Genomic DNA, 144179 nt, shown 5'->3' on the forward strand with positions numbered 1-144179 from the left:
ATTTTTATTTTCATGATCCTTCGCTCTGAAGTCTGGTGTTTTCAGTTTTGTAGTTTATTGTTTCTTTTAAGTCTCATTCATAATGGCTTGTTTCCTTGTGTGCTAATTTTCTAATATATGCTCACATTTATTAAGCATATACTACATAGGCACAATTTTTTTCTACCTGAACTAAGGCTGATAAAGATGGCATTTATTATTTACCTTTCTGAGTGGACAGAAATTTCTAATCCCACTTTTGCTAAGGGTGAAACCTTTTGAGGGTTCCAGCTATACTGTCAGGTTTTTATTCTAAATCCCCGTCCTGTGGTGGTCTAAGCCTTAGTTATTAATAACTGCTATAATTAGAAGATTTTGCCTCAGGCCAAGAAAGATGGAGACTAGCAAATCCCTTGGGAGTAAACATTAATCCCATGCTGTTTAGCACTAAGATTTTTTAGTGTTCCTTATTTCCTATTTTTTCCTTATTTCTTGAATATGCACCTATGGTTATAGAGCTGTGTTGCATCTAGTTTCCAGGGTCACTTTCAGTGATAGTCACTTCCTGGTACTCACATCCTTGGGTATAGTTCCCTCTAACATTGAAGCCCGGCCGACCCGGGTGCCCACTGGGATAATGTGGAAGTGAGGATGTGCATCTTCCAAGGGTAGGTCATAAAACTCTACAGCTTCCATTTTGGCCTCTCTCCTGTATTGTTTGCTGTAGGGGAAACCAGAGTCATGTTGAAGGAACATTCAAGCAGCCTGTAGAGAGGCCCACATGGAGGCAAACTGAGGCTTTTGACCAACACGCAACATCATCAACTTTCCAGCTACATGCGGGAAGTTACCTTGGAAGCCAATCTGTTATACCACTTATCCTCATCTACAAAACCTGTGAGAGGCAATGAATAGACACTATTATTTTAATCCATTGAGTAATTTGCTATACAGCAATAGGAATCCAATACAGATGGCATATATTGTAGGACATCCACATTTAAAGATGTTTTGTAAAGGGAACATTCACAATTTTTTAGCCCATCCTCGTCCCAGAAACAGAAGTGTTGGCTGTGAAATAGACACACAGATGCCCTCCTGCTTCACACTTTCTTCACTTGCTAGTCCCTTCTCTGGTCATCTTATCTAAAAGTGCCAAGCCTTTCTCTCTTATTTCTTATCCTCCTTCCTTGTTTTTTTCCTCCTTAGCACTTATCATTATGAGACATATTAATAATTTTACTAGTTTTAAAAATTGTATCTATTCCAACTACAACATATGCCCTTTTAAGAGAAATGATTTTGTTCAGATTAGTTCACTGCTGTGTCCCTATTACTCAAGAAGAATGCCTGGAAAATAGTAAATGTCCAATAAATATTTGTAGAATTAGTAAAGGACTAGATGATATTTTAGCCTCTGATGTTATGTTGATAAAACCTCCCTCCGTTATACTCTGCTATCACCCCAAAGCTTCCATGTCTCCCAATGGTATCAGCTATTAAGTTCAAGTTCTCCAGATTTGGAGTTCGAGTGTGACATGCTTTTCTTTCCATTCATTTCTATTCCTCTTGATGTCTGGAGCACTCTTCTGTGATGTCTATTAATCACTGAAAGTTTCTGGCTAGTAAAATCCCCTGGGTTTCCCATTTTTCCAAACAGGGTGTGCTCTGGTCTAATTGTGATATCTCTCAACTACTTCTTCAATCTTACTTAGATAGAACAAACCCTCCATACTGAAACTAGCCCCTTTCAATATCTGAGGTAGGGGAAAAGGTGTAAATTTTACCCCTACATCCATTTATCTGGGGTCAGGATTTCCTCTATCACTTCACCTAAATTTTTTTGTCTTAGACATTGTAAACCCTGTTCCTCATTATATTAAATTTTAAAAACCAGATGCCTACACATAGTAATATTAGAAATTTCCAGAAAGAAAACTAAATACAAGGCTTTTAAGAATTGTATTTCTCCTTGAATACTCAGCCAAAATGGTCTTTTTTTGTTAGTTTAAATTCCACACCAAAAAGTTTATGTTTATTTGGTTATTCTTCACTAAAAAAGAAAAGTTGTGTTTGTTACTGTAAGTATGAAAGTGGAGAAGAATGTTTGTTTCCAAATAACAAAACTGGGGCCTAAGGAGACTTATTCCTTGCCTTTCTCTTACAAACTTTTGTTGTGCCAGAAGAACACTGATCAAAGCATGTCCTTTAATTGTATTAAAGAGAAAACAAAGGAAGAGATGGTTTTTTAACTTAAGCAATATTGTCTTGACAAATGCTACTAAGAAATATTTACTTGACTAGATTATGAAGGAGAAGGTTACTTCTGATCTCTAGAACATATGGCTGTTTTAAATAAGCCATGAGACTGTTATTTATTTGGCTGACTAACATCAGATCTCCACATGGCAAATAAACCAAGCCAATTACAATAGAAAATTCTTGATGGTTTTAGATTAATTCAGCTGTCAAGGTGATGGAGTGATATATCAGAGAATCAAAAATCACTTGGAATATACATTGTATGCCAACCAAAACAGAAAAAAAAATGTTCTCAAGGTTTTTATCATGATAAGATAGAAAATTCAAAAAGAAAATATGGGCCAGAGCCCCACAGTGCATTGTAATGATGAGGATACTATTATCATTATTGTCAATTTCTATGGAACAGTTAATACACTTCTTAGCTACATATAAAAATCCTTAAACTTCCCTGTCCTTGAGATATTCATACATCATTTTATTGAGGCCAACTCACACCTTGTGTAATGAATTTAGACAATTTTGAGTTCATTAGAGAGCAGTTTTTCCAGGTGTAAATGAAAGCATGTATGTGAACACACACAGAGGAAGAGTAGGTTGGCATCCTTTTCCTTTATTATGCTACCAGCAGCCTTGAGATTGAGCTGACAGGCTTCTATCTTTTTAGCACATGGAACACCTTTTACTGAGTTGGTACAAAACCTAAGTGTCTGTAATTTTCCTGGAGAAAGTTGCCAGTGCATTTGTGCCTGGAGATGTCATTTCAGGAGGTACTCGGGCTATTGTCTTCCAGGAAATCAGAGCGAGATTTATTTTACATGAACAAATGCAAGAATTTATATACAACATGGCTTGGCTCCCAGTCAAGATGGTGGCATAGGTAAATGTGGTACTTGCATCCTCCCCAACCACGTCAAAATTACAACTAAACTACAGAACAACCGTTAATCAATACTACCTGAAATCTAGCTGAATGGAAGCCCTACAACTAAGTATATAAAAAAGAAGCCATACTGAGACAGGTAGGAGGGACAGACAAGGAACAGGCTGGTCCTATAAAAATGTGTGGCATTTAATAATCAGGAGAGATATCTCAGCTGTGGAGGTCCCCCGTGAGGACTGAGGGGACCCAAGCCCACACCAGACCTCCCAGTCCAGGGTTCCAGTGCCTTGAAGAGAAGTTCCCATAGCTTCTTCTGGCTCTGCAAACAAGCAGGGATTGTGGCTGAATGAGACAGAGGGCTCCTGGAGTCCCAGGCAGTTCCCCTTAAAGGGCCAGAGCACAGACTTACTTAGACTCACTCCCTCTGATTTCAAGCACTGGGGCAGCAGCTCAAAAGGCACCAGGGACATACAGAGAAAAACTGAATTGTTTGGCATCAGATGAGCGCTGGAGGAGGAGCTTTCCCTCAGACAGAAGTGCTGGCAGAGGTCTTTGTTCTCTTTTAGAGCCATTCCCCCTCAGAGCTGGCAGGCAGCACCACATCTGAGTCTTCATCAATCTGCCTATCACTGTTTACCTCATCCTTATGATTCCCTGCGACCTTGTCCCACCCAACTTGCTGGCCCACCCCAGCTGTTTCCAGTGGCTTTTCCATCCAAATGGCCAACTTTGGCTCATGCTTAAGGTTTTCCTAAAATCTCTCAAACAAGCAACACCTGGCCTTGGTGAGCCTCATACCTCAGCACTAGGGGCAGCTGGCCTTTGTTCATGGCTTGGCCTCTCCAGGACACCTCCAAGCCAATCACAAGTAACAGCCCCCTGCAGTCACTTTGTAGCTCATGCCAGGTGGCCCTAGGCAGAACACAAGTGGCAGATGACCTTAACGTGAACCTCCCAGGAACTCCCAGAGCCAGTGCACCACATGGGAAGCTTCAGATCACACACAAGCACCACCCAACCATCTCCGCAAGCAAGGGGCAGACTCAGCAGCACCAGAGCCCTACCCTGCTTAAGTATGTCCTGCTCTGTGGGGTGGGCCCCTGCATAGCTGATCCTCCACAGTACTTGCACCTAGTCCTTCCAGCTGATCTACCTGGGAATAAATTCCTCCCATTGATGTGCCAACAGTAATCAGGCTCAACTACAACCAGAGGATGTACACAACTCACATGGGCTGTGGGGAGCTCACTTGGAGTTCCCAGTTCAGGTGAATGGGGAGACAGTGCCATTGAACCCTACAGGACACCTACTACATTAGGCTGCTCTACTAAGCCTTGGGGATGCAGCAGCTCTACCTAATGCATAGAAGCAAACACAGGGAGGCTGCCAAAATAAGAAGACAAAGAAACATGCTTCAAATGAAAGAACAGGAAAAATCTCCAGAAATAGAACTAAACAAAATGGAGACATGCAATCTACTAGATGCAGAGTTTGAAACACTTGTTATAAGGATGCTCAGTGAACCTAGGGGCAGAGTAGATGTACTTAAAGCATCAATAGCATAAAAAATGACACGGAAACAATAAAAAAATAACCAGTCAGAAATGAAAGATAAACTAAATGAAGTGAAGAATAATTTACAGGAATCAACAGAAGAGTTGATGAAGCCAAGAATCAAAACAGCGATTTGGAATATAAGGAACCAGAAAATACCCAATCAGAACAGCAAAAAGAAAAAAGAATCCACCCAAGTGAGGATAGTGTAAGGAGCCTCTGGGACAACTTCAAGTGTACCAACATTCACATCATGGGATTTCTGGAAGGAAAAGAGAGAGAGCAACAAATTGAAAACTTGTTTGAAAAAATAATGACAGAAAACTTCCCTAACCTGGTGAAGGAAACAGATATACAAATATAGGAAGCCTAGAGAGTCCCAAATAAGATGAACCCAAAGAGGTCCATGCCAAGACATATCATAATTAAAATGCAAAAAGTTAAAGGACAAAGAAGGAATCTTAAAAACAGCATGAGAAAAGCTGTTAGTTACCTACAAGGGGGCTCCCATAAGACTGTCAGCTGATTTCTCAACGGGAACTTTTCAAGCCAGAAGGAAGGGCAACAAATATTCAAAATGATGAAAAGCAAGGATCTACAACCAAAATTACTCTACACAGCAAAGCGATCATTTAGAATCAAAGGACAGATAAAGAGCTACCCAAATAAGAAGAAGCTAAAGAAGTTCATCACCACCAAACCAGTATAACATCAAATGTTAAAGGGTCAAGAAGAAGAAGAAGAAGAAGAATTTAAAAAATATGAACTGTAAAATGGCAATAAATACATATCTATCAACAATTGAATCTAAAAAACAAAATAAACAAACAAGCAGAACAGAAATAGACTCATAGATACAGAAAACATTGTGACAGTCACCAGATGGGAGGGGGGCTGGGAGGATGGATGAAAAAGGTGAGGGATTAAGAAGTACAAATGGGTAGTTATAGAATAGTTATGGGGATATAAAGTACAACATAGGGGACATAGTCAATAATATTCTAATAACTGTGTGTGCTGTCAGATGGGTATGAGACTTATCAGATGATCACTGAATAAGTTATATAATGTCAAATCACTGGGGTGTTCACCTGAAACTAATATAATATTTTATGTCAACTGTAATGGAAAAATAAAAAAATCCTTAAAAGTAAAATTAATAAATAAATAAAAGCCATGAGAGAAAAAACATTTATTACACACCCAGAGCAATGAAGAATGATTTTTTGTGTGTGTAATAGGGTCAATGCCACTGAGAAGACAAGAGATTCTGGTCTTAATGGAAATTGAGAAAGGAAATACTATGCTAACCTTTAGAGAATCCCTGCCTTTGAATGAGGAAGTTGAACTTGGGTTCAGTCTCTTTATTTACTTAATATATATACTTATAAATAATAAATAATTAGACATAGCCAAGTTGTTGAGGATGGGGTACTGCAGTTGGGAAGGGGAAAGGTTGTAGGGGAAGGTCATAGGCACAGCAGGACTTTAAGCCCTTACATGGAGATATGCAAACATTTAGGTCTCCGGGCCTCTGCCTCATCAACTATAAGCCTTACCAGAGCTCAAGGTGTTTTTCCCAGGGCATCTTCTGAAATACAGGAGAAAGGAGTTGATTTCCTGACCCGCGGATCGGAATCCCTCACTGCTACTCACATTTGCACCCAGCAAATCTTATTCCTAGCTATCCCCTTCTAAACTAAGGGTCCTAGAACATGAAGGCCTGAGACATTTTTTCATTAATTATGCTCACTCAGCTGCTCTCTCCAAACTGAAAATAATAAGTATTTACCAATTGACTACACACTAGTCACCCAATAAATGTGGATTGCTTTTTGGTGGGGTGTATAAAGAATAAAGGGTGAAGGGTAAAATGTAAACATGAAGCTCAATCCCTAACTGAGCAATCTTATTCTGGTTTAATTTTTTTAAATTCCAAGGTCAGAATGGTAAAACATCTATATCCACAATTAATCCTGTTGTGTACAAGATCTAATACTACATTCTATTTTAGAAAGCCAATAGATTAACAGAGTAAAATATTTTTATGAATTTCATTTCTTTGTATATTCTGGGAACAAATTCACAATCATTTGTGTCTCTACTCATAACTTGTTTCTTAATTATGAACCTACCAACTCTTTCACTTGTTAGCTTTTCTAATTGTTCTTAAGTAGAGAAATGTTTTGAACTCAAATCTAATGTAAAAGGATTATGAACATTGCCTGCCCTGGAAATATGGCTTCATTTAGAGTGTTTGTAGTTATTAAACCTTAGGAAATATATAATCGAAGGGAGGTAATATGAACACAAAATAAAATTTACTTAAGTGTTTGCAAGTCTCTTTAAGTTCATTAAAAATAACCTGTAGTGAATTTTCTCAAGTGTAAAGCATTGGTTTTTCAAATGCCAAAAGTTGCTCCTTCAATCATGTTCTTTCTTCAGATGAAACCAAATGTGTAGCTATTGTGACTGTACAGTATTATTTTAAGCAAGATATGAGGCTGCAAACAGGAGATATCTTATTATTTCTGTTCTTTAAAGGTTAACTGTTAAAATGTCTAGGAAGCAAATTTGGTATTTTCTAATATTTTATCCTTTGTGCTTTTATGTTAGATATTTGATATCTCTAACTCTGTTATTTATTAGTTTATAATATGCTTTTAAATATTTAGATAGGTTATTTCCTGAATGAGTTAACTGAATTGACTTTTTTTCAACATCTTCTTTACCTATTTCATTTACCTATCTTTAACTGAATCAAGTTAGATATCAAATAATGTATACATATAGATATGGATTTTATATCTATATATCTATATACAAAATAAAAAAGGCAACTGAATTTTTTTAAAAACTAGAAACAAACAAATAAGCATGCCATTCAATGTTTCCTGTTCCACTTTAAAGAAAAATCATGTTATTAGGTTTGAAGCTAAAACATGTATTAATTCTGTGTCAGGCTTACTCCCTGCATCCTGCATAAGCCTCATTCTTTAAACATACATCTATTTAAAAAGTAGAGTACTATGTAAATATCCTCAAAACTATAAACCAGTTAAAACAAGCTCTCTGATCCTCCAAGGCCAAGATTTTAAATGAATCTCTGTAAACATAGCCAAATGTGCTCATACTCATATATCTCTTCAGAAACCAAAGCGTGCCTCAAGCAGATTGACATGAAGGTGGGCCAAGGTGAATCACAGGCTTTGGAACCGACGCCATCGGGCAGGTTTTGGACTGCAGTCACTCTGCCCACTGAAGCTTTCCACTGAACCACTAACCTGTTTATTGTTAATTCCTGGGAGATCCTCTACTGAAGTCGAGAAGAGAAAGCAATCCTTTTCTCTGCTGAACACATGGGGGAAGCATGTTCTACAAAAGGAATTTCTTTTTTGAAGTTTTGAAGCCAAGTTGTCCATTAAGCTGTCAGTTATTGTTGTTGTTGTTATTATTATTCAATAGCATCCTGCTCAGGAATCAGTGAAACAACTGAAGTAAATGCTGGATTTCCAAAACTACTTAGGATGGAGACTCAAGCTATTTTATTTGGATATTAATGTAAAATGTGACTCCAATATCTTAGAAAATTTGGCAAGACTTGAGTTGCATACATATAGATATGGATTTTATATCTATATAGAAAAAATTGGGGAGGGATATAAAAAAACTGTCAAATAATATTTATTGGAAAATGGGATAACTGGAAACTTTCAGTTGTTTACTTTCTATTTTTTTACAGTGTTTAAAAATAAGCATGGGCTACCTTTATGAACATGAAAATTAATAAAGATATTTTCATGATCATTGTTTTTATGTATTGACAGAAAATCTTAACCTAGGGATTGTTTAGCTGATAGCCTTGTTAGGAAGTTATAAACTTTACCATTCTCACTCCCTCTGCTGGTTGGCCAACAGAAGCAACGAACCTGCCTTCCTCTGCCACATGTTCTAGCAGATTCTGGTGGGGAACAGAACTATATAGCACATGCTCATTAGAGGCTGTTGACTGCAGAATGAGGACAATATTTGCTGGTCATTTCTTAGTCTGAAGGGAACCAGGTAACTCTTAATGTGAGTAGTTTTTCCTGGAGAATGCTAAGTATGAAGGCAATTCAGAATCCATCATCTGATGTTCCCCTAAATCCCACCAATGGTATCTTATGGATGATGACTTTTAATCTTAAATTTGATAGGTAGATTAATAGCTTCTGTTTATCAAGTGAGAAAATCTCTTTCCTTCATGGAAATTCCTATCTGGAATTTTCCAGGAAACGGAGTTTGTTGCACCATTAGAGCCTCACTGGTCACTTTGCACCAGCCTCCACCCCCTGGATCCCCAGCACCTTAAACACATGCCCACAGACACACTAGGGGAGCCCGGGGCTGATGATGACTCTGGTGTGGTCTCCCGAGGGACATCTCCCCACCCCACCCCAGCTGCCAGAGCTCCTCCTTCCTGCCTCTAGGTCCCTGGATATTATTTTTTTTCCTTTAATACCCCAAAATTTATTTTTTAATCTTTATTGTATTTTTTTCATTATTTAGTCCCCTTCTACCAGCCTCCCCCAGCAATCACCACATTGCTGTCCACGTCCATGAGTCTTTTTTCCTTTTTGCTCACTCCCTCCACCCCCTAATCGCCCCACCACCACTAGCTGTCATCTGTTCTCTATCTGTGAATCTGTCTCTGTTTTGCTCATTAGTACAGTTTGTTCATTAGATTCCATATATGAGTGAAATCAGATGGTATTTGTCTTTCTCTGACTGGCTTATTTCACTTAGCATAATGTTCTCCAGGCCCATCCATGCTGTCACAAGAGGTAAAATTTTCTTCTTTTTTACAATCAAGTAGTATGTCATTGTGAAAATGTTCCATAGTTGTTTTTATCCACTCATCTGCTGCTGGGCTGCTTCCATACATTGGCGATTGAAAATAACGCTGCAATGAACATAGGGGAGCTTATGTTCTTACAAATTAGTATTTTGGGTTCCTTCAGATATATTTCCAGAAGTGGGACAGCTGGGTCAAAAGGCAGATCCATTTTTAATTTTTTCAGATATCTCCACACTGCTTTCCACAGTGGCTGCACCAGTCTGCGCTCCTGCAAACAGTGCTCAAGGGCTCCCCTTTCTCCACACCCTCTCCTCATCCTTGTTTTTTGCTGATTTATTGATGCTAGCCATTCTGATAGGTGTAAGATGATATCTCATTGTGATTTTAATTTGCATTTCTCTGATGATTAATGGCACTGAGCATCTTTTCACATGTCTATTGGTCATCTGTATGTAGGTCCCTGGACTTTAAACAGTGCTGGCTGCTCACCTAAGGTATGCCCATCGTCCCGCTAACCTCTGCTCCCTGGGACACCTTTTGTGCTCTCATTTCTCCCGTCCCCTGTTTGATATCCTCACTATCTGCAATTTGCTACCTGACTTACTGTTGACTGCTTTCTTGGTCAATTAGAAAGCATTGTTCTCTCCCTTGGTCCAGCTTTCAAAGAGTAGTTCTCACAGCAGACAAATAGCCCCGTGGCAATTCACTCTGGTCTTCCCTTTCCTTTCTAGTGCAACCTCACATTCTAAAATAAACCACACAAGCACTGCTGAGTCTAACTACTAGACAGTTTAATTACTCCTGGGGATTTTCTCCCAAGGTACCCTCTTCTTCCCCCTGAAGACGGTCTTCACTTCTGCATTCACAGTCCCTCTCACCTTTCTCAGTCTGCTCATTGGCATATTTCCATTTGAATAAATGGAAACTCTGACTTGATTTCAACATTTATTGGGATGCTATGCTAATTGCCTTCTAACATTCTCTGACAGAGAAGCATTGAGGATCTGTTTGGCAATGTATGTAGACACCTTTCAAAAACATGTCAGCTCTGGTCAGAGGAGGACTTATAAATTACCATGTTGTTAATGAAGCTTAATTTTTAGGGGCTCTCACTTGAACCTACCTATGACCTGCTGTGCTCTTTGGGTAGCCAGGGAAGAAGAAGGGACCCTATCCATGAGCAGGAGGCAGAAAGCATTGCCCACCTACTGTGGAGGTCGCCCTCTACAATCTGGGGATGGTACTGGTACCGCTCAGTGATACTTCCATATCATCCTGGGCCCCCGCGCTCCTGGAACTTATTTATGACCACAAGGAGAAAGACCAGAAAGATGACTCCCTGATTGTAGGCATTCTAACCCGGGATTGAAGAACATTTTCCATCCACAATCTCTGGTACTGACCCGTGGGAAGAGGGAGACAACAAAGGCCTAACCAAAATGGACATCTGCTGTGTCAGGGACCGTGAACAGTTCACACCCAGTGACAGCAACTGGCTGGAGTTTTCCCATGATTTTCCTGATCACTGCCTGAGCAAGATTGTCGATGTGGCATTACCATTAACGAATGATTAAGTTGCAAGAAAGCTTTCCGATCACTCCATTTCCATCAATCATGAGAGAGGAAAAAGTGAATTATATTTCTAGTCTTTCTAGAGAAAAAAATTTCAAGATTTTTCATTTGGAGAGGTAAGCTAAGTGTGTGCAGCCCAAAGATGTAGAAAACAACTGTTATAGAGGTGTTCGGCCGACCGTTGTGGTCATCATCATCATGACCTATTATTTTTCTAGAGTTTGTGGTGTTTGTGCTATCTAACCCAGCTAATACAATTTTTTCCTTACATTATGATGGATATTACAAGGAGAAAGGAGCGCGGATTCTCCCTGTGGTAGTTTCAGCTGTGGAATTGAAGTCACTACCCTCTGAAAAAGAGTCTTAATTAAAGAAAACTCCCTCTTTGCTGGTTAAAAGGGGGTGGCCTAGGGATTGGGTGATAAAATGTCAGTGTAAACTATGAAGTATTGTGGTTCAATTATAGTGTTCTCATTCCTTTTGAGATGTCTTGCTGTGTATCAATACTGAAATAAAGACAACTCTTTAGCTTTATCCTCCTAAAATATTGCTGTTAAAAGGCTCTCTGTCCTCTTCCTGTTAACTACTTTCTCAATAGCCCTCATTAGTTTTAAAGGAATTACTAGGGCAAGAAAGCTAAGAGTCTTCAATTGGTGTCTCAAGGGACAGCAGTGAAAGTGTCAAAAGCAGCGCTATTCAACAGAGAGAGCTGGGCCACTGCAGTGAGCTTGCTTGCGTTTGTCTCTGTGTGTGTTGTTTCTCCTCAATAACCGTTTCAGTAAAAAGGAACAATGCCTTCCAAATAGTATTGTCACTCTATAAAAGACAATTACACCCATCATTAGATAAGTTAGAAATAGTCTGAAGCAGAGGAACAAAAAAATAAATAAAAATATTGAAAGATAAAGGGAGGAACTGAGATTATCTTGTTTACAGCTAATGATTCGCCACGAACAAAAAAAAGAGTCTATTTCTCTTTGCTCTACTCCAAAGAGCTCAAGAAGATTTTGGATTAAAAAAGAAGAAGAAAAATACAAATGTCACATTGGAATCATTAAGTGGGAGCTGTTGATCTTTTAATTTTTAAGAAGATTAAATGGCACTATTAAACAAATAAAAATAGCTTTGGGGATTACGAAAAAAACAGACCGCTAAGCAATTTTCTTTCTTTAGTCAGAAATGACAGGTTTGACCTCACCCTCATTCTCTGAGGCACATTGCTACCAAGCCTTGAAAAAGTAAGTCAGCAAAAGGCCCATGCATCTCAAAGACCCTTACATACTTATGTGCATCTTCCAGTCACGTTTAATTTAAACCAAATATTGTATAGCACCAAGAGAAAACCTGCTTTGTTTTCATAAAACCCATAATACTTTCTCATTTTGTAATTTATTTGGGATTAAAATTTGTTCCTTATTAGAACTATTCAGCGAGAAAGTAAATCTAGAGGACCCTTATCAAAGCATGCTGTTTGCTCTGAGTGATCAAATTCCTCTCTGAAATAACATCCTTCCCTTCCATCTACACTTTGAAAAGTATAGAAAGATTAATAGATATTAGAAATGCAATCAATGCTGAATTATTATCCATGGGGCAAAGTGCTTAGGACACAAGCAAAGCAGAGGAATCAGCAATGACTAAGAAAAGTTTAATTGCAGTAAATTTATGCAGCATCTCAAAATAAGAAAATACAGAAAAAAGTAACTTTAATTTCAGTTTTTGTGAGAGTTTTATGACCTTCAGAGAAAAATAAATTTTCTTTTAAATTACATATGGGGTTGTCATCACGGTCTTTTTTGTATTTGAAGCTTCTAACATTCTCAGTCCAGCCCTGGATACAAAAACTCTAAACACTGAGGGCTAAGGCATCAAAGATGAAAGCTAGTACACTTACAACTATTTATATTGCAAAGGCTTTGCCCTTCTGCAAGAACACGCAGTTTCCCAAACACTAACCTCTCTTTACAAGGTTATGCTTATTAGCTGGGATTTGTAGCTCAATAGCAACACTGTTCATCCTTGGTTCAATTCAGATTGTAATTTCTTTTTAAACTACCTGACCCTTATAATCATATGGTGAGTAGGTTTGATCATTCATCTTCCAGAGGCCAAGTACTTGGTCTGAACACAGAGCCACTTGTATTTCTGAAGCCTCTGAGCATCATGATGATTAGGGTAAAAACTTGAGAAAAGTTTGAAAGAAATCTTTCATACAACGATTTCATTGTCTTGTTTCTTTTCTGGAACTGAAATTTCTGATTGCAAATATAAAAGTCTTCCTAGATATGGGGATGAAATTTTAAGAGATGATCTTTGTTTCTAATTAAGTATGGAAGCTATCAAAAATTTTAATCATTCCCAGTGTCAGAATTTACTAAATAAGAGTTTGCTTTTTCTCAGGGCCCAGAAGTTATGTAACACTCAATGGATGCTTACAGAAAGAAAGAAAGAAAAAGAAAGAAAGAAAGAAAGAAAGAAAGAAAGAAAGAAAGGAAGGAAGGAAGGAAGGAAGGAAGGAAGGAAGGAAGGAAGGAAGGAAGGAAGGAAGGAAAGAAAGAAGCTCCACCCAACCTCATGTCTTTGTCCTGAAGCTGTATCATTCCTCATAGCATTAGAGTGTTACTTTAATGTCTGATTTCACAACTGGAGCATCACAGTCAACATGTTGCCCAAATTGGATTACAGGTTGAAGGCCAGTAATTGTCTAGACTTGGTTTCTGTCCATTCCTGAACCAAATGATGGAGGTAAAAGGAATGTTATTAGGCTGATGATTTATGTAAAGCAGTGTGGACCAACTCTGGAGTTCAGATGGAGTCAATTCCACCCAAGGCACATGGCTGCTACCCAACAGAGGAGAAAAAACATTCCAAAGGGAAGTCTGGGACCATTTAGAACTGACAGAGGTGGCATAGATTTTGAAAATATAATTTCTACTTTCAATGTGACTCAGTAAAGGGGGTCAAATATATGGTGATGGAAGATGATTTGACTTTGGGTGGTGGGCACACCGTGCAATATTCATATGATGTATTATAGAAATGTACACTTGAAACTTATATAGCCTTATTAACCAACATCACCCCAATAAATTTAATAACAACAACAAAAAAGAACATAGCTTTAAAACAGCCAGAGAAAAGTGATGGATTTCTCCTATGGAAACAACAATTCCAGTAACTGCATTTCTCATTAGAAACTATGGAGAAACCATAATAAAGTGGAACAAAAATGTTTACAGTGCTAAAAGAAAAGAACTTTCCATCCAGAATTCTAAATCAAGTGAAAATATACTTCAGACAGAAAGGTGAAATAAAAACATTCTCATATGAAAAAGAAAAGCTAATAAACTTATGTGTTAGAAACAGTTCTTTATCCCTTAAGATTTAAAGAAAATCTCCTTTATCCACAGGTCCTTTATACATGTTCCTTGATTTAACCCTTGCCCTTCTTTTCCCCATTACTCCCCTCCCTCCTTCCCTCTTGTTACTGTTTGTTTTTTTCTTTCAATGTTGCTGGCTATATTTTTCTTGCTTGTTTGTTTTGTTGATTAGGTTCCACTTATAGGTGAGATCATATGGTATTTGAAGTGTTTTGGGATTCGTAGGGTATAATCCCAGCAGTGGAATCACTGGATCAAAATGAAGTTCCATCTTAACTTTTTGAGGAAATTCCACACTGCTTTCCACAGTGGCTGCACCAGTCTGCATTCCCACCAACAGTGCACTAGGGTTCCCTTTTCTCCACAACCTTGACAGCACTTGTTTTTTTTTAATTGTTTATGATGGCCATTCTGACTGGTGTGAAATGGTATCTCATTGTGGTTTTAAAGCCAACGTGGGGAAGGATTGAGGGTGGGAGGTGGAGGTAGGTGGGGTAGGGGAAAGTGGTTGTGGGAAAATAGAGATAAACGTATTTGAACAATAAAATTTGTAAAGCCTGTAAAAAAAAAAGAAAAGAAAATCTCCTTTAAATTGGTTTTAAAAGGCTAAAAGGTTTTTTAGCTACATTTGACAGTATTACGCTCATTTTTATGGAAGGGATCCTAAGATAGGATCCCAATTATTTTAAGACTTTAACTAGACATTGATTAGCTGAGCAGCCTTGAGTGTTTCTTAAAGAGTTAACAATCCTATTTCCAGAGAGATATATTAAATAAAAAATGGTTAACCTTATGCAGATTATGGTTAATATCTTTTTGCATATTTTTTAAGAAATGTTTTGCTAATTAGGGGTCATAAAAACATTCTTCTAACATTTTCCTTATAGACCTTTTATGTGTGCATGAGTAAAATGTGCATTCTCTCATTTTGGGATGCATGATATTTTATGTACCAATTAAATCAATTTAGTTTATTGTGTTCTCAATATTTATGTTTTTGCTGCCTGAGATAAAAATTGAGAGAAGTATATGAACTACAATATAGGTTTCTCCATTTTTTCATGCTGTTCTATTAATTTTGTATATTTTGCTGATTTAGAACTGTTTTGAATTGTTATCCTAGTCTCATTAGTTAAAATTTCTATCATTTTTAGATACTTCTTATTCCTTAAGGCTTTTCACCTGGTATTTATAAGGACTAATATTAATATAACTACTCTAACTTGGTATATTTACAGTATATACCTTGTTACAGTATTTTTCCTAATCCTACTTTTTGTCTTTATCCTCATGAGTTCTGTATTTTGTAAACTACATATATTGGGAAATGTTGCCTTATTTATCTGATGGGGTAAGTCATTTATATTTATTTTGACTATTAATTTACTATGTTTTCCATTTCTTTGTCTTTTTGTTTTTTTCTCTTATTGCATTTTTTTTTTTTTTTTGGTTTATCAAAGTCAGAATTTTTTAAAAAGGGGTTTCCCCCGCTTATTTCAGAATGCTTTCTTTCTATTGGTTAGAAATTATACTTTTGTTATTACCTAATTGTTATCCTTGAAAATTTATCACAAATCCTGAGGTCAACACAGCCTTAAGTTATTCATTACCCACGTTAAAGGGAACAAGCCTCTTGGAACATTCACACTGTTTTCTCACCTTGCTCACACATATATTTCCTGGATCATACACCATTTTGCTAGTATTTTAATTATGCTCTTGTTTTTAACCCAATAAAGTTAGTATTTTTTAAAATATAGGCAGTATTTATTTACATTTCCTACATGATTACCAGTTTCTTAGCTCATCTTAGACTTTCTTTCCAGTGATTTTTCTCTATCTTAAAGTTAATTCCTATTCTTTCAGTGAAAGTCTGATGGTCATAAATTCTTTTGAGAAAAAAAAAAAAGACTGAATATGCCCTTATTTTTCCGTTTCTTGGAAGGTAATTTCACTGGCACTTATTTTAGGTTTACAGTTGTTTTCACTTACCACTTTGAAGATGTTATTTCCGTGTCTTTTGGGGTTTTTTGTTGTTGTTTTGTTTTTGTACTGAAAAGTCATTTGTCATTCCTTTGTAAGTGGATATTTAATTATTCTCTGCTTTTAAAATATCTTTGTCTTTTTGTTCTCAAGTCTCCTTACAAGCAAACTGCATTGGCTTTCTTTTACTTATCCTGCTTGATATACATTTTGTTTCTGTACATGTGTATTCATGTTTTTGATTATTCTATAAACTCAGCAATCATCTCCATTCTTTTAATTCTGTCTCTGAGATTCCAGGTAGACACATAGTAGATCTTCTAATTCTGTCCTTCCAATGTCATCTCTATTTTCTATCTCTTTGTCTTTGCAGCAATGTGTTATTTCCTGTTAACTGTTTCTTTTACATATGACTAATATGCTCAAACCATTCGTTGAGTTATATATTTCAATAATTATTTTATATTTAAGTTGTTTGATTTAAATATCTGCATTTAAAACTTTTTTATTGATGAGAGAGAGAGACATCTATTTGTTGTTTCACTTATTTACGTATTCATCATTTGTTGACACTTGTATGGGCCCTGATGGGGATAGAACCCACAACCTTAGTGTATTGAGATGATACTCTAATCAACTGAGCCACCTGGCAAGGGCCTCATTTATCTCTTATTACATATTTATTTTAATTCAGTGATTTCTTTGTGAATTTCATTATTGTTATTCCATTTTTGCTAATTCCAATACCTGAATTTCTTGAGTATATAAATCCTGTTTCTCAATCAAAATGGTTTATTTCCCTCATGTGTTTGTTTACATAATCTGGAAGTGTTAACTAGGGGGGCTTTCTTCTAGAGAAGATTTTCATTCACTTATAAATAACTGTCAGAGTCCACTGACCTAGGACTACTTGTTCTCAGAATCAAAGCCTTTCCAGTTTCCCAGCTACTTTGGGTTTAACTCACTTTCACTTGTCATAGCCCTTAGTGATTATATTGCTTTCCAATGAGCTGGAAAATGAACTAAATATTATGTGTTGTATTTTGTCCAAGAACTAGTAGTATTTTAGCAGAAGGATAATTGAGAGTACCAGTCAACCATACTGCCAGAAGAAGAATCCATCTACTTCTTTCTTAGTTGATTTTGGTAATTTGCACTTTTCATATAAGTTATTCATTTTATTTGTGAAAGAATCATCAATGCAGGAAACTTTACTGTTGTGAGGAGGGTATGTGGGGATAAATGGTAATGGAAAAATATTCCATTTAGTATTTAATATAAATACTGTATTAAATATAAATAAAATTTAGTATTTAATATAAATAATAGATGGATAAACAAATAAATAAAAGAAATTGCCATAGCCACCCCAATCTTTAGTGATCACCACCCTGGGTAGACAGCAGCCATCAATATCAAAGTGAGACCCTACACCAGCAAAAAGGTTATGACTCGCCTCGCTGAAGGTTCAGATGATGGTTAACAATTTTTAACAATAAAGTACTTTTTAACTAAGTTATGTACATTTGTTAGACATAATGCTGTTGGGCACTTAATAGACTACCATGTAGTATAAACATAACTTTGATATGCACAAGGAAACCAAAAAATTTGTGTGACTTGCATTATTGCAATACTCACTTTATTGCAGTGGTCCAAATACCATATGATTTCACTTATATGTGGAATCTAATGAACAAACTGAACTAACAAGCAAAATAGAGAGAGACTCATAAATGGAGAGCAGGATGGCAGCTATGGGTGGAGGGAGGTTAGAGGGCAGAGGGGCCACGCAAAAAGGAAAAAGGACTCACAGACATGGACAACAGTATGGTGATTGCAGGGGTAGGAGGGTATATGGGAGTTAAATGGTAATGGAAAAACACAATAAAAATTTCAAAAAAGTAGGACAAAACAAAAGCAAATCCACAATAGCTCCAAGGTATATCTCTACAGGTTTAACGTAATTTTTATCAAAATCCCAGCAAGATATATGTGTAAATAAGCTTATTCTGAAATTTCTATACAAAGACAATGTACACAAGTGCCTAAAGCAATTTTGAAAAAGAAGAATAAAGGCAAAAAGTCTCTTTGATTTCAAACCTTGTTAAACAGAGTGATCAATACTGTCTAGTATTGGCGAAGGTTTAGACACATGTCAATGGAATAAAGTAGACAACCCAGATGAAGACCTACACAAATATGTTCAACTGACTTTTTTCCAGTAACTCATTTTTGTCCAACTGGTTTTCGACAGAGAGCAAAAACAATTCAAAGGAGGAAAGACAGCATTACAACAAATGTAGTATTGGAACAACTGGATATCCACAGGCAAAACAATGGCCCTAGATCTAGGTCTCACACTTCATACAAAATTAACTCAAAAGAGTCATGGAATTAAAAGTATTGTTAACTATAAAACTTTTCAAAAATAACATAAGATAATAAAGACAATCTTTGGAATCTAGGGCTAGGGAAAGAGTTTTTGATACCAAAAGCATGATTCGTAAAGGGAAAATTGATAAATTAAACTGCATCAACACTTAAAACATTTGCTCTGTGAAAGATTCTGTTAAAAAGACAAGCTAAGGACTAGGAGAAAATACTTGCAAATCTTCACATATTGGATAAAGGACTAGCATCTAGAATACATGTATGTTTTAAAAACACTCAAAAGTAAAAGAGTATATATATTTCAATTAGAAAAAAAGGAAAGACATGAAGAAATATGTCACTGAAAAATAAATACAGGTGCCAAATAAGTGCATGAAAAATGTTCAATATCATTAGCCATTAGTAAAGTATAAATTAAAGCCCCAGTAAGATATCACTCACTATACACCTACCCAAATAACTAAAATAAAAAATAGTGTCACCACCAAATACATAAGAAAGTGAAGAAACTGGATCATTCAAATATAGCTGTTGGGAATGCAAAATGATATAGCCACTCTGGAAAATATTTTGGCAATTTCTTAAAAACTAAACGTTCAGCTACCATATGACCCAGTAATTGCACTGCTGGGCATTTATCCCGGAGAAATTCAGACTATGTTTACACAAAAACCTGTGCATAAATGCTTATAGCAACTTTATTCATAACAGCCCAAACTTGCCAGATATCAACCAACAAGTGAATGGTTAAACAAACTGTCATGCATCCATGCCATGAAATATTACTCAGCACTGAACAACAGACTACTGATGTGCATGATAAGTAAAACAATGTGGATTTCCAGAGAATTATGCTGAATGAAAAAAGCTAATCCCAGAAGGTTACATTCCATGATTTCAGTTATATTAACAAAATAATGAAATTATAGAAACAGAGAACAGATTATGACTGCCAAGGATGAATGAGGGGTGGGGGTGGAAACAAAGTGGCTGTGACTAAGTAAGGAACCATGAGGGGTCTTCGTGCTGGAATGTAGAGCGTGGAAATGTTCTGCATCTTCACTACATCAATATCCTGTATTATTGTACTGCAGTTTTTCAAGATGGTACCACTGGGGGAAATTGGGTGAAAGGTAATGAGTGGGATCTCTGTATTGTTTCTTACACCTGAAAATAAAGGTTTATCTCAAAATAAAAGTTTAATTTAAAATATTAGCATTACACATATTTTCCACCTTATAGGGAATGGGCTCTGTTGTAAATATTCATACCATCTTAAACGAAAATATTCCTCAGTCATTTCCGTTCTTGATAAGAGCTTAATACAAAAGAGAAAACTTCTAAATTACTAAGGAAAGTGTTTGATAGTAAATCTGGAAAACATACAGAGACAACATACAGAAACATACAGAAAGCATTCAGAGACAACACAGACCAAAAAAATATCCTTTTGCATCCAAGATAGACTAATTAAAATGATATATGATGGTTGTCTCACTAAATCTTGGCATATAGCCCACCACAAAATAATAATTAAATGTTAACATTATGGTAATCTTCGGGGAAATTAAAACATTAAATTTGGCACTGGAAAGAGGTTGGCTGTGGTCAGGAACATTGAAAACATCTTCAAAGGAAATTAAAATGACCATATCACCTAGGTTTGGAAAAACATTTAAAAATAATATCCTCCAATGAATTATAATTTGGAGTATAATTTCTAGAATCCTTTTTGACAGAAAGATCAGCTTTGACCTGAAAGCTTTGCACGATCAGGTCTTCAGCTACGCAAGTTACTAAAACCTTGTATCTTACTCTTGGGTTAAATATCTAGTTTCTAGAGATGTAAACTGGTCTCTCTTTATCCTGGTATGACTTCTGTGTTTCAGATCTACCACTAAACAGCTGATATAAAGCTCAGAAGACATTATAAATTAAAACTGTATCAGTAAATCTTTGTTGAGACTAAAAGACTGCATTTCTAAGTTTTCCACCAATGTTAATAGGTTTTGGACTTAGCAACTACTGTCAAACAGTACTTACAGTAAACACTTAAAAATTTGTACTTTGGGTTTGCCAAAGTGGGAATTAAGGCCCTTTCAAGTTTATTTAAAGACTCAGTTCAGTTCTAGCAGACTCCCTCTCAAACAAGTAAGGGTGTTATGCCTGTAACAACTGCACAGGAAATCTGGTTTTGCCTTCCGCCACTTGCATTTTAGGCAGAAATGCCATCACTACACAAAACCTACAGGAATCCCACTCTGAGTAATTAAGTGACCAACCTCTTAAAAACCTGCCAGAAGCAACAGTGTCTATAAAAATCTATTTACTGTGTCAGTTGCTTAGTTCTATTTCTGCATTTAAAATTAGGTTTTCAAGAAAAGTAAGATATTACACAATTTTTATGTTAACCGAATGATTGCCAAAACCAAGGATTGACATATTGACATAGTATGTGGATTTTAAGAAAACAGGTTAAATGAGACATTAAGAGTGTGTTCTTTATTCCTTTTGATACCAAAAAAGAAAAAAAGATTTGTTAAGGTTTAGGGCAGGGTTAAACTAGACACATTTTAAAGAGCATTTTGCCAGGAGCATTTGTAATGCATTGGCTTTAAAAGCATTCTATAAATATATAGGTTCCAAATTCCCCTGGGGTATTTCCCATCTTCCCAATGCTCTGCCCTCTATGGGAACAATTTTGCAAAAGTTTTGCGTCACACACACACACACGCACACACCACCACCTCCCACACCACCCCACCTTGTTCTGGTTGGCAAAATGGACTTTAGCAGTGCTTCCAAATTTTTTTTCATCAAAAAACCCCTAATGGAAAGCAAGAAAATTCCATGAGGTTTTCCATTTCATGTAGCTTATGGTCTTTCTGCATTTCAGCGTTTCACTATCACGCTAAGCAGTCTGTTGTCACCTCATGTCCCCTCCTTCTGAAGTGTCGGTCCTCTGTACTGCAGGGGAACCAGACACTCTATTTCCTAGACTCCCCTTCAATTTCTGGTTCTAAGTCAGAGTGGAACAATGAGAGGTATTTCCGTATCAGGAAGACAGGGAAAAGGTGACGCCAAAGTGTAGGTACGCAGCAGATACAGGCTTCACAGCAGCTCCAAGATTTCTTGCAGGTCACCTGCTCTGGTGCTGTGAACAGCCACGTAGGCAGGTGGCAGCCCCGAGACCCACTGGTGTTGGTGCTATGAACTGAGGAGGCACGATCTTCTGACGTTTCACGATTCGCAGTGACTTTGGTCCAGCTCCTGAGATCTGCCCTCGCTGTTGCTGTTGCTGCTGCTGCCGCTGCCTGCACACCTTCCCTGGCCTGCCCTTCTGAGGCTGCTGGAAGCTTCTAAGTCTGCCTATTGAACCCTTTTCGCTGACATCAAGTGGCTGTTTTCCTAACTGAATCCCGACAGAAATGTTAAGAGTTTAAATTACCATAAGGGAAAACAAGTTTTCTTGGTGTCTTGTTAACTTAGTGAATGAGATATTGCTTCCCTAATGACTTCGGAAAACCCAGCGGAAATAAAGATGACCCTGCGTGTTTACATTCAAGCAATTTCTTTATGACTTCCTGTGTAACAGTCCTAAATATGAGGGGAAAATGGCTTCCTCTTCATTGATTTATGAATTATGACTGGACAGTGGTTAAATAGAGCTGTCATACACTTTGTAAAGAAACTCGTACCACGCATGTTTCGGCTCCTATTGGTGTAGATTTTACTAAGTGTATTTCCTTGCTCAGAGGTTAAGCTGCTCAAATCTTATGGTAAGACCTCTAAAGAGGTCTGGGATGCACAGGCCAGATTTTGTTTTTATTAACTCAATCATGAAAATATACAACTTTGTTTTTTAAGGAAAGATGCTTGATGACGTTATTTCCCACTGAGGAATTCCATCACATTTAAATGAACTAAAAATGTCACTTGACTCATAGTTTACCCTAAGAACTCTCTTTATCCCATTCTGAAATTTTTATTGCAGCAACCCAGTCACATGTAAAAACCAGTCAATTTTGCTTTTCAAAAAAAATAAAAACTGAACACGTTACCCTTGTGAACTGTTCTTTATTATTAAATGATGGACAATGGCATTATACAGGTTATCTCTTATTACAACATTCTTTTTTTCCTACATAAACAAGAATTACACCAACTAGAAAAACTCTTCTGTACCTTCCTTTTTAAACTACAGACTAATTTTTTGGAACAAGAAGTCTTCAAAAGTCATTTCTTTTCTCATTATAAATTTGTCTAAAAAGATTGGTATTCCAAACACTTTGTGTAGAAAAGTTGACCATTTTTAACAAAAGCAGTGAGGACCGCACAGGACCCAGCGGCCACCTGTCCGAGGAGCAGTTCTGTCAGTGGTGCAGATGCCGCCCCTGGGAAGCAGGTGCGCTCAGCGGCCCAGACCCCGATGCCATGCCCATGGTTCGCTGTCCTGGAATGAGTTCCATCTGGCCCGTATCTATGTGTTTTTTGGAGTTGATCCCATCCTCATAAAAAAACAAGCTGCATTATGTTGAAATGAAACCAGTTACTCTTTTATCATCACTGTGCAAAACCAAAACATTTTCATATTTAATGACCAATATAACGGCCAAATATGTCATGCCACACTGTCATTCCATTTAAGTAAAGAAACTGGTTAAGTTCAGTTGGAGTCATGTGAGCAGGTCTTTGGAGCACACTAAAATGAACAATATGCGTCATTTGATAAGGAAACTTCTTCAGTTTGAGATTCAGTTTGCCTCAAACAGATTCAGATATGCTGATGATCATTAAAACAACTAATTTTATTTCCTATAAGGTAAGCTTTGACACCTTTCAAAGTGATTCTAAAACTAACCTAAAGTTCAAAAATTTAAAAAATTGGCTACTGTAATTTTTTCATTTTTTCTAATCAAGACTATTCTTTGTGTTCCAAATAGTGTGTGCAAATTTCTCCTTCAAGGTTAATGATTCTTAAAAGAACACAACCCACTAAAGTTCCTGTTTTTAGTCACTGATCTGTCGTATTTAAAATCATGTATAAATTATTACACTTTAAATAAGAGCGCTAAAATCATGACAAAAAAATTAAGTGCTTTTGCTTACCACAAAATAAACAGAAGTAAATGTATTTGCCTTTATGATAAGAACATTTATTTATCAAGTACAACTGTGGCACAAAAATGCAAGTCATTTGTGAGAGCCATTGGGACTTTTCTGGCCATAAGATACTGGTACATGACATTAAACAGCACACTTCCCTGCACTTACAGAGAAAAAACATGAGGGAGAAAGCCTGACAGGCTCATGCTGACTTCAGAACAGGCAGGCATTGCATGGACTCTCCCTCCTCGTCACTCATCCTGTTCGCTAAAGCACGCCGATTCTGGTAAACAGTCTCAAAGTTTCTAATCACTTACAAAAAAGTTTTCTACAGTCTCTTTTGTAGAAAAAAAAAAAAGTTTTACTGTCATGCAAAGCAGCTTCTACCTGTTAGTGGCAAAACCTTTAAGACTGCCAAACTAAAAACTGAGTGACCCAGACCTCCCGAAAGATGGGGAGCCGCTGCCTCGGGCTGCGCCCTTCTGCTGGGATTTCGGGCGCACGGAGGCAAAAGCGTGAGGTAAGCGGCAAGTGTTGGTCCCATGGAAGCAGAGTCCTCATGAAACAGAACTCTCCAGACACTTTTAAAATCATCTTTATTTTGATTGCAAATGTACAATTTAGTTAGTTAATATTTTATTTGTTCCATCTGAAATTCATAGCTTGCCATGTAAAACACTGTCTCCACTATCAAACTGCTATATAAGAACATTATAAAATGCAAACTATAAACTAAGATAATCCTCTTTACAGTATCAGATTAGTACAGTAAAACAACATTGACTTAAAAAGGCAAGTGAGTTAATTGGCAAACATACAATTCCTTTCCTAAGGAATGAAGGTACAAAATGGTGCTCAAGGGAAACACGAAATTTTAAGTGCTGGGTGATTAAAAACAGTAATTGTGGCACAGTTACCTCCCCAATAATTTTGACCTAAGGATACAAAGGTAACCTTTATTCTATAGGATATAAGGAAATTAATTTCCATTATAATAGCTGTGGAAATACACAGCAGAGTAACAGGTTGGGATCTTTAAAATTCTAACACAGTAAGTATTGATTTGTCATCCTCTCCATCCAAATCACGTTAAACATTTATAGTGGTTACACATTCCTCAGTCAACGTCAGATTTAAACAGAGCCTATGTAAGAACAATCTATCCTTAGTTTTATACTAGGCAATCTACAGCAGATGCTTATTATATGCATATCAGGTATATGAAATATAGTAGGAAACTGTTCACTGATTTCATTCAGAATAATCAGGAGTCTTAAAAGAAGATAATGTGTGCTGGTATGAACCAGAAAAAAGAGCCAACATAAACACATCATTTTTTCAAGTTATTGACAATATTTCCTCTGCTGGCCCTAATCAAAATGAAATTTTTAATGAAGCAACACAAATCTGGGGGCATGTTACAGCTGTACACATAAAACACACACACCTTTACATTCATTAATTCCAAAACCTAAGTCAACAGGATAAATAAATTATAAATGAAAGACATATACAAAGTGGGCAAAAAACTAAGTTATTAGACCAAAAAGTGTGACACTATGCCAGCAGTGATATTTAGAAAAACGTTCAGTATTAGAAAACATCAGATTTAATCCAAAGGAAACCTCCCCGCAATAAAAATAAAAGTATGGGAACCACCTTTTATGCAATAGCTTTAAAATAATAATTAAAAAAAACCATGATTACAGGAACCTTCCTGCATAATTTAGATTAACGTAGTGCAACAGTGTGCTCCTTTGTAATTTTAGCCTTTCACTCCCAATATGATACCAATAATTGCAACTCCGATGACGAGGAGAGAAATGATGATGCACAGGGTTTTTCTGGATTTGCGCTGCAGATGCAAAAACAAAAACATGTTTACAAATGAAGTGAAGCATCTTCACAGAAACTGAAAATCATTTGGCTCGTTTTTAGAGGAAAATCAACAGTAACTTATTGCCCTCAAGTTTTTAGTTGTATTTTTTTGTTGTTGTTTTTGTCCTTAAAAATCTCTTCAATACACATGGGGCTATTTTTTCAAAAATATTCATCTTCAGTTAATGGTACAATTCAAGGAGTAATTATTCAAACTTTTGTTGGTAATTTTTCTGAGGTAGAAGACACAGAAAAATGAAAGTTACTGATTCAAGCAACAGACTGAGGTCACCTATGTATGAAAACAAAGAACAGCTTAAAAGCTTATACATTTTAAAACTTTCATCAGTAAGTTGTTCTTCAAATTGCCAGTTATAAAAAATAGTCATGGCTGTTTAAAGCACAGCATAGGAAATATAATCAATAATACTGTAATAAATATGTCTGGTGTCAGATGGGTACTAGACTTATTGGGGTAATTGCTTTGTAAGGTATATAAATATTTAATCACTAAGCTGTACACCTGAAACTAATATTGTATGTCAACTGTAACTGAAAAATAATTGTTTTAAAAAACTGTTCTTCAAAATGGTTTCTCTGAAAATATCAGCAAGTGTAAATGTTTGGCAATTTTTCCCAAGGTTAATTTATTAGTTTTGAAAAACATCATTCTCATTCTTTAATGTTAATGAAAACTGCTTTCAATATCTCAACATACTAATAAAAACAAAAAGGCAAAAAAAATTAAGACATATTCATTTAAAATATGAAGGTTAAGAATTTGTTCCATTCCATTCTTCATTCCTAGCCCAGTTGTAGATTTCTGTATTTCTTTAATGGCTTGTGCATCTCACAGCAACATGCAGGAATCCTTTTTCTTACAGAGAAAAAAAATTTGTTAAATTTACTTTCTGTCAACCAGATGTACCATTTAATTTACAAAAAGATATGTTTCTGACTCTGAAGTTACTCTAGAAACCATGAATACTTTTAGTACTCCACAGGTTCATCTAATTGTTCCACTGAGTACTCCTTATACAGAAAACACAATTCCTCTAAAGTTTCAATACCATGTTTACATTTGGCCCAGACCCCGCCTGGTTACCACAGACACATGGGTACTGCACCTTAATTAAGGTAGTTGTTGGTATTCCACTGCAGTATAGCTGCTACCTGGGGAAACCTCTGTAAGGTGGGGTAGTGAGGTCCTTAGGTTGCTGCAGTGATAAGAGCATTGATCACCTTCCCTTTTGCTCACGGTCCACCCATCCTAGTCAGAAGCATCATACTTTGCAAAAGCATGAGGTTATTATCAAGGCTTCCAAAAGCGACTCTTTTCTCCTCACTGCAAGGCCTCTGGACTTTGTACAAGGCCAGCTCCAGTTTCAGAGGTGCAGCTTGGGAAGATGTGTTTCTTCTCCCCAGGGTGGCTGCAGGCTTTCCCTTCCACGAGGAAGAGGAAAAGCAAAACATTTATATATCTACATTCCCCGAAATCCAGAAACAAAATGAAATAATACGTAAGCCCAGTCATGACAAATCGTGCTGAACACCTAGTCTGAGCAGTTATATCTGTTGGCATTTACCCATATGTGTGTGTGTGCACTCTACTGTTTATGAATAATACAGTCTATGACATAATGACATTAATTCCACAAAGGTCCACATCTGAGTCACATGCACAAAGACAGTAAATAACAGTTACTCCATCAGTGACTACATCTGGCTGCAACCCAGCATTTTCTACATAGCCTCACTGTTCAGTGCGTATCACTGAATATGCAGGATCTGTCCACTGAAAAACGGCCTGGAAATCAAAGGGAACTTTTATGGTGAGTAAAAAGCAACTGAAAGTATCTAAGATGGTACAAACCTTAGATATTTTATAAGAAAGTAGCAAGGTCTAAGAAAATAATTGTGAGCAACAACAAAAAAAATGGAGTTTTGAAAGGGAAGTCAAATCCTAAGGTGGAATTTAGTGGTTTCCAAAGAGCTGGGCCTTATCCTTGTTGAACATCAAAGGTCTACGTAGTAGACGGCAGATGAATAGTTCATGGTCCTAATATTCACATAGTACTGTGCACATACTTTATATTTAACACATACATACAGACTCCTTATATTTGACACATACATACACGCTCCTTATATTAACCTCATTTACTTAAGAAATCAATTTATTCCTAGAGAAGGGTTTGCCGAATGCTGACAGAATACGGGACAGTCAAGGACACTCCAAGTAAAACAATTTCCCCAGGATCTGACGAGATGGCTCTGGGACAAAAACCCTTGCCTCTTTAGTCCATGGTGTCATTGACAAAAAAGGGAAGAAAAGGTACAAGGGACAGTGAGACACAGAGGCTATCAAAGAGGATCCCGGGCAGGAAGGTCACAGTGACACCGGAGGTTGTCAGGAAGGCCTGGGGCTCGCCACCGCGGCCCGCAGAACTCTAAACACTGCAGTTCCTAGCCCCGTGGCCACAGCTCTGCTTCAACCCTGAAAACGATCAAGCTAAATCCAATGTCACACCAAATGGTGTATTTCCGGCCTGTCTTCCACAGGGTTTTAAATTCAACATCTCCAGCCACTTTAATCCTGATTACATTCTCTCTCTCTCTCTCTCTCTCGCTCTCTCTCTCAAGTTCGGGTTACAAGACAATTTATTACAGTTAATATTACCTGATAGTCTGATGCCCTTGAGAGTTGCTGGTTTGCTTGTTGAACGTGCACCTCTGCATTCTCAACGTTTGCCTCTATACTATCTGGGAAATAAAACCGACACACACAGCTGTTAGACACGTGCTGATGCGACAGCGGTAGCGCTGTACGCATCACTGAATTTCATTCACGGTAAGATTAAACATGTTCATTATTCAAAGGTTAATGTCACCATGTGAACTTTTATTTAGGGTAAATATAGGGAACTAAAGGCGGTCACTGGTTCTGTGGCCGTCGCCAACGTACTTCCGTGCAGACACCCCACCCTCCCCGAGGGCCCACGGAGGCCTCTCAAGCTGTGACAGTTCCCCCTCTCGTCCCGAGGCCTGGAGCAGGCGCGGCGCAGCGCTGCGGCAGGAGACCACTGTCTCAGTACTGAGATAGAGCCTGAACTCTCAGTTTTAAGAGTCTCACTTGGAACCATTCGCACAGTCTCAACTCTCAGTTTTAAAGCTCACACTATCAAACTCATCCGCCCCCTGTTGCAGACATCTAGTACGTCTCATAGTCGTTTCCTCTCGTGCCTTGGATATATCTTAACTTCTGACTCACGATGCTTTTTTCAGTCCTTTTCCTGTTATCCTCATTGGCCATTATGATTTCCAATTTGATGACCTTCTGACAGCCTGACCCCCTGGTTCCTTGAAGACACATTTTTCAAAGACTTTGCCTGTTCCCCTTTTCTCAGCCACTCCCTTCCATGATCCTATCATAAACCTGGTCATTACAAGTAACTGCAGCTTCTCCCTAATCTCAGCTTCAAGTCTCAGTCTGTGATGAGCACCTGCTCTTTGCCGCTCACTAAGCCCTCGACCTCACAGGCCCTAGCACTTTCACACCCCCTGCTTACCTAGCTTGGGAGCCCGCGGCCATCATTTACCATTGCCTTCTTGCATTCATCCTCTCATCCCTGTAGTCACAGTTACATGACATAACCCCGACCTGTCCCATGAAGTTGAACATGGGTGCAAAAAAGAAAAACCTACTGCTGACTTATTTCGCTTTGAATTTGTGACTGCCCAGCAAGCCCGCCTCATGTCCCCGACTCCCGGAAGACTGTGGCACACTTCCTCCTTTCTCCTGAACTCTCCATGCCTCATGTACCGTCACTTTCAGCCAGGGACCTTCATTCTAGATCACGGAGGTAACAGGAACAATTAGAAGACAGTTCCACACCCTCCTTTTGCCCTACTCATAATTATAGGTGACAATACACCCATGCCTGATGTCTCTCCTGTGCACAGCAGAGGAGACACTGTCATTGCTTCCATCTGTGCACTTCAGCCTATTCCTTGTCACCTGACTCTGAACACCTCAGCCCCTGTGACTTCTGACATCATCTCCATCTTCCTCTTGCTCACAGTACTCACTAAAGATGCTGGCGCACTTCTGCCTAAAAGGCCTTCGCCCTTGCTGCTCCTTCTGCCTGGAATACCTTCTCTTACTTGCTCTCTTACCTCCATGATGTCTTCACCAAAATGTCACCTCTCAGTAAGGCCTTACCTGACTATGCAAAGCAGCAGCATTCCCCACCATCAGCAGTCCCAACCCCTTACTGTGGCCTTCTCTGCCCCCATAGCGCTTATCACGATTTATTTACTTTTCTTTTTTTAATTTTTTTAATTGTCTCTCTTCCTCAATTAGATTAGAATATCTATAAAGTCAGGGTGTTTTATCTGTTGTTTAACTTCGGCTGAATCCCCAATGCCTGGATTTGTGCCTGGATACAGTAGGCACTCAATAAATATTTGTTGGATGCATAAATGGTTTACAAAATTTTATCCTGTGATCTACTCAGGTGAAAGAAGAGGCTAAGAATGGACAAATAATAGTTATATTAAACTACAGGTTCAAGTATTTCAACTGAACCATATTCAGAAAACATATTAAACATATGTTTAGAGATATATATTTTTTCATATTTCAAAATGATAAAAATAATTAGGATCCTGATCAGTGCTGACAATTACACCTTAAATGAATCACTATTATACTTAAAACTTAAAGGGAGTCTTAGTCACTGATTTATTTTAAGAATTTTTAAAAAAGAATTCTGAGTATCTAATACTTCTAAATTAATCTATATCAAATAGCTACCTATTCCCTTTAATCTAAAAGGCAAGATAATACACAGTTATAAATAGCACAAATTTCCCCCAAAGTCTTTATTGTGATAAGAATTAAATTGGGATAAGACTAAAACCAGAGATCCTGGAAATAAGCTCAAATGGTGTTAGATGGTGCCTTCCACGATCTCAGCAGGAGGCCCTGATTAAATCTGAGTATTCTGAAATAAATGAGGCTGGTCATTTCAACCTCTAGGAGCCAAAAATGAGATCTGTTTTAGATAATGCCAAGGTGATGTTTTGTCTGCTGTAGACTATGTTTTTGATTCCGGAGTAACCAAGAAACAGGGAGGGAGCAGTTACTCCTGTCTGAGAAGTAACCACAGGTAAAGTGCACGTAGCTTGCTCACACCTCATGGAATCTAATCAGCAGAGCTTACCTATCACATCTCCTTGCTCATGAATCATCATTCCCAAATCTTTAAATATTTCATTAATATCCATAATATCAGCCTAAGAGAAAAAGGCACATATTATAACCAGAAATTCAGTCCCCAATCCACAGAAGGGGAAAATAAAACTACCCCAAACCACCATACATAGAGACTTAATAGATACATTTTAGAAATATCAGAGAAGTATTTAACTATAAGCAATCCCAAGTAAGTCGTTTGACTAACAGTAACCAGTTCTCTAAAATAAGTTTGACATTAAAAATATGAAGCAAGGCAGGATGGAAATGAAGGATCTCTATTAGGAAACGGCCGTGGTTACTAAGTTTATGTTATATAACCTGATTTGTTCTGTTATCATAAACATTAGTTTGCTACTTCCTCACAACAGTATAAAATACTGTTATGACGTTTTCCTTGTAAAAATATATACATATATCAACTTGACAACTTAAAAAAATAAAACATGAGATATAAATTTAGAGTCTCACATTAATAAATTTAAATATGCAGTGGAATGGTGATGGATAAAAACATTATAAAATTACTTTTCTCCAATATATAATAACTATTATTTGCCTGATTAAAGAGTAAAGTTTAAATACTTTATTCAGGAGGGGTGGGGCCGTTTACATAGTCATCCTGTATCTTAGTTTCCACATCTGTAATCTGGTGATGATAATGTCACAGTTAACCATTTCACAGAGATTTTATGAGAACTAAACGAGACAAAGAACGTGCAAAACTTATCACATAGTACTTGGCCACATGGACGCCCTCAATAAACTGTAGCTATTGTTAGCTATTCGTAGCCTGCCTTCTAGGGAACTGGTAGGTACCCTAAGAACTAAGGCTTTAGATTTCTTTGGTGTCACAGACATACTAAACAGAAATAAAATACTTTCAAAGCCCTTGTGAAAGTTATTATTCATGCAGGTGAAATGTGTATCATGTGCCACAGAAGCCATCCAGACTCCCTGGACAGGCAGACATCTCTAGACTGCTCTTTTTCTCAATGCTATGGGGACCTGCGGTGACTTAACAGGGGGGGAAAAGGCATGCAAGAAAGTACCTTCTCTCATCCCAGCACAAATTCTAAAGAGATTATTTATTTTTTAAAAAGGAATCATTCTAATTTCTATGAGAAATGCCACCAAATTGATATATTTACAGTTTCCTTTCTGGACCCCTCTCCCAGCACTAGCGAAGTGTCTTGAGGACAAAACCCCTAAGAACAGAGCAGCAGTCCAACTCTACACTGTCAACCTTACTTCAAGTTGCCTAATAGAAGACTCTCTCTCATGAATAAGGCGGAGGTCATCCTCTGTAATTTCGTCATCTTGCACTTGCATTTGAGGTTGAGTTTGGCTAATAAGAAGAAAAGAATATGGAAAAAAGAAGGACTATATTAAAACATTAGGACTTCCTTCCTTTTTAAATGGAGTATTTCTTTCAAAGTCAGAGAACTGCTCAAGTTCTCTGTTCTTATATAAGAATATATCAAAAATATTAATAAAATCTTACTCATATTTCACTTCACTGATACTAATTTTTAGTTATGATTTAATTATTGGAAGCTGTATTTGGCAGCTGGGTATTTCTTGTTGGCTGACTTAAACCCCACACAAAGGAATACTCTATATCAAATAATAATAAGGCAACAATATTTATTTGGACAAGTAATCATAAAGTATTATTCCTATATTGGAATATTATAATATATTTATGTATTTTTATAATAAATACTGGCTTAAACTTTTTTTCAATTTATTATTTGTTTTCTATTTATAAGTAACTTAGGACAGTTATGATGTAATATACTGAAAGCTTTAATTCTTTTCTAGGGACCATAATGTATAAACTGTATTTAAATAACTATCTTTTCATCTGTAAAATGTTTTATACTTCTTACCTTTCCCATGATACAAGGTTCCTTTCTTTTGAGCTCTCCTCAGGAAAACTACCCTGTATAATTTAGTAATAGAGTAAATTGAGAAGGGACAAAGAAGAAAACACACAATAATCACATTTCTCGTTATAATAATCTAGACCAATTTACATATGCATGTGAATATATGTGTAGAGAAAAAATTTATTGTTCTAATATCTTAGGTCAAATACTTCAAGTAATAATGAAATTATATCCTAAGATGACAAGGATGGCATTCATTAAATACTCCCAAGAACCATATAATAAATTAATTAAAACGTAACACAGTCTTGGAAACTCCACATTAAGGAACAACAAAACAAATTGTGATAGTTTCTAAGGGATTTTTAAATTAGACTAAGTCATAATTCCACTCTAAATTATCCTATCACTTATTTTCTCCAGGTTCTATTTCTCCATGTGAATATTCTTCAATATTTGTATGATATATTCAGTCTGTTCATTTCTACCTTCATGTAACCCAGGAGTAAAGTGCTCTCTACACTAGCACAAACACTAAGAGCTTCAAGTTCAAGTAAATGTGGAACTATTACTTAGGATTTGACCCTTCATTTTTTCTGACAAAATATTTCTATATTTTTAATATAATCTACAATCTTTTATTCCGTGACATGGACAAAATAACTACAGTAATATAGAACTACATAACTATCATCATTCTTAAAAACTGGCCAGAAACACTTGAAAATTACTCAAATAACTGTATTTCCAAGATATTCACAGATCTTTATGACTGAAAAACATGCCAATGTCATCTTTCATGGGATCCTGACAGAATAGTATGTTCATTTCCACAATGCCTTTTTACATACTTACAGATACTCGGGAACTGGCTCTCACTCGAGCAACAAACTCTTTCTCTTTCTCAGCAGCTTGCCTCTGGACCTTTTGAAAGTTTGTCAGTGATGTTGTGAACTCAGCCACTAAGCGATCCTTCTGGATTTTTCTTTGACGCTAGAGCAAAAGGGGATAAAAACCTACTAGAATCAAGCTGTGAAGTTCTACAAAATTTGCAAAAGTTGTTTGACCATCAGCTGGTTCTTTATTTAATTCTGCAATACTTACTCACTCTCCAATTACAGGGCCTTATTGATAGACTCTCAGTAACATTTTGACATTATGTTCCAATATTGTATAAATTGACCTTGAAGCAGTAAGTCCATAGTGCTAAATTTCTCACTTCCAATTTTCATTCTAAAATCTGGGCTACTTTATTTTAAAGTAGTTCTTCTTCGTCATCATCTTCTTCTTTTTTTTTTTTTAGGGAAATAAAACCTTATATTCTTACCTACGTAATAATGTCCACTAAGTAAGCGAGGAAATAAATATATGCCCTAGGAAACCTCACATCTTGAGTGAGTGTGCATGTCATATGAAGTCAGTTCTGGAAGGCCAGGAAACAATTACACAGGAGGCATTTTCTGAGTACTTACTTAATTATGGGTCAGGGCAAATGTATGGGAATAATTTTTGCTTTATTGAACCACAGGATATTACCTGGGCAATTAAATACAGTTTTGTGTTCTGTGAATTCACATAGAATTCCCCACCCCCACCCTACAATTTCCTTTCTAGCATAACAGTTTAAAGATCTCATAATACTTCTGGTTCCATTTACATTCAATATATCAACAATGTGTTTTAAAGCTTGATACCTGTTCACTGGGGGTGGTGGGCAGAGATCCAAACTCTTTAATGTACTTATCTGTTTCTTTGGCGAGTTGGTTAGTATACTGCTGCTTCTGTTGCCTAAAGTGAAAAAACACACAGTATAGACAAAGAACTAATATATTTTCCTAAGCTACAACTCTGCCACTTGAATCGACCCTGATGATTGGTTTCATAAAAATCACTTTTTTTACAGACTGGCTCCAAATTTGTCTCTGAAAATAAATATTTCAGGTTCTGTTCTTTGATAAGTATTGAGCAAATATTACATGGAAAGGTAACGTTACAGTGCAGGTAACCAAATCTTGAGAAATAAATGTCAGTAGCCATTTAGAAAGGAAGATAATTCAAGGACTGTGAGATGTCTGATGTTTGAGCTACTGGGGGTGTGGGAGCCTTTTATCTGCATCCCACAGTTGGGAGGTCATTAATAAGTAAAGAGGATTTGTCGCCTTGGACTTTGCTCCGTTCTCAGGTCTAAGGGTAAATCTGCCCTTTCATGCTTTTCTACCTGGGCATCGATATCATAAAGACCCTTAAAATGAAAAAAACGGGGAAGAGGTAGTAAGTAATAGTACAAATCTATTATTACTTAAGTTCATTGCAAGAAAAAAATAGCATTTTTTTCTGTAGAGTGAACAGGATACATTAAAAGAAGTAAATTATATCAGTATGTATGTCTATCTTGCCCGCTAGCTTATAAAGCAAAAAGTAAGATTTCTAACAAGAACGTGACACTAAAAGCTTGTATTCATGTGGTGCTTTAGAAACTGCAACATCGGTACCCCTCATATATATTATCTCTCATTTTAAACACATATTAGTCACACTTAGGAACCTTTAAAATAATGAGATACTATAAGAGTATATTTAAATACAGGTATCTACATTTGATTGATAAGGAAGAATTATAACATTTATATCTACTTCCTGAGTACCTTATTTTTAATGTCTTTTTAAATCTTTAGAAAAAGTAATACAACTAGAATTCTATAAAGAACACTTTAATGATGTCTACATATTCAGAATCTCCACTATTAACCCTAGCAAAATATTGTAACTATTAAGAATTATGTGTTTCTATTTTATTTTACCTTATTTTAATAAATGATGGCTTATTATTTAGATTTGAGCATTTTTACCATCTTGACATCTATACATAACAGAAAAGTACAATACAAATTACAGATAACTATAAACTCTTTAAATTGTGCTTCATAAAAAAAAGAATGATTATTAATTATCTTTTAATTTCTTCATTTCCTCCTTCCAGATCTAACGTTGTTTGGCGTATCACTTACTATGTATATGTTACTTGAACTTTGTAGCTGTAACTGCACTGGACTAAGATTTAAAACTCAGGTTCAGAGTGATGTTGGGCAAATCATCAAACCCCCACTAGACAGGTTTTCCTTATAAGCAAAATGTAAATTGTCTTTTTGATTTACCTCACTCTGACTTTATATGGTTCAGATGAGAAAATGTATAAAAACACTTTTTAAAATCTTAAACGCCACAAAGTATTCTTGCTGCTCATCTAACAGCATATTAATTTAAACATGTACTATATAACTTTATTAAAACATTTTTTAAAAAAACACATTAATACTTTATGAAATTCAAGTATGTAGTATAAGCTTTTGGGTACTAGTTCATATTGGATACATATTATATCTAAACCAAATAAAAATCTGGTCACCGTAGCACTCTAGCTGTGGAGAGTAAATCATACACACAGAGAAGCTTAGAGTGCCATTTTTCAAAAACCATCAGAAACAACCTATTTAAAATGTATAACAAAAATAAGAACTCCTGCTTTGAGAGAGTAAGCCAGATCTTTAAAAGAAAAACATCTGCCTACTTTGAACAGGGAAAAACTTACACAAAAGCTTGGTACAAACAAGGGAGCAGAAATGCCTTATTAATTTTCCATTGTTTTCTCCAGTAAACACAACACTATATACTCTATCAAAAAAATAACAAGTTACTTTTCTCATTTTTTTTTGTTTAATTAAATACTTACAGCTGCTGCCTCAATTCAGGTGAATCTTGAGGTGTTCCAAGTTGATTCAGAGTCCTCTGTATTTCCACAGCTATTATGGTAGAAAATAAGTGTGTAATTGTTACAGATGTTAAGGCAACAGAAAATAAGTTAGAAATTAATGTAAGCAATTTGGCAGTTAGAAAAAGAAAAATAAAGATAAATATAGTAAATAGTTAAAAAGAAATAAATTGCTTATTTGAATCTAATTAAGAGATAATGCATTAATTTTCAAGAAGTTCTGTGGGAGTATTAACATATGAAATTGCACTTATGATCTGAAAGTATTATATTCTTCCATCTTCAATCAGGATATTTAGCACAAAGACTTTCACTTAAAAACTGTGAGAAAAATAATTGTAACAATTGTGTGATTCACTGAAATATACAGTAAATGAATTGTAGTTAATAGGCAAGGAAGGAATAACAGAATCAGAAAAAATCATTTTTCAATTATCTCTGTAATAAGTGATTCAAGCAAGGATCATCAAAGGATGCTAAATCCACAAGATATTCACAGGACCTCAAATTATCACCACATATATGACATTAATTACAAAAGAGCTAACTTCATCAAAAATTTGTATCTTAATACAAATAATCAAATTTAGCACCATCAATGGTACAAACTAGCACTATGAGCATCCTGACAATGCAATAATAAAGTCAAAACATGACCTATGTATTTTCCTTGCCAAAATATTTAACCCTCAACTAATCATAACAAAGAAGTCAGACCAGACTTCTTTCTTATGGGATAATGTAGATTGTGAGATAATCTACAAAAGAACTGGCCTGAACTTAAAATGCCAATGTCACAGAAGGAAAAAAAAAATTGAAAGCAGGGGAGCTTTCTAAATTAAAACGAAAAGCCTCAAATAATAAAACATACAAAAGGTAATATGAGTTTTGACTGGTTTCTAAATTAGGAAAAAAATGCTATAAAAATTGTGGGGACAGTTGAAGAATTTGAACTTAAAATTTGAATTTGGAGTGAGAGATATTAAATAAACATTAAAAAATGTTAATAACTGGCCCTGCCAGTGTGGCTCAGCTGGCTGGGTGTTGGCCCGCAAAGCAAAAGTTCACCAGTTCGATTCCTGGTCAGGGCACACATCTGGGTTATGGGTTTAGTCCCCAGCCGGGGTGTGTGCAAGAGGCAACTGATTGATGTTTCTCTCTCACATCTATTTATCTTCCCCTCTCCTTTCCTCTCTCTTCCCCATCTCTAAAATAAATAATACATAAAATATTTTTTTAAAAAGTCAGCAATTGGTGAACACAGCTGAAGGTATATAAAAAATCCACTGTACTATACTCTTACTTTTCTGAAGGTTTAAAATATTTAAAATTAAAAATAAAGAGTTTAAAATTCATGCTGGGCTTATACACCAGAAGTCTAGGACCACTGCAATTAAAATTTTTTAAAAAAGGCTCCCTACAATAGGGGAGGGTTCAAACAAACAAAACGTCAAGAATAAATAAGTTGAAAATCCAACACAAGGTAAGGGACTTTCACATTTTCAAGAACTAGAGAAAACGAACTCAATCCACCTGTTCTTTTCATTAAAAATAAGTGGCTTACTTATACAGCTTAAATGCTTTTAAATAGTCATTATTTATTTATGGGGTCAAGGGAATGAATGCATCCCGAAACACAGGACAACTTTTGTTCACTGAGGATGACATAATGAACATTGCTTTCAAGTCAAAGCTGAAAAATATAAATACTGAAGAGGAATCATACAGTATATAGCAATTGTTAACCATTTAGCTAGTTTCAAAGGAATCTATTCTTGCCTTTATTTTGGCAGATTTTTCTCTTGTAGGGTAGAGAATTCTTCTTTGGTGTTTTTAACTTATGGCTGCTTGCAATTAGTTATATATTTTCTTTCTGATCTCAACAGATTTTCTTGGACTATCACAAAAAGGTTTAAAACCTTTTTTTTAAAAAAAAAGTTGACTGATTAACTGAAGTGTAGACTTCTATAGGATAAAAGTAGGCATTTACCTCCTCTCTAGAGGGTGCCTGTCTTTTTAAAAAGGTCATATTAAGTGAGAAAAAATAAATTGTTCAATTAAAGGATATCAGGAAAACTCACTAACCATTTTGGGGTTACAGAACCCTGTCTTACCTCATATAACAAAATAAATATGCAATAAACTATTAATTTAAACATTAAAAATTGAAACCATTAAACCGCAACATTATATTATAAAAATGACAACATTACAGTCAAAACTCATATTACCTTTTGTATGTTTTATTATTTGAGGCTTTTCGTTTTAATTTAGAAAGCTCCCCTGCTTTCAATTTTTTTTTCCTTCTGTGACATTGGCATTTTATTTATAATCTTATTTATGATCTTGAGTGAGGTATAAAATATTATCTAAGTATGACACAAAACTACAAACCATGAAGGAAAATATAACAAATTGACAAAACACACAAAAACTTTTAAATGTTACATTAAAAATATATACATGTTAAAATATATATAAATAACATGATTGTGTGTATACATGGCAGAAAATATCTGTAGACTATGATGGGCAAAGATGTTAATATCCCAATATTAAAAAAACACTTAAAACTTAGTAATAAAAAATAGCCCAAGGAAAAAATGGACAAAAGATATTATCTTGAAATTTACAACAAGCAAATAAACATGTAAGAAATTCAACTTCATTGATAATCAACTTCTCACTTATCAGATTGGTAAAAATTAAGAAAAATAGGCAGGTAAGAATATAATTATAATCAAAAGCCTTAAAAACAAAAGGTAATATATAAGAAGAAACAATAGCCATATTGTATAAGGAACCAGAAATAACTGAGAAAAGGCCAGAGAAGCCAATACAAACATGGGACAAGAACAGGAATTTTAATAATAGTCACTGAAAAAATGAATTTAAAAAAAATGAAAAGTATACCAATCCTGGGAAGGATAAATAATTTTAATGTATGAATGCTATGTAAAATTATTTAACCATTATAAACAATTAAGTTCAAAGTATATGATTCTCTTACCAGAATGCTGTATGAAACTAATACGGAATAATACTGAATGTAAACTGTAATTAAAAAAAAACAAACCCCAAAAAACCTGTTACCCACCAGAGAGAGAGAGAGAGAGAGAGAGAGAGAGAGAGAGAGACAGAATATTAGGCTGAACTGCTTCTGCTCCTGATAGGCCCAGCGGGAACCTAAACCCAGCAACTGGTTAGTCCCCTAGTTTTGTTTGTTTGTTTTAAACAGATACTGCAGTAGCCCGGGCTTCACCCCTCTGGCCTTAGGGTTTTAGGGAAAGGAAGGGATACCCAGAAGCCACTGGGGGCTCTGCACTCCAACAGAGCGGTAAGCCAAGAGCAACTCCTATTCTTGTCACAATGCTCAGAAATGCCACCAAAAGCCTGACAAGCTGAGAGTGGGGAGGCTGTTTCTATTCCCACTTAACTGGCCTGTCTGGAGGATGCAGAAGATAAACAGTCAGGGTGCAAGCCAGCAGAGCCTGCACAGCTAGTGACTCCAACTGAAATGCTCTTCAAAATGTGGTATTTACTAAAGCAGATCATCACAATCTCTGGCACCTTGTATAAACCTGCTGCTACGATTAGCACACTTTGCTCTATCCTAAAAAAAACAAAAAACATGAGAAGGAGTCTGTTTTCAACTGGACAGAAGAGGCGTGAGCCTTAATAGTTTTATCTTGGTTTATATATGCTCCTATCTCTGTAGTACAAGTCGGTTTTCAAGGATGTTGATCATCTCCTGCAGGACACTACATTAAATCAACGCATTGCTGGTATCTGCTTTTAGAATCTGAAAAGCAAGAAGCAACACGTACTTAGGGGCCTTGGAAGGATGTTGCTATGCCAGCAGGTAGAAGATAAATTCCATGAAAATATGGGGCCCTCAGTAAAAAATCTTGGTCCTTTAATCGGTTGAGATTGTCGATGTACTTCTGCAAAATAAATGACAAACTGCTTTTCTTTTTTTGAGTCTCACTACTAAGAGAGAAGAGTGCTTGGTGAGAATTACACTGCTCTAACCCATTTTACCGAATGCCGCGAGAGGCTGCCAGCTCTGGCTTCAACTCCACCAAAGGAGAGGCTACGCTCGTTCAAGCGGTGGCACAAGCAGCTCTGCAACATGGCTTTAATGGCCCAGTCGATCCAATGGTAACTCAAGTGCCCATGTATTTTCAGGATGATGGATAAAACCAGTCCCAAGTCCCAACAGAAAAAAAAAGCCCATAGGAGTCCCTTAGAATTTCGAGGCAAAATCATGCTGTGTTTGGCAAACCCGTGCTGTCCTTCTGAGGAACAGTTCTGATCTTGCTACTGAGCCCTGGATTAAAAGTCAACAATGGTATACTAGGTAACCAAGTGACCTGCCCTGCCCACTATCCCTTAGGTGTGATGTAACCTCGTTGGTATATCTCTTACTGTATTCGTTCTATATAAGTCGACCTGTCCCTAATCCCAATTCCTATAGCACTTGTTCAATGGGATAATAAACTAGCAACGGAGGAATAAAAGGCATAGATAGGCTCACCAACACGGACTTCCCTTCTCAGACTCACATGCTTCCTAGCAGAGCCATATACCACTTTGCAGCAACAGCAGCCAAAAGTAAATATGTGCTACGGCGCCATTCCTGGCAATATCAGCCAGCCACCCAATGGCAAGATGATTATACTCCTTCCACCTTGATGGAGGCAGAATTTTATATTCACTGAAATGGTTAGCACCACAGACCACCCCCAGATTCTACCCGCTTCCCAGTCCATATATAATCACAATCATGGTATTCCACACACCCGTGCTTTTGAGCAAGTGACTCATTTTACAGAGAAAAAAAATTAACAGATCTTCAAGGACAATGGGATCCATTAACCTGCTGTACTCCGTTATCTAGAACCTGCTGCGCTTCCTGAATGTTTAATGGTCTGTTGAAGACTCAGTGATGGTGTCGCCTGGGAGAAAGCATCTTGGAAAGCTGTCCTGCAGGACCTGTATGCTCTCAAAGGACAACCACTCCAGGGTGTTCTTTCACCCACAGCCAGAAGGAAAATTTAGATTTGGGAACTAAGGAGTGAAATTGAAGAGAAATGTTTCACATTTATACCAAATTACCCATTGGCAAATCTTCCATCTCTGGTAGTGACTTAGAGACAATATTCAAGTAAGAAACGTAACCATGTCTTCACCTGAGTTGAGGCTGAGATTGCATCTGCCCATTTGGTGTCAGGAGAGTATAATGTCATCAACTGAGGGGATTACTAATGGGACCTAAGGCTATGCCAACTCATATCAGCATGAAAGGAAGAACTAAGTAAAACTAGGAGAGTAGCTGGAGAGAACTAGCTAATAGTGGCATCTTTAATCATGAAAGTTAGTTTCATACAGCATATGAGCAGGAGCAACGTGGATCCTGGTTTGAAAATCTGGGTTACTCCAAACAGCCTAGGTGCTGGATGAAAACACAAGGAATATGGAATAAATACTCAAGGAGAAAAGTACTAATACAAACTGTACCCTTGTTTCCAGCTGTAGAGCAGCAATTAAAGACAAAAAAGAGAAAGAGATGTCCAGATAGATAACAAATAGGACAGTGATAAGGAAAAAGTGACAACCATTCCCAGTTTCTCGCACATCAAATCTATCAGGTTTCATTTCATTATCTAGCCTGGGATACTGTGAATTTATGGGGCAGTCATATTCAATTTTAAGTGGCGCATGTCCAACTTTAAAGAAAACTCTTGAAACATGAAAATTAAGGAACAGATTCTTTACATAACCATCAACAGTTTCTTGAAGAAAAAATTAGCTGATACATGGAGGTATGATTAAATCAAAATGCACACCTGCAAGATCACAATGAACAAATTGGTTTTTTTTATATTATTCACAATTTGGAACTATTCACACCATTACTTCTAGAGAGGTGACTTCAGAGAACATGTTAATTTTTTTTTCATAAAATCAAGAACACTCTTTCCTATACATCCAAAAAATGGTGCATTGCTATTTCCTCAAAACCAAGAGTCCCCTTTCTGAATCTTCATAGCTTCACCACTGAGGACCCATTTTGTTCCACAGGGGTCTGACGCCATCTAGTGGGTGACTTTAAAAGTGCTTCATAGTAAATATATTTTGTATTATATAAAAATATATATATTTTGTCATAAAACAGCAGGCAGCAGTTGGTATCAAAGGCTGTGCAATGTGACAGTCTGTCAGAGTTCACCACCAGGGAGCGGGAGGACACTGACCAGTGAGAGTGGCAGGCTGTCGGGGCACACAGCACGCCTTCAAAGAACCGTCTCCAAAGGACTGAGAATAGAATCCAGCTATCTTCTTTTAGCACAAAACATCACTGTGGCTCAACTCAAAGTAACTCAAGAGATGTAAGAAGCAATCAAAAAAAAAACAAACAAACAAAACACAATGACTGGTAAAATCCTTGGACAAGTGACTTTAAGAGTCTGACTCAGTCTCACCCACATCACTTGAGGACGAAGAAGCTTAATGCCAACCAGGAAGCAGCCTGATTTGGAAACCTGACCTCTCTTCCTGGCTGCTAACCTTGGCCAATTTACCTAATCTCTCCAAGCTGTAATTGCCGCAGGAGTCAAAAGGAGAAAAAATCACTTCCTTCTCAGATATCATGAACTTCAAGTGAAAACAATGTACGTAAGCCCCTTGTACTCGATATAGAAGGAACTCAATAAATGAGAGCTAACAGTATATACTGGTTTATGTTAGTCTCCTAATGTCAGAAATGAACCACAAGAATATTCTAACTAATGTGAGCCATGTTTTAGGGGAGAAGTAAAACTTAATTTCTGCTGTAAGAATTTTAGAGATAATAATAAATAGCAATTGACACAAGACAGTTTTATCCCATATTTAGGAGGGAAGAGTCAAGCTACCTGACAAGTATCTAGCAGTTATATACAAGTGATATGACTGAAACTAAACTAGGGAAAAACAAGTAAATATTAAAATAAACAAACTCTGTTTTAGACTTAACTCTTTTCTCACCTATCAAACTGTCTACCCATCTAAACAGTGGTTTGGAGTACTGCAGGAGAGAGCTATATGAACGCAGGTAAATTGACCACAATTAGAAAATCAAGAGGTTGGGTTCCTTAAAAGGCATAAGGTACATGGGATAATGTATCACAAGAAAATGCTGTATCGGCTTGTCGGAAATAAGTATAAACAGAAAAAGGTTCTAAGAAAAAAATCAAGTAAACTTGGTCTATTTCATATGTCAAGAAAAGCCAAGAAAAGTGTATTATAATTCTAAAAAGCACATCATAAGTGGAGAAACTCCCTGGAGGATCTGAACAAAAGCTACTAAAATAATTACGGGCTTCTTTCCAACAGGCTATCTCATGCTCTGTCTCATGACCTGAACAGGGAGCTGATCTTCTTTGCGGGTGAAAGAACTGACACATTGTGGAGAGAAGAAGGGGTGGCGAGAAGGACGAAGGAGCTTCCGAAGGCTCAGTCCTGAGTGGACAGGCGCCTGCAGGGGCCGGCTGCCCCAAGCACCTGGAGGCGTCGCCTGCTCCCAGGAGGCGATCTCTAGCTTTGAAACATTTCATTTTAAAGTGCTCATTGATTTTTTTCTTCCCAGATACTTCACAGGTAGCAAGGAATAGAGGTTAACAAAGTGGAAATTTAGGGCATTTTAAACTTTTTGCAGGTTAATAAGGAGTTAAACCTGAAGGCACGGTTATTAAAAACAAAGTCCAAAAACAAGTCTTTTGACAACTACAGGTAAACAATACGTCAGATTTCTAAGAAGGTCAGAAGAAAACGGCAAGCCCTCTCTTAGCAAAGATATTCCGTCCTGACATTTCGTTACATGGACCTGCTCAGTTCACCTGCTCTGAGAGTCCAGTCAGCATAACAGAGGCCCAGGGGAGGCTGTGGCCCCCCGAGAGGGAGACTTGTGTTGGCTGCGAAAGGGGCGCGGACTTGGTGAAGCCGGCGCCAAGCCTGCCTCTGAAAGGCAACTCTTCTCCAGGATTCTCTTGCTGCCTCTTAAGTCATACGTTTAAAAAAGACAATGCTTTGTTACAAGGTTCTCGGAAACAAAGTTGTATTGTCATTGGTGTCTCTATTCTATGGTTCTTCAAGGAAAAAAAAAAATCTGTGTGAATTTCGGAGTTATAGAACAGACCTTTGCTCTAAACAAAATTAGGTTTTCACAACTGTGAGAATAGTATGAAATGGCAGAACTGCATTTTGTCCCCTCTCTAAGGTTGTCTCGTATGAGCCGCTTGAAGATGTGTGAGTTTTCAATAGTTTTGTTTTAAAAGCTGGACGGCTTCGGATGGTAAAGCATTTATTTTATCATGTTTTCTGCAAACAGTTCTCGGTTTGCTTATGTTGAGTCCTGCCTTGTTTATTTTTATTTACAGCAGAATGTAGTAAATCTGTTTTCTAGTTTTAAAATTGAAAACGATGTTTAAAAAAAAACAAAAGGATTTCAGAAAGGGAGTGGGGGCAGGGTGAAGGAAGCCTCACTCCTCCGGTTCTCCAGCACCCGCCCCCCGCCCCCCGCCCCCCGGCCCACCTCTCGGCTGGGCGGTTTTCCTGTTGACCAGCGGGCGGATGGCCAGGTTACCTTCCTTCAGCTCCCAAGGCAGCCGAGTGCTGGCACACCACGAAGTTCCTCTCCAGTTTGCAATGCAGTGATTCCCAAACCGTCACCTCAGTCCTAACTCTGATCCAGTTCCATCTGCCAAGATGTGACTGCTCAGATGTTGCTGAAACACTGAAAATGGATTTCTGCTTCTTATAGGACCATGGTCGAAGCTTGTTTTGAATCTCCCCTCTTCTTCCCTCCTCAAGCCACACAGAACAAAGCAGGAGGAAAAAGAGAAAACCCACCAAAGTTCCATTTTCAGAGACATTAAGACAACAAAAAAATTCTCAAAAATACGTACATGTGGCCAAAAATAATAGAAAACAGCAGGTCCTGAGTAGGACGCATATGCATGGGGTAGGGAATAAAGGGAGTCTGCAGAGCAGAATAGTGGAGGCAGCGCTCCAAAATGTCACCAAGTATCCACTTCCCGAAGATGATGGGCGTGCCCGGAGCGGGACCGGGAGCCAGGCCGAGAAGGAACTGGGTACTCGGTCCTCTGCTGGGGGAGGTGGGAAAGGGGCTTGAACCTCACTCTGGGGCCCGATCTCTCCAAGTACCACCTTTCTCTAAGATGAGGCAGGCTTCTTTGAAAGAGGTGGCAGTGTATCTTGGGGACATCAGGACTGGAGGGGGAAGCCCTCCTAGCCAGGCTGGGATCTGAGAGGCAGAGGGAAAGCAAGCCTGCCCCAGGGCAGGACAGAGAGAAAGGAGCCCTTCAGCAGAGACCTGGGCACTTCCCCTCCTTCACAGCACTCCCCGGCCAGGGAACTCAAATTCATTCTACTGAACAACAACAACAACAACAACAACAACAACAACAACAACAAAAGAACAGGTATAATAACCATACGCAAGCAATATATTTACACTAATGGAACAGAATAACAAGCTCCCTACAAAGAAAATGCAGTATGAAAAAAAAAAATGTTGCCACAAAGCCAATAAGGTAAAAATTATAAGCCAAAACAGAACCACATTTTTTTCTTAATTCGATGAGGCAATTGCAATTTTAATGGAAGATCACAAAACAACTCATAGACGAGAAGGTCAGATAACAGGTACCGGCAAAGGGGAAACTCTTGGAACTCAGGAAACAAAGAGGAAGGCCAATTCAGGAATGAAGTCTAAGGGACAGGGAGCACAAGGGAGGTCAGACACAGAAAGCCTGGGCCCACGATCACTGCCCACGATTAGGCCACCCCTCCCCGCCCCGCCCCCATTCTGATGGTTTTAGCTCCTGGCTCAATGTCACTCTCAACTTGTTTCGATTCTTGACTTCAGTACACACGTCAATGACCCTTCCACTACCCTGGCCTCAGTTCTTGGCATGTTTCTCCCCAAATGATCTTGTCCTCTACTTTACTTTAGTCACACACTCCAAGATCATAACAGATGCCTTCTCATTACCAATAGCTGTCATTCTTCCATGTTAGTTGCATGCTTACCACTTAGAAATCACCACCTCTTGTGTGTCTAGCTCATACCCACCGGTACCGTGACTCCAGAACGCCTCTGACCCACCAGGCCCTCCCCTCCTGCGGTCGTACCACTTGCCATTTCCCTCACACAACCTCCTCCCTCCCCCATGTCTTCACTTGCCTCCTGGCCCAGCTTCCACTGCACAGCCATCGCATCCCTCTCCTGCGTGTTCTCTCAATCCCTCTCTCTATTCATCTTCACCGCCTGACAAGTCCAAAACTCTGGCTGAGCCCAGCACTGCACCTCCTGTTACATGAATATGCCATATGTCACTGAATCACACCTCTGTTAATGGACGTTTTATCCTAACATGATATGTTTAAAAGTTGAAGAGCTTACTATTTATGCTGCCTCCACAAACAAATCCTTCTGAGTTCTGCATAGAGAAAACAAAGTGATGCTGACTAAACGATACGATTCTCACGTCTGTTTCGACAAAATTTATGTAAATGCTCAAACCCTTGCTCTACACAGCGTAGCCGTCAGCCCTCACGATGGTCCGCAGGGCCCACTCACCCACACGCCAGCTCCCCCGCTCTGTGCTTTGTGCACAGCAGACTCCCAACCCTCTTCTAACACCCCGGGCATATTTCCGCGCAGGGCCCTTGCATCGGCTCTTGACTCATCTAGCACATTCCTTCCCCAGATACTGGAGGACGCACTCCCTTACTTCCTTTAGATATTTGTTCAACTACCATCTCATCATTCAGGCCCATCCTGGCTCCGCGTGTACCTCCTTTACAAGTGTACTCCCCTCTCCAGGGTGCCCAATCCCCACTGGTATGTTTTCACCATTGTTGCTTTTCATGACACTTAATGTCTTTTCCCAATATACTACATACTTTATTTTATGTCTGTCTTCTCTCACTAAAGATTAAAAGGCAGATACTTTGTTTATTTTATTCACTGATCATAGCATCCAGATAGTGCCTAGGACATCACAGGTACTTAATAAATCCTCGTAGAATGAATGCAAAAGTAAGGCCTTAGTAAAATATAAAACATGATCCAAATGCAAACTGCTTTGTGGGGCGGAATGTCCTGGATGCAAACATCGGCCTCCCAACTTAACAGCTGTATGGACTGTAACAAGTAGCCACTCCAAACCTAAATTTTCTCACCTGACACAGTTGGCAGGAAGAGCAAATAACAATGCACAAAAAAATAGATATGAAATACTAACTATAAGGCACAGAGTAATAGTCAATAAAAGATACTTACATACCTTCCAGAAAGAGGTTTTTGAATAAAGTGGGTTGTATACATTGGCAATACTACCCCAATGCAACCACTGGATGCACCTGGGCCATTCTGCCCAGCTCTCCTCCCACACTCCCCGCAGGCCTCTGGGGATTAACAAGTAAGCAGGCCCCACTGAATTTTTAGCTAAAGGCTTCCACACTCCCAGTGGGAATCCTCTTGGACTTTAAATGAGATGAAAGCTGAACTACCCCAGAGAAGTGGATGGCCACACTAAATATAGGTAACATGCTACTGCAATGATGGTTTCTTCAAATAATGATCGTGGTAATGACACTGTATCAAGGAGGAAGACTGGAAAAAATAACTATACTGAGACTAACAGAACACTATTTTGTATGAACTTCTGGGTTCTTCCAAGTCAATGAAGAGGCAAACCAGTTTATAACTGCTTTAAGAAAAAAAGCCAGTCTGGAGTAAGTATCAAGGGCAATTACTCCTTAATGAAAAATACTGCTCAGACATGGGTGACAAACAACAAAAAATCATCAAAGAGATAAAGCATTGCGGCAGGCTCTTCCACCTGGCAACGCTTCTGCTATTGGAATTAGTAATCTGAGCTGCCCTCCAGGTGGAGTGGTCCCAGTACTTTCAAAATGCTGCGTGTGTCAATGCGTCACAGTGTGATCTCTTTACCCTTCTCATTCCTCTTGGTCTCTTTCAATTGTTCCCATTCAACAACTGTTTCCTTTTAAGAACGGAATTCACAACAAGAGAATGGTGCCTTTCCTCTAAGACTTCTTTATATACCTGTTTCTCCTTCACTAAGGCAATTTCACACTGCAGTCACATATCCCACTATGAGATGAGAGCTTCCCATCTTACTACACCGTCTGCCTTCCTTCCAGTGCCCCATGTTGGAATCACAACATTCTCCTTCCTAAAATTTTCTGCTCCAGGCTCTGTCAACCAACAATGCCTAGTAGTTTCTGCACAGAAAGCCCTTGAGGAATATAATTAAGCATAAAAAACATGATTCCCTGCCACAGAAGACATTATAGACCAGATAACAACAACAACAAAAATGTTGGCACTTAGAAGAAATAAAGACTATAAGGTGAAATACCAAAAAAAAACCCCAAACAAACCAACAACAACAAAAGCCCACAGTCCAGCATCTTATTATGAAATGAGAGAAGATTGCTGCCTCAAGACCAAAGGAAAGAAAAATAAACATTTGTCCAATGGCTACTACCCCACTTCTTAAAAATTGATAAATGTAATGTAAATACACCAAGTAAGGTAATCAAGGGCATTCATTCCCATTTTATTGAGGGCCGCAGCAAGCCAGACGCTGTTCCTATTGTACAGGCAGAGCTACGAAAACACATTATTTTCTCTTAGGGGCTGACAATTTAGTAGGGAATGCAAAAAGAAAAATCAGGAAGTAATTGTAGTAGTTTAATTTACTAACAAAAAGCATAATAAAAATAAAAGAGGTTCATGAGAAAAAAGAGTAATTGGAAGAAATGCGATGATAGGCCAGGGAAGACATCTCCAAGAAAGTGGCCTTTGGGCTGAGAACTGACCACCAAGAAGGAGCCAGTCATGTGGAGGTCTGGGAAGATGTCTATAGCAGCGGGCTAGCGAGCGCAGAGGCCCTGCAGTAAGAATGAGAGCGGGGTCCCAGGGGTGGGAAGGAGGCCCTTTGGCTGTAAGGCTGCAGCTCCCAGGGCAGAGCGGTAAGAGGCGCCAGCGGGGGCAGGAGTCCAGTCTTGGGGGGTGTCGTGGGGGGTGGCTGCGATTTACCGTTGATTGTAAGTGCCACAGGAAGTCGCAGAGTTTTAAGCTGTGGGATGACATGATCTGATGTATTATTTTAAAAGCTCACCTTGGGCACTGTGTGGCTACTATTCGCCAGTGTGGAAAACGGACTGTAGATAGGCAGGGGCGCAAGCAGGGAAAACAGTTTGGAGGCTGCAGTTATGCAAAGAAGAAACCGCAGCCCCTTGGACACGAGCGGTAATAGCAAAGGTAGAGAGAAATGGACAAATGTGACAAGTAGAACCAATAGGATTTGTACTTTTGAACATGGGAAGTGAAAACACAGAGTCCTAGTGTTTGGGGTTGGAACCAACATAAGAAAATTCATGTTCAGGGCACAAGCATGCAGACGACTCACATATAGAAGCCGTGGGTGATAACACATCTTGAAGCACCCAACCATATCTTAAAAGTTTTAATTTCTAAATCAAAAAGGGTTTGCTCACATTTAGTCATAAACAGCACTCATGTTTGGTTGTACAGAAGTCACTGAAGAGAAGAAAAAGTGTTGCTCTCTGTTAAAATTCTCTTGGGTAAAAACATTCATGTCCACACATATATTTAATGTCAACGCCTTAAGCATGAAGAAAATCACAATGAAATCAAAGCTATTGAAGTTTTTCTTCTCTAAGGGGAGAAAAACCAATAAATATTTTCAGATGAGTGATGTTAGAAGCTGATCAATCTATCTGTACCTATCTGTCTACCCACCCACCTACCTACCAAATAGCATTTTAGGGAGGAGGTGGAGAGGAGGAGGGAGAAAAGGGAGAAAGAATAGTTTTCAACTCCTCCTCCTCTACAAATTTTCTTTCAATGCTCACCAACAGGGGGGAAAAAAATATTCCCAATCCCTGGGTAAATACACACAGTTCCAGTAAATTCATTAACTGCTCAGGACTGGAAGTGTTTTTTCAAGAAAAGCTTGCTCTAGCACCAAAAAAAAAAGAGAAGTTGTTATTAGCTTCCCTTTTGTGCAATCATCTGTTTAAGATGGAAAAACAAATGTTTCCTTCATCAGACTCAATTAGAAGAGTTGTATTCATTCTCGTGAGTAAAAAAAGGGCTCACATTTGTATATAGACTTTGTATTTCATCTCAAAATCCTAAGAACCTTATAGGGACAAGAGCCAAGCACTGGTCGTTATTAATAAATAAGGAAAGTATGCACACAGAATGAGAAGCTAACTACAACACAAAGAAACTAATAAATTTTTTTTAACTCTAAACAAGTCTGTGTTGAACTAACGGCTTTAATCTACAGAAGGTAAAGCATAAAAAAATAAAACAAAGACTCAACATAAACATTTTTTCAGTTGCCTTCTCTTAATCTTTATAACATAGGCTCAAATTCAAGCATTTTGTATCTCTCTAGAAAGTTCTGCCTTCCCAAATCTTCTGGAAAACACACACACACACACACACACACACACACACACACACATCTGATATATCCTGCATATTTTAGAAGAGAAATTTTGAACTCATAAATTTAGATGAATATATTTATGTTACCAATGGATCAACTTTGTTCATTTTCCAAAAGCTAACTGTTAGCCACTCTGTATCTTCCTCTTTCAGATTACTGTTTAAAGACTTGGTGGGAAGATTTACTATGTGTAAGTATGGGAAAATTTTATCTCCAGGACTATGTTCCATGGTCAGCAGTTATCATTTCTATTTGTTAATTTCCTCCAATCCATTACTTAGCGAATTCTGACATGATTCACACCAGGATCCCTTGTGACAGCAACTGTCCCACCTTTTAATACTTAAAAATTATTCTTAGTGGAACCTTAGCTGGTCTTGTGAATGACTTTATAGTATAGAATTTTCACAAGTATGAATTATGGGTCCAGAAATGGCAATTGGTCTCTTAATAACAAAGAGAATAATTCTGAACGCGTTAGAAGAGTTTTCATGATTCTTTAAAACGCTGGTTAAAATTATAACCTGTTAAAGTTGGGAGACTATAATCCAGCCCACATAAAATATATATAAGAAAACCATGTCCTAGAAAGTGAAATGGCTCACTCAAGGTCACCCTGTCATTTGGATCTGACTTCAGGAAATGTGCATGCATACGCATCTAGCTAATATAATTAGAAACTATTCCTATTGTCTAGTTGCTTTTCCTGACTAGGTGATATTCTAAAAAGTCTGATTCTAAAGCTGGACTGTGGGCTTTGTTGTTGTTGTTGTTGTTGTTGTTGGTTGGTTTGGGGTTTTTTTTGGTACTTCACTTTATAGTCTTTATATATTTCTTCTAAGTGCACTCTAAAGGGAAATGCAACCCCTTCAATCACGATGAGATACAACTATGGCTAAAATGTAAAAGACTGTAAATGCCTAATGCGGCAAGGATTTGGGCCAATACAAACTCTTGATACACTGGCTAGTGGGACTATAACCTGGTACAACTACTTTAGGTAACTGTTTAGCTGTATCTACTATAGCTGAACATAATATATCCTATGACCCAGCAACTCAATTCCTAGGTACATACATGAAACAAAAGAACATACAACAATGTTCAGCACTGCTCACAATAGCAAAAAAAACAAAAAACCAGGAACATGACAAATGCCCATTCACAAGAGAAAGGACTGATTGAGGTATGTTTGAATGTGGAATACTATAATGAAAATGAAAGACCTACACTACAAGCAACCAATGGATGAATTCCAAAAACATAAGGGAGAATGAATTCCAACACTAAACATTGTTTGGTTCTATTAAATAAAATTTAAAAACTTTAAAATTAATCAGTGATGTTAGAAAACACTGGTTATCTCTGGAGAGGGTATCAGCATGAGAAGAGCTTCAGGGGCTAGTACTACTCTGTTTATTGAGCTATACTCTAATAACTGCTGTACTTCTGTCTTGCGCACGCACACGTGCTCCCTCTCTCTCTCTCTGAAATACATCTATTTTTTAAAGTTAAAAAAAACAATGATTAGGTGTAGATTTCCACATATTTATTGTTTCTTTCAAAACCATGAGCTCTTTCTGTGTGGTCTGTGCATCCTGAGTACATTTTTCTAGACTGTGCATGTTTACGTAAAGTAAGAGGCCCCAGTGAAAATGTCCTCCTCTGGTTTTACCTTATACAACAGGCTCAGTCACTTCAACCCACTAAGGCTTGCTTACTCTTGTACTATCTACATCACAGATAGGAGTCTGTCCCAAATGACAGACAATACAGGGTATATCTCATTTCCATATATTGCTAATAAAAATGTTACTTTTAAACATCTCGTGCCAAAGCATAAGAACTAAATTTAACCATTTCTTTGATTCGTGATGATTTCCTAGACCTGGGATAACAAACAGTTTAGTTTACACGCCAACTCCAGTCTATGGGGAATCGCAGCCTGGAGCAGGGGGTTGGGAAAGGCTGGATGCCACGTGAGGGCCAGCGACAGACAACACTGTCGATGCCCTGGGCCAAGGATGGAGCAATGCGGGCACAGACGCCCTGCAGACTCTGTGACGGAGTCAAAGAACATGTTCACAGGATGAAAATATATTCTTAATCATTTTGATTGCTCCACAGAGAAATCCTTAATAAAGTGCTTAAAAAGTTATATTATTTTAATATAATCTATTTTATCTAATATATTTTATACTTAAATATTCATACTTAAGTACTTTGATATAAATATTACTGCAATATGGCTTAAATATTTCACTAGTAAAGCAACTGATAAAACTACGCATTATTTTAACAAAAAGTTTAAGAAAAAAGGTTTAAATACATTTTGTTTCATCTACCCTATTCTTTGCAAAACAAAAATGCCAGCATATACTAGGAAAAAAAACCCCAAACTCTCATCTTACTAAATGCTATCTTTAGGTTCCTCCAAGAGTAAAAAATCTTTCTGATTGCTATTTTTTGGTATAAACTAAACCATACAGTTCAAACCATAGTATTTTGCAAGTTTCATTGATCTATATCAAAACTAATTTAAAAATAAATTTTCCCCACTGTAGTGCTCAGTAAAACTTTAACTTCAGTTGAACACATTCACACAGTCTAACTACAAGTGTATTTCATTATTTACAGCATCTTCTCTTCAGGCTTCTTTTGCAAAACTAGATAATTTGTGCAGACACAAATTCACAAGATGCAAATGTAGTGTGAAGAGAGCACCTAAATGTGGTGCAAAGTACCATTTTGTTCAATCACATCCAGTATTATTAGCATTACCAGATGGGGGAAAAAAAAGTGAACTGAAATTTCACACTTCTGCCTTTCACTTCCATGTGATTTCTTCACAGCCCTTCTCAGTGACACACAGTGGATGGCAGGTTAAATTTTTAATAACCAATTCTCTCTCTAAATCTAAATTTCCCTTCATTTAGACCCTGAATCTCAGAATTAGAAGAAATGCACAGTGTTGACTGGTTTCACTAAATTGAAGACCCCAAATTGCAAATGAATACTCAACTTGCCATTAACTCTTCCCTGCTTCTGAGGTATGTCAATTCTCTCAATTGTGAAAACGACAAGTAATCACTTTCTCTTCTTTCCATAGGCTCCCACCAGGCTTTGCTGCATATTTTGTTTAAAAACAGCTCGTGCAGACAGAAACTCCCCATTTTCAACCAGCGCATTTACCACCTAAACCACACAACTCTACAGTGGACAAAAGGCAAACAAGACACTACAGAGCCATTCCCCTTTCCCTCTGGCCTTCAAAGAGATTTCTTTTACAATTATACTCTCCCTAGAATCTCCCTTTTGCAGTGGGAAAATGCAACCCTTTCTTTGGCCCTCTTTCTACTTCCATGGTAGAATCTGCCAGTTACCAACTAAATATTGGGTTTTTTCCTTCTCTCTCAAATGGAGCAATTCCCAATTTTAGTGAGCACATTGCAATCCAGCCTTTTTAGCAGCGAGGTATAGCCATGTGACTCTATCTAAATTCTGGTCAATAATATAAACAGAGGTGAACAGGATTCCAGGAAGTCTTGGTCCTTTCTCCATCTACACTTGGAACATGGATAGGAGACCGCTCCTTCTAGTCACCAGTTTGCAAGATCCAATTCTTTGCTTTTATCTTAGTCTCTCAGCAGCATTAGACACAGGTGATGCCTCACTCAGTCCTGAAACACTCTTTTTATTTTAATTTCTGGAAATCCAGGATATCCTATTTCTACCGCCATCTCTCTGGTCACTCCTCTGATTCTTTATGTTGCTTTCTCCCTGCCTTCCCGATCTCTGCATTTTTTTAATGCTCCAGCCCTCTACTCCTAATTCTACTCAGCACTGCAATTATTTTAGACCTATGGTTTTAAAGGCCACTTAAACTCTGATGGCCCACTGATCTCTTAAGTAATATATCTAAAATAAATGTTTGACATTTTCACTTATGTGTTTAAAAGGCATCTCAAAATTTACCTGACCAAAACAAAACTCTTCCCACTTCTCTGAGCTGCAGTACTTTCCATCTCAGTACACGCTCCCCTGCCGTCCACTTGGTTGCTCAGTGCAAAACCCATGAGTCACCTGGGTCCCTCTCTCTCACTCCCTCTGCATTCATCTGCAAGGCCATCCTTCCTCTCTCTCCCCATGGCTGCCACCCTGGTGCAAGCCAACATCTCTCTCATCAGACCTCCGTCATGGCCAATGTATCCCCCTTCTACTTCCCCAAAGTCTATTTTCTAAGAGAAGCCGAAGCAATCTCTTCAAAGTGCAGATCTGATTGTATTTCTTTCCTGCCTCTTAGAATGAAATCTAAACTCCCTAGACAGCCTCCAAGGCTCTAGGTGACCTAATCAACCTCTTCTCTGATTTCGTTTTGCTCACTCTGGCCTCGTGGGCTGTTGTTTCAGACACACTGGAGTTTTCTTTTCTGCATTTTCTGATCATGCCAAGCTCTGAACTGCTTCTTCTTCTTTTTTTTTTTTTTAAATACCACCTATGGCTTTCATTTAAATGCTCTTTCCCACTATCGTCTCACTCCCAGCCCCTTCTCGTCCTCATTCAGGGCACCATCCAAACTAAGTCAGCTTCCCCTAGTCCCTTGCTCTCACATCACTCTCATGTTATTTTCTTCATAGGAAATTAAACTATGCATTAATTGTTTTTCTTTGTTACCATCTGTTTCTCCTCAAGCTGTAAACTACAGGAGAACAGGGCCTTGTGGGTCTTGATCACTGCTAGATTCCCAAGGTCTGGGACAATGATTAGCAAGCAGTAGGCGCTCCATAAATTATGTGCTGCATGAATAAAGACAGCCTCTCCAAATTAAAAGTCACTTAGTCTGAACCAGAATTTCAGAATTTAAAATTCTTAATAACAAACCCGGAAAACATCTGACCACCGGGGGCTGGTCACTTAATAATGGGGATCACACTCCTGAGGCAGGCGACTCCACCCCTGAACAACTTCAATTATTGAAAAGCCGTTATTCCTTCTCAAGCTGAAGTCTGACCACTGCAGCTTCTGTTCATTTGCGGAGGCCTTAATGATCACACAGAATATGTTTCTTATGATTTACACAAATACCCAAAGGTGGCGACTGTACCTTCTCACGGCTGAACACTCCACATATTAACAGGTCTTCACAAAGCACAGTAGGGGCTCTTATCCCCACTCCAAGGCTGCCTTGCATCGCCCTGTAGTTGCGTACTCAGCTATCACATAAGCCAGGCACATGCAGCTCTGGTCCAGTTTATCACTTCTCATCTGGCTGGATCAACTGACCTCTTTCTCAGGGAGCATGACCTGATTTAAGTTAACTTGTAATCCCTTCCAGGTCAAGCTCACACAAAATCTCCACCTGATGGACCTTTCATATAACCAAGTGCTTACTGCTTCTGTAACCTCAGTACACTATAGTTATTCCTCTTTTTTTCTCAGAAGTCCTGGCACCATTTAGCCTGAGGATGCCTGACCTGCTCCATTCTTTAGAGGAAGGCCTCTTGGCCTCCTTTCTTACACAAAGATCCTGATTTTCCACACCAGTAAATTAAAATGATAAGCTCTCTTCATTTTCACACAGGTAGCCTGAGACAGACCAGCATGACTTCTAACCAACAACAAGGAGACAAAGAAAGGAGAGGCCCTTTTGACTATCACCAGAACAGACATGAAGCCAAACAAGGTGGAGACCATGCTGGTACCCTGGGACAAACTAGAGCAGTTCTGGATGTACCATTCCTACAGTCCTAGCTGGGGACAACATGACACCTCTGCACTATTCACTTCCTTGCTCTTCTAAGAATAGCCAAAGAAAGCAAGAATTAATCCAAATCAGAATAAGCATTATTCTATACAGTGCATAGTGGCATTTTTTTAGAACTATCTGTAATTTAATTTTACTCCCTTGTTCCCAAAACACACTGACATCTCATTTAAATCATTCATGTAGAGTAATAATTGTTGGAAGTTAATGACTTGGATAAAGTCATTCAAAAACAGTTTGACCATCAAAAACAGTGCTTATTTCCACAATGTGTTAGCATTCTGGTAAAAAGAGTGGCCCTTAATGAACGAGGCTGAAGAATGAAACTATACTAACACTTGGGAAGAGTGCTGCCCAGTTTTCCCAGAGGCCAAATATTGACCATAAGATGACTAGAGTCATCCAGGTATGTGCTTAGCTGAGATTTAGAACAAAGAACAAAACAAAACAAAAATCTATAGGTTCAAATCTGATACAGTGAAATTTATTTTTTTATTTTTTTAGTCTTTTGTATACTCTGAGGAGCAATCATTTCTAATAAAATGCCACACTGGATTCCTCCACTAGTATTCTGTCTTTGACAGGTATAGCAAAGGAATCTGTGAGGAGTCCAGATTGTTATCTTCTATATTTGCCTCAACAGACAAAAATGTCCCCTCCTTAGTTCTTCTTGCTCCTGAATAACATACCACGTACTTACCCTTTACACCATTAACCTAAACCGCATACAGTCAGGTTTTTAAATAAATATACATTCCTTAAAAATGTGATAGGGCTGCCCAGTTCCAGACCTGGGAGGCTTAGTCAAGGAGTCCTGTTAATCTCATCTAGAACTGGAGAGTTCCAAAGCAAAAGTAGGCATCTCTGCCTTTTAAGATCTTTATTTCATTAATGTAATTACATGTATGATGTGCCTGAAGCACTAAAGAAAAATGTAGTTAAGTGTTATCTCTTCTAGATATAATTATTTCTTATATTCATTCTAAATAATTCCAGCTTTTTAGGATCTATTCTTAAAGGAATGTTCCTCCCTCTCTCAATCACTAGTAGTTGTCCTTTTAGAAACTCCAGCAAGTTAAGAATTGAAAACAAACAGTCAAGTCAATTTAAAACTCAACTCACAGCACTGCGTGATCTTCTGGATGTTGGAAGAGATGCGCTGGGCCAGCTGAGTGGGGTCACCAACAGCTCCTGGAGTGTAAGACATGGTTGCTTTGCTTAGTCAATAATTTCATCAGATGCTGGTGGGCCGTGCAGTTTTCTAAGGAGTCACCTAAGGAACATAAAAGAACAGTCACATAATTGTATTTTTAAAGTTATTGGCTTATAGTTTCTAAACTGTCAATATGGGAGGTTACAAGTACAAACCCGATTAACCTAACAGGGTTGAAATTTATCAAACACACACATCAAATAAGAGAATTCCTATGTCTACAAAAAAACCCCTGAATTTTAAAGGACAGAGTCAAGTTAAACATGTCTCAACAAAATAAGGTTCAAGTTGTGCATTCCCTTTGAACCTCTGTGATTTCTTTAAGGAAGAGTTATTAAGTCCCTTTTCTGCGTATAATTTTAATTGTTTATACATTTTCTCTTATAACTAAATTCTGAGCAACTAAAGGCAGGGCCCTCATGCTATTTACCTTTCTGTCTCCAACATTTAAAACAATTCCTGGCACAGGACAGTTATTTAAATATTTATTAAATGGAATACAGACTACAGGCAATTCCCAGGAATTTCATTACTATATCTAACTAATCACATGTAGGGACAGCCCATGAACTTAATGTATCTCTAATTTCAGAGATCAAGAAGGAGGAAGGTCAAATTTGAAAGAGCAAAGCCAACAAGTAAGGAAAAAAGGAATAACTTGTAACATACTCATCGCGCATATACTTTCCTGACGGAGCAAGAACAACTCCTCTTCCCAAAGCCAGCGTTAGGACAGAAAGCTAAGCCGGGATGCTGCTACAGTAAGGAAGTAAGATGAAACTCTTTTCTTCCTCTATCCACACATCATTTGGAGTTTGAAAAGAAAGAATGAAAAGGGGTGTCCTATGTACAGGACTGTGCACAACAAAGAATTTCAACTACTCCCACACCATCTTTTCAATGAGTATGCACTGAACACTGCAAAGTTGCAAGCGGTCAATTTGTAAGCCAACTCTCCACTGCGAGTCTGCGACAGGCCCAGCATTAAAATAAGCACTTGGGGGATGCAAGCCAATGAAACAGCAAACATAAAGTAGCTGCTCAAGTCACGTTTTTAGGAGAAAGGATAAAGTTAACAATGTATCAAACAACAAAAGCAACACAAATCAGTAAAAGATCAAGAGTGGATGATAGGGACTATGAAAAGGAAATATCACTGTTGCCCTTATCTAAAAAGAATTCATAAAACAGAAATATAAGACTTGGATACCTGGGTATGACTGGTATAGAAAACAACAAAGGCAAAGCAATAAAGCCTGGAGTGGACAGACCCAGACCATGTGGACAAGGCAAATACACTGTGTCATTACCAAAGAAAGAAGAGGTTCCTGATCAGCTCCAAGTCAGATGACTCGTGGCTGGGACAAGCGGGAGACAACGCCAGAAGAATGAGAGGGATGACCTAGCATTCACTGCACATCTGTGAAATGGAAAGCATTCCACACAGATTATCTAGTTCAATTTTCAAAAGCTCCCCTTTAAAGTAAGTAGTAGCAAAGAGACTTTGTTTAACGATGAGCAAAGTATGCCTTATAAAGATTAAGTAGCTGGAACGGTAATCCGACCTATCCACCAGCTATAGGTGGGTTTCAATCCTAGGGGTCTGGTTCCAAAGCCACCCGTGCTTGATACCACACAGAATAAATGTCACAGAAGACGGAGGGCCCTACTGGGTTCAGTTTGAATGTGCTGTGATACCAAACCACTGGAGACTTCTGGTAGTAGAGAGGAAGCCGCAAGCAAATGTGTCCCTTTGTTTTAAAGGTAAGTATTGGCAAGTAGTACAACAGCTGAACTGCTGAGGTGTGTAGAACAGTACTGGTTTCATGCCTGAAACCCTTGCGTGTGCCTGGCCACCCTGGAATTTCTGGGAGCTTTTAGATGCTCTCCATTCCTTTCCATTAATCCACAGGTCCAATGTATCTATTCTGGGCTCTCTGGACCTCACCAGCTCCTAGAGATAGACCTAAAACCAATTTCATGAAAGGGTAAATTAAAACCTCAACTCAGACAGCAGAACCACTGAAGCAGAGTGTCAGGCATAAACTTCCTTCCAGGTGGCCTGCAGTGACCTGAAATGCTGGGGCTCAGACAGAACAAGACTAGATCTGGGGATTTAATGAGACTAAGCAGCCTACAAACCACCAACTAGATCTTGAAATTCTGCATATACTTTTTTTTTTTCAATATGAACTTTTATTGTGATATAATTCACATATCATGTTGTTCATTCATTTAAAGTGTCCAATCCAATAGTGTTGTAAAATATTCACTAGGATACTAGCGAAGTGCTGGAAACAGCTTATGTGCCCAATCAGTAAATGAGTAGATCAAAAAACTGTGGTACATTTACACAATGGAATACTATGCAACAGAAAGAAAGAAGGAGCTCCTACTCTTTGTGACAGCGTGGAAGGAACTGGAGAATACTATGCTAAGTGAAATAATCTAGGAGGTGAAAGACAAATACCACATGATCTCACCTGAAAGTGGAACTTAATCTACAAAACAAACAGGTGAGCAAAATGGAACCAGAGACATGGAAATAATGAACAAACGGACAATGACTGGGGGCAGGGGTGGACGGTAATAGGGGAAAGCAGGGGAAGGGTCAAGTCAAGGGACACGGATAGAGTACTCACGGGCAGGGACAACAGGTGGGGGTGGGGATTCACTGTGGGGGGAGGGCATGGGCAGGGCAGGGCAGGGGACGACCACAGCGGAAAATGGGGACAACTGTAATTGAACGATAAAAAAAAATCACAAAGTTCTGCAACCATCAACACATCACATTTAGAACATTTCATTACCCTAAAAAAAAAGCCCATATCCATAAAGTGACTCCCCCTCGCTTCCAGCCTCCCCAGATGTAGGCAACCACTAGGCCACTTTATGTCTTCACAGGTTGCAATCGTAACACAACATGTGTTCTTCTATGGCTGACTTCTTTCTCTCTGCATGTTTTCACGGTCCATCCATACTGATGTATGAATCAATACTTCATTCCTTTTATAGCCAAATAATATTCTACTACATGGACAGAGAGAATTTTCTCCTGGCTCAATGACACTTTTTTTTTTTTCCTTTCCCTCTGTCAACTAGAACTCTAGAAAAACTGGCTGACAGCCAGCACAAACACATTGAATAAGGAAATGTTCCTTTTTCTTATTTATGTACTCTCTTCTACTCTCTTAGGTGGAGCTCCTCCATCCATATACACAAAAACATCTACTACATATAAGTGAGGCTCACATAGATGGCTCCCAGCCATACTCTTAACTCTAATTAGTGTCTACATGCCTTTGAAGTTACAGGCACTTGCCAATTTCCTTTTCAGCTACCAGTGGAACTGACCACCAGAAATCTCTACCTTGGCCAAGACAGTAAGCCTTTTGGGCACGGACAAAACAATAGAAATAGTTTCACTTTCTTAATTGTGAGCACTAGCATAAAGCATTGGTTTCCTCTCCACCTCATATCCCAAAATGTAAAAAAATATTTGTCAAAATAGAACATTTGACAGAAAAGAAAATTTTTTTCCACTTCATGTCTGATTTTAAAGTAACAATCTAAAAAGCAAGAAGGGGAGGCAGCTTGAAATATTTTATATATTTTCAAAGGTCTTTATATAAACCAATTAATGAGGGGCAGGTAGTCTATTTTTGTAGACTGCTCTATTCTCAGTACCTGGCTATACAGTAAGTGCTTAATAAATATTTATAGAATTAGTGAATAAATGTACCTGTTTCCTAAGAACTCACAACCAGTTTGAGGATAAATGTCACCATTTTTAAGACACTGAATTCCAGTGACCTCTGTCAGATCCTGAATGTCCCAGGCTTACTGCTGCCTTGAGGCCTGTGTTGGTGCCATGTCCTGTCTCTAGAACTGTTCCTCCCGTGATCTCCATGTGACTGGCCCTTTTTCCCCCAGCAATGTCTTATCACATGACAGAGAAGCCTTCAAACAGAGACCACTTGGATCTGAAGTGAGAAGTTACCACCCCTGCCACAATCCATTGATCTAACTTACTGCATCATTGTGCTAATCACCATTTAAAACGATCTAGTTAATATATTGTTTAATACCTATCCCTACCTCTGTAATATAAATATGAGAGATTAGTCACATTCTTTAGCTCAGCTCTTCCATCTGTTAAACTACTATTCGGTCTTAGTTCACAATACCGAGGATTATTTTTCACACTTTCATACACTAAACTTCCAAATGAAATGGGATCATGGCAAACTTTACTCAGATTTACTGCAGATGTTTTATATATTTTTCAACCACCAGCAAGCACTTAGCTAAAGTTTGGTATCCTAACCAAAAACTTTTGGTTTGACTTTGTTATTGGGAGAGGCACAACTAAAACATCTACAGAAAAATGATGTAGATCTTAATCAGTTAATATAGTATCATATTAACTTCTACAGAAACTTCAAAACTAAAGCATAACCCTTAACTAGTCACCAGTTTGGACAAACTTCTCAAAGTAGCCTGTAAAGCAGAGGCTTGTCCAACAACACAAGACAGTTTAATACCGTTATCAGTTTGTGCCCCACTGAGGACCAGGCCACCCCCGAAAAAACCTTCACCTCCAACATTACTAAACGGAACAGCATTTCATAATCATTTCCTGTTCTTCCAGATTCTGTACAAGTCTCAAGTTATATATAGTTAAAGTCAGAATATCTTGATGGGAATTAAACAAAATTAATTTATGTCTACAAGAGCCAGGCAAATGCAAGAAACTTGAGAGAAAAATATAACAACCTAGAAAACAAGAGAGGTGTGGCATCTTGAAATATTTTATGCATTTTTAAAGGTCTTTATATAAACCAGTTAACGACGCGTACTGAAATGAAGGAATGTTAGCCTTATTCAAGCCAAACAGAAAATCAACCACAATGAACCTCTGAATAAACGTATACAGTTCCGTTACTATAGCCATATATTTTCATTTCTTCGATATCCGAGGTAGAACTTTAACATCTGCTTTCCAAATCAGTGGGTTAAAAAGAGGAAGAGGTCAACTCGTGGCCCAAAGCAGGCAGAAGCTGGATTCTCGAGCTGGCCCGCGCTGGCTCCGAGGCCGGTCCCGCAGGTGAGCCTGAGCGAGCGCGGCCCCGGCGGGCGCGGGAGGCGGCGAGGCTGCAGGCGCCGGACAGGTTCGACTAGCCAGGCCTCCTGACCACGCCAATCACCCGCGCCGGGCCGGGGGCTGGGGGCCAGGGGCAGGGGGCTGGCGGGGGTCGAGGGGTCGGGGGGGGGGCTGGGGGCCGGGCCCGGGGGCCTGGGGCCGGGGGCCGTGGGGAGCGGCGAGCGCTCCCGGAGCTGGGAAAAGCTCGCGACAAAGCGCAGGATGGCCGCTTGACAACGCATATAAACCAAGAGGCGCGGAAGCCCCAGGGACATCGCGCCTCCGGGACCCGGCTCTGGGCCCTCCGCCCCTCGCTCGTCTTACCCCAACCTCCTCGGCTTTCTCCTCCTCCTCCGGCCGCAGGCTCTCACAGGCTCCGAAGCCCCCTACAATAATCAGCTGATGGGTGTTGGCGATGGGCTGCGCATCGCGCATGCCCGCATTACAGCCCAGGAAGGAGGCGGGGATTGCTTCCCTCCCATTGGACCGCGGGCCTGAGTGACAGCGGTCGTCCCCCGCCTCCTCTGTTTCCAAGCTAAGGAATGTGGGGGTATCAGCAAAATTGCAAGGAACGTATTCTTGGAGGCCTGGCAAACAGATGGTGAACGCCTTAGATTGCAGGGGGAGAGAAGAAAATGGAGGGCAGCTGTCTTCTTTATTTGGTGATGCCGCCTAGATTCAGGTCTTCAGCCCGTCTCGTCAGCTCATACCTGTCGTTTCCTAACACTTCACTCTGCAGTAGACCAGTTTCACTGTTCCAATAAAAAATGAGAAGGCAAATCAACAATCCTAGCAGGAACAATTAAGGAATAAGTAGAGTCACCTCCGCGTGCTCATTTAGTAGACAAGACTTCATAAGGGACAAGTCATTCTAAGCATTCTTGAAGAGCAGCGCATATTTTGCACAGGGTTGGAAAAAAGCAGAGACTCTTCAAATGATAAATATTCAAACAAACATAATGTAATTATTAGATAAAAAAAAGCATCACTTTCTTCAAGTGAAAGAAACCACTTACCAAATTAATTAGAAGATAAATTGGCTTGGCCTTTGCTTATATAAAGGCAACGCTATTTTCTGAAAGGATCCTCAGGACATCAAAAGACCAGATGCAATTAGGTGGAGGCGGGGGGAGGGGGGGGGGACCTGAATATTTTGAACAGGTACCACCTAAGCAAATTCTAGGGCGTTTGGTACTATACATACGTATATTTAAGTACTTAAATAAGATCAGCCAGGGGTAAGAAACATGAGGATCTCCTTGTTTATCTTTCATTTTCTACTTTTAACAAAGAAATGGGAGCAAGAAATACCTTGTATTTTTCATCTTTATTGAAGAAAACTGCAGTGCAGGTGTGATAATAGGCAGCATTTCTACTCTGTCCCTGTAAAGAGGGAGGAATAAAGAGCAGAGCATGCTGGCAAAGCAGAAACACAAATCCCATCTAAAGGTACAGCATGATTCAGCTGAGCCAATTGCTTGCTTTTTGGGATTTTGGCCCAATATAGGCAAATTACCTGCTTTGTCAAGATGTAATGGAAAATCATATTTTTATGTAAAGTTTCTTCTTTTGGTCAATATTCTTAAATTTTTATTAAACTTTCTGTGATTAGATAAAATGCGTTTCAACCTCTGTAATAGATAGTAGTATCAACCATAGAGCATTAAAACTAGAGAGGCCCTTACAGAACACCAGGCTCTACTTCCTCATTTCACAGATTAAAGAAACTGAAACCCAAAGAAATTTCATCAAAATCACCCAAATGATTATGAGCAGCACAAGTTCAGATGACCTAATTTAAAATCTTGAGTTCTTTCTATCATATCATTCATTTAGCAAGTATTCATTGAAAACCTGTCTTATGTCAGGTGCTGTACTGGACATGGCAGGTAATTAAGATGACTAGAGTATGGTGTTTTCCCTCAAGGAGCTCAAGGAGTGAGATCCTTCGTAGGACCCTGTAAGAAGTGCTATGGTAAAGACTTGTACACAGCACCGTGGGATCCCAGAGATACGGCTGCCTTGCTGTGGAGTCAGGAATCATTTCAAAAGGGAAGTATTAACAGAATCTTGAGAGGTGTGTAAGAGTTCACCAGGAAGACAAAATGAGAAAAGCAGGAGGAAGAGCACATAAAAATTTATAAAACCACAGGCGAGTGCAAACTCTTGGGGATCATTATATAATTTTATGTAAACAAAGCATAGTGGGTGGGTTAGAGGGCCATGAGACTGGAAAAGCAAGTACAGTTTATATAATGGAAAGCCTCCACACCATCATCATATTGAGTATCAAATAGGACTTAAACTATTAAAAGATCCCAGGCTCATAATTCCATGTAATGAAGAAAACTCTGGAGAAGTGGGGGAAATTCAAGGGAAATAACATTGAGGCTGAGGGTGAAAGAGGGAAAGAGGCAGAGGCAGAGGCAGAGGCAGAGGGAGAGAGGGATTGAGATTATGACCATTTAGGAGGCTGTTGCAATTTAAAAAACTCCCCAATATCATAGATATTGAATGACTACACTCAGGCATGGGAGTAGAAGAGGTGAGGACTGCTTTGAGAGATATGTAGGAAGACTTGGAAATCACTTAGATATGGAGATTACTCCTACTCTTAGGACATGCAAAATTGGGCTGAACATTATGTCACTGAGACCTAAGTTTGTTAATAAAAGTAATTGCAGTTTGAGGATGAAAGTGGTAAAATAAGGGAACAAAGTGACAGTAAGTTAAGTGTTGAACATGTTGTATTTCAATATTCTGGGGAAGTGATATCCAGTTTGAGATGTTCAATGTCCTACAGGTACTTGCAAGTGCGAGGTGTTCAGGATAGAGCTGTGGTTGGATCTGTGGAAAGAGATAAGCTCACTAACTCTTAAGGATGGAATGTTATGAACTTTCTATGTTTAAGGAGGGCAGAGAAAGAAAAGCCCTGAAAAGAAGTAATCAGAGAAATATGGAGCAAACTAGGAAAAGGTAAGCTAGAGAATGAAGGAAAACATTTCAAAAAAAGGTAATACTCTATGATATTACATGTCACAGGATGTTCAAGTAAATTAAGAACTGAAACTTGTGCATTGGACTTGAGAATTAAGAAGTGGTTGGTGAATTTAGGAAGAAGTGGTTCAGTCATTCAAAGAAATATCATGCAAAGAATTTACAGCTCTATAAGGTCTGGTGCATTTTCCAAACATCCCTTCATGTTACCTGAACTGTAGCAGGGAGAAGCGCGATGAACCTGAGGCTACACAGCTTCTTTGGGTTATCCTGCTACTTACTGACAAAGTTGGAACCAAAGCACAGCTCTCTGAATCTTCCTCTTGGAATCCTCCCTATTTCTCATGTTTCACAATATGTTATGAGAGGATTCATTCTAGGTCTTTTGAAAACTAAGGGTAAGATTTCACTCCTTTGTATTCAAATGGGAAAAAAAAAAGTATATATGGTTTACGCAAGCCTGCAAAACTTAGAGGCACAGAGGATAAATGAGTTCCTGACATTTATCGAATCCCATCTGAGCATCTGCCTACTCCTTAGTGAAATTCATCCAGGTGCCCTTAACCTGGGCAATGAAGAAACTCTGGAGAAGTGGAGGAAATTAAAGGGAAATAACTTTGAGACTGGAGGGTGGGGGGTGGGGAGAGAGAAAGGAAGAGAGACTGTAAGAGAACAAAGTGACAATGAATTTAGCATTGAACATGTTGTATTTCAATATTCTGGGGAAGTGATATCCAGTTTGAGATATTCGGTATGCTACAGGTACTTGAAAATGTGAGATGGAATTCAATCTTAGATCAATCTTAGGCCTCAGCTACATTGTGTTCAGCCCAATTTTGCATGTCCTAAGAGTAGGAGTAATCTCCATATCTCATTGATTTCCAAATCTTAAATACTTCTCAAAGCAGTTCTCACCTCTTCTTCTCCAATGCATTTGCTTTAGTGCAGTTCTTCAATATCTCTGTTATTGGGGAGATTCTTATTGCAAAAATTCTGCTGATTTAACAGATGGTCATTTCTTGTCTCCCTACCACTGCTCCCCAGTTCTGTACATTTGAGGGAGATATCTATGTCTGAAGGCTTGTAATTTGGATTTTTCAGAGCTAGTCATTTTGGGGATTTTGGTGTTCTTGGAAAGATTTTGAAGGTCAATGAGCAGTAAGTCCTAGAGTGAGAATGAATTATGTCCTTATTAAAATAAATACCACTGAAATAACCTCTGCCGTGTAAGATTGCTCTCCACTGCTGTGTCTCCAGTGTTTACATAGTAGCCACTCTAGAGAATGAAAGGAGATCATTGTTTAATAGTCCCTAAAATAAAAATATTTTTTATGACTACCATGCGATCTAATGTGATAGCCAAAGACATAAAAGATGCAAGAAAGAAAATATAGCAAGACAAGGAGTTTATTGATAAGTGAGAAGTGCAGGTTGACTTGTGAAACTTTGTTTTTGATTTATAATATAAAAGCACAGCTGTTTTAAGAAATATGTGCTAGATTAAAAGGCAGCTTAAATTAATATCTAATAAACAAGAGTTTGCTCTGTTGTACCTATTTTTAAGAACCTCCCAGCTCCCTCTGCAGTCCGCTTTTTTTTTTTTCCACAAGCACACAAGTACCTAGTAATATGCCAAGCCCAGGCCAGATGTTGCTCTGATTCCTAAACATAGGAGTAAGAGATAGACGTCCCATAGAAATCTGACATGGACAATTATAGCGTGATGATTGGCATACTTGCTTCTCATTTTACATCCTAAATATTGTTATGTGCCTTCTTCTCTCTGTTCCTCACTGTCTACATCCTAGTCCACTGCAACATCCTCTTGATGGGCATCTCTATCTCCAGTTCTATTCAACTTCATTATCCTCAGAGCCACCGCTAAGTATTTGAAGCACGTATCTAAAAACGTCACTCCAGGCTTCATGCAACCCCCGTGACTGCAGCATGCCTCCAAAGGTACTAATTAGAAATTAATGTGCTTGGGCTGAGCAAGGTAGGGGTTTGTGTAGGTTGGAGGAAGGAAGCAGAGAAGGGCATTTAGGCCAAAGTTCTGGAAAACCATGGCATGATACATTCTTGAAGATTCACGTTTGTAAATTAAAGTCTCGAGAAGTGGTTCAATAAAGAAAACAATAACTTTCTTTAACCCAGTATCTTCTGAATGTATTTGACCGTAGAATGTTTTTATACTTAATGACTGTAAGGACCTTTAAAATATGCATTATGGAAAGCATTGCTCTCAAAATCACGTCTTAACACTCTTATCATTGTATATAAATACGGTGATCGTATGTCCAGTTTGCCTAGGACAGTCCCAGCTTACGCTTGTCCCAACCTCCTGTACCATTTTGCATGCCCATCAGCAAAGAAGGAAGATTTCTGTTGTTCTAAATCTTGTCACAATTTGATATTGTTAGATTTTCTTTTTTAAATTTGATCCATTCTAATAGGCATGTAGTGGCATCTCATTATGGTTTTAACTTTATTTCCATAATGATGTTGAACATCTTTTCATATGCTTATTTGAAATGCATGTCTTCATTAGTGAAGTGTCTGTTCAGATCTTTTGCCTATATTTTGTTAAATTGCTTTCTTACTGTTGAGTTTTAAGAGTTCTTTATTCTGATGTTTTATCCAATGTCATTTGCAAATATTTTCCCATTTTTAATTTTCTTTTTATATTCTTTTTATTTTCCTTAGAGTGTCTTCAAAGTGCAAAAATATATAATTTTGATAAAATCCAATTTGTCAAATTTTCCTTTATAAATCATGTTTTTGGTGTTGAATCTTCACCACCAAACCCAGATTCTCTCCTATATTTTCTTCTTAAAGTTTTGTAGTTTTATATTTTATATTTAGGCCTGAAATCCATTTTGAGGTTTTTTTTTGTATAATGTATGAGATTGTAGTAAGATTCTCCTTCTTCTTTCCTTTTCTTTTCTCTCTCTCTCTCTCTTTTTTTTTTTTTTTTTTTTTTTTTGCCTATGGATGTCTAATTGTTCCAGCACCATTTGTAAAAAAAAAAAAAAAAAAAAAAAAACTATCATTTTTCCATTGACTTTCCTTCACACTCATATCGAAAATAGGTTGGCTTCTTTTGGGTGGATCTATTTTTGCTCTCTATAGTCTGCTTCACTGATCTTTGTGTTTCCTTTTTCACCAATACCATGCTGTCTTGGTTACTGAAGCTCTAGAACAAGTATTTTAATCAGGTATGACAAGTTTATTTTTTTTCCAAATGTTTTGGCTATTTCAATATCTTGACATTTCTATATAAATCTTAGAAGCAGCCCCACAATAATTATAATATCTTGCTGAATTTTTAGTGGGGGTTGCACTTAATCTGTAGAATGCATTGAGGAGAATGGACACCTAGATGTTGAGGCTTTCAGTTCATGAACACACACATTTCTACATTTATTTAGATTTAAAAATGTATTCATAATTTTCAGTATACAGATCCTGCACATATTTTATGAGTCATATATAATTTTTAAATTTGTTTTGGTGCTATCATAAATGTATTTTTTTGAATTTTAAATCCCACTTAATCTTAACTGAGATACATTTATATATATCTTTTATATTTAAAGTTATTATTGGTATGTTTGAATTAGAATCTGCCACCTTGCTAAGTATTTGTTTTATTTGTTCTTTGTTTATTTTCCTTCTTTTTCTTTTTTCCCTGGGTTTAATTAAGATTTTTGAAATGATTCCATTTTTTTCTCTTCTATTGACTAATTAGGTATACATTTTTTAAAAACAAGTTAGACATCTTTTTAAAATTAATCTGACTCTACATTCAAGTAACATTTCTAAAGACATTCTACCAGTGTATTCCTAAGTCCTCCCTCTTATTCCTCTGCTATTGCTATCATATAGTTCATTTTTACATATGCTACATATATTTTTATTTTTTATATATCATATGTTTTAGACCACTTTAAAATGAAAGAAAAAGTATTATAGCTTTATGTATTCCATTTCTGAATCTCTTTCTTTCCATGTGTAGGCAGATCCAAGTTTGTAACCTATTATTTTCCTTTTACCTGAATGATTTTTCTTATCTTGGAGTGAAAAGGGCAAGGAAAGCAGAAACCTTTAAAGAGAATGATTTGTTTTTACGACACATGGGGCAGAACAAAAAACTTCTCCTCTATTCTCTTAGGTTGGGCTTGTAGCTTGGGCTTGTGAATGAAATGAACAAAACATAGATTAACAGGGAAAAAGGTTTCTTCTGTGTGCATAGAGAAGCCCACAAATGAAGTAGCTGGCTTGTCAAATGTTGAAGGCTCGGATACCTTAGATAAAGGTTTAAGTACCTTAGTAGGGAAAAGTTAGGGAGAAGAAAAGCCTTTTTACGGGAAAGGAAATAGTTTTCTTTAGGAAAGGAAATAGGTTTCTTTAGGAAAGAAAAATGGGTTTTCAGGAGAACAAACTGGAGATATGAAAGTCAGTGATCTTGTTTACACAGGTATGCGTGGTCTGAAAACTCCCTGGAGAAGGTATTTGGGGTGGGTTTTATCTGGGTGCTCCCCATGGAAGTAGATCTCCTTTGAAGAGGAGCATTACAGCAGCCTCATTTCCCAGAAGTAGCTGCTTTTAGTCACAGAAGAGAAGCTGTAGAAAGCTTCCCGTCTCATCTGTTGAACCTTAAATGTCTTCAGCCTAAAATAAACTTTATGCTAAGGTGGTATATTTGAGGGTGGCATATTCAGATCCCCTTTGCACAAAAATTTATAGTTTATTCATTAAAATCATAAGTGAAAGAGAATGACAAATGAGAAAAATATCTGCAAAGCTCTAATACAAATGGTTCATATCCTCTTATCATTAATAAAAAGATAAATCTCGTTTTTTAAAATTGATAGTGGATACTATCAGTTCCCCAACCAGATTTCTTTTAATTGTCACTGTAACCAAACCATAGTTGCTCTATCAACTAAGAACTAATCACAGCTGCCATCTCTGCAGAATTGCCTTTGGCCCAAGCAAGGGCGGCTGCCTCCCACAAGACTCAGCATTTCTTGGCCCCATTGACTCAGTCAATGACTGATTGTCATCAGCTCCCAGGCTTGTGGTGGAACTAATTCTGTGGAGCCACTTGTGTGCCACAACTTCCCGGTGGGATGGACTGAAACTAGGCTCCAGCTGAGACCACGCTTTTCCTTTTGCTCCTCCTCCTTTCCTTATTCCCATTCTCCTGGTGCATTCTCCCCAACTCTTCTTGTTCTACCCTTCACTTGCTGCATCTAGAGAACCCATCCTCAGACATCACTCTAGAAATATTTGCAAGAGCTCAGAGTAGACAATTCACGGAAGTGTTAGTCCATGTTTCCTAAAAAATAAAGCCTAATGCAAAATTTTACATGCAAAAGCTTTTTTACTGAAGTACATTTGACATATAACATTGTGTAAATTTAAGGTGTGCAACATATAGAGCTGATACGTTTATGTTTGCAATGTAATTGCCAATGTAGTGTAAGCTAATGCCTCTATCACAAGTCACATAATTTTTTTTTTTTTGTGGTGGGAATGATTAAGTTTTATTCTTTTAGCAACATTAAAATAAATTGCTAGGCCCAAGATGAAGCAAGTCCTGTCTGAGGTGCATCAGCAAACTGCAACTTGGATAACTTTTATGTCCCTGTAAATGTCAGCTTGACCAGAAAAGCAGTCTAGCCAGCCAATCCCCAAATGTCTAACCAGTTCTGGGCCTTCTCACTCCAAATAAGGTTGACTATATAGCCCTAGCAGATTAGATACTCCCTTTGTTTCCTCTCCCTTGCTCTTTACTCTTTTTTCCATGAATTCCTGCCTTCCACCCCATTTTGCAGTTCTCCAAAAGGAGACTGTCCATTTCATGAACTGTCAAATAAAGTTTATTTGTCTTGGGTTGGGCAAAAAGTTCCTACAGTTTTTTCCATAAAATAAAAGACACATTATTCATTTTCACCAATAACTTTATTGATTTGGATATTTTGAGCATGTTGGCTATTTCCCCCATAGTATAACATTGATTGTTCTCAATTAATTATTTGATTGCTGTCAACTTTAACTGATCTACCCAACTGTGAAGCATCATCCAGCAAGAAATCTCCAGCATGAAACTTCCCAAACCACTTTTGACATGTTGGATCAGTCATAGCACCTTCTCCATATACTGCAGAAATCTTTTTTTTTTTTTTTTTTTTTGCATTTCAGTTGCATTTTTACTTTTCTTGAAGTTATAAAGCGTAATATGCTAAAAATGTGTATTTTCTTCTATCTTTAATATTAAAGTGGTTACACAAAAATTCACCAATTTTGATAAGTTTTTAAAAAATGAACACAATATGACAGCTGTCATAATATAATCTAACAAAACTGTTTGAATGAAGTTACGGACAACTAAGCACTATGGAAAAAACCAAATGAACTTTTTGGCCCAATATCATCTAGATTACCTTTAATCATTTTTTTTGAAGTATGGATAATGGTTATTTTATTTTTCTACACTGAATGTAATAGGAGTGATAGTGGTTCACAAGACCATATAGGTTTTCAAGTGTCCAACTCAACAAAATGCCATCTGCACACTGTATTGTGCCCATCGCCCCAACGAAGTCTCTTTCAATCCCCACTTTCTCACCCTTTGCTCACCTCCACCTACCCCCTCACCCACCTTTCTCTCTGGCTATCGCCACAATGTTGTCTGTGTCTATGTGTTGTATATACATATGTTTTTTCTTTTTTTTGCTTAATCGCTTCACATTCTTTTATCCAGCCCCCCAACACCCCATCCTTCTAATAGTTGTCAGTTTATTTCATGTATCTATGCCTCTGTTTCTATTTTGTTCATCAGTTTATTTTATTCATTAGATTGCAGATAAGTGAGATCATATGGTATTTTTTAACAGCAAGTTTTGATGTTTATAATACAGTATTGTTGTTTATAATCACTACCCTGTACATTGGATCTCCAAGAATTTTTAACCTCCTAGTTTTACGTTTGTCCCTTAAATAACGTCTCCCCTATACCCCCTGCCCTCCTCAAATGCTAAAGCTTTACAGTAATCCCAAGACAGCAGGAGCAAGGGCGAGGGGAAACAAGGCAGGAAGAGAGAGAGCAAATGTGAAGTGGCATATCACCAAGAGAACATGGCTTAGTCACTAGGACTGAGGCACCTTCCAGATAGGTGCCACTGTTCCTTGGGAGAAAATTTGGAAGCCATGGAGCACTAAGTTCCCCTATACTCCCAGGTTGTATTACCCAAGTTTTCTAGAAAGTAAGATCCAAACTTAGAACTACACATTGTTTGGGAAAGAGGGTGAAGAAGCCAGAGTCTCTGTATGGATTTTATTCTGGTGGAACTCTGCACTGGCCCTGCTGGGGCTCACTCAGGGTGCACGGTGGAGGCTGTGCTGAAACCCAAACTCGTGGTAGGACGGCTGAGACACCCAGGGGTGGTGGGATGTCCCTGGTGGCTGGACCTCCTGGGGAGAAATGGCTGAAGTCACCCGAGACTGAGCAAATCTGAGGAGGCTGATCAACTGTGAGAAGGAACCAAAAGAGCCAATAATTACATGTGAAACACAAGCAAAAGGACACAAAGAAAAGCAAAATGAAACAAGCTGTTTTGCTACTGTTGTTTTGACCTAGCAATTAAAGAACAAATCTGGATTTAGTAAGGACAGAGTCTATTTAAGTTATTGCAAAAGGGGGGAAGGGACTGTTGGTTTAGGGAAAACACTCTGACCATATATGATCTGCAGATGTCCCATGAGTTAGGCAATAGGATTTTTTTTAAATAATATTTTATTTTTTAAAGATTTTATTTACTTATTTTTTAGAGAGAGAAAGAGAGAGAGAAACATCCATCTGTTGCCTCTCATGTGTCCCCAACCAGTAGTCCAGACCACAACCCAGGCATGCGCCCAGACCAGGCACATCTCAGGATGTGGGGCGACACCCAACCCACTGAGCCACACCAGTTAGAGCTAGTTTTTTGTTTGTTTGTTTTTTAGAGAGAGGAGTGAACAAGACGAGAAGGGATTAGGTATTTGGACTTGGAATGAATGGACGTGACAAGATCAGAAAATGTTTCACTCTGAAGGCAGTCTGTCCTGGGAGGGGGTGCTGTGGAGGAGGAGCAGGCTGTTGCTGGCTCCGGCTGTGAAGCTGGACCAAAGTTCAGGCACCTGAGGGAAGGGGAGAATCTTAAACAAAGTTTGGTTAACAAGCACTTTGTTCTAATTTGATCTGTACCTACCAGAAGTTTAGCTAATCATTTATGAGGCAAAGAATGGGAATTTGGCCTTATCTGAAGGGCGGTTATATGCAATAAACCATTTCCCAGAACACAGATGTATGAGGGTTTCTTTAAGTAGCACTGTTTTCCAGTATCACAGGGTTCGGGTAACATTCGGCACAGACACTTGAAAGGCTGGCAATATGAGAAAGGACGGTAATACACAGTGCTCACAAAGGGAGGCACGATGTGGGCATGGGCACTACCTTGCAGTGAGGCAGCTCTTCAACCTGGCAGCCTTTCTGCAAACTTTCAGTTGTAATGCATTAGCTTTTCAGCCCATCAATCTCATCTTAAAAAATGTGTACTGAGAAAATGCTCGGACAAGCATGCTGTTATAATATATATCATAATATTATTTTAAATATAAATATTTGGGAACATTGTAAGTGTCTGTCAGTGAGATTCATTAAGGGTACTTGCGCACACATAGCAATGTGGCAATAAGAAAGATAATGGAGCGTTAGAAGTAGTGTGGTGATTAAGGGTCGCTCTCTGGAGTCAGGCTGCCTGGGTTCAAACCCCAGTTTCAGCATTTACTGACATGTAACCTTGGGCATCTCAGTCTCTCTGTGCCTCAGTTTTCACCTGAGAAATAGAAATATATCTATATCATAGGCTTGTTAAGAGGATTAAGTGACTTAATGCATGCTAGCGTGTAATGTCCATAGTATAATATGCATGTAATAGTATAATTAGTATCACTAGGTATATTACTGACGTCCAAAGGTGTCTTCCATATTAAATATACAATCCAGTTACAAAATGAAATATGTATTATTATACCATCTTTTAAATGTATACATAGAGATTATGAAAAACAGTATCTGGAAGAAAATACATGCAGACTTTAACTTTTTAATGTTTTACTTTACATACTTCTGAATTATTCCATTTTTAAACAAAATTGATATGAAAAAATAAAATCATCTCTTCTCTGAAAATGAATCAAATTTATCTAGATGGTCAGGGAATGTAGTGGGGGAGGGATACTATGGCTCGGGGCTGTATTTGGCCCTGGGGTAAAAATTTTTTGGTGTTTGAAATTGAACAGAGAATGATTTCCATAGATTCAGTGTGTGGGGAGATAATTCTTGAATGCAGCTTCTAAAAGTTTAAATGTCAAACTGTTTTACAAAGTTATAGTAATCAAAATAATATGGTATTGTAGCAGAAACTGACACATAGATCAAACAGAACAGATTAGAGAGTCCAGAAATAAATTCATACATATATGGTCAATTAATTTATGACAAAGGAGCCAGAAACACACAATGGGGAAAGGATAGTCTCCCCAATAAATGGTGTTGGGGAAACTGGACAGTCATTGCAAAAAGTTGAATATAAGACCTGAAATCATAAAACTCCTAGAAGAAAACATTGAAGTTCCTTGACATTGGTCTTGAAAATAACTTTTGGATTTGACACCAAAATCAAAGGCAACAAAAGAAAAAATAAACAACTGGGACCATATTAAACTAAAAAGCTTCTGTACAGCAAAGGAAACCATCAATAAAATGAAAAAGCAATTTATGGAGTGGGAGAAAATATTAGCAAATTATATATCCAATAAAACATTAGAATCCAAAAAATATAAACAACTCATACAACTGAATTAAAAAAAAAACCTAATTAAAAAATGGACAGAAGTCTGAATACACATTTTTCCAAAGTAGACATACTGATACAGATACATGAAACGTCATGTATGTTCAACATCACTAATCATCAAGGAAATGCAAATCAAAACCACTGTGACATATCTCCTCACACCTATTAGAATGGCTAGTGTCAAAAGACAAGCGACAAACGGTGAGGATGTAGAGAAAGGGAACCTTTGTGCACCTTGAATTTAATGCAAATTGATACAGCAACTATGGAAAACAGTATGGAGGTTCTTCAAAAAATTAAAAATAAGATTAGGATCAATGATAAAGCTAAACAAAAATGCATTGTAGATTTCTGTTTGGCAGGTTATTGTGAAATTATCAATGGCATTCGATGATCAGTTAGATAGAATCTTACCTGTTTTAGTTGGAAGAAGAGCAAACTACTTGTCATAAGACATCTTCTATCACATATACACAGGGTGGCACAAAAGTAGGTTTACAGTTCTTCGTGTGGGAAACAATACAAGAATAATACAAGAATAAGCTCTGTTTTGTGCAGTCACAGCTGTAAACCTCCTTTTGCCCTGCCCGGTACGCAGGACTGCAAGGGCTCAGGGTTAGCCGCCCCCAGATGCGCTTCTTTGATATGTGGATTATTTTGAGTTAAAGGCAATTTTAGCTTTAGGCTCGAGAGAAAGTTCTCCTCTTCCCTTTAACTACCTAAAAGAATTTAAATTAGGGGCTTTGCCCATCATAAGAGATTATCAGTGATAACTTTTTTTGACCTACCTATACGGTAGGGGAAACTTTTATTTCCTAAACATCTGCTCTCCTTATCATTTTTCAATGAAGCGCTCAAGGTGCATTGCCTCATCCCTAGCTCAGAATGTCATGTATGTGCACCTCAGTCCTTCTTCCTGCCTCTGAATCTCTCATGCATGTGGGGTCTCTGGCTCTCTCGTGTATGTGGGGTTCCCATATATGTATAGGTATTACATTTGGTTATTTTCTCTTGCTAATCTGTCCCATGCCTATTGATTATTAGACCAACTGAAAGAACCCTGAGGTCAAAGGAAATTTGTTCCTCCCCCACAGGACTGTAAAACAATGGATGGGAGTTATCTGGAGTCAGTGAATGGCATCTTGGGGTCAGTTATTTGACCTGGTACAAACACTGTAACCCCTGGAAACTGTAAGTATGCTGTCAAGTGAAAGGGAAAAGCACCAGAACAGCCAAACAATGACAAATCCATGTGAATATAATGCTTCTTTTTCTTACATTGTTACCAAACAGCAAGTGGGGTCCTGCTGCACATAGCCATGCTCTAGGCAAAATTCTGGAGGCAGACATTTGATGAATAAGGAAAGTGGTCTGTATTCAAAAGCTATGCAATTTTGGAGCAACAGCTTTCCACATGCATTAGTCACTTAAGCCTACCAACTAAAGCTGAAATCTTTAACTCTTGAGATCCCCTATCATTCCAGTTAGTTTTTACTACAAACCACAACAACATAAGATACAAAAGCTACACCACTTTGGAAAATGGCAGGCTTCTGCCTCAGAGCCTGTCTTCTCTAGAACATGCAAAGAAAAATGCCCACCCTCTGCCAGACAAGACTAGCCCTAGGCTGTGCCCAGAGCTCCTTCTCCTATTTAAAATACCATCCCTTGGAAAATGCAGGTAGCTGCAGCATGATCAACCAGGTATCCTGGAGGAAGAGAATGAGAGTGAGTCTCTGCCCTCTTACTGTTTAAATCTTCCAGCCCATAATTCCATGTGCTCTGGAGGCATCCAACTTCTCAGCCAATCCCGTCCTAGACTAGCATCTTCACCTCCCCCTCATCTGTCTCTAAGGAGGAGAGGGAGATCTGTCTCTCCCCAAGCGGGCACGTTTACCATGTCTCAGGCAGCCTCCTTCTACAGCCCCTTCCTCTCTACTCCCCCGCAGTGATCTGATCAGATCTCTCTGTATCAATATGGATAACAAATATAGCCTCAGAGAGTTTGGAGATGTGTGCAAGGTCACAGAAATTAGAAACTTGAATCCTACCTGTCCTTACTAACTCAACTCAGAGTCTCTTTGACTAGGGAACTTTCTACAGTAGACACTATTCCTGGCTCTCCCCAACTTCGTGCCCACCCCTACTCCTTATCCCCTAGGGACTGTTCCTCCTCCTTCTTTCTAGAGTTCTTATCCCAGAGCATTGCTATTGTTTACTTAGCTTACCCAAAGTAGGCTATGGAATTATTCAGACTAGGGACTGTGACTTTTATCTTCATTTTTGCACAGGGGTTCAGCAAGTGTGAGTGGAATGAAAGGATTATTCTGACTTCAGGTGTAGAACACTTTTCTTTTTTAAACTTTTTTTAAAAGGATTTTATGTATTAATTTTTAGATCGAGGGAGGGGAAAGGAGGGAGAAAGAGGGAGAAAAACATAAATACGTGGTTGCCTCTTTCACACCCAGGGGTACTGGTACCTGGGTACTCGGTACTGTACCAGTAGAGGTACTGGGGACCTGGACTGCAACCCAGGCATGTGCGCTGACGGGGAACTGAACCTGCGGCCCTTTGGTTCACAGGCTGCCACTCAATCCAGAAGGCCACACCAGCCAGGAAGAACAATTTTCTTTACAACCGTGCTACTTCCCCAGGAACAGTATTTCTCAAAAAGTATTCTGTGGAATGCCACAATCATTTGGGGTGCTTGATTTAAAAAGCATATTTCTGATTTCACTTCACTTAGAAACTAAAACTTCTGGGTGTAGGGCCTGAAAATCTTAAACAATCCCTTCCTGTGATTCTAATGAAGGCAAAAGTTCAAAAACCTTTCTTTGAGATGTTTTTATGGAGGGGTGCTATTGAAGCGTGAGAGTAAATAGACATCTAACTGGTGTGTTTTCAAAGTATTTAGTGGAGGATCTTTCTTTCCGTTTTCTTTTTTCTTTTCTTTTTTTTTCTTTTTTACCCTTCTTTCTTTTTTTCTTCTTTCTCTCCTCTTTCTCTTCTTTTCCTTCCTACTCTTCCTTCCTCTCCTCCTCTTCCTCCTCTTTTTCTTCTCTTTTTCCTCTTTCTTCTCCTTCTTCTTTTTATTTATTTATTTTTTTGAGGGCAGTGGTCATTTTTAAACAGATACTTCTGGGCATTTAGCGATATAGCTTTTGTGTCTTTGTTTGGTCAGCCTAGTATTGTTCAGAGTGACCACTAAGGGGCAGCAGAGTACAGAAAAAAAAGAAGACCATAGAGCACAATGGAGACATTATCTTTGAAAAAGTTTCGTAATAAAGAGGTGCTCCAATACCCTTCCTACTTTTACCTTCTATTTTAGGGATTTTATTTTCAAACATTATAATTTAAATTACTGTTAGTTAAATTATTTCTCGATTGTGAATTAACTTCCCTCAAAACCAAGAAAATAACTTAATGGAGAAGAGAAAAGAATAACTTAACATAGAGCTGAGTATAAATCCTAGCTGAGTAATCCAAGGTAACTGAGGAAGTTAATAAAGGGAAAAAAATGAACAAGATGAACAAACAGGGAAACTGACCCAAGAAGGAACACAAATAATGTAGAGAGAATAAGACACCTTTAAACAATTCTTATCAGTACTCACAGAGAAATTCGAGTTGGAATTGCACAAATAGAACAAGAGTGAGCTGGAAAATGGGGACATTGTAACAGTGTTAACAATAAAAAATTAAGTTAAAAATAGAATACATGTTTATTTTGTATTAATAAAGTACAGATTTATTTAAAATCTTTGCTGAATTCATAATAACATTTGTTCACATGCATTCTTCTCAGTCAGTTGAGACTAAAAGTACAACTGTTACACTATGTGGAGCTTTGTGTATTTGTTTAATTTTTAGTATTGAAATGACGTGTTCGGACACAGAAACTTACAGGATAATTGCTGTTGTTTGCCTCAGTGTTTACTGGGAGTAGAGCTACTATGTCCACCAGTGGCAGGGCGGGAAGTCATCCATCAATAACTAATTATAAAGATAGAATAGATCATCATTATTACCTAGGTCCTCTCAGACAGCTACCACCAATAACTGGGCATAGTTATAACAGCATTAATTCATTACTGATATAATTGATGCTTACTTCAATTTCATGAATGCCTCTTGTGTTTACAACCTGCCATGTTTACTTTTCTTCACCTACAGAGCTCTTGGCTTATGATTTTACTCTTCACTTTTGACACATTACAAGCTATTTATTTATTTTTGTTAAATTTATTTGGGTGATATTTATTAATGAAATTACATAGATTTCAGGTATACAATTCTATGACCAATACATTATGCTGGGCATCAAATCCTGCGATCAGAAGCCTGACCTGCCAACCGTCAGTTCCTGCATCCCTCCGCGGTGTCCACCGGTGGGATTCTCGCTCTCACTCCACCCTGGTTCATTGGTGATGCGAGCACTGGGCCATGACACTCATCTTCTAGTGTTTTGGGGCTTCACTAGAAGCTGACGTCTGCTTCCTGCTTTTTAAATTTTAAAAGCTTTTCAGGAACTATTACTAGTAATAGTACTGATACCTTTTATGTGCATCTTGCTTCTGGGGTTTCTTTTTCCTAAATCTTTTTCTTAAGTCTCTAGTCACTCTGTTTCCACTTAGTTTTTTTCTGATTAATACTTGTTTATTTGGAAAACTTTTTGTAAATTAATTTGTGGTCTCTGGTGTACAGATGTGTAGATACAAACTTTTGCTGGTGTGGCTCAGTGGTTTGAGTGCAGGATGACTTCCTGAAAAAGCTTCCAGCTTTTAAATTTTAGTCCTGCCCACAGGTTCATTAGCTGCCCAGTTTTCTCTAATATCTCAGAGACATAGTAGATAAGTCAGGGCATTCAAGTAAAAGAGAGAATAAATCCTCGAAAATCTGTGTGCCTCGTCTGTACATAAAATTGATAATATCTGCTTCACAGGGTTTGTGGGCAGTAAGCGAGATGCTTAGCTTTAGAGTAAATATTGGTTTCCTGCCTTTCCATCCTTTCCTTCTCTCTACCCTGGAACCTCTCATGGTTAACGCAACCTTCTCCCTCTAACAGAAAACAATCAGATGTGAGGGAACTGAAGGATTTTCTGCTTCTCTAAAGGTGACTAATATGCAAATTCCACCCTGTACAGTAGCTGAGTGTTCTTGCTTCCAGGACGGTGCTATGCCCAGTGGATTGGGAATGGGTGTGATGTTATTTCCAGGAAGGTAAGAGGAAATGTGTTTTTAAAGTAATGACTGACTTATACTTTGCAAATTATATTTATTGTTATATCTAAGACAAAGTGTTCCTAGTTCCTTAATGTCTCAGAATTTTAATTTATAAATCATTTGTAATTCAATTATCTCTTGATGATTATGAGCTAAATGGAAATGAAAGAATAATCCCAAAGAAAATTAAGCATTAGAAATATATTAAAATATTTTACGATATTTTTAAATTAGGAATAAGAATTGTGTCAGGGTAAGTTATCTTTTCAGCAAATAAAAAGAAATAGATATAATAAATCCATTTCAGCCAAGTTCAAAATACGACTTTACTTCTTTATTTATTGATTGAGATTGATATATCTATGTCTGTACCCTTATCTATAACCACATGTATCTACACATCTGGTTCTCAGGCCAGCACTCAATCCACTGAGCCACACCAGCAAAAGTTTGTATCCACACATCTGTACACCACAGACCACAAATTAATTTACAAAACGTTTTCCAAATAAACAAGTATTAATCAGAAAAAAACTAAGTGGAAACAGAGTGACTAGAGACTTAAGAAAAAGATTTAGGAAAAAAAAACCCAGAAGCAAGATGCACATAAAAGGTATCAGTACTGTTACTAGTAATAGTTCCTGAAAAGCATTTGGTTCAGTTCTGAGCAAGCATGTGGCCTAAGTGCTTGCTTTTCCGAAGAAAATCATATGCTATTATTAAATTAAAAGATAATAGTTCAAACTTGTGTGATTAAAAAAAAGGAGGGAAGCTAAAATGGTGAGATGGGGTTCATTATCACTTTTATTTTTATTATTTTTGTGTGGAGCTTGTTTCACATATTTTCAAGTTTCTACTATAAGAGGAAAGGAAGAAAACATTCCTTCAAAAATATAATAAATTAATAATACATTAACTCAGTGATCATTGAAGTAGACAAACCTGGCATACATTGTAATTGGGTTCCAAGGAGACAGGGCTCTTAAAGGGAACATTTCAAAAAGTGTTCTAAATACTTGACTGTAACTGTGAAAACTAAGGTGAAATTAGGATTCAAACAATGCTCCCCAAAGTTAGATTACATGCTGCTTGGCTTCAGGGCACCTTAGAAAATGAACCGTACAAACCCCTCATTTTTAGAAGGAGGAAACTCAGTGATGGGGGAGGAAGTCCAAGATTGCTAAGTAGTGTCACCAGGCCCTGCCAGGTGGTCAAACCAGGACGAGAACCCACACATCCTGACCCCTAGGCCCTTCCTCTTCCACCTCTGTATCTTGGCTGTCTCGAGGGCAATGAATGAAGACCCAAATATTTTCACAGATTTTAACTTATCCAATAAACAGTTAGATGACTTCCCTCTCTCCTTCCTACATTCTACTGTAGAAACATTGAATGAAGGGTGTGCTATATCTCCTTCCAAGTTAAGAAGTTGATTTTTCTCCTCCACTTAAACCACACTGCCTGGAAGTGCGCCCATGGACTCACAACACCATACTGCCCACAGCCACAGGACCGCTTAGCCTTCCTGCAAAGCCCTACTGTTTACATGAAGCATGTTAAAGGAATCATTCCTGGTACAAATCAATAGTGGGTGTCCGAGGTGAGAAAATCTCTGGACTCAGGGTGAGTTTCAGAGCCTTCCTGAACCACCTGTAGGAAAAGACATAGATGATAGGGTTGCAGGCCGAGGTGAAGTATGCAAGCCAGATTAAGGTGTCAAAGACCAGAGGCGGTGTCATGAAGTTGAGGAGGCTGTCCACCAGTGTGTCGATGGTGAAAGGAAGCCAGAACAAGCGGTATATGCCCACAGCGATGCCCAGGGTCTTGGTAGCTTTTCTATCATGCTTGGCAGTGCCACCCAGGTTTTTGTTGAAGACATTGATCTGCTGGGCCTGCCTGGCAGCAACCACCAAGATCTTTACATACAAGCTGATCATGATGAGGCAGGAGAAAAAAAACACAGGGAAGTTTAACCAGCCCTGGAACTTATTAAACAGCAACTGGCAACTGCCCACACAAGGCATCTCTTCCAGCCACTGGCTGAGCCCTGTCTTGACTACATCTGTGTAGACAAAGAAGGCCGTGTAAGCTCCTGGCGCCCCCCGCCCTGCTATGATGTACCTGTGAGCCACCCTAACTGTGAACTTGGAGGGATAGAGCAGAGGCTCACAGATGGCACAGTGGCGGTCGATGGAAATGAAACAGAGATGAAAGATGGGGATGAGGCGGAAGAGGGTGTCCAAGCAGGTGTGCAGGCGGCAGAGGAAATCTCCAAAGAACCAGCAGCTCTCTGCTGAGCGAATGGTGCTGAGTGGCAGTACCAGCAGACCCAGAATCATGTCAGCCACGGCCAGAGAAAGCAGCAAGAAGTTGGTGGGAGTGTGAAGTGCTTTGAAGTAGGACACAGCGAACACCACAAACAAATTTCCTAGGACTGTAACAATTATGCCTGCTGCACAGGCCAGGTAGATGGTCAGCTGGAGGCCCAGAGGATGGGCAGTCCTGGGGCAAGACCCATTCACCTGGTAGCAGAACGCCAGTGGGTGGTTTTCAGCACCTTTGTTGAGGACAGCGCTCATTTATGGTTCCTACTCTTCCTTCTCTCTCTTTCTCTTTAAGATCAGGCCACCTGTCCCACCAGAATAAACAAATAGGAGAACAAACAAACAAACAAATTTTTATCTGCTAAACAATTAGAAAGTGAGATCTAGAGAAGAACTACAGGGCAATTTGGAACCTAGTACAATTTCCCTGAGTACTGAATCAAATGCACCCTGAAAATTCAAATGTGGCATAGGATTCAAGGTCTCATAAGAGTTACTTCTGTTAGCCCTGGTTTGTCTGGCTGGAATTTTTGAAACTAGTTAAGATGTTATCCTTAAGAAAAGAGAAGAAACATGGAAGGTAAATGTTTTCTCAAAGAAGAAAATAGCTACTTCACAGTAGGTTTTATACAATTATTGACAGAGTGTCTCTTCCATTTTGATAAGTTACTTGTTGCTAAAAGTAAAATGATATTTAATGTTATGAGTCTGAGCCAAACTAAGAAATAATTCTTGTTAACAAACCATTACTTAGGTAAAGAATAACTTCTGGGTCTTCTCTTTAAGAATTAAATAAATTGACAATAAAATCAACAGATTAAGATTTTTAATTATATTTCAACTCTTCCCAAGAAAAAAATTCAACATACAACTAATTGAAAGAATGAAGTTGCCTTGTTTCAGTTTTGCATCCTTCACAATTTCTAAAGTTAACACACTGTAGTTATACATCTTGAGGGAAATAGCTGATGTGAAAAAGTATTTTATCTATCTTAACACTAGTCTGTAAAAATTTTAAGCAAGTTCTAAAAAATTTCATTTAGAGTTTCCAAGCTACTTACAGAGGCAGGAATAAGAATCGCTTATGGGAATAAGTCCTTTTGGTAACAGATAGACATAGATATGTAGAATCCTCTTTCATCTGCAAAAATGACAGATTTTATACTCCAAATAAAAACTACTTCTCCATGTGGTATGTTATGCAAATGATCGCTGAATTAGTGCCAAGAGACCTAGTTTACACTATTCACAGGTCTCAGTAGTTTGTTTCCTTCTTAATACAGCATCATCATTTATCCTGCCAATTAATTAAAGATGGAAATTAAACACACTGGATTTATAAAGTTTTGTTTAATTTTGCAATGAGTTCCATATAATCCTTCTGCTTTAGGATTATTTGTGTACATTTCTCTCAACAAGAGAAATAATGGAGAATAACTGATCATAAGTCCTTTGGTTTGTGATGGTCACATTGAACTTATCATGATGCCTTTTTTAAACTCTATGTTTCAAATTGGCTAAAGAAGTCACAGCAGACAAAACAGTTCACCTGGACACAGAAGAGTTAGATTTTTGTTCTGCCATCTTCTAGGTCATTCCTTATCCTCTCTCTCTCTCTCTGTCTCCCCATTGGTAAGACTACCTACAATTAGACCCTTATGTCTGTACCTCATGAGGATATTTTCAAGGAAAATAACAAAAATAACATGTTCAATAATATTCTGATCTCTCTGTTGGTGCCAAACCTCCAGAAGATCGAATGCCTCTTAGTGAAATCAGTTCACAATGTAAGTCAAACTAATCTTGCAAAAATGACAGTATTCTAAAGGTGGTGATAGATTACATCTCCCAGCAGGTCCTGTAGGAGAAGGTGGGGCAAGTCAAAACAAATGAAAAAAGTTGGCATGTACCTCCTCCTTCTCCACAAAGCCTGGCTGAACCCAGCGCTGATTGCTCAAAACTTGCCTTGTACCAAGTCCATGTGCATGGAAATAGATTTCTGATTCCAGAATTAATCACATCAGGAAGGATCTTGTGTTACCACATACTATGATTCTATGATACCCCTTAGGTTACAAGTCATAAACCCCATGCAATCAGCCAAGGAGTCCTATGGCTCTAAATCTAATCTGACCAAGAATCTGTGAAATATAGAAACAAATCTCTTACAACTGGAATATGGCCTGGATACAGAAACTTTCAAAAAATGTTTTTGGTTCTGGGATATATTATATCAATGCAATATTCATAGTTCCACTTCAGTGGTTGGAAATGGGTCCTTTACTAAACCTGATGACATATCCCTTTGGCCTAAAATTCAGGCAGTCTTCTCTAAATCCCAAGCCAGGTCAAATTAATTTTCCTCCTCCATACTGCCTTAGCTTCCTGCAGTGTAATCAAGTAGCTATGATCTTTCTCTGAGGCCATGATTTGAGTTTTATTCACCCCCTGAACCATAAACACTCAAAATAGCACTTGGCATATAGTAGATGCTCACTAAATGTTTGTTGAACTGAGTAGCTCCTAATATAGACAGCAAGGCGTTCATAGAATTCACCATCCTCCTGAGATAATGGCCACTAAGTTTAGCCTGGATGAGTGCTAGAAAGAAGAGAACTAGATTAGGAAGAATGATGGGATTGTTCACTTTCCCTTGGACTACTCTGGGAAGAACACGTGGAACTGTTTTGAGAAACAATTGAGCTAATGTTCATGGACACCCTTTGTAAATTATAGAAGTCGATTATTAAGGTAAGGAATGATGATGACTTCAGCAGAAGTCTCCAACTGCTCCTTCATTTCTTCTCAGTTTGCCTCTGCTCCCAGTGAGCAAAATACATGCTGGTCTGTATAAATGACCATCCCATACTACAAAACATCAGTTCTTTGATGTTGTTATGTATTTTATGTTATTTTGAGGATCAAATGAAAAAAACCTGAGTGTGTGATGAATGACTGTCTGCCCTTCCCATTCAGTCCCTTGGGTTTAGCAGTCCAAATGTCTTTGTTGAATTTCCAAAGAGTACTGAAGGCTCATCATGAAAATCAAATTGTGAAATGCTTCTAACCTTATAAGGTAGTAATTTGTTCTACCAGGCCCTGAAAGGAGGTCTGACTTGGCCTGAATCTTAAGAAACTCTTCTTGTTTCATTCATTCTTCAAAATGAGAGCACCTTAGTATTTGAATGTTGCCTTCTGGATTAGCAGCAGGGGAAATCTCCTCCTGAAGGATTAAATTACTGCAATCAGAAAAGAATAAACCAATCCTCTGCTAAGCATTTTAAAGCCCAATTCTGATTTCAAATACTGTCCTGTGGAAAAAAAATAACTTAATGATATCTCAGAACCTAAATATGCTATATTTAAATTGTGAAATTATAATTACTGACCATGAGAAGCTATAGATATTCAACAAAATAGGTAGAGAAACACAGGTAGGTGTTGGGAATTCTTAACTGAATAGAGATGTTCTTGAAGGTGTTTTGGAATTAATAACTAGTTTTGCAATAGGAAGGTTAGATTTTTAAAGAAACAAAAAGGTTTATGAAAGCCTTTAGGATGTGTGTATATGAACATTAGAAACCTTAGGATTAGGTGTCCTGCATACAGGTGTGATGTCATTGGCCAGGCCAGAGAATGGATGGGGTTTGATTAACTTAATATTCTGATATTACTATAAGAATTACTATAATAAAAAACACTTAACTTTAAAAATCTGTAGTACCAGTAACAAATTTTCTCTTTGCAACCTATCAGTGTCTTAGGGTTATTGTTAATAAAAGCAACCTTACAGGCAAACATTAATGAATGAATTGCTCCGTCCACAAATAATCACTATGAGTTTGCATATTGCATTTAAAATCTTCTCCAACCTGTCAATACATAGGCTAGTGAACAATATTTCTATATGACCAAACTTTTCTCTGAGACACTTGGATTATTGATACATTAGGCAAAGGAAAGAAAGACCTAACTTCTATCCTCTGGAAGTTCGCTATATGAACTGAAAGCTTCTTTCTGTATGTTGCAAACATTTCTGAATTGGTGAGTCTTTTTCCACTATGTGCCTCTGCTGGCCCTGGGCTCAAGTCCCTCAGTACAACATTATGCACATATGGCTAAAGCCTAGTAGAACAGGAATTAAATTCAGTTCAGTTTCTTCTTTACAAATAGGCTATTTCCTCCATCTTGTCCTCTAAAGAAAGCAGCACCAACTGTCTAGCATCCTTTGTTTTACACTTGTTTATTTCTGTGAATTTGAATAACTCTCATTATCCTCCAAGTTTCTGCATTTTAGTCATCTAGTGGATGTGTTCAGAGATGTTTATGGGAAAGGCACCATGTCAAGCACTGTGGGATACAAATATAAACAATATAAGGTCATAGTCTTGCACACAAGAAGCCTACAGGCTAGATAGGGAACTAACACACTGGCACACACCCAACCCCGGCACAAAACAGGTGTCAGGAGACAGGTTTGGAGTGCTACTGTGGGCATAGAAGGAAAATGCTGAGTATGTTTAGTTTGAGATCTTGAGGGAGCATATAAAAAGATACTGATTATGAAAAAAAACAAGAAACTCAAGTTTTGGAGAAGTGGTTTTGGAGAAGATAAATACATTTGAGAGAAATATATAGACAGGAGGTCATTGAAGCTATGAGATTAGATGAGATTAGAACAGGGTGTCTCAACCATGGCACTATTGAAGTTGTGGACCAGATAGTTCTTTGTTGTGAGGGACAGTTCTGTGTGTTGTAGGGTGTTTAACAGCATCTCTCACCTCTACCCGCTAGATGTTACTACCACCCCCTCTCTGGTTGTGACAACAATCAATGTCTCCAGACATTGCCAAATGTCTCCAAGGACAAAACTATCCCTGATTAGAGAGACAGAGAGATAGTGTGAAGAATGAAAAGAAGGTTATAACAAACAAAATATAGTGAAATAAGTTTATGGAATAGGAGAAGGAAGAGAAAGACAAGAAGACACAGATTGGAGACATTCATTGTGGCAATAAATATTATCCTAAAATTCTGGGGCAGGGGAAAAAACTTCAGTTTGTGAATGAAGCTCAGCGTTGGTGAATAATTAGTATATGCACACACACACCCAAAGAGATGGACACCACCTGTATGTATGCATGCAGGCCACATGTGTATATACCTAAAAATTACATATTTAGACAAAGAATATACTTCTAAACTCTTTATCCATTCTTCTCATTTAATAAGACAGTTCAATTTTATCAAAATATTGCAAACCTCATGTCAACTCTTTTTGGAAGGAGATTTAAGTCAGAACAAATAAAATCTGAAGTAAATAACGACTGTCTGCTTCCTTCTCCCTTTCTGTCATTCACATGCTTCATAATGCAGACTCCTATTATTCTTAAACTCTCTCCCCACTCCCCTAAGATGTAACAGTAATTTCAGGAAAGATGTAGGTAATCTGTACACAGATGTCAATGAGTGTGAAGACCAACTGTGTCTCCTTCCCTCTGTCCCCGCCGTCTCCCACCAAGATTTTATTTACTTATTTTTAGAAAGGTGAGAAGGGAGAGAGAAAGAGCGGAAGAGAAACATCTATATGAGAAAGAAACATCAATCGGTTGCCCCTTGCATGCTCCCATCCAGGGATCTGGCCTACAACCTAGGCATGTCTCCTGACTGAGAATTGACACATTGACCCTTTGGTTAGTGGGATGCCCAACCCTTGGAGCCACACCAGTCAGGCCTATGTCTCTGCTTCTGGTGTTTATAAGGGGAAAAAAATGGAAGATGCTTATTATTTGATTTAAGCTGAAGAATTGAAATTATGAATCACTAATTTTGGAAATTCAGGAATCAGCAAACCTTAGAAAAGAGTTTCTTGTTATTGGAGGTGCCATCCTAAGAACCCAGAAATTAGCCACTTTAGTAGCTTCGGTCTACCTGGAAGGCCTGATTTAGTGCTCATACTTAGATGTCTGTTATACCAACGGGAAGAATCTCCTTATCTACTTCGTCTATGCCTCTACCTTGGGGTAAAAAGAGCATCCAAAATTCCCTGCCAGGAAAGAATCTTAAAGAACACAGAGCATTCATTGCCTAAGCATGACCAAGAAAAAGGCTTAACGTGGAAGAGTGGGGGCGGAAGATTATTCCTGTGACAAGCATCCTCAGTGCCTTGCGAAACCAAGGATAGAACATGCCATATATGATAGGATTGAAAGTGGAATTAAAATAACCCAGCCAAAGGAAGACATTATACAAATCTCCAGGAGTTGTAAAATTAATGAAAGGGTCTGTAATTGTCAAAAGGAAAAAGGGCAGCCAGCACAACACAAACACTCCCATGACTATGCTTAAAGTCTTGGTGGCCTTGCCTTCTTTTTTGGATAATGCTTTCATTTTCCTGTCTGACCCAACTGGTTTCATCATAGGACCCATGTTGATTTGCTTAGCATGTTTCCTGGCTACTGTGAAAATGTGTATGTAAATCCCCACCATTATTGTCCCAGGGAGAAAAAAGGCTATACAGGAGGCCATAACCCCCCAGAACTTGTTAAATATCAACACACACAAACCTGTGCAGTCAATGGCTGCAACAAAATCTTCTGCACCAACTATGTTTAATTCTGAGAATACCAGGCCAAAGGCAAAAAAGATTGGAATAGACCAACTGATGAACAGAAAGATCTCTATGACAGGAATGGTAATTTTGGTGATATAATGCAAAGGGTCACACACAGCGTAATAACGATCCACTGAGATGAAGCAGAGGTGAAAAATGGAGGTGGTACAGAACATGATGTCGCAGCAGCTGTGGACTTTGCAAAAGAGATCTCCAAAGTACCAGCAGGATTCAATGGACCGGATCATGCTGAAGGGCATGACCACACAGCTCAGCAGAAAGTCAGTGGTGGCCATGGAGAGGATCAGGAAGTTGGTTGGGGTGTGGAGCTGCTTGAAGTGCGTGATGGCAACGATCACAACCAGGTTGCCCAGTATGGTCATCACTATAGCGCCAGTCATGACAGCGTACATGGCCGAAGCACTCAGCGCAGACCTCACATTTCTAGGGCATGAATTGTTGATCAAAGCAAAGCAGAGTTGTACTTCTGGGGGCTTCCAAAGTTCTGCTGAATTCATTGTCTGGGTCCCTTGGGCACTATAAGACTTTTTGCAAAAGTACTGTTTTCCTCTGTCAAAGATACAAAAAACAATAAAAATAATTGGCAGCTTTTCAGAAAGGCCCAGCCTGCTGCATCTCCAATCCCAGGCTGAACTTCCTGCTGATCAGCAGCATTGCTTTGGATCCTGCCACTTAATACATGCAATATATTCAATTAAGAAAACACTTCTCTCTCCAATGTAGACAACAGAGCTTTTAGAACTTAGAGCAGCATGTGGTAAACTAAAAATATGTTAATGCTTACAAGATTATACATGAGTAATCTAAAAAAAAAAGGGAAAATATCTCATGACAGATTCTGTAAATCTCATGAGTATCTCTTCTTATTTAGCTGCAACTTCATGAATTCAAATTCAGGTTGACATTGTCTTGTCCACAGATTTCAAGTCTCACATTGGAATAAAATTTGACATATAGGCCTGCTTCTTGTTTAAGCTGTCGCTTTGTATAATTTATGCTGTTGCTCTTAAAATGTGGAATTAATGGGACTGACTCACCCAGAATATGACATCGGTTGGATTTGTTTTTCCAGTGCCAGGGCTGGATGTGTAACTCTGACGACCAATGACAAACATTAGTGAGATCTAGCACCAGGTTGGAGAAGTGGACTTTGGCCCAAGAATAGATTAAAATCCCTGGTCTGTTGGGAAAACGAACTCACAAGCACGTCCCACCACATTTAGTTGGAAAGCACATTAATGAGAATGTAAGTACCTTTGAAAGTAATATTTACAGTATTGGCTGCCATAGCTCAGCATTTTTTCCAATGTGTGTTAGTTGAAATCTTAACTGTATAGCACATTTCATTTGCTCTGGATATAGTAATTTAATTTCTCAGGTTAGCATTTTTTCAGATATATTTTAATTGTAACGTTCAAATATTATGCCATTGAGTTGAATTTGAGAAATAAAAACATAGAGAAATAAAATGTGAGAAGGACAAAGACTCATTTAACTTTATTATAACCTGTAGTCTATTGATTTTGAAACACACAGCAGAAATTATTTCATTACTCATCACTTTAGTTTCTAAGCTCTAAGATCCTGAATAAAGCCTTAAGCACCTAATTACCTTCTTTAATAAATTAACTTTATTCTGCCCCCTATCTTCTTTGTGTTTGTGAATTAAAATTTTTATTTAATTTTTTAAATGTTCTTTTAAAAATTATCTTTAAAAATAGCTAACAACTGCCACAGAATTACTTAGGTATTTGTCACTGTATATACAGAGACATAACATTCCTTCTACAAAATAGCACACTCTTTAATACTTCATGGTTTAATTTTTGTAAAGTTTAATTTTTAAAACATAATCCCTGAAAAAATGATTTATTTAACTCTTAGATTTATAAGAAAATTTTATGTATTTATTTATTGATTGATTGAAAACATGAGATGAAACAACTGCTAGAAACTAATAGTATTGTTTCAAATTTCTGATGTAAGATTATATATAAGAGAAATATTTAAACCTCTAAATGTTATAGTAAGACAAAAAGAGTAAGATACTCATTTATTTAACAAGTTATTACATGTATGAATTGTTAAGATATAGTCAAAGGTAATAATATTTTTAAGCACATATCTTAACCTTTTGACCCAAAATTATAAAAACAAATAAGAATATGCATATATGACTGCTGGTCTGCTGCTCTGCTAAAAAAGGGAGATTGTCATGAAATTAAATGCAGTTGGTAATTTTTTTGTTATTTTAAAACTGAACAGAATAGAGATTCTTTTTCTTTGAAAATTCAATTCTACCAAAGATACAGTAATTTTTTAATAAAACAAATAAAATTAACCCCTCTTTGACATCTCACTTTCATCATGGGACATGGTTGTGCTTTTTTAAAAAAATCAGTAACATTGCAACAGAGAACCAAATTAACAGCAAAATTGTAAACAACCACCTAATGAAAGCATAGAAAAGTGTTAATTATTTTTGCTGGGAGGTAAAAATTCACATTTGCTAAATTTTGTAAAAGAGCAAAGATTGCATTGCTTTTTAGTTCAAATTTAGTTCTTTAAGGGAAAAGTTTACAGAGTAAGGAAACAGACACAAAGACGAAATATGAAAATCTAGAAGTTCTTTAGAATTTCAAGGAAAAATGAAAAATAAATAAACTAACTTTTCTTCAAGTATTAAAAAACAAAAATTTTAAATGTGTATGTATTTCTCTTAAATAGGAAGGGATATATTCAACAAGCTCAATAATAAGTTGTAAATAAAGTGAGAAAGTAGGAAAGCACAGATCATACCTGCTTTATCAGGCATGGTTTTGGTTTTTTTTTCCTCACTGGTTACATAACTCAAACACTCTACCTCTGAGTCTTTCTCTGAAAATAATGTTTTTATCTTGTTTAGTGATATCTCACTTATACAGTAGTTTGCTTTTTTCTTTTTTTTTAGTTAAGTTAGGTTACTTATGAATTAGGTTTAAGAAAGATCTGTGGTAGATCTTCCTCTCATTGTCTCTTTAGGTTTTCAGTGACTTTAAAAATGACCCAGATTTATTTTCACAGATTGGTATTTTAAATTTGCAAAAAATGCCAATCTATGACCAAAAAAATCTATTTGATCTTTTTCCTATTTCAATATATTCTCTTTTGGTTTCCCAGAATTTGTTTGGCTAATTAGGTATTTTGGAGCTAAAACAACAGAAAGGTGGTTTACCTGTTGTGCCACCTTTCTGAAACAGATAAGGGCTTATCCGTTTCTTACCACGCAAATGAGTGTTGTACTCTACTGTTCTCTCTTCCCTGATGATTTCCCCCTTGAAAACCCACTTAGGCCCCAGCTCTCGTAGGTAGGCTCCTGGCAGGCTGTGCTGCCATCAGTTTTTATACACAGAATATGCCTCCTGAGGTTGTATTACCTGTGTCCTGTTTTGACAGGGATGTCCTTTAACAGCTTTCAGTGTGCTGCCTGCAAAGAGATCACAGCAAGTCACCAGGGAATTAGCTTTGGGAGGATGAATCTGTTCAGTGGTATCATCATCTCTCTGACTTCAAAAAGATTGAATGGACTAGCCTCACACAAGGCCAAAGTGGGAAAGAGTTGAAAATATGAAAAAGAGGGAAGGAGGGAGGGAAAGAGGGAGGGAAGAAGGGAAGGAGGGAGGAAATTTAGTTTAAGTCCAACAAATGCTCACTTCACTTATTACCAAATGCTAGATGTTTTCAAACCATGAGTTCTTTTATCTCTACTGAAAATTTGGCTCATCTATATCTTTTCATTTGGCTGGTTTGTACAGTCAGCGATATTGATCCACACTTCAGTTCTTTGTCTGTAATTTCTTAAATAAAGGTTTTAGCCATTTAAAAAAGCAGTAAGAACCGTTTTTAAACCAACTGAATGAAAACTGAAAATTTCCACCACTATGTGCCAGGAAAAAATAGCAAGATGGCTCCAGGGGCAGATGCTACAGCGAAGGAGCCAAGGGGAAAGGGTAAGGTGAGGCCCGAAGCAAGGAGCACAAGGCTTCAGACCTCATTTGTTCTTTCATTAAGAGTTTGTTAGCTTCAGCTCATTTTAAAACTGTATCTCAGAAACAAGCAACTTCAGATTCCTGGTAATGTTTGAAAGGCTCAAAACACAATTCAAAAAAGGTGTTCCATTTAGTTTTGCAAATATCAAAACTATTATTGTCCCATTCAGTTTTAAGAAAAGTAAGGTTGGGGATTTCAAAAGTTCCCCATAATGACCATGGATGTTCTAAATTACTTTTGGACAGATCAGTCCATTTAGTTAAGAATGCACATGAGGAGGGACTGATGTTTTTAAACATAAATTTGGGGTTTATCATTCACCCTGGTCCTTGGGTACAAATCCCCACTTGACCTTGTGGGGGTTGGTTGAGTCTAATCTTTCCTCCTACTACAAAAACCCCATTGTAGTAATCTCCATTGAATAAAGTCTGCCTTATTATTTTTACTAAATGTTATGAATAATTTTTTTCTAACACACACCCCCTTTTAGAGTAGAAATTTTTAGAGTAGAAAACATTGTTCAGAAGTAGAGAAACAAATGAGATTTTACAAAGCAGGAGGTGAGAGGAAGCCAAAAGTAGTAGAAGGATCACTAGTCATGAAGTGTCTGTCACTGCTGAAGTGGAGTAAGCCAATTCTTTTTATTTAAATCATTTTTTATTGTTATTCTATTACAGTTGTCCCAATTTTTCCCCTTTTGCCCTCCTCTCCCCATCCCGCCCCCCTGCCCCTGCTCCCACAATCAATTCCCACTCTGTTGTCCCTGTCCATGGGTCATTCATACATGTTCCTTGTTTAGTTCCTTCCCCTTCTTTCCACCATTACCCCCTCTGATCAATTTCAGTCTGTTCCATGTTTCCGTGCATGTGGTTCTATAAGTGCCTATCAGTAAATGAGTGGATCAAAAAACTGTGGTACATTTACACAATGGAATACTACACAACAGGACGAAAGAAGGAACTCTTACTTTTGGGGACAGCATGGATCAAATTGGAGAATATTATGCTAAGTGAAATAAGTCAGTCAATGAAAGACAAATATCATATGATCTCACCTATAAGGGAGGCAAGTCAATTTTAATGTCCTCAAGTATGAAGGAAGGGGCCAGACTGGATAGTGTCCGTGGTCTTCCAGCCTTTCGGGAAGAAGGAGCCTGGCAGTGACTCTCAAGCCCTCATATCTCTTCCTGACACAGCCTAAATTGTTCTCCTCAAGGACAGCAGTTAGATTGGATTAGTAAATATCCTTTGATAAATGTGAAAATACTTGACTCATGCATTTATTTTGCAAGTTTGCTTTTCTACTAACAATGACAGGGAATGAAACTGTAATGGTGCTGAAGAGAAGTAGTCCATACAGAATTGTATTGTCCTTCAGGACACACATTGAGCCTGGGTAAGTTTCCATAGTTAGATCCAGGACATAGGGTGCCAGGGTATGTGGAAAGAAGGACTTAGAAGAGAGACAGAAAAAAAGCCAGAATTAAGTTTTCCTATTCAAAGTTTGACCTAAAGCAGAACTTGTTTTTTCCTATATCCTTCCCCACCTGACCACTAAATGTGGAAACTGCTCAAGGCCAGTCTTAAGCCCCCACTGCTTTTCTTACAACTGCTCCCTAAGTGGTCAGCCATGCCCTCTCTTTCAGATGCCATCTACATGCCAGTACCCGCAGATCCACTTCTACCCCAGACCTCTGTAAGCTCTGACCCTTACATCCAACTATCTATTAAATATTACTAGGATGTCCCAAATTCCCAACATGTCCCAGATAGAACTCAAGATCTTCCTTCCTCCCCCAAACTGGTTTTCTCCAGGATTTCTTATCTACCACACCTCCTATTGCAGAAGTTAGGAATCTATAAATCATGCCTGGAACTCCTCTCTTTATTACCCTCTAGAGCTTACATATTACCAGGTGCTACTGTTTTTTCCTGGTGAGTGTCTGGTGGCTTTGACAGCTTCCCTCTACTTCATCAGCATCTCTCCAGTCTGAGCTGACACCATCTCTCTTCTGGACTTGTGATAAATAACCTCCTGCCTGTTCTTCTTAAATCTACTCTTGTTCTTCTCTTATCATTCATTCTTTACACCAAAGGCATTTCAAACCACTCATCTGATTCCACTCTGCCTCTCTGTACCATTCCTCACTCATTATGGGCCTAAAGATGAACTTAGATTCAGGAACAGTCTGCTCTCCTTCTCCTCCTTTTCCCCCTCCCACAATTCAGTCCTAGGTATAAGGATGTATGGACATGATTGATAATGTACTCACGTATGTCCCAATCTATCAAATACAAGAAAGGTTCTGTTTGTCTCTTAATGTTTCACAGAAAAATTACTGGAAAGACTTTGACCAAATGTTAATGATCCGACTTAAATCATAGGTATTGCAGTCTGGATGAAATTTATTTGGTGGGACCATAGGTAACTTTCAGAGAAAGTGGTTGGAAAAAGTACAAGGCCTTGTGATTTCTGGCTAATGGTGAGGACACACCACACAGGTTAAGAAGCTAGAGAGAGAGGAAACAGAAAGTCGTTTCATGTATAAGCCACAAAGTAAAAAATCACAAGGATAAAGTTCAAATAGCGTATGATGAGTTGTGTAATCAACTGCTTCTCCTATGAACAACTCTTTCTAGTGAGCTTCTGTGTGTCAGAAAATAAACTGAATAATTTATATAATGATTGTGGATAATTCTCACAAGCCAAATGATAAGGTGGGCTACTAGTTGATAGTAAAGAAAGTCTATGGCACACTTCATGGATTCCTTTATGTGCTCACAAGTCATAATGATCTTCCCCTTTGTAAATTCCTAGAAGGGAATCAGAGAGGAATCAAAATGGTTAGCGCTTTATTTTTTTATTCTTGTGTTAGTATTTAATTATTTCATGTGTATAAGTCAAGGGCAACCTGTTCTGAACTATAGTTTATGTTTCTTTTGTACATTTTCCTTGTCAATCAGAGGTGGGTGTTGATAATTAATAAATGACTGACTGACTGGTTGATTGGCTGAAGAAAGATACTGAATGTAGCTCTTGTGCAGGTTATTGAACACGTATCTAGATTACTGAAATTTAATAAAATAATATTTACAGTGATCTAGGGATGTAATATATGTACTTCAGGTCAAAATAATAATAGCCTCATTTTCAATATTTTATTCACTCTTTTAATAGCTTTTTAAAAAATTAATGTGCTTCAGGAAATAGATTTGCAGTTTCTGAATGGGAGCTAAATATTTTTCCTGACACTATGTACTTGAGAGCTTTCCGAAACCATGGATAAAAAAAGCCATGAATGAGGGGGTTGCAAGTGGAGTTGAAGTACCCAAGCCACACTAAAAGATCAAGTGTCATTATGGGAGTAGAATAGTCTAAATAAGGGTCAATCAAAACAGCAAGAAAGCAAGGCAACCAGCAAGCTAAAAACACCCCCATTACTATACCCAGGGTCTTAGCTGCTTTCCTGTCCTTTTTCTTAGAGAGATGTTTTTTCATTTCCCCCTTTGTGTTTTTAGGCATGTTGCTGATAACTTGAGCATGTTGTTTAGAAACGATAAAAATTTTACTATAAATACCAACCATGATGGAACCAGGAGTGAAGAAACATGTAGTGAACAATATCGTCCCCCAAAATTTGTTAAAAGTAAGTGCACAGAAATTGAAACAAGCAACAAGAATCTCATAGCTCTGCATACCCGAAACATTGGCCTCAGACAGGACTAAACCGAAAGAAAAAAGAGCTGGGGCCGACCAGCAAAATGCCAGCAGTCGCTTTATCATGGAGGTGGTCATTGTGGTTGTGTAGTGTAAAGGGTAACACACAGCATAAAACCGATCAATAGCAATGGAACAGAGGTGGAAAATGGAGGTCAAGCTGAGCATCATGTCGAAGCTTGCATGGAATTTACAAAAGCCATTCCCAAAATACCAGCAGCTCTCCACTGATCGCACCATGCTGTATGGCATAATGACGAAACCCAACAGAAAGTCCGTGGTCGCCATGGAGAGTATCAGAAAATTTGTGGGAGAGTGAAGCTGTTTGAAATGCGATATGGAAATCATTATCACCAAGTTTCCAAAGACAGTGATAACCATGGCTCCAGTCATAATCGAGTACATCACCACTCGTACATGAAAAGGGCGGTTGGTGGGAGGACAGGATTTATTTCCCAATTTTGGACAACTGGCTAAGTCTTCAGGAATATAAGTTAGATCCATGGTACTTTATCTTTTCGAATTCTTTTCTAGGGAGGTGAATCAGTGTTTCTTCTCTTCTTAAAATGAGTCCAGTAATTTTCAGCTCCTAATAGTACAATAAAGTTCGAGACACTTGTTATTAATTTATTTCAATGATAAGTTATATCAATATTTTAAATTATATGAGTTGTGCTTCCCTCTAAGTTATTTGCTGCATTAGAAAATTAAAACTCAGCTCTGCTTATTTTCCAGTTTTATTCTATTTCATCTCTTTCCATATATTCACCATGGGTTTATTTATTGACTACTCCTGGTAATGTACTGGAAGTTTTTCAAGAGTTTATTTCACTTATGTGTGATATCTAATATAGTCAAACTCATAAAAGCAGAGAATACAACAGTGGTTACCAGGGGTTAGAGGGTGGGATAAATAGGCCGTTTTGTTCAATGGATATCAAGTTTCAGTTATGTTAGATTAATGGTTTCTAGAGATCTGATGTGCAACACAGGGCATGCAGTTAAGAATATGGTATTGTGCACTTCAAATTTTGTTAATGCGGGTTAAGTGTTCTAACCACACACATGCACACATACACACATACACCCCCCCCCCCATACACTCACACAATGAAGGCTCATGAGGAAACTTGGGAAAGTAATGGATATGTCTATTACTTTGATTATTTTGACCATGATGATGCTATCATAGGTGTTTGCATATGTCCATATTGTGCAGTTCTTTGTCTATCAATGATACCTCAGTAAAGCTATTTTTAAAAAGAATTTGTAATCTAATTTCACATTGATGAACCATTTTCCTAGAAATGTCTTTGAACTAGAATAAACTAACATCTCTTTCACCATAAAGATACTTAAAACACAAATCCTAAGTGAAATCACAATGTTTTTCTTTATGCATTCTTTCAATAATTTAAAATCTTCATCTGTAAAAAGCCTAAACACATGACTATTGAAATATACAGAAAACCATATACCTATGGGCTAAACCATGCAGCCAGATCAATGCTTTATAGCTTATCTATGCTGTACTCCTTCTTCTCCTCTTCTTTCCCCTTCCCTGTAGTTCTTGAATCTTCTCACTTATCTGAGATCATAACTAGTAGAGCCAAGTTACATACTCCATCCCCGAGTGACTCACAGGATTACAAACTGCATACTCTTAGCCTGGGGCCAATCAAATCTTGTGAGACTCTTATTGGTCATAGGCACGCCTTTTTGATATACTACCATGAGGCAAAAAACCTGTCCATCTTGTTTACCATTGGATTCTCAGTACCGTAGTTAGTGCTTATAGCAGGAACTAGATACATATTTTTTAATGAATAAATTCATAAATGGCAAATTATGATCATTTTTTTGAAAATCTGAATTATTCCATTAAACGCAATTGGTTCAATGTGCTTGAAATTTTGTTATAAATGAATGGACCAGTTCAACAAGCACAGTTCATGAAAATGACTTTGGGTATTAAATTGTTTTTTTTTAATGGTTTTTTTAAATTTATTTTTAGAGAGGAGAAAGGAAGGAGAAAGAGAGGGAGAGAAACATCAATATGTGGTTGCATCTCGTGCACTCCCTGCTGGAGACCTGGCCTGCAACCCAGGCATGTGCCCTACACTGGGAGTCAAACCAGAGACCCTTTGTTTTGCAAACTGGAACTCAATCCACTGAGCTACACCAACTAGGGCGGGTATTAAATTGTTTCTGATGCTGCTACAAAATAACCTAGAGTAGCAGTTACAGGTGCAGAGTTGAGAGATTTGCCCTAGACGTGTTTTACTGATCCTTTAGCTAGTAAGAGGAGAACTGAAGATGCTGAGTCCAGGTGGAGCTACAAAGGTAAAAGAAAAAGAAAGCTGCGCTTGGGAGGTGGCGGCACAAGAGCCCCCCTGGTGTTTAATGAATGTGCTAAGATGCGGTTATAGGCTTTTTTCGGCCCCTAATTCAATGCTTAGCACCTTACTTACCACTTAGGGGAGTTGGGATTTTTTTCCCAGCTGAAAGTCACACATTCTCAAAAATGAAAGAAAGTGCTGTGCTGGAGAGCACAGACTTACAATTTAACTTGTGCAGTATTTAAGTCCATGAAGACGTATGCAGCTGAAGTATTATAACCCAGAAAACTCTGCCACACCTCAATTGCCCGTATGATCTTACTGATCACAGCCATGACATAGTAACAACCTCACGTGAGTGTGGCATGCAAGTAGCTGTTCAGTTTATTTTTGGGGATTGGAAAGATTCTATGAGGTGTTTCAACCTGAGATCAAATCTCCCACTATGCATACTTTCATTTATGCATAATGTAAATAAGGGGAACTTCATGTACTTTTGGAGCTGGAAAATACCTCAGATAGAACGTTGACTAAGATTCATTGTGTGATGCCTTTTCCAGCCCTGTGGCTAACTTACATTTCACAGGATGGCTTTGAAATCAGGCAGACCTGTGTTTCATTGTTGATTCCACCACTTACTAATCATATTACTTTGGGAAAGTGTCCCTAAGCTTTAGTTTTCCCCTATAAATGAAGGATAATATAGCCTACTTTGCACATTTGGTTTAGAGATCAGGGATAACATAAGAAAAGCATGGCATCTATCTGGTAAGCACTCAATGAAGCCCACATTAACCAGTTAAAAAACTGTATTTTTATTTCCAAATAAACTTTTATTTTATAACTTGCTTATAAGTTTGGAAGTTTTCTATGGAGACACTTAAGGCCATTAGCATTATTCTTCCCTTCTTTCCTGCTTTTTCTCTTAAGAATTATGGCATTTCCTTCAATTTTGCCCTTTGTTGAGTCTTCCATATATTCTATTATGTTGCACCTCGCCTCTGTGAAATTGCCATTTTTGTATGCAAAAATGTTCAGATATTAATAATTTCTTATTGGCATCTTTTCCTACCATGTTTCAATTTCAAGCACTGACTGATAAAAAGGTTGGTGTATCTCCAGTCATAAAAATTTGCAAGTCAGATTTTCAATGCAAGATTATATCATGTAGCTAAAGTTTATCAAAGAGAAAGTTCAACTGGCTAAACTTATTTCAGTAGAAGAGCTGGCCCAACAGTGAACTCTAGGTTCAGGTCCTAATTTTCAGAGCATGAAAACATGATTGGTATATAAAATGAGGTAGAAAGGAGAAACTTACAATCCATGGTTCTAACAGAAGGAGGCAAACTATTCACCTGCTCTCATAAGGTGCCAACTAACACAAGTGTCACTATTGCTATAAAACACCTTCCCTTCCATTAGTACTGAGCTATTCAGGTAAAGTTCCATTACCATCTCTGTATGAATGTATGGACAGATATAAAAATTAATCCAAATTATGGTTTCTTTTTATTTCTACTTGTTGGAAAATCAGATAAGAAGGATCAGTAAAGGTAAATATGAGCAATTAGTGTAACTTATTCCAGCTAAGTGTAATAAGAAGCAAATATTAAAGTTTTTGTATATGAGCACAAACATGGGTAATATCCATAAATAATGTGCTTTCTTCTTCTCCTTAAGTTCTGATTGGCCCATGCTTTTAGAATTCAAGGCTAAAATCTAAAATATTTTAGCTGATTCAATAATTGCTTTAGAAAATCACATAAAATTTCAAGCTATCCTCTCTGACCACTTCTGAATGCCTGCTGAGGATCTGCTACATAGGAAGAAGTGTTTCTTACCCAAACCAACACCCATTTAAAAATCTGGAACTAACATTAACAATGATTATTGTATCATTTCTCTTGCCACAGTTCAGAAGATAATTTCAAATTCTATATAGTCTATTTAAAATTGATCTTAAAGTCTAAGGTCTTAAACATAAATTTTTTTTTAAGCTCCAAAATTATTCTTAGCCTAAAAGCAAATTCCATCCAAAGAGAAAATTGGCATTAATTTTTTATTAAACTAGTTAAATAAAAACAAAAGGGTAACAGTACAATTTCATGAATGATTTCAAAATTTAGACTAGTATCACATTACAAATCTGTAAATGGTATATGTAGTATAATAGAAAAGATAAGAAAGGTTTGAAACTTATGAAAATTGATTATGCAGCACCTTTTCTGGTTATTCTCTAATATCTAATTTTACCCCACCCTGTAGTTTTTTTTTCAGTGAGTGCAATGAAAAATATCTGGGACAACATACCTTAGCCAGAACATTATAAATGTATCTTTCAGCACCTGTTTGCATGGAAACAGCAGTTGTGGCCTTTCTTCCCTTCAGTCCCCTATCCTCCAGCCACCTTTGGCCACAATGGGCTCTCTATTGCCCTATAAATGCCCCCTCCGTGGCTTGGCCAGCTCTCTTTTCTCCATCTGATTGTCAATTTCTTCCTCTATGACCACTTCGAGGCTCAGCTCGCATATCATTTCTTTCCGGAAACCACTTCTGACTCTCCCAGTTGGCATTAATTTCATAATAATATAGACTATTGGAGGATGCCAAAGATTTTAGAGATAGGAGGTTCTATTTCCTCATTTTATAGCTGACTTCGATACCAAATACCTTTGTTTCTTTCTTCTGGCATAGCACTGTTAAAAACTGTCTTATCTTAACCATAAATTTCTTAAGAAATTTACAGTTACTGAGATAACATCCCATTACCTATCTAACTTTTGAAATATTTAATATACATAGTAGAGGAGCAGTTGATTTAAATGGAAAGAAAACAACTCCAACATACCATGCATGTAGTCTTACCGAATTAGAGACATCTAGTTGGAAAAGACAAAAATATTAGGAAAACAGTAAATGCTGCTTAGAAAGTAGCTAATAAACCCCCTTTAAAACAAACAGCATTTCAAATTACACCTAGTCAACAATAAAAATTCTGCATGTCTTAAAGTTCCTAAATTACTTGAAAGCTACATTTCCTCTATCCTTCCAACTATTCCATGTATATATGAAAGAACTAAGCTCGGGGGGTAGCCACTGTTACTAAATGCTGGGACCAACATTATAATCCAGGTCCTTTGGCTCTTGTTCCAGTCAACATCTCACCGCCCCTTGCCATCTCTAATACTGGGCAACAATTCATTTCTGACGTATGTGGGCAGCGGGGAAGTCCATGGTGTCATCTGCTTATAGTCTCTCCCATCTAGTCCTTGCTAATCAAAATATGATCCATAGACCAGCTACATCATCATCTTCTAAGAACATTTTCGGAAATGTAAAAACTCAGACCTAACCCAGAGTGTACTTTTTAGCAACATGCCTAAATTTTTTGTGTGCCCATTGATTTCAAGAACAGTTTTTCCTGATAGAAAAAATTGTTTTAGTGTGGGCACTCTTTGTGTCTGAAATGAATGAATAACCTGAGGAGCCAGAGAAATAGGATATCTTAAGTAAATGTTGTTTGCAAGAGAAAAAAATACAGAAAATAAAATATGTAGTATCTGACAGTGTTACAAGTATCTGACCAGATTGTTATATTAATATTTAATATTAAAGTGAAGAGTGCATTTTAACATTGAAATTCATAAGTATTTTACATTTACTAAATCATGGCCCTCATCATTCTCAAACTTTGCAAAAACATTTTTTATATTGTTACTACATAGAAATTTATAAATTGCAAACAAATTTTGAGGTAAAATTGAAGAACTTCCTTTCACCTATATATAATAATTATTTTTCAGTTAGGAAAAAAAACTCTTTACCTTCTCTACTTCATCCTGTTTGTAACAATTTCTGGTTCTCTTTAAAATTTAATTACCAATATTCAATTATTTTGAAAAAGAGAATAAATTAACAATTTTTTAAAAAGAATAGTACATTTCCAATTCTTTTTATTGGCCCCAGTACCTTCCCTCTCCTGAAGAGCCAGTTGTGAATCAATACATCTCTTCTTATGGCTTTGCAGGCATGAGGTCAGGAAATTCTGAAAAGTGTAATGTTGAGGACTAAGATACCTGATTCATATAAATTTGCCTCCAGTTCTCAAGAGAACTGGAGTGAAGTACTCAGATCCAAGAGCTCCAAGACAGGAACTAACTGCAGAGCCCCAGTGGAATTGCTCTTTTAAACTCTCTTTCCTGGGGGTAATTGAAATCCTCTTTGTATTTTTAATGCCACAGATAGTTTTCAGTTTCTTTTTCCAAATTAAGGACAATGATGAATAGTGATTTCATTGCCACTTGGATTTCACTCCAGAAAGGAAGGTACTGAAATATCTATATATTAAAATTACATAGACGTGTGTAGGCTAAATTAAATGTTGGCTGATAATGTCCAAAGGAGGAACAAGGGTCTGAATTATTTTAAAACCCACTGAAAAAATTGGCCCCTTATTTTTTTTTAATTATCTTCTTTATTTTTTGGGTAAAGGTTGTTTTTTTTTTTATTTATAATAATTATATTTTTTTTTTAATTTTTATAAAAAAAAAAAAAAAAAAAAAAAAAAAAAAAAAAAAAAAAAAAAAAAAAAAAAAAAAAAAAAAAAAAAAAAAAAAAATAAAAAAAAAAAAAAAAAAAAAAAAAAAAAAAAAAAAAAAAAAAAAAAAAAAAAAAAAAAAAAAAAAAAAAAAAAAAATTTCTGTTTACATTTTGATTCCCGAATGTAATGAAAACATTTTGTGGTGGGAGGGAAGCATTTATTTTTGCTTCAGTAATTTGTGTTAGTTTGATGAAAATTCTTAGTTTAAAAAAAAGAGGAAAAAAACCCCAAGTGTCACAAATCTTGAAAAAACTAGTTCAGTAAATGACACCGAAGGAGAAGCCATGGGAACTGGATTCCAGTCCTGCCTCTATAATTAGTTGTATGACCTAGGACAAGATGATGATTTCCCCAGGTTCATTTTTATAATTTCCAACTTCCTATAAAATTTGGCGTGTGAAGTGAAGACTTGACTAACTCTGGGAAATGAAAGCAAGGTGACTGGTGGAAGGCATCACTCTGTCGTTAGCAAACAAGGTAGGGTGACTACACTATGAAACTAACAAGGGCCATGAAAAGGCAGAGGAAATGAGCAGAACTTTACAGAGGAGCTAGTTGAATGGTGTTTTAAAGTACAAAGAGGATTCTAATACAAAGAGAGAAATATTATAAGAAACTTTATTGGCCACACATAAAACTGCCAAGTTTTTATTTCATCTGTAAGCACCAGCATAAACAATAAGCATCATCACAAACATCATCATTCTATAAAAAGGACAGTCATAAACACTTTTCCAATAAATGTCAACAGGCAACCTTACACCAAGCTATTTAGTTTTATTTTCTAAAGTCATATGTAATGAATTGAGAAGTAAATTTAATAAACATTAATTCAAAATCATTCTACATTACAATAAGGCTAAAATCTATTTTACTCATTTCTTAGCAATTGGTCTTTTTAAAATAAGAAACAGAAAGTCTTTATGTGTGTGCATGTTTAAATACCAAAACAGAATCATTTCATTAAGAAGAATTACCAAAAAAAATATACTCAGTAGAATCCAACACATCACGTTAGGTCTCATAAAACCATCTGCCTTTAATTTCTCTGTTCTTGAAAAATCTCTTTTCCCATTTATTCTGTACTTGCAGTATCTTTCACCATTTCAAAGAAGCTGCACCTTCTGCCCACTCCACAGGCTGTTGGGAGGGACCAAGCCATCAGCAGGACAGCAAGGATGGAAAGGCATTAGAAGGTCCAAACAACATGTGCAGACCCATCTTTGGGCAGGTAAGCAAGATTAGCACTTAAGCGGGCAGCTGAATGGTCACCGTTTAACTGTGATCTGTGCAATGGATTAAGGTCAAAGCAAATTTGTGGGCAATTATGTAAACTTTTCCACAAATTAATAATTGTTAATTTGTTCATTGAAATAGCATAAATGAAGAAATTAAAAAATATTTCAGTGAAACTTACATATGAAGAAACATGTATATATATAACACATATATAAAACATGGACATACATAAATAAAATTAAAAATTTATAAGGGAATATTTATCCTCAATGCAAGTGATATATTTGAGATTATCTATTTTCTTCTATTGTAGTTTGCTTTTCAATAAAAATGTTATTTGCAGCCAATACTATACTGGAATCACTCATCCCCACTTGTAAAAATAGGTTAAGTTTTCAAAAATTTTGAGAGGCAGTGACATTACATTCATAGTTAGAAGTTAGTTAAACGAAGATTATTTCTAAAATATTCCAAGAAAATTGTTGGACTTTTCTGTTTTTCAGAGCCAGGTGTTAAACATTTACCAGCACACCAGTGGTTTATGACCACTAAATCAATTTCACAAGTTATTAATGGGTCTCAACTTGCAGTTAAAAAGACACTGAATAACAAATATAATATGAAATTTCCAATACCCAGAGACTCTCCACCCTATAAGAATTAGTTTTCTTCTTTGTTTCCTTCTCTCACTTTTCTATTTTTCAAACATATATGGATAAATATTAAGCAAAAAGGAATGATGGATTCAAAACACATCTTGGGGTATATATCTCATATTCATTAAAAATCAGTATACTAATTAGCAATACAAAATGCGGATGAGCCTGAGGAAGAAAGGAAGGCATTGAATAGAATTCACTTGCTAATAAAATAGAAAATGCTGAAATTAAGATGATACCTACATGAAAACGTAGGTTGACTCTGTGGCCTCAGTTACGCAGTTTCCATTTTTTCTTTTATTTTAAAAATGTTTAATCTTACAATAGTAAAATCGAGTCAAGGCTTAACACTCAGCTAACCAATGACTGATTCCTGATAGTATACGTGTTTTTGAAATTGTGACTTCCATATTTATTTACCCATAATTTTTAGTTGTTAATGTGTCAAAATACATCTGGTTAGACACTGAAGGAGGAAGAGTAAATGGAAGTACCCTATGAAGTGTGTGTGGTGGTGAACGGGGCAGAAGGCCTCCTGCTCAGCTTGTGTTTGCTCCCTTTTGAATAGTTGAAAAGATCTTGTCTGTCTTCTCCCTCCCATTCCTGGCTTTTTTCATCTCCTTTTCACTTTTTTAACATTCTTTTTTTTCCTAGCTGGAAGTAATGGGCATAGGAAGTAGTCTGAAAAGGAGTGATTTTCAGTCAAAAAAGTTCCTCCTTTTTTTCCCCTCAAGTCTTAGAAACTAAGAGCTTCCCGTGATTGTCAAAATATCACACACATACACACACATTTTAAGCGACTTCATTATTCTTAGTTCCAGTTCTTTTTCTTCAATTCACTCATACAGAATAAGTCTATTCAGTTTCTTTGTGAGTAAATAAATTAGTGTTCTGGAAATGTGAGTTGAAGACTTTTCCTAGCAAAATGTACCTAACTGCTCTGCGAAACCAGGGATAGAAGAAACCATATATTAAGGGATTACATGTGGAATTAAAATAGCCAAACCATGTCAAAGCATCAAACAAAACTACAGGAGTAGAGAAGTTCAAAAAGGGATCCAACAGAATTGTGAAGAAACAGGGAAACCAACATAACAAGAAAACACCCATTACTATCCCTAAAGTTTTGGCTGCTTTTTTGTCTTTCCTCATTTGATTATTTTCATTTTCTGGTAAGTTGTTGATTGCCCGAGCATGTTTTCTGGATACTGCAAAGATTTTGCCATAAATCCCCACCATCACAGACCCAGGAGTGAAGAAACCCGCCATAAACAGGGTGGTCCCCCATAACTTGTTGAACATTACTGGGCAGGAACTGGAACAAGCGACCAAGACATCATAGCCCTCTATTCCGTCCGCGTAGGCCTCTGAAAAGACCACTCCAAATGCGAATGCTCCAGGGACTGCCCAGCACAGAAGTAGCAACCGTTTAATGACTGGAATGGTCATTTTGGTGGAATACTGTAAAGGGTAGCAGATAGCATAAAATCTATCAATGGCCACAGAGCAAAGATGGAAAATGGACGTTATGCTAAGCATTAAGTCAAAACTATAATGAATCTTGCAAAATGTAAGCCCGAAATACCAGCAATTCTCCACCGATCTGATCATACTGTACGGCATGATGGTGAACCCCAGGAGGAAATCAGTGACCGCCATGGAAAGGATGAGGAAGTTGGTTGGTGTGTGCAGCTGCTTGAAGTAGGAAATGGAAATTATCATGATAAGGTTGCCGAACACCGTGATGAATATGGCTCCTGCCATAAATGAGTACATGGCGGTGCGGACACCCAGCGGCCTTTGGTTTTCTGGGCAAGATCTGTTTCCATATTCAGAGCAATTGAATGTTTCCTTCAGAAAAAGCAAGAACACATGGAATTTTGTCAGATAATAACATTTTCTATGTTTTATATAGTTTCCATAGAAAAACTCAAGAAAGACGTAAAAGACTCAAGGAAGATAATTTATGCTAAAATATTACTTCTGATGTTTCTTATGTATTGATTTTAATCTTTGTAACTTCATAGAATTCTAATGAGTTTAAATGATCATTGTTTATACTTTCCTTGATTCGGATTATACCACCAACATTTAGAAAGCTCTTACTTTATGCCAGGGCCTGAAATTTAAAAAAAAGAGGAGATGAATGAGGAGGAGAAACAAGTTTATTATTGAACTTATTATAATTGTTCACCATAATTATAATAATATTGAACATATTATTGTTCACATAGAAAGTCTAGATATCCACTGAAAAATATATTGAGTTGGGCATACAAAATCAGATGTGAGTTGTTTGGGGTTTGTGGGACCAGGAGGTTATTGTTTGAAAACAGTTTGTCATGTGTTCCATTGTTTTCAAGGTGTTCCTTTCTTTTTTTTTTTTGCTGAAGTTGTTTGAAAGAGGAAGAATCACTTAAGGATGTCTAATGGTCTGACAGAATCATCCTCTTCAGCCAGCCATGAAGCCTTGTGAAGCATCTCACCAGCCAGAGCAGCTGAAATAGAGGTGAGCAAAGACCAAAGCTGGACTATTCACACTTCTTTGTGAAGAGCAAGTGGCTCTTCTGCAAGCTCCATCCAATGAGCAACAGGCAATAAAAACAGCCTGACAAGATTCTCTGTGTGGGTCACACAGAGAACGAGGAGCAGGTGATTAGAAAGCTTTAGGAGAGCAAGCCATGTCCATTACAATAAAAACAAGTGGTTCATGCTCTCCTTGTGTTGGCCCAGTATCTTCCTTTGCATATAAAAATCAGTGTATATAAAAAGCACTATTAAATGCAAAGCATAACAATTTAAAAAAATTTTTTATTTATTGATCTGTGAGAGAGTAACATTGATTTGTTTTTCCACTTATTTATGTATTTATTCATTAGTTGATTTTGTATGTGCCTAGATCAGGGATTGAACCCACAACCTTGGCGTATTTAGATGACATTTTGACCAGCTGAGCTACCCAGCCAGGAACAAAGCATAACTATTAATATGGCAGAAATCTTTTAGCCATCTATGGCTTCACACATCTCAGACTGGACCCATTCCTAATAGTTAGAGGAGTAAGTTCTCAGCCTCTGTGACATAAGAGCGCCAGCACACTTAGCTGTTTATTGAATGCCTACAACACTGAAGGGAACAAGAAAACATAAACTAGTCCATGGCTGTGGAAATTCCACAAAACAGCTGAAGAGACAAAACACAGGAACATGTAAAACTAAATGATCCTGCACCACAGAAAAAAGGCAACAGTGGTGATTAATTGACCAAAGAGAGGTCTAGGAAAAATGTGAAATCAAACCTCAAAAATGGGCAAGAGCAGCTCAGGCCAGGGTAGACAAGGGTGCTCCCATTGAGGGTGGGGTTTTTTACTTTATCTCAATGGGTGAGTGATTTTAGCACAAGGGGGAAAAAAGAGCCTATTCCAAGATAAAGGAAGGGTGAAGAAAAAGGACCAGGATTTTTGGAGGCATTCGAAAGCCACTCTCTCACTGATTCTGAATGTTGAGTTCCAGGCAATTTCATTTTTCCCCTCCTTTCTGCCCTGGAGACACATCCCCACCAGTGCAGAACCCATGACTTAACGGTGAGACTGGACATGTTTTAGCAATGAAACTAAAGATGGAGAAGGAGGGATGTGGGTGCTACAACAGCGTTATAGGAATGCTACCAAACTGCATTTGGGCTCTGCCAACTAATGCCTTGACTGCCATTTACAGAAACAATGGATTTAGTTCTGAAAAAAAGTTTTGGCTAAAGCATTTGTACCCCAAAGTTTCTAAAATGATTCTCAAGCTATATTCTTTCTTAGTAGGTACCATAGGGATTTCTAATATGTATATAGCATTTCTCTCCTATTCCTCCTAGAAATGAGAAAAAAAAAAAGTAGAAGAAAATGAGAGGCAAGGAATTTCCCCCTATCTTGGTATCACATTTTTCTGCTGCTTGTCCCTTCTTGTGAGCTACCTGCTGACCAGTAGAAAAATCACCACAGAAGAAAATACTGGGAGAAAATGCAGCCTTATGGAAGAGAAAGGAAGGTTCAAATCACTTTCAGTTAACTCATGAAAGAGCAGAGGAGAGCCAAAGAAACTTTTGATAGTTTATTTCTGAATCACTTTACTTCTTGAAAAGAACAGCTAAGAGAAACAACAAATAATTTCATTTTAATGAAAATGGCATAAACACAGTTTCCTTCTCCTAGAGGCAACTCCTCAACAACACATTTTAAAATTTAATTCCAAGCTTCTTTGTGTGTATGGCTTAGTGACCAATATTAATCACCCTACCATCCCATCTTTGGAAAAGTCTTAGTCCTTCTAACCTTCAAGTCATGGGGTGAACTGTAATAAAATTCTTTGAAATACATAATATTACATATACATTAGTATTTGTATTCCTCATGCAGTCACTACAGAGCAGACAGGAACACGTTAGATGAGCATTTGGTGAGTTCATCAAACAGTGCTTTTAACTAACTTCCAATTCATCATTCTCCATGGTGCATTTGGCATTTCTCGCATGTGACATCCATTATCATTTTAACCATTTAATGGCTCTATCATTCACACCTTTCAGATTGCTTGTCTGTGAAAGCTAAACACATAAAACAATATTTTCAATGTTATATTCTTCAAGTGCCTTTTTTTCCTATTTTTTAGACCTGTTAATATAAATACATAGATACATGGATTGCAACAGAATTAAATGGAAAATCTGGTCTTTTCTCCATTACTGTTATGTTTCTAAAAGAAGCACCAAAATGAAAGATTTGAGACATAATGAATTTCTTGTCCATTCAGTTTATGAATAAATACTATGTCTAAACTTTATTCTACTGAATTATTAAAATAAAGGTGTCTTTTGCATTTTCCAAGGAAGCAACTGAATTTCAGGACCATGACCATGATAATAAAGAATTTTCTGATTTTTCTAATGTGATCTCATTTCTTTTTACCTTATCATTAAACTTGCTTAATTCCTTTATATTAAATATTCCTCTGCTTTAGCAACCACTTTTTAAACTTCTAAGGGACTGTACAAAGTCTTTCTCCCTGCTAATCATTCTTTCTATTTTTCCTTGAATCCTTTACCCTTACCCAAATTATTGATTCCTTTTCACTCTTCAGTTTCTATTAAATATTAAATGTTAATGATTCTCAATATATTAAATAATACCTATGAACAGCCTTAGCATAATGCCTGATATGTAAAGAGCTCCATCAAAGGTAACTTTCCTCTTATTCTTCTTCCTTCCTCCATTGTTAGGATGAACACCACATTGAATAATACATCTAAACAGAAAAAGATTTCTCCCAAGAAAGTAAAGGTGTGGGATTGTATGTGAAAAGCCCAGGTAACTTTCTGCTTCTTTTAGGTGAACACTATAGTTCACTCAACCACTTAGGAAGAGGCAACACTTCCCGGGACCCTAAATCTTCCCAGGAAATGCGCACTGCCCATAGGCAGCATGCTATCCTTGTTCACACATTTAAAAGGCCCAGACTTTTATTACAAATCTTTAATAAATCCTGCACATATAAGCTTCCACATTCCCACACATTCTCTCTGCACATAACCCAAATGCAAGAATAGAAGAATCAACATACCAGCAGTGCAACTGCATTGTTAGGGTGACAATTTTGTTCTTAAAGAAACCTCAAGGAAGAGAAAACACAGACCTGTCCTTGTTAATCCTTCTCCACATACCTGTTGCACTGTAGAAGGTTCCATTGTTAATTAGATCCCCTACTGAAGGAACTTCATTTCTTTGTTTCTTTTTAACCACTGTGCCTGCTAATATGGAACTAGAAAACCTGAAATATATGAATGGTGCTATTCAATAACTTAGCAATTAGTCTCAAGGGAATTGAGTCTGAAAAGTTTTTTTTTTAAAGCAAAAATTAACCCTGCTTTTCTAAAGTTTAACAGCTTAATGAGCCTAAACCACTCCATTCTCTCAGGAGTCTCTGCCTCACCTAAGTTTTTACCACCTGCCAACACTGAAGGTTCTAAGCCTGCTATTATACACCATCTGTAAAGCAAATCTGATCAACTGAGTTACTGGTGGCTTTAAGGAACCTGATCCCTACCACACTGGGTGGGATCAGAGGTTCAGGTTGAAAGGTGGGTATGTGCCCTCTGCCTCTTTAGGAAAATCTGAGACGTCCCAGTCCACATTTTGTTTCATAATCTAGTCACTGAGGAGAGGCCTTACCACCCATTGATTTTCTCTTTTTTCCTTTGTATAAACTTGACTAAAATAATAAATCTAACCAATTCTCTTAGACCCAGAAGAATGGAGCATAATTATTATCTCTTTAAGGAACTCACGTGATGATGCCAACATCTTCTCAGATGCTACTGGCTTAAATCTACTCATATGTTAAAGGCTCTACTTCTTTGTGTGTGTGCTTTTAAAATGTGAAAGTTTATTCTTCACCGATGGGACCGCCTTGGAAGGCAACATACTCCAGATGTAGATAAACTGTAATATTGGTCACGAGAAGACATCAGGGTCCAGCTTGAGTTGTAATTATGCCTGGTGTATGTGGTCTCAGTCAGCTTGGCCCAGGGCTGCTGCCTGGGCATGCGGCTTCCGCAGCCACGTGGGGAACTGAACTCCAAAGGGCCCATGCTTGATTTAATGCTTTGCAGTCACCCTCTTGAAGTTTTTCATAATTTTTTTTAACAAAGGACTCTGCATTTTTTTTTTTTTTTACAATAGGATTCACAAATTATGCAGTTGGTCTTGGCGCAGTCTTTCTCAGGAGATCGTTTTGAAGTTATGACAAAAAGTAACTAAAATATTTCTTTTCATTTTGGAACAGATTCGTATTTATATGATGTTATGATGAGAAAATGTATGGGAAAGTATTTCAAAAGAAAGTTTTACAAGAGGATTAACTTAGTTTCTTTAATTTCAGAAGATGTTACTACTCACAAGTTGCCAGGAACTTCTGTCTTTGCTAGGAGAGGCAGTAAATCATTTTGGATAAACCTTTCTGATTCTATAAAGAACTACTTAAGCATTCCCTTCCAATTACCCGTATTTTGCTCTGTATAACGCACACCCTCATTCTTTGTGCTCATTATACATGGGATTATTATGCCCATGGCATGTTAATCATTGTACCCACGTATAATGTGCATCCTTATTTTTCCCTCAAAAACTTGGGCAAAAAACTGTGCGTTATACATGGCAAAATATGGGACATAGATGGCAGACAAGTAACGATGCGGGGTTGAGGGCGGTTAGAATTTAAATCGTTGCTTTTAAAGAACTAAGACTCCAACATGCAGCAACAATAATCAATCTGTCCTCTTCCCTTTTGAGGTTCACTGCTATTCAAGTATATCTAGTAAACTAAAATATACCATATTAGGCCAGCTGGCAAGAAAACACACGAGGGCTTTCCTGACGGACTGACCACAAATGAGAGTAGGAGGGACTAATGGTGCAGAGTCAAAACCAAATCCTAGAAACAATGTATGGCTGAGCCTTGAAAACTGGCTGAGCTGGTTCTTGTGAACCAGCTTCTCTGATCACGAGGGCAAGATCGGAAAGAAAGAGTTCTTTGGTGACTGTAAGTGTAATGAGCGCCTGCTCACTCCTTTCTAAGCTCTTGGGAATAGTACTTTCCCCTCACAGTCCATTGTCCTCGCAGCACCGCTGATGGAATGGTATCATCTTCTAACTTGAACAGTGACACCTTGTGGCAATTTAGGAGAAATGATTCAGTCCCCTGTGAATATACTAAAAGATCCAAAGGGAAATGGGGATGCTGGCTAACTAATTTAAATAATACAAAGAGATATGGTCTTATTTTGTTTCTCAATTGGAGCAAGGAGATATATCAATAACATAATTTTTCATATTTTTTAATGGAACTCGTATGTGTAGAACTTGAATTAATCACAATCATGCCACATACGACTTGCTTGCTTTATGTGTTTGTTTGTAACATGATAAACACCCATGACTATGAACGAAGTTGACAATAGTTTACATCCATAATTTGACATGCTTAAGTTGAACTAAGGTGACAATAGTTAAATCTAGAAGGAAAAAAATGACTGAACTGCAAAGCAGAATGGACCTATAGGTTGCTTTCTGCCAATCATTCCAAGTAGTTACTATCTTCAATTTTATACTTACTGCTTTTTGTATTCTTTTAATAGCTTTATCACACATATTTGTATTAACAAAATCAAAATATTGTTGGGATTACTTGTTTTTTGAATTCTATATTAAACAGATATTATGCACTTTTTTGTCTTTTAGAATTTGTTTTGCTCTTATTTTTTAACTCAACTTTATGCCCTATGTATCTATAGTTCATTCATTTCACTACCTTATAATAACCTGTTTATCTTTTCTGCTATCAATGGATATTTGTATTTCTTATATTTCTTGCATTTTGAATAGTGATATTTTGAACATTCTTGTGCAAGTCTCCTGCTGCATATATCCAAGAGAGTTTCTTGGGAATATACATGAGAAAGTAATTGCAAATCAAAAGAATGTGAATATTCAATGTCACAAAACTAAAACAAATTGTGTTCCAACATGGCTGTACTGATTTCTTATTCACTATTTAGAAATTCTATTGACCTACATCTAACATATGGTATTGTCAAAATTAAACTTTTGACAACTTAATGAGTAAAAAATGGTATTTTATTGTAGTCTTGATTTGCATTTTCTTATCAATGAGGTAAAACATTTATTAATACATGTATTATCCTTAATTGTTTCTCCTTCTGTGAAACCCCGTCATTTCTTTTGCTTGTTTTCTAAAAGTAATAATACAAAAATTTGGGGGAAAAATAGAAAAACATATTGCAAACAAATATAAACCAAAAGAAAGCTTGTGTCATTGTATTAATATTAGACAACAAATATGTTAAGGCAAAAAACATTACTAGTGAAAACAGACATAATAAAAAAGAGTTTCATTTATCAAGATCATATAATATATCTAAATTTAATAACTTCAAATCTAGAAGAAAAAAATGACTGAAGTGTAAGGCAAAATAGACAAAATCCACAATCACTGTAGTTTTAACATATATCTATTAATAATTGATGAATAAGTAGCCTACATATCAATAAGATTATAAATAAGCTGGACTTAATCAAATATCTAGAACACCATACAAAACAACTACACAACACACAGGTTTTTTTAGCATACATAAAACATTTAAAAAACTGATGGAATATCAAATCTCAACTAATTTCAAAGGACTGAAGACATACATATTAGGTTTTCTGAGCACAAAGCAAGTAAACTAGAAATAAATAACAAAAAGATAACTAGAAAAACTCCATATCTTTTGATGTTAAAAAACAGATTTTAAATAACTTATTGACTAAAAAAGAAATCAAACATTCAAATAAGAACTTACTTTGAATTAGACAATAAAAAATGTATTTAATATTAAGGCTTGAAAGAATTACTAAAGCATAGTTTAAAAGGAATAATTTTTCTCTTATAACAAAAGAAAGACTGAAAATTAACTAAATAACCATAGAAATTAGGAAGTTAAAAAAACTAGAATATCAAAAAAATAATAGAAGGAAAGAAATAGTTGAAATTGATACTGGAAACCAATGTACAACAGAAAGGATCAACAAAGCCTAGATTTTTATTTTTTAGGAAGAGAGACAGAGACTAAACAATGTTATAAATGAAAAGGATATATGAATATGTATAACTATATATTCAGCAAATATCTAAAAGGTAATAGGAAGACACCATAATTAACTTTATGCTAATAAATTTGAAAACCTACATGAAATGGATAAATTTCAAAAGCAAATTCCATGCCCAGTGTAGGTTGTGTGTATCTGAGATATACATACATGTGTTATAACCAACTGATAGCTTAAAATTTATGGCATAACATTAGTCACTTACAAACGTGCAGCTAGTCATGACCTTGAACCAATAATGGGATATATCCAAAGCCCATGGGAGGGAAAGCTAAGACCTAAGTTAAGACATGTTGCCCACGCTGGACTGGGTGTAGAGAATAAGGCAAAGGTGGAGTCAAGAATTACTCATAGATTTCCAGCTTGAGCAATTCCAAGGGTAGTGGTGTGTGATCTAATAGAGAGCAAGGGAGGAGAAGCTTGGATAATGCAATAATTTAATTTAATTTAGCTCTTGTATAGAAGAGGAACAAAAACATAGGTGTATTTTCTGTGATTTGACTGGACAAAAAGAGAAAGTAGAAGACGGCAGTAAGGGCCTGATCACAGCAATGATCTTCAGGGTTAGCTGTACCACTTATATAGACAGTGACACACGGTACTGTGTGATCTGAGTTCAAAATTGATAGCCAGGTATATATATATTTTTTTCAATTATGGTTCACTTTTAATACTATTTTTTATTGATTTTAGGTGTACAGATTAGTGGTTAGACAATCATATACTTTACATAGTTTTCCCCACGCTATTTCCTGTACCCAACTGGCACTGTACCTCGTTATTGCGTTATTATTGACTACATTCACTATGCTGCACTTTACACCCCCATGGCTATTTTGTAACTGCCAATTTGTACTTCTTAATCCCTTCAGCTAGGGATACATTTTTAATTCTACCTCTGCAACTATGAACCAGGTTGATGATCAAGTGAATTGTAAATAATAACAATAATAAAGGCTTTAATTTATTGGCCATGTGCTATGAACTATCTCCTGTACATTATGCAAATACTTGACAAATATAATCTCATTTCACTTCCATAAAACTCATTTTGCTTCCATAAATATTCTAAGAGAATGGAGAACATGTTGCTCTTGTTCACATCTGTATCCTTAGCATCTAGTTAACACAATGATGACATATACTAGACAATAAATACGTTTTTGTGAATAACTGAATTATTTAATAAATGAATAAATGTTTACACTAACCCTGAAAAAACCCATAGTACAACTAAGAAAACTAAAGGGATTTAGTAAATTGTTTTCAGCTGTTGAACATTGCTAAATAGTTAATAATAACCAGTATTTGAATATAAACTTGGGCCAATATGTTTCCAGGTACATTACAAGCAATGATTCTGGTTTCTTTTGTTTGTGGTTTTATTTGACTAAAGTAACAGGAGTGATGACGAAGAGAATTTAGATGACTTAATTACCTAGATAATGAGTATCATTTTTCACTTTGCTTTTTTACGTAGAACCAACCCAGTCATCCAGCTGTACATATTCAAACTTAGCATTGTGGTAGCATAGTCTATTGCAAAGTAGAAAATTTTACTGTGATGTTTTGTTTTGTTACATTTTATTTTATTGTTCTTTGTCATATGAACCATGGAAGGAAAACCAGCAGATGAGCTATGTGTTTTTCTTTATTCCCCCAAATTTTATAATTTTTATGCTTAGGAGAATCTACAAACAAGGTGAGAACCTTTAGCCATTTGAACATAAAGTTGTCTACATATTTCAAGCATATGATATCATTGTTTGCAAACTCTTATGTTTGTTAAAAGTGAAGTCTTACAAGAATTGCTAATAACAGTAATTAAATGTGTTGATTGGATATTTATCAATGCCCACTGCACTTCATTTACAGTTTGACACTTTGAGTCTGCAATTTGAGGCCCTAGTCCAAAGAGACAAGTATAATCAACATTTCTCTCACTTTGCTTTCATTTGCCCAACTTCCGAGTAGAGACCAGAGGGCATCATTAACACATCTGCAGGTCTGCTTCAGTCGCCATGGGAAATCATTTCACACTACAAGTCACTGGGGAAATAGCTGTACCTGGTGGAGATAGGAAAACATTTGCCACAAGACTTTATTTGAGGAACCAAGTGTTTGGGGAATTCTCAGGCTATTAAGCAAAGGCGAAGTGTAAATCTGAACAAGAAAACTTTAGCTGATGCAAGACAAGCAAAACATATTCTGCGTATGTATATAGTCATAAAGAATATATATTTATTGCCAAAATTAAACCCCTATAGGCACATCTGCTTAAACTTGGCTGGGAATAAAACTATGAATCCCATAGTTTCCCCATAGTTGGCCCCACTTCTGAAAATAGGAAAGAAGGTGAAGTCTGTAGCCAGACAGACTTGGGCTCAAATCTTTCTCTTTCATTAGCTTTATCTACGTGGACACATTTTTAATCCTTATTCATTTATTTTCCTGTAAAAAATATGCATTGTCGTAAAAAACCAGAATGATTTCTCTGTGCCAGGTTTGATGCTAAGCATAGGGTAAAACCATGAATAAAATACGGTGATGAACTTCTGCAATTTACAGTCCACTAGGGACAGTGGACACTTTAACATAACCAGCAAGTGCACTGACAAGAAGTGTGTGGGATATTTTGGGTATTAGAAATAAGTTCCTGGAGAGGTAATAACTTTCAAGACAAGCATTTTAAAATGAGTAAACGTCAGTCAGTTAAAGGAGGTAGAGTGGGGAGGAAGCATTTCAGGCTCAGGTTGTGGGGGAAAGGGTTGCAGGAGCAAAGGCACAAAGGAGAGAAAACACGGAACTCCAGAGAGCTGGGATTTGAACCCAGGCTTGTTCTGTTCCAAAGCCTGAGATCGACCCTTGGTACTTCATGATTCTACACTAAGATGATTTGCAGGGGTGTCCAACCTGAGGCCCATGGGCCACATGCAGCCCAGGATGGCTGTGAATGTGGCCCAACACAAAATCATAAATTTACTTAAAACATTATGAGATTTCGTTTGTGATTACATGTTGCAATGTATTTAATGTGTGGCCCAAGACAACTCTTCTCTTCCAGTGTGGCCCAGAGGTGCCAAAAGGTTGGACATCCTTGCTAGGGCTTACACAAAGTATTCATCCAGATTCATTAGAGAGGTAGATAATAGTTATTTTGTAGATGAAATAGCAATACTTTATATGTATATGTAAATATGTAGTTATTTTATGTAAATATATATACACATTTTATATAAATTATTTTTTAAAGAAGTTAACATTTCCACTCTCTTCAACATACTAGGTGCCAAACACTGACATATGGCAGACTAACAACACAAAACTGTATCATCAGGTTAACTCTCTCCTCTGCAGACCTCGGAGTAAATCTCGGCCATTCTTTTTCATAACTGTAACTATGAAACTTATTAGGAAAGAGAACGATGTAATTCTGTACTGACTTTTAAAAGAAAATGTCATATTTGCCTATGTCAACTTCTTTGTGTACACTGCATATTCTCAGTGAGCACCACCATAGCAAATATCAATAAAATGACAAGAAAAAAATTCTAATAGCATATGTTAGCTGAGTGTTTTTATGTGTAAGGTCCATGCTAGACAGTGTGTCTCACCTAATAATAAATATTCCAGTGAGGGTAGGTAATGTTATTGTCCTCTTCTTGTAGGTGAGTAAACTGAGGTTTAGAATTTTTAAGTAACTTAATTTAAATAAGAGTGGATAAATATTGGAGCCAGAATTTGAACCCATTGGCCTCTGGCTCCCAAGCTTGCCCTCCTCATCAAGACTCACCTCTTGATATAGGGTATCCACATTATTTATGTTGATATCATAGCTCCTGAAAAACACTACTTTAACACATCACATTGTGAACATGTTGATCGATAAACAAATTTTAGAGTTTATCACCTCAACTACTGCTAATCTGACTCATAAAGAAGAAAGTTTGCCATTGATAAGTCATTGCAAGTAGCTTAACTTTAAGCTTCTGTCACTTTATTCGATAAGAATGCTGATAACTTTTCATTTGTCTGAGTCAATGATTTCTTTCTCTTGGGAAAAATCAAAGACAAGAAACAAATTAGATGCTGAGGCTGATAATCCTTCACAGGAGAACCATTCCCGATGGAACATTCTAACAAAGATAGAGTGTTAGAGCAGCATAAATTTCACTGAGAGTTTAGAGACTTGGGAAAGGGGTTTTAGGAGGCGTTTGGGGATGTGGTGGAAAAGGTCAGGGCCTGTCCAAGAAAAATTTACTTCCTTTGAACACTTTTTACTGCTACCCATGTACTCAATAGCCTGTATTGAAACTGGAATATGCATATATGCCTTAGCTTAATCTGATTATCACATTATGTAGATTGCTCAAAGTGATCGTGCAGCACTCAAAGTATCTCTTTGAATAATAGTTGTGTTGGTATACTTTATAATCTGTTAAATTTAAAAATACTAGTCATTCTCTATGTGTCTTTATACATTTAAGTTAAAGTTCAAGCTCTTGTTGACAGTGTACAACTAAACAGAAACTGTGACTCACCAGGATCCACAATGAATTAAAAGTTCATATGGTTTGCCCTATTTCCTTGACAGATATTTATGACCCTACAAAGATTGGATTATTGACTTCAAGAACCAAGTCTAAAATCAGGATGGAATTTCCAGGGCATTATTTTTATTAACAATAAATCAGTTTCAAAAAAACTTCCTTGCTAGTACCTTTATTTATATTTCTTCCTGAATAGAAATTTATATGAATACTCCTCTTTGAGAGGAGAGTGGGAAATGAGGCTGTTTTAAGTGGAAGTTGCTGCTTGGGAAAAGGAATATTATGTCGTTGCAATCACTTTCTTTACCATAATATAGTATATCAAACTAAAGCTTTTTTTCTGTGTTGCAACCAAAAACTATTCTCAAAGGGAATTTATGAGAAGACTATCTGGACCCTATTAGAAACTGGAGAACTTAGTTTGGGAATGGACAGAGAGGCAGCTCTGGAGCCTGAGTATAAAACCCTGACAATACCAAAAGCCATCTGGACATAATCTTACACATGGATGGAACGGAAACCCACATCTCTTTATTGTTTCCTGCTAACTATTCTGCTAAAGATCATTGTCTTTTATCTTCTGCTAAAGACTGAAATTCTAGAGAACACTAGCTTGGTATTCACCCATCTGTCTAGTTAAGGGGAAGCGCAGGGGGCCAGTCTCCTCACTACAGTTCCAACAGACTATGTGTAGTTGAAATCAGAAATTTCTCAAACTATAATGGGATTCCAGATATGAAATGGACTCTGGACAACGAAAAAACAAAACACCTTTTGCGTGAGGGAACGGAAGCTAGGGTAAAGCTAGGAACATGGCAAAAACAAAGTAAGCCTTTCTTCTTGTTTTACTTAGAGGGTGGGTTACGGTTATCTCTTATTATAAGCTTTAAAAACAGAGGCTACAAAAGCAGGTAAGCTATAAGGGCTTGAGCACTAAGTAAAAAGGTAGAATTATCTGAATCATGATCTTATTCCAAGAAAAAAGATGACAACATTAAAGCCTAGATAGTAATTTAAAAGAAATATAAAACAATATAACTCTTATCATTGTTAGTATTGCTCTAGAAATTTCTGACTGAATAAGAACCAGGGAATATAAATAAAAATCATAACTATTGCAAAGGAGATAAAACTAACATTGCTTGAGGATAATATGGCTAAATATAGTGAAAATCCAAACAAGCCAACTGAAAAGCTAAAATAAATTTTTATTGTATGCCAACACTAATGGTTACATAGAAAATACAATGCTTTAAGAAAAGATTTATTTACAGTAGATAAAACACACATCCTAAAGGTACAAAACACCTAAGAATAATCTTAAGAGGAATGTGTAGGAACAAATGAAGAATACCACAGAAACTTGCTGTAAGGTATAGAAAAATGTCTAAATGGTTTTATTCCCTTTGTAAAATTTGACAAAAGGATCTTACAAGTGAAAAATTGTCAAGGGAGTTTTTGAAACAGAGTGATTAGGAGAAACTTGTCTTACTCTATATTAAATGAAAAGATAACTCAGAATGTTTTTTAAATGGACTAGAGCAAAAATCTAGTCAGATCAGTGAAAGAAAATATGTAGCCCAAAACAGACTATAATAGATGAAAGGATTTGACAGATCCTCAGGAGATCATCAGGTCTGTGAACAGAAATTCAGGAATGTGAACTTTAGTTTCATTTAAAATTAGCTGCCTAACTCAAACATACTCATGAGCATACGTCACTATTATTAAATAAATAAATCCAAACCCCTGATACAACCAACATGAAACAGCCTGTGTGAAGTCTGAATGAGAAACAACTCAATTGCAAATCAATGCTGATAATTTAGAATGTCTGCCCACCTACCCCCTTTTCGGGGATCTTATTTGAAACCGCCGTTTGTTCTCCTTTTTGTATATACCATTCTAATAGGCACAGCACACCCGCTCTGATGGTACCTCTTGTTTCGCTGCTTTGATGAGTGACAGCCTCTCCTTTGGTGCAGCCTGGAGCCCAGCAAGTGAATTTGTTTTATTTGGTATAGTTTATATTTTGAGTCCTACCTTAGCAGGTATAACCTTAAAATATGGTAAAATCCTTCCAGACACTTTCATGAGCTGCTGGAGCAGGTAACAGACAGAAACCTGATTTAATTTCTATTTTTTTAAAAAGGAATTAAAAACACCTAAGTGGTCAACAATAGAGAAGTGGTTAAAAAAATACCTTTGTACACCCATGTAATGTAATATTATAAAGCCACCAAAAGTGATGTTTTTAAGAATTTTTAATAATATAGTTCTTTCGGGAAGTGAGCTCTGTGATATTTTTATTTTTATGATGTTTTATTTTTATTTTTCTCTTTGTTTCCAAATTTCTACAAGTATGAGAATCAGGAATACCTATTTTAAAAAGATGAAAATCAAGATATTTAAGAATTAGAATACAAACAGTAAAAAATATTTAAAAATAAACATAAAAAGAATTAGAAATATATTAATAAACTTGTGATAAATAACAAAGTATGTATAAATAATTATTTAATAAATAACATTCAAGTGTACTTCTAGTTAGTTTTACAAAAAAAGATACATATTTAAGCAAATAAATGACAAACTCACACTAATTTGCATTTCCAAATGCAGCCCCATAGTTTCTACCACTGAACAACTGAGTGAAGGACCACTGTCAATTTCATGGCAGTTCATGAAAGAGCTGGAAAAGTTTTTTTTTAAATGTAGAACCATAAATTCTGAACTTGCAAAACTTCATATATATAGTAAGAATGACAAAGATCATATCTACTACATTGCAAGTGGGAAGCAAGATATAATCATCACATCTCATTATACAGTCTTTAAAATCAAATAATTGATAAAAGACCCTGCAGTTGGTACATGTGGTTGTTTATGCTGTGTTTATAAATACAATCACCAGCTGTTTGGCAAAATAGTAAGATATAATAATTCTATGGATTTGATTCTAGAAATAATTTATACCTCGATGAATCTCTTTGGAAAATTTTACCAAATACAATCATCTTCAGTGCTCTTCTGAACCAGGGATAGAAAAATGCATAAACCATTGGATTAAAAGTGGAGTTCAAATAGCCAAACCAAATCAATGCATCATTCAAGGTGAGTGGGATGGTATAGTTCAGGAAAGGATTCATGGCCATGCAAACAAAGAAAGGACACCAGCATATTAGGAAAACTCCCATCACAATCCCTAAAGTCTTTGCAGCTTTTCTTTCTTTGCTTCGTGAAACTCCATTTTTCTCTTCCAATCCAATCTGAAGCTTCTGATTGGCATCATTAATTGATCTTGCCTGCCCTTTAGCTATGAAATATATTCTATAATAGACACACAACATAATAGATCCAGGTATATAAAAAGAAGTCATAAAGGCCAGTACCCCAGATGGTTTGCTAAAGAAGACAGAGCATCCCCCTAAGCAATGAATGTGTTCACAATACATCTGTTCAGCTCCTTTGAAGTTTAGCTCTAGAAAGATCATTCCAAATGCAAAAAGAGCAGGGATGCTCCAGCTAATGAATATCATCACGAAAATAACCAAGACACTGATCTTGGCTTTGTATCTCAACGGGTCACACACAGCATAGTAGCGGTCAATAGAAATGAAGGACAAGTGGAAAATGGATGCTGAGCTCAGCATAATATCAATGCTGGTGTGAATTTTACAGAAGGCTTCTCCAAAATACCAGCAGTGCTCAACAGATCTCACCATGCTATAAGGCATGACCAGGCACCCCAGCAGAAAGTCTACTATGGCCATGGAATGAATGAGCCAGTTAGTTGGGGTATGAAGTTGCTTGAAGTGTGATATGGAAATAATAACTATCAGATTGCCAACCATTGTGGTCAGAATTATGAGCACCATTAAACTATATAGGGAGGCACGGACATCATTTGACCAGCTGCTTCTCACACAGGAAGTATTGATTATATTGTGGCAAAAAGACATCTTTCTTGAGGGCTATCTGCCAGTTTAGTTTTTCCTTGGTGTCTTGATCTTCCTCCAAAATCCCAGTCAAATTACAGTTCCATCTTTTATTTCCATATATTTATCCCAGAAACCTGGAAGAAAAAAAAAGAGTGAATCACTGGCAATTTGATTGCTCTTACTTCTAATACATTTTACCTATTCTTGCTGAAAAATAGTTATTTTGGATAGAGCTTTTATTTTTAATTTAGTTCAATGGTTTAGTTTAATAACTTTTAACATCTCCTTGATGCCAGACACTGCTAAAAATGAAAAGCTGAATTAATAGGTTGAAATTTATAAAACTGCCACTTTTGTAGGTCAGAGGTCAAAAGCTGAATTTTTTTCATTTGCTTTAATCTAAGGAAATAGTCTGCACAAAGGAAAGTTTTGTGAGAGAAGTTTACATTCTAAAGGGGAGATACAAATTGCAAGGAAATTTAGAATTGAAATATCTTAGTAAAAATAAAGTGAAATATTTTAAATGTGCCCCGTCTACAGAATATCTAGTAATGCTTGCTTTTGTACTTGATCATATGTAAATATGTTTTTATTTTACAAGTGATTATAACAGAAAGAAACATACGTACCTTTACCTCCAGTTTGCAAAGCACTTATACATGAATTATTTCATTTAACATTTTAACATCGGTAATATCAACATTATTCCTTACAAGGAAGACATGACATAATTTTACTGGTAAGATTGAGGCGTAGTTCACAAAACCATTAAAGTTGGAATATGGCCTGATGTCTCAACTTCTAGTACAGCTTCTTTTTTATTAACCCAGTTTTGGGTTTGTTTTTTTTTTTCACTGCAGAAAGATCAACTCCGATAAATGATTTCAAGAACTCTGAGCTTTGAGCTTTCACGTAAGAATGTAGAACGACTTGAATAATGGCACCTACTAGTGAAGTGTGGTATTGTGGTCCAAATTATTAAGGATTTTAAACACACAGACCGAGGTGCACAGCAAGTGATGCGGCGGAGAGAAGAGCGCTGTGACAGGAAGCCCAGGGAACCTGGGCGTCCGCGTGCGCTGCGGGCCTGGCCTTGGAGCCCTTTTTGTTTCTATTTAGCTCTAAAACCCCTTAAAATTTTTTTCCCATGTGACCACAATTTATAAACCATATAAAAATAGAATCTTGTTAAACAGTGATACCTTTCTTTACTAGGCCTCCTCCTCATGCCTCACTGAAGAGCATCAAAGCTCCATGGGACCCAGTTTAAAAATGTCCCTTTTGTTTCTACAGGGTTTCCTAATTACCAGCTAAATGACTGAGTTTGCAGTATATTTTGCAATATATATAGTATTCTAGACATATATCCATTTTATATACATACATACACACAGACACACATACAGAGAGAGAGAGAGAGAGAGAGAGATGATTTTGGAGGAAGAATCTAAATTTCTGGCAATCAGTGAACAACATGACATTATTTTGTGAAAATGCTAGAAAATAAAACAAGTCTTAAAATTCTAGGAGCCTGCCTTCCTTTTCATCTCTTCCCATTCCCTCTGGACTGACAGTATAGATCAAGACCAAGTGGAAATTTAAATTTATCCAAAACTAGAATTGAATGAATAGAATATTTAGGAACTAAAATGCATACTTTAATAAATTTAAAACTTTTCTCCCATTACTGAAAGAATGATGACCTTTTTTTACTAAGAAATTTAAGTGTGCACTCAACTAAACTTTACCAGTTAAGTTAGTAATCTTCTACTTAGATATTTTTCTCAGTCTTTTCCTCTTTTCCTTCTTTTGTTTACTTGTACAGTTGACATATTAAAGAAACCAAGCAGCACACCCTAATCACTGTTAGAAGTGTTTGCTAATTAATTACCACCAGTCAAAAAAATCATTCCTACCTGATATCATCTTGCATAGATTCATTTGTTCAATGGAAACTAGGGGCCAAAAAAAAAAAAAAAATTAAGGGAAAGTGGAGGAAAGCACTTGTTCAATTTTAGAAGACTAACTTCACAGAAGATGAAAAATAATTTGACAACGTTGTATTTTTGTTTTTTGTGTATTTAAAAATGTTAAGTTCCAAGATAAAAACCAATCAACTCAGAAGCTTCCCCCTCATATTTTATAAACTGATTTCATAGCAATAAGACCTTAAACGTAGTACCTTAGAAATTGTTAATATTAATGACACTTCAAGAGAATAATTTTCCTGCTCAACTTTAAGAATGTTACACATTATTGTTGTATGTTTTTAAAATGTTTTAATTTGTTTTAGATTTACTTATTTAAATAAGTACCCTATGATGATTTCATGAGTTGAATGCTTACCTAAGAACAAGATATAATAGTTGGTTTTATTTCTTTTCTACCAGCATTAGAAGTTAGCTAGCTAAAAATTATTATTATCTGTATATACAAATTATCCCATTGAACACACAATAGTAATATGGAAAGTTAATAAATCTCTCATTGATTATCTAGCTAAGCAAACATTTCTGTGCAAATGATCTGATCACCTGATGTTTGAAAATGACATGTGAATTAGCAGTATATTGGTAGGAGTTAGAGTTTTAAATAGATCTGGCTAGCAGGATAAAAACTTGCTGGTACAGTGCTCCCAACATCCCAATGACAGACCACCCGCACTAATCCCACCGTGCCATTTTGTCCCTGCCTTCATCAAGCATCCATGTCTAATTGCTCAGTCTCTCATAACCATCCTATTGGACACAACCTCTAACCTGAACCCATCACCTAATGGATCATTTCTCACAAAACCCTCCCAAGGGTGCCCTCTGATCCTCATGGTCATCGTCCCTCTTCCTCAAACTCTTTTCTAAGGGCTTCTCTCACTTGGTTCTAACTAAAACTGTCTCTCCTCTGAGGATACTTCATCTCCTAGGGTGGATGGTTTCTCTCCTCATCCCTAGAAGCCCTTTATACCAGTGGTTTTCAACCGGTGTGCTGCAAGACATTTTAAAAGATGCAACACCTGCCTATTTAGTCAGGAGCACTGACCTTTTTTCCCCTAGATTGTCAAATTAAAAAATGACAACAGCCAGCACAACAATAGCCATCTGGTGTAAATCCATCAAAATAATATCAATTTTTTTCACTAGATAAGAAAAAACATATAATATATTTTAGCAGAATTTTAGTAATTAGTTTATGTGTGCCATGGTATGAAAAAGGTTGACAATTGCTGCTTCATACCATAAGACCTGGAGGAAAAGTAAGTGTCCTCTGGTACTCACTGTCATTGCAAATCATTGCCCTCCTTTCTTTTCAACTCCACCTTCTGCAGGCTTGGAAAATCTGCATTCTAACTCTGTCTCCCCCTGATACAGACATCTACAGACTCCCATGCCACTTCTCTTTATTTCTTGAAGATGTTGGCTTCTGACTTCCTGTCACTTCCTCCAAACCTACACTTGTCAAAATTCTTAGTGATTTTTTGCCCACATACATGATCCAATAATGGGCTTTCAAATCCTTAATCCTCTTCTTCCAATAAGTATGTTCTCACGCATTCATGGCCCCACTGTTCTTACAGATGAAGCGGGAAAGAGCTACAAACATGGAGATCTGTGATTTGTGCAAGCTAAGTCATTTTTTTCATCGATATTCAGAGGATAAGTTGTATAAAATATTTTTGGTCTTATAGATGAAAAACAAAAGAATAAATTATTGAAGTATGAAATTTTCATTGGTAAAAGGATTTCAGGTATAATTCACTTCTATGAAAAATATTCTTGTTCTAGAAACATAAGAAATAATAAAAGAAGACAAACTTTCCTGGCTTCTGGAAAGTTATGTATTTCAACAAGCTGAACTTTCTTATTTTTTCTGGTTTCTTTTTTATTTACTTTTAGATTTTTGCCTCAAGCACATAGCTTCTCAGCCAAGAAAGAGAGAATTAGTTCTCCCTTTACCACTTTCATAAAAGATAGAGAATATGAATGAATTCTGTGGAAGGTACAGAGAGCAGTGGGGGTAGCAAGACTAAACTTTCTAATCTAGCAATACCCTACTCTGCATGAGAGGGTTGCTGGCTGCTCTGTGTTCCCATCAGTGTTTCTGGAGAAACAGAAACTTGAAATGTGCTGAGTTCTCCTGTTTTGCATGGCAATCTCACTTCTTTAAGGCTACTGGTAGAACTTGCATTCACAGTCAATACAGTGTAGAATTTAACTTTGTAGTAGATGAGATTTGGTCTCTCCCTACAAATCCAACACTCCAAAATAATATACCTTGAAAGGAATAAAAATAAGGCTGACCTCAAACTTCTGGGAAATACTGAATCCCTTACCTTAACAAAGTAGTATATATAAAGAGATATGAGGAGAAAAATTTGAAACCTAAGAATTTTATATGCAGGGACTATATCTTTATGTAACTGTAAAAGATGGTCTACAATACCCAAGTGCTCATAAATATGCTACCCATGTACCTTTTTTGGAAAAATGAATTGCTTGCAGAGAAGCATTCATAGTTTGTGAAAGGTATGAGAATTAGAATCTCAAGGTTGGAAAGCTAAGCCATAAAAGGACTAATAATTAGCTTTAGGTAAATCAAATATAGAGTTGAGTTTAAAATAATTCTGGCAAATTTTATTTTAAAACTAAGATGCCTTTGATAAAGAGACACATTTCTGAGCTTGAGAAAAGTCATACCATTTAAGAATCAGAAGGAAACAATGTGAGCAGACCTGCCTGTGAAAGAAAATTTCCACCCAAGAGACCAGACGGCCTGATCTTCATGGATGCTGAAAAATTCTGCAACTCTGATGTAGGAATTATCAAGAAAAGTTTGCAGACCATTTAACAAAATACATTAGCAGCACAAAGAGAGCCTGAGTCAACTAGGAAAGGTGGCAGAAAAATAAGAACTTTAAACAAAATTTAGTGAAAAAACCCAAGCAGATCAAATTAGAGCACAGAAACAGAAACTTAAAGAAATTATATCAGATATTTCAAAAATGCATAAAGAAAATGTAAAAGAGCATAATCACAACCGAAAAGTAAATCGCTGATCTTGTGAATCAAGTGAAAGAAATTCACATACATGAAGCTAAAATACAATGAGATAGAAATTCACTCATTCTTTTTAAATAAATACTTACTGAAGGCTTCCCCCCACCTCCCAGCCCCCATCAGGCACTAGGTGCTGAGGAGAGAGTGGTGAGCAGGCACAGCAAACTTCCTGCCTGTGTGAATCTTACATTCCACTTGGGAGTGGAGCACGGATAAGGTGATAAATAAATAAAATATTAGATAGCAGTGGTTGCTAAGGGAAAGAAATTCAGCAGGAAAGAGAGATATGGAATTCTTGGGGAGAAAACTAAAATTAAAGATAAGGTTGCCACAAAAGACTAAAATAAAATGACTTTGAATTTGACCTGAAGGAAGCGAGGCGATAGCCACATGGCTATCTGGAGGAAGCACAATCCAGCTGGAGGGCGCGGCAAGGGCGCTGGCCCTGCGGTGGGAGCATGCCTAGTGTGTTTGCAAAACCGCAGAGGTCAAAGTGGTTGGAACAGAGGGAGGAAAACAGAAAAAAAAAAATAGACGGGGACACCAGAGAAGTTTCACAAGTCTGTGTTGAATAGGGTTTTAGAAGTCATAGTAAGAATTTTATTTTATTTAAAATATTTATGTATTAATTTTAGAAAAAGAGAAAAGAAGAAAGAAATAGAGAAACATCGCATTGTTGTTCCATTCATTCATTCATTGGTTGTTTCTGGTATATACATGCCCTGACTGGGGATCAAACCTGCAACCTTGGCATATTGGGATGATGCTTCAATCAGCGGAGCTAGCCAGTCACGTCCCAAAGCGTTTTGAACCGAGCCACATCATCTGATACGTTCTTACAGATACAGTGTGGCTGTTGTGTTGAGAACAGAAGCAGAGGGCAAGGATAAAAGTAAGGCAATGATGAAGAAGCTGCAATAAACTGGTGGGAGAAGATGGCGGTTTGGGCCAGGAAGTGGCCATGACTATGGAATGTGTTGGTCAAGTTGGGATATATTCTGAGATACAGCAGATAGGATTTGCCAATGGGCTGAATGTAAGCTGGGAGAAAGTTTTCAAGGGATATAACAAGGCTTTGGTTTGAATAGCTTGTAAAGCAGAGGTCCCATTTACCAAGAAGGGAAAGATGCTGGTTGGAGAAGGACAAGAAGCAGGTGGAAGTCAGGAGCTCCGTTTTGAGCTTGAAAGATTGGAGCTGTGTGCTGAACAACGTGGCCTTTTTTGTCCAGCTGCCTTTGTTCAAGTCTGGGTTTGGCCATTCTCTAGTTCTGCAGTCTTTGACACATACCCAAGTTCTTGGGGCTGCAGTTTTCTTATGTGGAAAATAACCTGTTTCCTGGGCTTTTCTGAAGATGGAATAAATTAAGATTTGTAAAACAGCATATTTTGCATGGTGTTAATCAAATAAGTAAACATCAATGGGAAATGTCAAGGGTGTGTTAAGGGAATGTATAAGAAGCATCACCAAACTTTTTCAAGAATACACACATATTTAAATTAATATAAAAAGATTCACTCTTGAGGGTCACTGTAGGCCTCGGGGAAAGGGAGGAGTGGAACAAAGGAGAAAAAAGTAAGATAAAATGAAATAAATAGAGGTAGTGTCATAATGAAAGGGACAGTGTTTTACTTACTGCTACAGCCCCAGGGCCTGGAAAATGTCTAGAACATTCAAAACTTAGTAAAAGATTAAAGAATGAACAAATAAACTGAGGAGTTTATTAGCTCATTTCTGCGTTTCTTTGGACCAATAAAAATGTAAGCACATACACTTAACCTGTTCTAAATTCCAAAGATAAAGGAGAAAATCTCATAGGCATCCAGATAGAAATTCCATGATTGTGGTGGTCGTGTTTATATATGTCCCAACTCATCAAACTGTACACATTAAATATGTGTAGTTTTTTTGCATATCAATTATACCTCAATAAAGTCATTTTTTTAAAATATTTTTTAAAAAAGGAAAAAAAAGAGATAATCAGGTTAGCATAGGACTCCTCATCTGTAATTTTAGAAGCCAGAGGTTATTGGAAAGAGCTTAGAAACAATTAAGGAAGTAGGATGGCAATTCAGCAATCCTGTATTCAGACAAAAAATAATCATACGTAGGTAAAAAAAGACAACAAATATACATTCATGACCATCTCCTGAGAAACTCTAGGCAGTACTCTAACAGTAAAAAATTAAACCAATTTTTTAGATTGCAAGAGAGGAATAAAAAGAACATTAGTAAATAATATTATCAAAATTAAGATTTTGGTTTAAATAAAAATGATTATGATAATATGACACAATGCAATGAATGTTAAGTATGGATTTTTTTTAATAACAATAATAAATTTTGAAAAAACACTCAATTTTAACCTGGAACTCAAATTCCCAACTATCTCACTAACTCTCAGTTGTTATCAGGGTTGATGAGGAGTTGACAAGTTAAACTTCCAAACTAGGTTTCGTGATACCTAGCTAAAAACTTAATTTTGTGAAGCTTTCTGGCAGGAACATGTATGCATGCATGTTCACACACACACACACACAGAAAATAAGTATGGAATAATATACTCCAAATTCTCAATATCATTTATGGATAGATAGTGTGGTTAAAACTCAAAAAAAAAATTACAGCAACAGAGAAGACATATAGTACCAAAATTTAGCAATAATTTTTCCTGGGTGGTGAAATACTGGGTGAGTTTTTTTTTCCTCGATAATTTATACATCTTCCAAGTTTTCTACTATGAGAATGCTTCACTTTCATAACCAGAAAAAATTATTTAGTAAAATGAAATGTATATGAATTGTTTTAAGTGAAACTTAAAAAGATATTCATGAATAATGAACATATTTATATTATTTGTGCTTCTTTTGCTTGCATAATTCTTTACATGAGTTAATTTTACTTTCACATTAAAATTACACTTTTGTCAAATTTCTGAACTGAACCCATATCTTCTATCTTACCAGTTTGGAAACAGAATTAGAAATGGACTTGATGATAATTTTATTCCAAAAATATGTTCATATCTCTGTAATTTATCTAATAATTTTATTAAAATTCTAAGAATATTTTTTAAATATACTTATTTTAAGAGAGCAAAATAGACAAGATACCGGGGAAACAATTTCCAAATGGGTAGGTCATGATTCTCGGGATGAGACATCTCTGGAAACAAACTGTTTCCATCCTGAAGAAACAGGGAACATGGCAAAATCCATTTGTTTGCTTATATATCATTGTGAATCAATAGATGAGAGAAAAAACAGTCTTCAGAAATATTGTGGTCAATAGACTACACCTGACGTGTTTCTGTGACCTGTACTTGTATAAGATCATATGTGCCAGATTTAGATAATCATAACTGAAAGATTCTTAATTGATCTAATATATGGCATGTATAAACTTACAGGCACATGCACACTAAACTAATTAAATTAAACAACTAAACTAACCTAATTGAACTAAAGTATAAAGTCATTCAAAAATGTGCCAGAATTATTACTACCAAATAATAGTTGTGCAAATAAGATTTTAGTTCTGTAATTTAGTATATAGTAAAAATACAATACACTTAAATTTCAAAACCTGTAAAAATCTATATGAAGACTACTTTTACATTACTACAATTAGCCAAGTACACAACATGGAATTTCCTTCTTTATGTACAAGGAAAAAAATGTAAAAAATCATGTTTCAACTTTTCAAATTTCCATAGGTAAATTTCTCATAAAAGTGAAACATTTTAAAAAGCACATGTAAAGCAAACGATTTAAAAATATATAACTATATTTTTAGCTTCTCTTACTAAAGTGGGTTTTAACTAACTAAAATTACAGAACCTTGTTAATCTTTGTATTAAAGAATCCTAAAATTAATGGATGAATAAATACCAAACCATCAATAAGTCTTATCCTCTTGCACATTCTCCCTATGAGAATTTACCTAGACCTCCGGCTGGTCCCTGCAGTTTGGCGTGGCTGTCAGTGAGTGCATTCAGACCTACCTGCCCAGGTGAGAGTGAGCACAGCAAGATGAGCAGAGCAAGAGGATGAGCCCACAGCAGAAACACTGCCTTTGGGAGGAGACTGCACTGCTCCTGCTGGCTAGAGCCACTGCTGCTCTCCCATAGGCCACAGTTAACATGGGCCAGATGACGCCAGCATTAACATCTGAAAAAGATAAGCTGATAATAAATCTTTCTGAGACAAGGTAACAGTATATTGTTGAGAAATATAACTGGGAGGTGCTTTTATTCTAAACCAGTATCAGGAAACTAGCATTGAACAAGCTAAGTGGAAAAGGTAAATATTACCATTACTTTAAAAATAATCTCAAGCATGGCTTACAGTAACCATAGTCATGGGTGTAAACAACACATACAGGAAAGCACACGTCCATTAAAACTGCTTTAATTGTTGATTGATTGGAAAGGAAAATACTGCTGTATTAGACATCTTTACAAAAGAAATAACGAACTAAAAAAAAAAATCATTCATTTGCACAACAGTTGACATATACCACCAAAAGAATATTTCTAATGGACAATGTCCTAGACTCAAAAACATCTTATAGTTAGAAAATAATTTGAAGCAGTGACTTTCAAAGCTTTGTTAAACCACTAGGAAGAAATATATTTTATATTATGACTCAGTACACATGTAGATATGCATCCATAATAGAAGCAAATATTTTCATTAAAAATACCCTTACCTCATTTAATTAATTCACTCTATTTTTAATTTTATTCTATTTTATTTTTTTAAATTAGTGAGATTTACACCCTATGGTGTTACTAATCACAATTAGGAAAACACTGCTTTAGAGGTTATATGATCACACATATTTAGCCCATCAATTTTTTAAATTCCTGCGTATACAACTTCCAAAATGACCCTCTTACACATGGAGCCAGGGCCTTCAATATACCAAAACAGATAGTTGAACAAATGTAGTTTCTCACCTCTTTATATCTATTTCTCATTCTTTCACATGAAATCATAAGACAATTATGATAGATTGATTATTGGTTCCAATTCCTCACTCTCCTAGCTTCTCCGCCTTTGCCTTTGCTTCATTGGAAGTGGGAGGTATTGACTGCCCTATCCTTTGTACTTGAACTTTGCCATTTAACCTTTTTGGCCAAAAGAATGTAGATCGAAAAGAAGGGTGCCAGTTTTAAGCCTAGTCATGAGGAGGACTCACTTGTTTATGAATGTCCTCTGTGTCATCCTCATGAGAACATACCCCCATGAAGCCCACTTGTCCAAAGAGCTTGAGAGGCACGTCAACAGACTAGGGCATAAAGAGATGCAGCTCATGGCTGAGCCAGCCTAGCGGGCCTACAGATTCACGAGCATAAACTGCTTTTATTCTAAACTACTGAGCTTCGGGGTAGTTTGCTATATAGCATTTTCATGACAACTACCTGGATTAACTGTGTTTCTGAAACAAGCCCTCGAGGCCTATCACTCCATTCTCCTGCTGTGGAGTAGCACTGCCCCAGAAGGAACACTGGCACCACACAATGGGTCACCTGTGACCTAAATAGCCATTAACAAATGCTGCAATAGCAACAACCCAAAAAAGCATAGAATAAATATTACACTTTACTGAGTGAAGTGGACTTTTTACTAGGTGAATATAACTCCTGACCCAGAAATTCCTGGATGTTAAGGTTGCTTCATTTCTTATTAACAGTACGTAGAAATTATCATTCATCCTTCTCGAAATGAGTTAACTGTGTGCCTGAATCATACAAACATCTGTCATTTTTTGAATGAGTTTTCTTTGCAAACAAGGACAATGCCTCGTGTATTGGAGTTCTAGGAATTCAGAGATCTTATTTGCTTTGTTCATTGAGGTTTCATCGTCACCTGAAATAGTGCCTGTAAAGCATAAATGCTCAATATGCACTTATTGATTGAATTATGTTGAATTACTGATTAAGTTAATTAATTGTTCATTTTTCAAAGCTTTTTAAATAAAAGCATTGCATTCATATGTAATTTTTATAGTTCCACTTGTGTTCATTACAAAACTACAATGCAAGTCAATCTGTTTTCCATTTTACAATGAGTTATTTCTTGTGACCTAAAAATTCATTTAACCAGGTGAATTTAGAATGAAGTGTGTGTGACAAATCACCATTTGTCAGTCCCCTTACTTGAGGACTAGTTATTGTTTACCTTAAGAACCTGTATGTATGAGTCAGGGATCTCCAGGAAAACAGAACTGACAGGTTGCGTGTAGAGATAGAATGAGATTTATTATAGGGAATTGACTCATGTGATTATGGAGGTTAACAAATCTCAGCACCTGCAGGTGAGCTAGGTCTCCAGTCCAAAGGACAGCAAATTCAAGACCCGAAGGGAGCCAATGATTCGGTTTGAATCCAAAGACAGAAAAAAAATTAGTGTTTCAGTTCAAAAACATTGGGCAGCCATAGGAAATTTTCTCCTACTTGGGGATGATTAGCCTTTTTGTTCTGTTCACTCCCTCAACAGATTGGGTGAGGCTCACCCACATGAGTGAGGGCAATCTGCTTTACTTAGTTTATCAATTTCAGTGTTAAATCTCAAACAAAATATTCTCACAGAAACACTCAGAATAATGTTTGACGAAATATCTGAATACCCCATCGCCTATTCAATTTGACACAGAAAATTAGCCATCACCATGTATGGAATAAGTTGTATCTATTTGGCTATATAAAAGGGTGAGGGTTTGTTTGTTTTGTTTTGTTTTTTAATTTTTGCAATATCTTAGCAGATTGCCTGTAATGTGCATGATATTTTGGTTCAATGCTTATTCAAAAATAAAATTGCTTTTTTCTTCCTCTATATTAGTGGTGTGGTTTTCTGGCTTGGGAGGAGATTTTGTTTTTAATTGTATTCTCCACCAGAAACATCTGTTAGTCTGATTAGAATAAATGTGAAAGAACTTGTCAGCCACTAGGACAGACAAGAGATAAAGAAAGAGTGAACGTCAAAGGAGAGGTGTTTGATGGGGCACAGGCTCAGGGAGGTTGAGAGTGATGGAGTCAGAGATTTTCTGACATCTTTTCACTTCTTCTTTCTCTCAGATGCCCTCCTACTTCTTCCCATTTTAGAAATACAGAGTAAATGATTGTCAATAGCTCCAGCATTTCAACAACAAAGCAAATGATCATGCCCATGCTCAGAGATATTTGTCATTAAAAGGGCTTAAGTAAATCAGGTGCTCAATACATTAAAAAATGTCTTGACTTGTGGAATTTTGGATAGTTGAGAAAAAGATCTTGGTATTGAGGATGTGGTGTGGTTCCAAGCCCCTGAAATTATGGTACAGCTTTGGCATTTTGTGGGACTGAGTCTTTCCTGACATGGGACATGCATATGGTCAGTTGGGTGTCACCATTCTTATTACGGAAAAAGCTGATACAACACATTATTATGGCCTTCGGAAAAGTACTCTGAAGAGAATATATTCCTTTACTCTAATTGTTAAATAATTTTTAGCAAGTAGAACTATATATATTATTTGGACTTCCCAAGAAAATTTTATATCATGAAGCTATGGCTATTGTGAAACGGGTATGTAGCTGGCTTAGTAATAAGCAATCAATCCCTTTTGGAGCACCTCCCATATGCCAGACCTGTCCTGTGCTGTCACATTTAATCTTCATGCCAGCCGAGACTGTGGAAACACACACTAATGCTCAAGACACATGAGGAATTTGGCACAACAGCAGGTAGTAAAGCCAGGAATCAAAGTCAGGCCTAACACTGAAGTTCCATCTCTCTGTTCCGCCATTTTAGTTCTCCCATGGTATAAACAACTAGATTCACTTTGGTTTATAAACTGTCTCTGGCAAATTTAGTTAAAGTGTCCCCATTTCCCAGAGCCTTGTCCCTTCTGGTGAGACAACTGCGTTTCTGAACTTGTTATGGAGAACCATACAGGGATTACGCCCCTTCCAAAAAAGTTCAGCTTTGTACAGTCTATCCATGTCTTGACAAGAAAGAGTGGTAAATTATATTTTTCCTTAAAAATCTTACTCTATAACACATTTCAGCACAAATTAACCATTGTGATCAGCAGAAAGCATGACAGTGCAGCACATGACAAGGATGCCTTTTACTATTAGCCACGCAAAAGACAAGAAGCTGTCCCTGGGCCTGGAATTGAACAGCTGCTGAGCAGATTAACTATACAAAACTATTCTTGAAGATCCTTGTCAGATCTGAATATTATATCTGGAGCACTTATATCTAAATATTTTAGCATATTGCCCTGGCTGGTGTAACTCAGGTGGTTCGAGTATCATCCTGTAAAGCAAAAGGTTGCCATTTTGATCCCCAGTCAGGGTACATACCTAGGTTGCGGGTTTGATTCACAGTTGGGGGGCATATTGCAGACAACCAATCCATGTTTCTTTTTCATATCGATGTCTCTTTTTCTCTCTCTCTCTCTTCCTCCCCCCTTTTCTCCTTCCCCCCTTCCTCTCTCTCTAGAAGCAATGAAAAAAATGTCCTTGGGCAAGATAAACAAATAAATAAATATTTTAGCATATCTGGAGCATTTATATCTAAAGAGCCCAACACACCCCTAGAACTTAGAAAGTCAATGAATAATAGTTATGGAAGCTGATAACAGTACGGACGTTATGAAGCACATTAAAAAATTGTGTTCAGTTCAGAGACTTGTGGACAGACCAAATGTTAACAAATCTCATAAATCTCCAAAAACTTCTTTCAGAGAATAGATTGGCAGATAAATAAGATCATCCTGATGCTACCAACTCTGAATATTTTCATCAATATTACAGGGAAGAGTTTTAGAGGAGTTTTATGGATTTATTCTTTGGCTACTACAAATAGAAAAATAGAATGAAATGAGGTACTCAGCTTATACATTTCAAAGAGGATATTTTCTCTTTCTGGGTCCACCGTAACACATTACAACTTGAATGTTTTTTTTATTGCTGTTCAGTTACAATTGTCCAACTTTTCCCCCATTACTCTCCCCTACCCTGTCCTCTGGCCCTCCCACAATCAATCCCCCTCATTGTCTATGCCAATGAGTCCTCTATTTATGTTCCTTTATTTGCCCCTTTCCGTTCTTTCCTGTGTTATCCCTCGCCCCCTTCCCATCTGGTCACTGTCAGTTTGTTCTTTATTTCCATGCCTCTGGTTCTCTTTTGCTTTTTTATTTGTGTTGTTCATTACACTCTACTTATAGGTGAGATCATATGGTATTTGTCTTTTACTGCCTGACTTATTTCACTTAGCATAATACTCTCCAGTTCCATCCATTCTCTTGTGAAAGGCAGGAGTTCCTTCTTTTTTTCTGCTGTGTAGTATTCCACTGTGTAAATGTACCACAGTTCTTTGATCCACTCATTTACTGATGGGCACTTCTTAGGTGATTTCTAGCACTTGGCTATTGTAAATAACACTGCTATGAACATTGGAGTGCGTAAGTTTTTTGAATTGGTGTTTCAAGAGTCTTAGGGTATAATCCCAGCAGTAGGATTGCTGGACCAAAAGGCAGTTCCATCTTTAGTTTTTTGAGGAAATTCCATACTGTTTTCCACAGTGGCTGCACCAGTCTGAATTCCCACCAACAGTGTACTAGAGTTCCCTTTTCTCCACAGCTTCTCCCACACTTGTTGTTTGTTGATTTATTAATGATGGTCATTCTGACAGGTGTGAAGTGGTATCTCATTGTGGTTCCTCTCTAATGGCTGGTGATGTTGAACATTTTTTCATGTGGCTATGTGTCCTTTCTATGTCTTCCTTGGAGAAGTGTCTGTTCAGGTCCTTTGCCCATTTTCAAATTGGATTTTTTGTCTTCCTTGTGTCTCCACACAAGGTGAGTTCTTTATATATTTTGGAGATTAAATCATTGTCTGAGGTGTCATTGGCAAATATGTTTTCCTGTACAGTTGGTTCCCTTTCAATTTTGTTGATGTTTTCTTTGGCTATGAAAAAGCTTTTTAGCTTGATGTAGTCCCATTTGTTTATTCTTTCCTTTAAATCCCTTGCCTCAGGGGATGTATTGGTGAAAATATTGCTGCATGGGATATCTGAAATTTTCCTGTCTATGTTCTCCTTTAGGACTTTATGGTGTCATGACTTATGTTTAAGTCTTTTATCCATCTTGATTTTATTTTGGTGTATGGTGTAAGTTGGTGTCTAGTTTCATTTTTTGTGTGGACTTGCCCAGATCTTCCAACACTATTTATTAAAGAGGTTATTTGAATGTTCATTTCTTATTGAACTTGAATCCCTAACCCAGGTATTATATTCACAGGGATCTAGAGAGGGCAGTGTTTTGCAAACTTTTGTATTGTAGAATGTGGGTTTCTATACAATATCCCTCCTCCTCCTTCTAAGTGCCCTAGAATTGAGAGACCCAGTGAGGAGTAACTTCATCCCTTTCATCATTCTTCCCTGCCTGGCCCATGGGAGGGGCTGGCAGGGATAAACTGTGGCAACAATTTGTAATAGTGGATCCCCCACTGTGTGCTGCTCAGAAACTTGTCTTGCATCTTAGGAACTCTTGAAGACAGAACCTGAATATACTGCTTATGTGAGCATAGCTTAAGTTGAGTTACTGACAATAATAATTAAGAGAAACAATAAGAAGGAAGAGGAGGGCAAAGAAGAGAGATGAAGGAGGTAAAGAAGAGGATCAGACATGGGAAGAGGAAGAGGAAGAAAAGAAAGAAGAAGAGAGGAGAGAAGGAGAAAGAGGAACAACTTTTACTAAACTTGTAACCATCCACTGGGCTGAAGGCATTACATAAAAATCTCTAGTTTATCCACATAAGAACTTTAAAAAAAGGAATATTATTTTTATCATTGCTTTACTAAGAAAGAAGCTGATAAAGAGGTGCTAAGTTACTACTGAGAGGCAGCAGTGGAATTTTATTTCAGATTTGTCTGTATCTGTACTTCCAAATGACTACCAAAAATTTGGGGAAAAAAGTTAAAATGAAGTGTCTCCCTTCTTTATAGCTGATTTCCCACATGCCCTGCAAAGAGCTGGATAGGAAAAAATGAGATAACTACATTAATGAGAACTTGTCTTAACACCCACCTATGCATAACTGGTCAGGGGAATCACTAATTACAAGCTAAACAAATAGATAGCATATTAATAATATTTTTAAAACATTTTAAAATTAGTGTTTTTAATTGTTCTAACCTTAAATTATTACAGTATATTTTTATCAACAATCTTTGAAGATAACTTCTACATATTTATTTCAGTTAAAATTAAATTAAATATATACTTAGGCACATTTTTTAGATTATCATATTTTATTTTCTTGCTACAGTGCTTTTATAATCTATCTCTATAGCTATAATGGAATACACACAATGACAGGTTTTTCAATTAATTTTCACTCATATTGTGATATCAAACAAACCCTCAGTTAATTATCTTTGATAGAGCAAGATAACATTTTATCATGAAAAGGAAGAAAAAATCAGTTGGTTCACAATTTTAGTTAAATCAACATTGTAATCTGTTAAAACAGTATTCTGTGATACTCATATTTTCCTAACTCAATTCAAATTTTATCCAGTCAACATGTCTACAAAGCATATTGCTCAAACATTAACTATTTATCAGATAATCTACCATTATACTGACAGGTGAGCCTTTCTTCCTTTGGCAGGAGTTCAAAATTTCTAGAACGTTTGGTGGCTAAGAAGCTATTTACCCTGATAAACGTTCCTGCTATATTTCAGTGGCTGGACCACCATAAGGAAGTGATTTTAAGACAGAAAGATTAAAAGAGCTTACTCTTCTGTTGACTATTCATTTATCCTTCTAAATTTACCCCCTAAGTCTGAAATTTTCTCACTCTTTATGGTGACAGTTTTCTACCAACGTCTCAAGGAAAACTTTTATTCTCCATTCTACATCAGCAGTATAATCAACTAAGTTCAATCTTTGTTGCAGGAAGTGTTTATGCTTCATTATTAATCATATACTTTCACTTTAGCCCTCAACTTGCATTGTATCAAAGCCTGTGGCTATTAAAACTATAAGATTGACTCTGAGGAAAGTGGAACAAAGCTCTTACAAAAGTAAGGGTGCACTGAAAATCTGGCTTTAATAATCAATGAGGGGCTCGTTCATTCTAAGCTCCAACACTAGGACAGCAGCTCGAAGAGGACCAGGGACATAGAGGGAGGAACTGAAATGATTGGCATCAGGGCAAGAGCTAGAGGAACAACTTTCTCCCAGACAGAAATGCTGGCAGAGGCCATGTTGCTTTTCAGAGCCCTTCCTCCACAGATCCAGCAGGCAGAAGCCATATTCGAGTCTTTATCAAAACCTGGTTATCACTGATTGCCCCACCCTAATCATGCCCTGAGAAGCTGCCCTGCCCAACTTGAAACCTCACTCAAGTTATTTCCAGTGGCTTTTCCATATGAGTGGCTTGTTTTGGCCCATGCTTCAGACTTTTATAAATCTCTCATACAAGTAGCATCTGGCTTGGTGTGCCCTGTACCTCTCACTAAGTGGCCCCAGACCCAGCACTGTTAGAAGCCCATCTTGGTTTACACCTTGTCCTCTTCTGGACACCTCCAAACCCAGCACAATTAGAAGCCATCTACAGATTGCTCTGTAGATCATGCCAAATTGCCCCAGGCAGAACACAGGTAGTGGCTGACTGGCTTTTACCTCCTGGAGGTCCAAGTGCCAGCACACCTGATGGACAACTTCAGACTATGTCAAAACACCAACCAAGCACCTCTGCAAGTGATGCAGTCAAGGGGAAGGCACCACAGTCCTGCTTATATAAGTCCTACTCCATGGAGTGGGTCTTGGCAGAGCTAATCCTCCATGGTGTTAGCAGTCAGTCCTTGCAACCAATCAGCCTAGGCATAAATCCTTCCTATTTATGTGCCAACAGCAGTCAAGACTCAGCTACAACAGGAGGGTGTGCATACCCTATGGGGGAGCTGGGGGGTTGGAGTGGTGCACCTGGAGTATGCAGCTCAATAAATTAGGAAGTGGTTCCACTGGACTCTACAGAACACCTACAACATTAGGCCACTCTACCAAGCCCAGGAGACATAGCAATTCTACCTACACATAAAAACAAACACAACAAGGCCAAAACTAAGAGACAAAGGCACATGTCCCAAATGGAAGAACAGAACAAAACTCCAGAAAAAAGAATTAAACAAAATAGAGATAAGCAATCTACTAGATGCAGAGTTCAAAATACTGGTTATAAAGATGCTCACTGAACTTAGAAGAGTAGATGAACTTAGAGAGAACTTGAACAGCATAAAAAAATGACATAGAACCATAGGGAAAAAAAGAACCATTCAGGAATGAAGAATACTTTAACTGAAATGAAGAATAATTTATAAGGAATCAACAGTAGAGTAGATGAAGCTGAGAATCAAATCAGCAATTTGGAATATAAGGAAGGAAAAACACTCAATCAGAACAGCAAAAATAAAAAAGAATCCAAAAATATGAAGATAGTGTAAGGAGCGTCTGGGACAACTTCAAATGTACCAACATTCACATCATGGGGGTGCTGGAAGGAAAAGAGACAGAGAGCAAGAAATTGATAACTTATTTGCAAAAATAAGGACAGAAACCCCCCTAACCTGGTGAAGGAAATAGACATACAAGTCCAGGGTTGTAGAGAGTCCCAAACAAGATGAACTCAAAGAGCTCACGCCAAGACACATCATAATTAAAATGCAAAAGCTTAAAGAAAAAGAGAAAATCTTAAAAGCAGCAGGAGAGAAGCAGTAACTAACTCCCATAAGACTGTCAGATGTTTTCT

At 37.3% G+C, this 144179-nt stretch overlaps 6 protein-coding genes across 8 annotated transcripts; all 6 read right to left on the minus strand.

The window, feature by feature from the left end:
• Positions 1-22911: 22911 nt before the first annotated feature.
• On the minus strand, positions 22912-63884 carry STX7 (syntaxin 7). 3 transcript variants are annotated; one of them, XM_054569978.1, is made up of 10 exons: positions 63773-63884; positions 58215-58365; positions 36708-36777; positions 34672-34765; positions 33833-33970; positions 32978-33030; positions 32337-32433; positions 31054-31126; positions 28509-28591; positions 22912-25805 (listed from the first exon to the last, which is right to left on the minus strand). In XM_054569978.1, exons 2-10 carry the CDS (start codon positions 58297-58299, stop codon positions 25716-25718), a joined length of 783 nt encoding a protein of 260 aa, XP_054425953.1. In that variant the 5' UTR covers positions 58300-58365; positions 63773-63884; the 3' UTR covers positions 22912-25715. The 3 variants fall into 3 exon arrangements, with proteins under 3 accessions (XP_054425953.1, XP_054425955.1, XP_054425954.1); XM_054569980.1 differs by lacking the exon at positions 22912-25805 and adding an exon at positions 26411-26699; XM_054569979.1 differs by lacking the exon at positions 22912-25805 and adding an exon at positions 26411-26705.
• Positions 63885-83138: 19254 nt separating this feature from the next.
• On the minus strand, positions 83139-84152 carry LOC129067208 (trace amine-associated receptor 5-like). The gene has a single exon (XM_054568931.1). The coding sequence runs from the start codon at positions 84150-84152 to the stop codon at positions 83139-83141; it is 1014 nt and encodes a 337-aa protein (XP_054424906.1).
• A 5832-nt stretch (positions 84153-89984) lies between these two features.
• LOC129067209 (trace amine-associated receptor 4-like) lies at positions 89985-91028 on the minus strand. Its single transcript, XM_054568932.1, has one exon. It carries the CDS (start codon positions 91026-91028, stop codon positions 89985-89987), a length of 1044 nt encoding a protein of 347 aa, XP_054424907.1.
• Positions 91029-97749: 6721 nt separating this feature from the next.
• On the minus strand, positions 97750-98781 carry LOC129067211 (trace amine-associated receptor 3). The gene has a single exon (XM_054568933.1). The coding sequence runs from the start codon at positions 98779-98781 to the stop codon at positions 97750-97752; it is 1032 nt and encodes a 343-aa protein (XP_054424908.1).
• A 9188-nt stretch (positions 98782-107969) lies between these two features.
• On the minus strand, positions 107970-108905 carry LOC129067212 (trace amine-associated receptor 2). Its single transcript, XM_054568934.1, has one exon. It carries the CDS (start codon positions 108888-108890, stop codon positions 107970-107972), a length of 921 nt encoding a protein of 306 aa, XP_054424909.1. The 5' UTR covers positions 108891-108905.
• A 15419-nt stretch (positions 108906-124324) lies between these two features.
• Positions 124325-125341, minus strand: TAAR1 (trace amine associated receptor 1). The gene has a single exon (XM_054568935.1). The coding sequence runs from the start codon at positions 125339-125341 to the stop codon at positions 124325-124327; it is 1017 nt and encodes a 338-aa protein (XP_054424910.1).
• Positions 125342-144179: the final 18838 nt, after the last annotated feature.

This window comes from Pteronotus mesoamericanus, unplaced genomic scaffold (genome assembly GCF_021234165.1).
Source record: "Pteronotus mesoamericanus isolate MK-2021 breed Mesoamerican mustached bat unplaced genomic scaffold, CSHL_Meso_final contig_20, whole genome shotgun sequence".
NCBI lineage: Eukaryota > Metazoa > Chordata > Mammalia > Chiroptera > Mormoopidae > Pteronotus > Pteronotus mesoamericanus.

Coding starts and splice junctions, on each gene's coding strand:
- STX7 (XM_054569978.1), bottom strand. CDS start 58,299: ATGTCTTACACTCCAGGAGCTGTTGGTGACCCCACTCAGCTGGCCCAG. Junction 32,434..32,977: donor AACCTTGTATCATGGGAAAG/GTAAGAAGTATA, acceptor TCTTCTTATTAG/CCAAACTCAACCTCAAATGC. Junction 31,127..32,336: donor CTTCTATTAGGCAACTTGAA/GTAAGGTTGACA, acceptor TTTTTCTCTTAG/GCTGATATTATGGATATTAA.
- LOC129067208 (XM_054568931.1), bottom strand. CDS start 84,152: ATGAGCGCTGTCCTCAACAAAGGTGCTGAAAACCACCCACTGGCGTTC.
- LOC129067209 (XM_054568932.1), bottom strand. CDS start 91,028: ATGAATTCAGCAGAACTTTGGAAGCCCCCAGAAGTACAACTCTGCTTT.
- LOC129067211 (XM_054568933.1), bottom strand. CDS start 98,781: ATGGATCTAACTTATATTCCTGAAGACTTAGCCAGTTGTCCAAAATTG.
- LOC129067212 (XM_054568934.1), bottom strand. CDS start 108,890: ATGTACTCATTTATGGCAGGAGCCATATTCATCACGGTGTTCGGCAAC.
- TAAR1 (XM_054568935.1), bottom strand. CDS start 125,341: ATGTCTTTTTGCCACAATATAATCAATACTTCCTGTGTGAGAAGCAGC.